Raw genomic sequence first — 144,179 nt, 5'->3', positions numbered from 1 at the left:
ATTACATTGGGATTCCCACTTCAACAATATCCCCATCACCAGGTCATAAAAGGTAATGCATGGCAACAAGGATTAACAGGTGAACTATCTTTAATGAGATTATAAATTGCTGAACTTCAGTCAGGGCACAAAACACTGATATATACATGGCAGGATAGCACTTGTGTATAAACACAAACTTGGTGAACTCGAAAAGCATGGCATGATAGCACTTGTGTATAAACACGAACCTGGTGAACTCGAAAAGCATACACTTGATGATCTGTGGCAACAAACTCTGCAATCTCAATGGTATTTACTGTTTGCACATAGCACAGCTGAAAATACACATTGAGACTGGAGCGTAAGCTGTCTCTCCAAGCAAGTCTTCAACCACCACAATCTTGACAGGTTCAGTCGTCGCAGGAGGCATCTTTCCAGTCAACCTGAATGGCATTTACTGTTGTATGAGGCACACAGTGAAAATGCACATTCAGATTGGCAGGCAAGTGCCACAATTCTCTTGTAATTCTTCACACCAGGCCAAAAGCACATAAACAAATTCATTTACAGAATACAGTTAACAGAATTAATACATGCACACACACACACACACACACGTAACAAGATATAAGGTATCCGAGAATCATCACATTGTGACCAACAAAGTTGATGCAACAAATATATAATGAAAACCACACAGTATCTGAGAATCTTACAGGAGATGACATTGTGACCAACGCTCTAATCTCAGTGGCATTTACTGTCCATCAAATGTAGACAGATGAAAATGCACACTGAGACTGGATCGGCAATCACAAAACCTACAGATTTCTCAACACTGTTAACCATCTTTAGAGAGGTAGACAAGGGGGAAAAACTCTGCAATCTGAATGGTATTTACTGTATGGATTGGAAACCAACAGATGAAAATACCAATCAGACTGGAGGGTCAATCCCCTTTCAGTGCATCTTTGATGTTTCGAAGACTTTTCACAAGAACATACACAGAAGACACTTTATTGCACATTAAGTGAACAGAGCTGAAGACATTACAATACACACATCTGTAAATGACAAATCTTTTCCTCTGAAGTTAAGAGGAATGGGAAGCCCAAAAATAAAATTGCACTGGTAAGAGTATACTAGTTATGCAGTCTGATTATCACCAACTAAGTACAGCAACAAGTTTCATTCAAACAATCCAGTTTTCTGCAACATTCATTAAATGTTTTGAATATCCTTCTTTGCATACTCAGGCAAATTTTGAATTTAGATCTTCTAAATTGATAACCTCCCCCTGTCCAACATCACGATTCATGTTGATGAAGTCATCAAGGTTCATTTTGGAAGCTACAACAGACAGAATTACAGAATATTAGTACTATGTAGGTCTTTATCAAAGGACACATTTAATATAAGAACATGCAAGTTTGGGCAAGTGATTCTCACCTTCAGTTTCAATACATGGGTATGTTGGAGGTGGAGACTGCCACTCACCATCCTTCTTCATATGAGACCGATCAGATGCAAACGTCTCAATGAAAACTTTTGCTGGTATGACCCGAAACATTCTGTACAATATATGAATGGGAAAAATTCATTTCATCAGATTGGTGCCAGAATCTTTTATCTGTTCAATATCTCAAAAAACTTCAGTTTCATTTATATTATCCCCTAAATTCTCTTAACACTCACCTGTGATACTGTGGTAAAAGCATCTCATCTGACCTGAATGTTGCAAGGGAGTAGTCTGAAAACTGGCAGGGAAAAGATAGCAAGGTATCCAAATCAAACACTTGCCCTTCCTGGCCCTGTTCTTTGAGCACCAAAATTACATGATAATCCTGAAAGAAAGGTGTAAAATAATTAGTTAAGTGTCTGGACATGGAACAAAGGTTGTGTGGCCTATTTGTTAGTACAATAGTTGCTTACAAAATGGACTTCATTATTTCCTCTTGGCAGGGGACAAGTTAATGCATGCATTTTCATGAATACATCTGTATTGAACAAGATTGGGTAAAGATAATTATCGTGTAAGTGTACAACTAGTTTCATATGTTTTCCCTCCCTTTCATTGAATGCAAATAAACCATGCCTACTTGTGAAGGGTAGGCAATATATCAAAAGTTAATCATTCACTCAACATATTATTTGAATTTCCTGATTCAAAAATTTGAAATACTCACCCAAATTACTGGTTCATCTGTTGATTGTGATGCTTTTTGCTTCCATAGAGGTATCTGAAAACAAAAAAAAAGATTACATTAACTTGCATGCTTTTCAAGTCTCTTTACAATGTCTCTATAATAAATGCCTTAGTTTTTGGAAGAATTTGCTCTGCCAAAAGTACCCACACAAAGTAACATCTCAAAATCCTATATTCTCGCAAGCAAAAATCGTCCATGTTTATACAAGACAACTGTATAATCACTTACTGCCCTCCTCTCATTTGATATGAAAACCACGAATAGTTTTTCTAAGTTTTCCACTTCACCCTTCCTGACAAAGTCGCACAATTTCCATACGTTTTCTTCACTGTCGTATGAAAAGAGAGAAAAATAAGACTCGTTTTGCGTACACAAAATATTACTATGGCAAAGTATGACTCAATCATAACAAGCGCCTTTCTTGGCAAAATGCCATGTTGTTTTCACGTCGCACATTCCATAGTAATTTTCCTGTGTTTTCCCGCCCATTGTTCGACTAAAAAATCCAAAACGTAAACTAAAAACTTTACTAATTCACGATACAATAGTTTCCGATATCTTTGCATGCAGTTCAAACAAGCACAAGACACGAGTGTTTGATTTTCCCTCCGTTTTTTCAAAGTTCACTTCAACGATATTGGCGCGAAATGCTTACGACGCGAAATAGGTCAGCTTGCTAATTGGCAAGAAAAATGCTACTTTTTATCCGAGTTCTGCGAAAAGGTCACGCCAGCCAATAACCAAATGTGTCCATTGTTATCTTTCAAACTTAAATCTTTCTTTTTTGAAAAAATTACTACAATTTTTTGAACTCAACTGTACATACCCTTCATGAATGAACATGCAGACTAACAAATACCCTCACATAATTGTATGCATGCAAATTACATGGGGCCATAGTAAACACTTCGTAGTAGAAAATGGACGACACACATGTTGGACCAAAGAACAAAAAGCCAATTTTTCTTTCGTGGATAAAAAGAATTTTGCGGCCCAAAAATGGTAAATAATCGATAAGGATTGTTCAGGGAAGTGTGAAAGCAATTTGTTAATAATTTGTAGTGACCACTGATGGCTTTTGCCCCAGTAGAACCAACTTTCTAACAGCGACTGTTTCAAATTTACGAGCATTTTTCAAATTGAGTGTGAACAAAAACTCGTCAACACGTGAGTTTGAAACGGCGCCAAAAACGTCCACAAAATATAAACACCAAAATGAAATAAACTTAAAATATTTGAGAAAACTTCAGGGTGTACCTTTTTAGTGATAATTTTTCAAAATATGTATTTTTCTGGTGTTCCCGCGTCGTAAACCACGAGGCCCCAAAGCCCACGCGACGCTTCACTATGACCCTTGGCCTCATGCTAACGATTCTCTAGGCGGGAGTCTCAAAAATCGTTTCCACCAGTTGACATTTTCCCGTAAAACCAAAAAATACCGCACTGTGACATTCCACAAATAATTACTAATATGTTGCATCGTCTTTTTAGCGCAAAACTTACCAATAGCAGGATGTATAAATACATTCATCACGAGGCGGGAACAGAGACACACACGCTACTGCCATTTTTTGTATGCTGTGCGTAGTCCAAGATGCATTGCGAAACCACGTGTCACTCGTTCCAGGAGAGGTAATACAACGACTCTCCTCGTACGATATTTTTCTTGTGTCCAAATTTTCTAATTTTGTTATATTTAATAAAACGTGTACATATTGATTGATATTAATCAATAGATAAAGTTATAAATTATTTTTGTGAAAAATTGAAAAATATTCACTACTGATATACCAATGATATTAACATCTGTCGAAAGAGGATGCATATCCAAAAATGGCAACATCATGGCGGGTAATGAGAAGATAGTGTTTGTCACCGTTGGAACTCTAAGTTTCGATGCATTAATTGAAACTGTGTCAGGAAAAGCAGTACTTAAAGTGAGTCATAACGTATTGTTCATCATGTAAAATGATTCACAGCCACTATTTCTCGTTATTATGGTGACAAAAGACAAAATAAAACGAAGGGAATCGGTAATGGCAGCGCAAGATCTTGGAGTCTGCGCAGTGGAACAAGTAAACCGCAGGAGATAAATTACGTAATGTTGTTGTTGTTTCGGCACAGATCTTGAGTGAACTCCCATTCATTCGAGGTGTTCTGTGTTATTTCACGTCAGTCGTACCGGTAAACAATAGTCGGTGATTTAGTGCCCATAGCAACCAATTACTCGAACTATCTTAGCTTTTTTTTAAAGGCTACAATGTATTTGAATAACATTTACTCGGCAAATCAAGCTGAACTTGGACGCAGTTTGTCACATCAATATTATTATAATATTACACACTAAATATTATATGAAATAACTTGTCATTATTTGTATTTTTTCGTTTTTCGATATATACATTTTTTTGTAAATTGTTGTGGGCAATCGAAATAAGTAATACTTATATAGTCATTATCAAGTTCATACCTACCCATATCACCCAAGATCCCAAGTCAAGAAGTGTGATAGTACCAGCACCATACCCACCTGAAAGCTGCCCAAGGTACAATTTAATAAAACTTGTCCCACCTATACCTCAAATACTGCAATGATTAATTTTTTTTGGTTCCCTTCTAATTACTTCCATTCCTGATGACTCGCACTTTCCCCGATTCTGGTAAAAATACTGACTCATCAGTGAATCATTTTTTGTTGGTAGGTCGTAAAGTAAAGTGAATCAGTCAGATGTCCTTCAAATCAACATTATTAACAATTATAAAAACTGATGAGCCGTTAACAGTAATTAGATCGTTATAACATAATAGGTTCACATCAATTGTATTCATAAAAAGTGGAAGACTTGAAGATTAAAACATGTGAATAAATTATGATAGGTGTTAGTTTTCTCTCAAATTCACTAATTATGGTTTTATTGTCAGTGTCATGGCAATGAACTAGATAAATAATTTCTTACCTGAGTGACACTGATGTTTACTTTAAAAATGTAGGTAATTCAAATCTATTCATCGACATAGTTTAAGATGTAGTTGCGAATATTTAACCAAGATATCATGTAATATTATAAAATCTCACATTTTAGAACAAAAAGTAGGTCTAGAGTTATGTAGTCTTGGTGTAACCTGGTGTGATAATGTATTGTATAACAATATAATAATGTAATGTGATGTGATGTAATCCAGTGTTGGACATAGTTTGAAGTGATGTAGGACAGATAAGATGTGATAACAATGTTTTTACTAAGGTCTGGGAACCCCGGTAACAGGGGTACAAAGCTGGTACAATTTGCAAAGCTAATACACATCATGTATCATAATTTGGGTGGGCATTGCAGTGCTAGAAAAATTCCAGGGGAGGAACTCGGGTAGATTTTACCTGCTTACCGAACATTCAATGAAATTTACTAGTAATGTGGTCATAGAGTGTAGGGTCTATGATGTGATGTCATTCATGGGGAACTGATTTATGTTGTGATGTGACTCAGGGATGATAGAAAGTCAACATACCAGAGACATTAGGGGAAACCTTTATTGTATAAATAATACTGAATAAATTATGCTGGAGTAACATGGAAGGAAATTTAAATTATGACCAAAACTTGAAGCAGTAATTATCATAATTTTAGAATGATATTCAAAACAAAAATCAAGAAAGGGAAAGTGGGTCATTAGGGTATTTATATCACAATTTTATGGCAAGTAAATTTACTTTAAGCTATCAATGTCAATAAACATGACACACTACTGAGTCATCACACTGTCAGTTACGTATAAGATTCCTATAGCAACAATCCACCTGTTAGAGTCTTTGTGACAGCAACACAGTACAATCATTTCTGTCATGCTGCAGACATCCTATACTAATCATTACCTGTTAGAGTCTTTGTGACAGAAACACAGTACAATCATTGCTGTCATGCTGCAGGCATCCTATACTAATTATTACCTGTTAGAGTCTTTGTGACAGCAACACAGTACAATCATTTCTGTCATGCTGCAGACATCCTATATTAATTATTACCTGTTAGAGTCTTTGTGACAGCAACACAGTACAATCATTTCTGTCATGCTGCAGACATCCTATACTAATTATTACCTGTTAGAGTCTTTGTGACAGCAACACAGTACAATCATTTCTGTCATGCTGCAGACAGCCTATACTAATCATTACCTGTTAGAGTCTTTGTGACAGCAACACAGTACAATCATTTCTGTCATGCTGCAGACATCCTATACTAATTATTACCTGTTAGAGTCTTTGTGACAGCAACACAGTACAATCATTTCTGTCATGCTGCAGGCATCCTATATTAATTATTACCTGTTAGAGTCTTTGTGACAGCAACACAGTACAATCATTTCTGTCATGCTGCAGGCATCCTATACTAATTATTACCTGTTAGAGTCTTTGTGACAACAACACAGTACAATCATTTCTGTCATGCTGCAGGCAGGCTATACTAATTATTACCTGTTAGAGTCTTTGTGACAACAACACAGTACAATCATTTCTGTCATGCTGCAGGCATCCTATACTAATTATTACCTGTTAGAGTCTTTGTGACAGCAACACAGTACAATCATTTCTGTCATGCTGCAGGCAGGCTATACTAATTATTACCTGTTAGAGTCTTTGTGACAGCAACTCAGTACAATCATTGCTGTCATGCTGCAGGCAGGCTATACTAATTATTACCTGTTACAGTCTTTGTGACAGCAACACAGTACAATCATTTCTGTCATGCTGCAGACATCCTATATTAATTATTACCTGTTAGAGTCTTTGTGACAGCAACACAGTACAATCATTGCTGTCATGCTTCAGGCATCCTATACTAATTATTACCTGTTAGAGTCTTTGTGACAGCAACACAGTACAATCATTTCTGTCATGCTGCAGACATCCTATATTAATTATTACCTGTTAGAGTCTTTGTGACAGCAACACAGTACAATCATTTCTGTCATGCTGCAGACATCCTATACTAATTATTACCTGTTAGAGTCTGTGTGACAGCAACACAGTACAATCATTTCTGTCATGCTGCAGGCATCCTATACTAATTATTACCTGTTAGAGTCTTTGTGACAGCAACACAGTACAATCGTTTCTGTAGTGCTGCAGACATTCTATACTAATTATCACCTGATAGAATCTTTGTGACAGCAACACACAACACCAACTTATTTCTAACATGTTGTAGACTTTCTTATGTATTTTTTGTTAAGGCATGTCTAAGCCAGCTTGCTTATTCTATGTTATAGACTTCAGATACCAGTAGTCACCTGATATACAGACCAGTGTGCCCTAATGATTGCAAATAAATATGAATAAAAAAATTGTCATTGTGCAGAGGTTCAAATGCAAAGGATTGACTGCCAGGGAACATTTGTACTAGCAATGATACATAATCTGGGGTGAACAGAAGGAGAACCCTCCCACAAAGGTCTTGGTGACCAAGTGACAGATTGCTTACAATTACCATGACAACAGGAATTCATAGTTTATCATTGGAATGCACCATTTAAGATGGTGTGTGTGTAAGTGGGGCAGTGTGTTCAAGATGGTCTTTGTGTACTGTAAGTGGGAAGTGTGTTTATGACAGTGTGTGTAAGTGGGATAGTGTGACCGGTATATATGAATCATTTCAGTAATAGAGAAACTCACGAGGGACAGCTATAAAAATAAAAATAGTTACAAATGATTATTTTCTTCCAACAACTTGGGAAATAATAATAATAAAAAAAGGGGAAAGTTGACCTAATTATTCACATCTTACACCCAGATAGTGTAATAAATTATCTTTATCCCAGCTATTTCCAGTGTAGTTTCAAAATAGTTCACCTTAGCTTTGAGTAGCAGTGCCACAATCACTATAGTCTGCTGTAAGTGGCAGTGTAACTGACACCATTGTATTTAAACTCAATGCTCTTTAACAAGAGTAAATTGTTCTCAGGAGTAAAAAGTTTTCATGTGTAAGAAACATGGTTTTGTCAAGTTTTTAGTGCTGTTTGGTAGTCTGAGAGATAGCACTGAGCAGGAAAGTTTAGCTGAAAGACACAATAGTTGAAGTCTTTGTACCAACATGTAGAACATATGCTAATACCCAAAGTCAGAGTGTATAATTGTTTCATTTTTAATGTAATCTGTGAGTGGATGGCTCATGTAATATCACTGATAACAGAGAGGTACAGAGGTGCAAAGGCCATGACCTCAGCAGATGCATGTCAAATAAAGTATTGAGAAGTATGGCTGGGTCAAGGTCGTTGGTCAGTTTGTCTGTGATCTAAATATAGACCAGCTGAATGTGTCAGGTCATGTCATTGGTTCTCATAAACTACCCAATTCCTTCATGTGTCAGTGCACTTCATTGGTTATCATTTATATGCCAATTATTCTTTCAATGTGTTTTGACTTGCCATCCACTGGTTATAGTAAATCCTTGGATGTGTCAGCAGAGGTAATTGGTTTTCATTGACAAGCCACTTCATTAATGTGTCAGGACACTTGATTGGTTGTCATGAGAGAGTTGTGTGGTTGGTCTCCAATAGTAGTGGAATCTTTCATATTGACTTTAGGAGATTATGAAAAAGCCAGTGGCATTGGTCAGTGTATGAAAAGGATACAATTTGAAATCAAGCAGTGATCAGTTGAGGGCTTCAATATACCAAAAATATGGCACTCATTGTAAGTGGTACAGTTGGGGACATATTATATGTATATATATATGTGTGTGTGTGTGTGGTACAGTTAAGAGTATTTCCAACTTTTTAAAATAATGTACACTCTAGAGAACAATAAAGGCTCATAATATGTTTGTTATTGACAAGTTCTAACATTTGACTTAAAGTTTATGTCAGTGTGCTCTTGAAATAACAAGCTCACAGTCATGGTCATGGTGGTGGCAGGGTTGTTTGCATTGTGCAAGTGATATAATATATGTTGGCATACTGATTTGATGGTGGTATATAATTTGAACTTATGTAATATTTAATCAATGATTTCAGTTGTCTAGTTCCTATTATATAGTACAGTATCATTACCATTTACACCGCCACTCACAGTACGTGTTTTAGTTAGATTAGAAACCATGTTGGCATCCTGACTATGAATTCAGTGCAGTTTTCATGCAAAAAAAAGTCTAAAATATTCTATAATAAAGGATATGGTTTTAAAGTTTTCTGACTATGTACTCTGGGTCATCATGTGTGATTTGAAATTGACAGTTTTCCGTTACATGCACACATGTAACCATAATTCATGTGTGGTCCTGTCGACCTTATCTGACCTACTTTACCCAGCCACCTACTTGACCCCTTAACTCTTTGTAGATTGATTGTAAAAACTTAATACTTGAAATGAAACATGGCGATGACAAATTTTACAAAAAATAGGATGAAATATTTACAATGCATGTAATAAGAAAAAAGTATGGTTTTTGCTGATTTTTGGCAAATGAAATGTAAGTTGTCAGTAGATTGCTGCATGAAAAATGAACAATTTGATTACAGGAAATAAACATTATTTATGGTATTCTATTCAAGTACTGATGTCAAATTGATATATATCAGCTTATTTTTATCTAACAGTTATTTCTAATTGTATATTTACAAAATAAACTCTGTATTTATAGTCAGATTATAAAAAATCTCAATTTTTAGTGGACTAATTCTGTTGAACAAAGTAAAATATATCAAATGATACATTGTATCCATATTGATATAATATTTACTACATTGTCTGTATTTGCAACATTTTATGACAAAACAGGAAACTCAACAAAAAATTGTTACAATGTATAAAGATTGTAACTATGAATAATGAAATCCTACAAGTAATTATCATATTGAATGAGAAAATGTTACATATTATCACAATGTAATACAATACAAAGTGGGGGGTTATGGTTTTATTCATGTAGACTAGACCATACCCAAACTCATTCAACACCACTCATTATCTGAGCACTGCCCTCTGTGTTGTAGTTTCCTTGTAAGTATTCTTCATGACCACTAATTTCAAACTAACCATAAGATTATCCTTTGAAATATAACAAAAACCTTACCACTTAACATCAACTCAATAGCTCTCATAAAGGGCTAACAAGTAGTGAAGGACCACAATTGCATGAATTCATGTTCTAAGTAAAGCCTCATCATCAGACAGTGCTATAGAAACTCTAGATCTAGGAAAGCAAACAATAACCTCTTTGTGTTTGGGGTGAGGGGAGAGAAGAGGGTACTCACATAGAAAATACATACTAGTATACAGGGTTATTATGCCCACCCAAATGGGTAATTTTTTCAAACGTATGTTGACATTCCCTAAATACGGCAAATGTCTTCATGCTTTAGAAATAACTTAGAATAAAGGAAAACTGCCCAGATGATTTCCCCCAAAGTTTCTAATAATGGGTGTGCTTTTCAACAATTCAAAAACTTAAGTCAAAAGTCTATATTTCAGTTAGAAACTAGGGCTGAAAAGTCTTGTAAAAAAATTTGAATATTGGCTATTTGTAAACTTTGAAAATTTGAAAATCAGGAAGTTGAAAAATATATTGTCCAGAATATGGGGTCCAAAGTCATACATGTATTCATAGAGGAGTCAAACCTCTACATAACAGTTTTAACAGTCAGTCTCCCAGAGTCAAAATAAAAAAAATACTACAACACTCTTCATTCTAAAAATGAAACGTTTGAGATTTTTTTTAAATCTGACTATAATTGAGGGTTTATTTTGTAAATATACAATTAGAAATACCTGTTACAATAATATATATATACATGTATATAAATATATATATGTATGTATGTATGTATACACCCTTATTATGTAAACAACCCCCACCCCCACCCCCTGTGTACTTCCAGTTGCTGACATTGACTTATTTGTTCAATTTATTTACAGCAACTGGAGAAATCAGGGTTCACCAGATTGGTATTACAAATTGGACGTGGAGGCTATGAACCAGAACCAGTTGTTACACCGTCATTTCGCATGGATGTATTTAGATTTAAAGACTCAATAGCTGAAGACATACAAAGTGCTTCATTAGTTATCAGTCATGCAGGTGTGTGTAAGCTTGGTTTTTGATGATTACACTTCATTATACCATGCATGAGCCAGGTTCAACAAAAAATATGGAATATATACTCTGATCATTCTACGTCATGGCAATGTGCGTCTATGTCACAACAATGCCTGTCTACATGTCCTTAGTTCTGCTGTGTTCGAAATATGAGTCAAAATGCTCAAAATTGCCATTACTTTCCCCAATTTTTTTTTTTACGTTACTGGTGATGGTATAATTATATTATTCCCCAATATTTCTCTTCATTCAGCCAGAAAATACTTGTGACCTAAGGGTAGTCACTACTCGTCTAGCGACTTGTATTTAGGTCACTCGTATTTTCATTGGCTGAATGAAGAAAAATATTGAGGAATAATATATAAATTTATCTCTTTCAAGTTGACATGTGTATATGATAACAACAGTACAGCACATGGTGCACCAGGCAATGTATGTTTTGTCTGAAAACACTTTATAGAAATGTGATTGTGTGTACGTGAACTATACCATTATTTTCATAATCTTACTATTGCAAGAATGACCAAATTATTAGCTTGGTCACATGTGACCACTGTTAACGTTAGATTTCTTAATCCTATTAGTGTCATCATCTATGTATGAAAAGAAGAATCTTCCAATTATATGTACAATGTATTTGACCATATTAAACACGTAGCCACTGTTTCATAGTGCCTAAGTCCGCCAACTGTTCCCACAGTACAAGTCAATACATGTCCTCATATGACCTTATTTTTGGCACATTTGAGAACATAAAGTAGGGTAATGTCTTTGACCTTTGACCTGACTGCAACTGTCATTGTATTCATATCTTGCTTCCTGGAATTTCTAATCAGCAAGACAAGTTGGGTCAGAGGTCAATCAAACACAAACTACATGTGTAAGTCAATCTTTCCAAATACTACAACTCTCTTCATATAGCTATATTCAATATCAATGTTAGGTACTCTAAGGTTTGGAAATATTCCAGTAACAATGAGGGGAAGTCTCATAAAACTTAGCATAGATTTCCATGTGATTTACTTCGTAACATACTTTAGGTGGAGAATCCAAGTAAAGTATACAACTTGTGTAGTTTCTTTGCTACAGAACTGATGACATAGACACTAGTTGTGTAGTTTCAGTGCTACAGAACTGATGACATAGACATTAGTTGTATAGTTTCTTTGCTACAGAATAATGACATAGACACTGGTTGCGTAGTTTCTTTACTGCAGAACTGATGACATAGACATTAGTTGTGTAGTTTCAGTGCTACAGAACTGATGACATAGACATTAGTTGTGTAGTTTCTTTGCTACAGAATAATGACATAGACACTGGTTGCGTAGTTTCTTTACTGCAGAACTGATGACATAGACATTAGTTGTGTAGTTTCAGTGCTACAGAACTGATGACATAGACATTAGTTGTGTAGTTTCTTTGCTACAGAACTGATGACATAGACATTAGTTGTGTAGTTTCAGTGCTACAGAACTGATGACATAGACACTGGTTGTGTAATTCCTTTGCTACAGAATGATGACATAGACACTGGTTGCATAGTTTCTTTGCTACAGAACTGATGACATAGACACTGGTTGTGTAGTTTCAGTGCTACAGAACTGATGACATAGACACTGGTTGTGTAGTTTCTTTGCTACAGAACTGATGACATAGACACTGGTTGTGTAGTTTCTTTACTGCAGAACTGATGACATAGACATTAGTTGTGTAGTTTCAGTGCTACAGAACTGATGACATAGACATTAGTTGTGTAGTTTCTTTGCTACAGAACTGATGACATAGACATTAGTTGTGTAGTTTCAGTGCTACAGAACTGATGACATAGACACTGGTTGTGTAATTTCTTTGCTACAGAATGATGACCTAGACACTGGTTGCATAGTTTCTTTGCTACAGAACTGATGACATAGACACTAGTTGTGTAGTTTCTTTGCTACAGAACTGATGACATAGACACTGGTTGTGTAGTGTCAGTTCTACAGAACTGATGACATAGACGCTGCTTGTGTAGTTTTAATGCTACAGAACTGATGACATAAACACTGGTTGTGTAGTTTTAATACTACAGAACTGATGACATAGACACTGGTTGTGTAGTTTTAGTGCTACAGGACTGATGAATTGAGAGTAAATTTGACCATCATGTCTGACCATACTTGTTATTCACAGGTGCTGGTAGTGTACTAGAAAGTCTTGGTGCCAATAAACCATTACTAGTGGTGATCAATGAGCACCTGATGGGAAACCACCAAGTGGAACTAGCTTATAAACTACAGAACTGATGACATAGACATTAGTTGTGTAGTTTCTTTGCTACAGAATAATGACATAGACACTGGTTGCGTAGTTTCTTTACTGCAGAACTGATGACATAGACATTAGTTGTGTAGTTTCAGTGCTACAGAACTGATGACATAGACATTAGTTGTGTAGTTTCTTTGCTACAGAACTGATGACATAGACATTAGTTGTGTAGTTTCAGTGCTACAGAACTGATGACATAGACACTGGTTGTGTAATTCCTTTGCTACAGAATGATGACATAGACACTGGTTGCATAGTTTCTTTGCTACAGAACTGATGACATAGACACTGGTTGTGTAGTTTCAGTGCTACAGAACTGATGACATAGACACTGGTTGTGTAGTTTCTTTGCTACAGAACTGATGACATAGACACTGGTTGTGTAGTTTCTTTACTGCAGAACTGATGACATAGACATTAGTTGTGTAGTTTCAGTGCTACAGAACTGATGACATAGACATTAGTTGTGTAGTTTCTTTGCTACAGAACTGATGACATAGACATTAGTTGTGTAGTTTCAGTGCTACAGAACTGATGACATAGACACTGGTTGTGTAATTTCTTTGCTACAGAATGATGACCTAGACACTGGTTGCATAGTTTCTTTGCTACAGAACTGATGACATAGACACTAGTTGTGTAGTTTCTTTGCTACAGAACTGATGACATAGACACTGGTTGTGTAGTGTCAGTTCTACAGAACTGATGACATAGACGCTGCTTGTGTAGTTTTAATGCTACAGAACTGATGACATAAACACTGGTTGTGTAGTTTTAATACTACAGAACTGATGACATAGACACTGGTTGTGTAGTTTTAGTGCTACAGGACTGATGAATTGAGAGTAAATTTGACCATCATGTCTGACCATACTTGTTATTCACAGGTGCTGGTAGTGTACTAGAAAGTCTTGGTGCCAATAAACCATTACTAGTGGTGATCAATGAGCACCTGATGGGAAACCACCAAGTGGAACTAGCTTATAAACTTTATAAAGACGGCCATCTCTTTTATTGTGTTCCAAGGTCAGTTACGAGAACTGTTGTTAGTCAGTTCATCTATTAAAATGCTTACACATAGCAAATGTTGTATCTATAAGTGGTGTGATGGAAGGAGACTGATAATGAGGTCTTCAATATTTTAGATTGGTGATTGTGGTGGAGATGTGAATGAACATAAACCCTGGGGAAACTAACATTTAAATTTGACAAAGATGGCCATCTTTTAATACTGTACTCCAAGGTCAGTATAGTAACCAAGTTAATAGCAAGACTATTGTCAGTGAACACATTTATTGGAATGTTTATCAAACACATTGACCATGTGTGGTCTGATTTAAATGGTAATCTTCATGTGGGGGGGGGGGATTAGCTTTGAATTGAGGGTTGGGAAATGGATGTGAATAAGCATACCACATTACCAGTAGATCCACTTAATGATGAACTTACATAAGTTACAAAGGGTATCTCTATCCCAAGGTCAGTATGACCATCTCCCACTGACCAGTTGATTTTGTGAAATCTTTGTATTGGAATGGGATGGGATGTGAGGTGAAGATATGGGTTATAGTTTCAAATTAGGAGTTTTGATGAGATAGAAATTGACAGAGACACAGGTTGCACTATCGGTAGTATATCAACTTTATAAAATGTGGGTATCTTGTTCACCATACTACACCCAAGTCAGAGCAGTATGGTTACTTAATATCTTCATGTTGAGATGGGGTGAGGTGGTGATTGGGGTAACCCTGTTTCAGCTTGCAATTTGGCTTTCGGATTTGATGGAAATGGGCAGAGACACAGATTAAACTAGCTTTCAAATTTTACAAAGGGTGTCATATCTTTTACTTTACACTAAGGTTAGTTTGTAAGACCATTGTGGCCATTAAGTACATGATATCTTCAAGTTGAGATTTGGTAGGATTGGATGGGGTGGGGTGGGGTAGGGTGGAGATGGATGGGATGGGGTGGGGGTGAGTATGGGTCCTTTAGCTAAATTTTGATAGGATGTGAATGGAAAGAGACCCAGATGGAATTTAGCTTTATATAAAAAGCACAAGGTTGGTCAAGTCTTTTGTTCTACACCAAGGACATCAGTTTGTAAGACCATTGTCAATTATTATGTAATGTCTTCAAGTTGAGAATATGTGATAGTGTGTGGGGGTAAAGATGGTGGTCTTATAGCTTGAAGAGCTTAGGGATTTGATGGTATTGGATGGACATGCAAATGACATTAGCTAATAATATATGTTGCAAAGATGGCTATTTCTTATCCTCTGTCTCAGTTCATTTGACCACATCTATTAATGTTGACTTACAGCTCATGAATATCTTCAAATGGGGGTTGAGGATTGGGTTGGTTGATGACTTCTTTACCTTAAAATAAGACTGAGATGAAACTACAGTAACTTATAAATTTGTCAAAGATAATGGAGAACATATTGTTCGTGGTTCCAAGAATAGGACAGTACAATGTTGTTACTTTGGAACGGTAATTTGGAAACGAGTGCGACATCAAAGATAATCATCTCTTGTACAACATACAATGTATACTCTTGTGAAAACATTACCAGGAATACTGTACTATGTATAGTAGTTCAAAGTACGACCACAATATCATCACTGACTCATAACATTTTACATTTTATCTTTGACCTTGCAGTGAACTCCTGAAGACCTTACAAGATATGAATATTTCTAAGTTGAAAATCTTTCCACCAGGACAACCTGAGAAATTTGGCACTGAACTGGACAAGTTCTTTGGATTTTCATGATATCAACAGCACACTGTAGACACAAAGTGATTTATTCCACAGACTTTGATACTATCAGTTCAATTAAAATGTGCAATGATACCACTATGAGAAAAAATACAAGGAAATTTTGCCAAGATATTGCACACTTTAGCATTTTACATTATTTGGTCACCTGAGGGCGCCTTTCAGTGGGATTGAAACAAAGACAGAGGCTTATCCATCACATGTGGTATGTTAAATATTAGTTGACATAGAAATACATTGTGCATTTAAATTTCTTGTAAAAGTTTATCAGGACTCCCCTTCCTTCATTAAATGCTTTACTTTTACTTTTGATTAAATCTTTATAAACATGTTTATATATATGTCAATTTGTTCTCAATTGAACCCAATCAGGGGTACCTGGCCTGACAATAGGACTAATCCCTGTATGGTCAGACTACAGGGGGCGCCATAACTTACACTGGTTAGTTGCAAGAATAATGTAAATGCTTTTATTTCATCACTTTATAAATAACGCCTACAATCAGAAAGTTCAGCAAAGTCAGAACTGTATACACATACATTGCCCTGATTCAATCTTTGCTAGTCTTACCAGACAGCTTACAACTAGTGCAATAGTAGCCATGGTGACCAATTCAAATCAATTTTCTGTACTGTAAGAAAATATTTTAAGAAACTGACGATGAGTTTTATATTGAAATAAAGTTTATAATATATCAATTTTAGAATCACATTGTTACATTTTTCACCTGTACAATACAAAAGTGTCAAACTTTTATTACTAAGCAATCATTTCTTCTTTCACTTTCTCAACTTCTTATCTTCTTTCTCACATCAATTTCAGACGTGATGTTTTTATTTTGATACATTTTGTCAGATATTATCCCTGGAAAATTATTACAATGTATTAAGAAAATTGTTTTTAAAAGCTCAGTTTGATAATTGTAGGTACACTAGCTGAGATTTATCATGTTTTTGTTGTTGTTCTTGTTGGGTTTTGTTTGTTTGTTGTTTTTGTTCTTGTTTTTTTTTTTTTTTTTTTTTTTAGGAGGGGGTTAATTTTTGCTTCTCTTATTGACAGGTACCTATAGTGACCAGTGTTCTATTCACTTGAGTGTACACAGCCATTACTTGCTATTCACAGAAGTCAAACCTGCCATTCAGGCTTTATACTAGTCTATCAGCTAGCCCTCGGATGTTCTTCCGATAAAATACGACACACAGCCGAACAACGCTATCGAGGATGGAACATCCGAGGTCTAGCGAATGTCACCAGGATATAAATAACTGCCAATCAGAGAACCGTATTAGCGACAAGCACAAACAGAGGACAATAGCTAAATTTTCATGCATATTCATCTTAAGGAGGGGCTTGTATAAATAACCACCAATGCGTTAACTGAAATGTGTGAATGACAACGTCTACACACTCATCAAACTCACAATTACCATAAACCGATAAGCCATAGTAATGACGTAAATGTGTTTGTCAACACTTGCATGCAGAGATTCCCTGAGGTCATAGGTTATTGAATATATTAAAGTATATATATGCATAGATGGCCCAACCCACCGCTCAATGTAATCTCAATGGAATGTCCGGTCTGAAAATGACATTCGCTAGACTGTTCGGGCAGGCCCTCACATGCGAACTTCGTTCGCTTATAGTTATAGTATCGAAAGAAAGCCCGAACGTCTAGCAGCAAGACTAGCTTTATACATAACCACATAATGTATATATATGTCTTCCACATTTACAATACGATCAAGTAAACTAATGAAAATGGCTTTACATTATACAAGTCAGAATAGGTTAATCAAGGTTTCATGTTAACATTTTGACCCAAGTTATTTTTATTTAAAAAAAAACATCTTTTAAACTCGGCTAGTGCTATTGCAATGTGATTAAAATCTACAGTACGAATATGGCCTTTTCCATCCTACATTGTCGTTTGTTTTGGATTGTTTTGTTCTGGGAGTGAGCAACTTATTCTGATGCACTCCTTGCACACAAAAACTGGAAAGCAAATGAAGACAGTGTGGATATATAAAGATATCAAGCCCCATCCTACGTCAAATTGTAATCAGATTTGTGCCAATTTTAAGTGATTAGAGTCACAGTTGTATTTCATTTATATGTGGTCTCTATATGACTTTCTCTTTTCCTACAATGAACTCAAGGTCATACTGAGTGACGCCGACGACAGAGTCTGAAAGGCAAAGCACCAGTGCAACCTATTCAGTTGATAGGATTCCATCTTTTTAAATGCAGTTAGAAAACATTGCATTTACCATGTTCCAGGTATTCTGTCAACAGATCTTGTCCCAATCAACATTGAGTTAACACTTTCTACTCCAAATATCTTCAAGCCATGGTTTCACAAACTTCATTCTGACCTCCGGGTCTGACTGACTAGAAAACGTAATGATAGCATGGTATATCTAATTTTGTAACATATAGAACATTATCGCTAAGGCTGTCGTCAGACAGTTTAACAAAACAGCAACAATCAGATTGTAAACTAGTACTTGCCCATTGAAAACACGTGTGTTGAGAATTGAATGTGTCCTCTACTGACTGGGAATGGTATTGAGAACGAGTTTTAGCGATCCACTAACATTTCAAATGCCATAATCGTCTCAACATCAAATTTACCAATATTGAAGTTTGATATCAACAAAAATGAGCCCAGAGTGTGAGGGAAAACAGAGTCTCTAATTCCCCTTGGCAGTACTCGCAAATTACGCCTTGATGTCCGTGTGTAAACAGTCGTAACAGATTACGGACCATTTAGTTTGTCAACAGATTGTAACTTTTGTTGGATGTTATTGCTACCTTGTCGATCCACACAAACTTCAGAGCGTACAATATTGGAGCCGAAAATGTGGGCAAAATCTTGAAAAAATGGCTTGGTTTCACCTCAGACCACAAAAGGTATTGCTATGGCAATATATGGTTGCCTAAGACGGTCCTTGGGAAATCTGGTTTCATTGTCATAAAAATCGCATCGATAATTTAAAATAATTGTAACAGTCATGAAAATAATGCCTGAACTTTTCAATTGATCAACGAAATCTGTGGTCGCACTATTCATCGAATATACGAACGCCATGTGTTCGAATATAAAATCACGTACCCGAACTTGCGATATTCTGCGAGACTTTGAGAAGTTCGAACATCGTTACCATGCACTACGAAAGTTGTCAATGTAAATAGAACGTGGAAATGCTGACTGTTTATGCAGTGATAGCAAACTTATATGTCGTACTTATCCACTAATATTACCCATGAAAATGATTTTCTCAAGACGAGCATCTATGTCAATGTTAACAACATGTACTCAAGGTAAGATAGAAAACTCTTTTCTTGTCAAATAAGAGATTCAAAGCTATATTTTTTTCAATACTATATTCACTCATTTTGTTCTCTAAAGTAGAGATGCGTTCCCTGTGATATAGTTGAATAGATCATTAAAAACAACAGTTTATCTGTTTTAGATTCATATCGGTATAAAAGAGAAATTGACGAAATATTCGTGAACTTGACACACACATGTCAAAAGCTAAATATAAAAGTTTGACGTTTTCGTCATATTTTTTTCAATGGCATTACACAGCATCTCTCTCTCTCTCTCTCTCTCTCTCTCTCTCTCTCTCTCTCTCTCTCTCTCTCTCTCTCTCTCTCTCTCTCTCTCTCTCTCTCTCTCTCTCTCTCTCTCTCTCTCTCAGCGAGTTACAGTAATAGACAACGGTTACTGCTACCGACGATATTGTTCGATCGTGTAACAGTACAGTATGGTAACTGGTGTGTTGACGTTATGCCACATCCTGGCGTATTTGCCCACATCATAGAAATAGGACTGCCTCAAGTAGCAATCAAAGTAATAGGTGAGCCATTTGAAAAGACTTGGTTCTTACTGAGAGAAGTCGCAAAAACATTGCAATTAAAGGCAAATTAAAATTGACATCACGCCATATTTGAACGACAACCAGGTATCCTTTCCTTCAACATGTGCTAACTCTGCTATCATTGTTAAATAATAAAATCATGTATTTTCTCAAAACTTAGTTATTCAAATAAACGCGAGTTCACACAACACACTGGATAGCTATCCGCCTTCACCTAAAGTAATGTATTGGTCCAAAGACAACTCGTCATCCATGTATGGTTCATTCTTATTATTTCAACAGAGAATCGTGAAAAAGATATTGCTCTAAAGAATGACGAATTGAACAAATGGAAAACAGAACTTGAACAGAAACAGAGAGAAGTTTCTGCTAAACAAGACGAAGTAGAGGAGAAACGCAAAGATCTTGAGAACAGACAACAAATGATTGACGACACCCAACAACAGCTAGAAACAACCAAAAGTGAACTTCGTACAGAGAAGGAGGTGTTAAATAAGAGAAATAATAATCTCCGAGAAAAAGAACAACAACTAGAAAATAGAGAAGGGCGTCTCGAAGACGAATTGAGAAATGTAACGATCAGGGACACTCAACTTAATGGCAGACAACGACAAATTGAAAGGAGAGAGGGTCAGATAGAAGAAGCGATGACAACCGTCGCTAGAAGACAAGCTGCAGTAAACAAACAACAGAGTCATTTAGATGACAGAGAGCAGATACTGTATGCAAGGAAAGATAGACTTGACGGAAAGGTGGCTGAGATGGCTCTGAAAGAGGACACCCTCAACGAGCAAAGTATTAGACTACAGTCAAAAGTCAGAGAACTTGAACAGAAGGAGGAGGAGGTAAAGCATACTGAGATAAAAGTTACTTCCATGGAAGTAGAACTGAACAACAGACAAGTTTGTTTGAACCAGAGGGAGATTGTGATGGATCAAACGAAGATTTTGGTCGACCAGAGGTTGGCAGAAATCGATGAGAAAGAAAGGAAACTGGAGGAAAAAGGGTCCATGATAGTGAGCAGAGAGGGAAAGGTTGAACAACTGATAAAACGTATTGCTGCCAAAGAAGAGGCATTGAATGACAAACAATCTCAGTTGGATGAGAGGGAGCAGACAGTAGATGCAAAAGAAGGAGCAATTGAAATGAAAATGATGGATATGGTTATGATGGAAGACGTTATTGAGGAGCAGAAAGCAATGAGATTAAGAGAGGAGTATCGAAAACTGGCATCTGCTCAAGACAAAATACGAAAGGAAGAAAATGAACTCCTTCAACGCATGGATCTGATGGAGAAAAGAGAGGCAGAACAAACAAAGGAGGAAATGACTGAATTTGAGGAAAGATTAAACATTCTAGACAATAAAAGTCAAGAATTGACGGCGAAGGAAAATGAGCTTAGAGAAAGAGAAATCAAAGTTGCACAGATAACACAGGAAAACGATGAGATGAATAAGAAGTTGGTCGAAAGGAATGAAAAACTGGCCACTAACACCAAGTCAACACAAATGAAAGAGGAAGACGTAATGAAGTTGACGGAGGAACTAAAGAATGTACAAGAAGAATTGTCGTCCAAGGAATCGTTTCTCAAGATGATAATAGCTGATATGATGGAAAAAGAAAACATCATCGAACTAACACAAAAGTGTCTGAGAGAAAAAGAACTGAGCGTAGCAGCATCAAAGGGGCGTATAAAAGAACGTGCTGAAAAATTGGACAAAGAACAGAAAATGTTAATGAAGAGATCAGAAGAATTGGAAAATCGTGAAGAAAAGATAGATTTAAGGAAGCTTCTGCTAGATGCAAAAGAACAAAATTTGTCACAGAAAGAGAATGCGTTAGAGACACGAGATAGTGAATTTGAAAAGAAACAGAGGGATGTCAACGAAAAATCAAACAGGTTTCACGAATGGTTTGAAAAGTTACGTAAGCAGGAAAAAACCCAAGAGATACGTGGAAATGAGCTGGAAAAGATGAGAAAGGAAGTAGAAGTTCGACTTGATGATATAAAGAGAACAGAAGTCCGACTTAGAGATATTGAACAAGCTCACGAAACAACAGGAGAAGAACTCCACTTGAACAGAATATCTTTGGACAAAGAAACAAGAAAAATAAGTAAAAAGATGATAGAAGCTGTGAACTTGAAAGAAAAACTAGAAGACGAAAGAAAAACAATCATTTTGAGACAGAAGACCGCCGAAGAAAAGTTAAGAGAGATATCACAGCAAGAACAGATCATGTTGGAAAAACAGAAAAGACTAATGACAACAGAGGAATATGTAAAAGTCAAAGTGGAGAAGATAATGGTGATTGGAGAGAGATTACAAAACATCAGGACTATAATCAGAAAACAAGATTCCAATGCAAAGATCTGTAAGTATCTATACTCCATTCCGTTACATATGTGATATTGATAAGCATGCAAGTGATCGATTACTGACAATCGTGATATTAATAGCCGCTGGTATGTTATTTCTACTGGTTTTATGAATAATAAAGTGAACAATTAGTCAATTAATCATTTTACACTCGTTTTCAAATCCCAACTATTACTAATGATGGAGCTTAAAAAAATTATACATTATATTGTAGTAGTCAATTGTTTTGAAATCATCGTGTTACTTGTTTTTCCTGTAGGGTCTATGGTTTAATAAGTAGAAGTATTCATAAAGCAATGTCATGTTGTTCAAGATAGAGGGAGATATTTCAGTGTATTTGTTCTAAACAACTAACCTGTCTTTTCCTACAATCTTCAGGTTCAAGAGAACGACGTTGTGGTGATGGCGCTGAAATAATGACTGAAAATGTTATGGAGAAAAAAATGGGAGAACAGAAAAATTGATTCTCTGTAGATTGCAAAAAAAGGTGATACAGGTGAGTGATTCTATGTAACTATTATGTTTAGAAACGATTACACAATCTATGAACGAACACCATTATTAATTTTGATGCGTGACGTCGATGGCGTGTCATAAATTTGTTAATCATATCCAAATAATTAAACAAATTACGTCATTCCAAGGTTTATGTGTTATCACGTGTGAGTTCTGGCTAGTAAACATGCTGCAGTTAGAATACAACAATGTATCGTAGTCCACAGCAAACAAGTACGTCCATAAACTTTATCTTGTGTGAAGATAACCGTACCTTACTTGCTATTACCATAGACAGTAGCCTCTACTGTCTATGCTGTTACCGGTCCACGTACTTTTATCACAAGAAGATATTCTAATCAATTATTTATATCTTTTTGTTGGTTTCAGAACACAGAACTGGTCAGGTTTGGAGAAGTCGAATATCATGATGAACTATTTTACTTAACTGTGACTACAAGTCAGTCAAATGAAGACTAATGAAATACGCCTGAACTTTACAGACTTGTTACCATTCATTAAAAACCAGAGTCTACATATCGTCGATTTGACCAACACCTTGCAATTGGTATCACAGAGCAAGACTGTTGTTTTATTTCAAATGTAGCCTATTGATTTCTGATGCAAATAAATCGTTTTGTTATTAGTTACATTACCAAATGTGTGCTTGATATGTCGTAGTTTTAGAGAGAGAGAGAGAGAGAGAGAGAGAGAGAGAGAGAGAGAGAGAGAGAGAGAGAGAGAGAGAGAGAGAGAGAGAGAGAGAGAGAGAGGGGGGGGGGGGCGGAAGGAGGGAGAGAGAGAATGCTCTGTGTTGATTTGCGATACTTATATATGTATGGCTGTGTTCGCAATTTTTTTCAGACTTTATCTCGTTTATGAATATGGATGTCCTTTGAAGGAAAGCATATAAACAAACGAACAAACAAACAAACAAAAACCAGATAATTCTCCCCTAAGTTTGTTTTCGATAAGATGACTTTTTTGGTGTAAAATATGGTGTGCAAGGCTGTAACTGAGCACTGAGTAAGCTTATGTGATTTGTGTTCCACAGTAAAAAAAAAGTTATAAAGTTATAGTCAGACAAAATGTTATATTTATGTATCTAATAATAAAGGAGATTACAGTATTTATACATAACACAAAATTACTGACGTGGGTTTTGAGGCGTTTTATGACTGATACATGTGGGAATGAAATTTACGAATTAAATGAAAAATAAGAATTATTATCAAAAGAAGGTAAAACTTATAATGCTCTCCGGTGCCGGGTGGTACACTGTGTGTTCATTAGAAACGTACTGGCGTTTCTCCTTTTTTGACATCTCCAAAAATATGTCATAATGCGATGACATCAAGTTACATTTCCATGCGTGACGGGTACGTAGATGTATTACTAGTATCAGGGATATATGTCCATGATGTCAGAAAGTCTGAGTAACTCGTTCAAAGGTGTGGTGAAACAAAGTCGCTGTGATTCGTCTGAGGGCGTTATACAGATGACATCCGGGCGTCTTGTTTTCACAGGAAAGCGTGTCAACTGAAAATGGCAGAAACCACGAAAAAGAAACTGACGGAATTGCGTGTCGTAGACCTTAAAGCAGAACTTGAAAAGCGAGGACAAGATAAAAGTGGTGTCAAAGCAGTACTCATCGAAAGATTACAAAAGGTAAACCTTTTTAATTTTCATTATTTTCACCGAGGAAACTGTCGCCGCGTATTGAAGCGAAATGCTAATTATGCCAACATGGCGTACACACCACGATGGGAGATTCATTTTGTGACATTAAAATTGTATTTGTTTCATTATAATGCAGGTCAAATTTAACAAAATGGTGTTGTATTATTGTTGTATATCATAAATTAAGCAACGCAACGCTTCAGTTTTGTAATCAAAATGTTCAAAAGTCGTCCACAAACAGAAAATATATATGCCGCCAGTTGTGTCACGTGACAGGTTGGCTGCCTATTTTACTGGCTTGGCACGAGGGACTCCGACGTGATTATGGTTGTATTTCAGTAACACCAGATTATTGCAAAACGACAGCCCTTTCATCCCTTAATGTATATCAGTAATGAGAGTTTACAATGTCCATTTAATAAAGCTATTTGAATCACAGAAACGGGAAAATTCAGAAATAACAATCAGATATTTGTGGACTAGATGCATGTTGCTGCCTTTCCCGGGAGTTTCTCGAGGGGCTTAGTGACTCTTTGTGTCACTGACTTTGTCTGTGTTTGGACAAGACTTTATCCCGTGTGAACATCAGAAAGACTTCGTTTGTATCCTTTACCTAACTCTAACCCTTCGCAAGCTTTTTTACAAACATACTTTGTTTTCCTTGGTAGTACTTGTCGGTTGGGGTAGATAGGGTTGTGCTTTACAATGGTCTGAGGGTTGGGTAGTCCTGCTTGCAGACGATGCATGCGTTTTGCTCAAGGAAGGGAAGACTTGTACTCCATATGCAAGCAGGACTTGGGTTGGTATGGTGGTATGCCTCCCTGCCAAGTTCTTCAGACTTCCTCTTTCTTTTATAAACATTGTCATGTGATGTTTATGGATGTCTTTTACAATGGCATTTGATATTTACTAGTAAATCACATCAACCAATTTCATAGCTGAGTTACGGCTACCAAATATTACTTAAAAATTGTTGTCTTCTAAAAAGGAGCCATTTAGGATCAGTGATCAATGTCAGATGATGCAAAAGCTTATCAGTAGCATTGTTCTTAGTAGAACCAGCAGATATGAAGTACCTGCAGCTTTTGATATCGTAATTGTAGGTAATCCATCATCTGCTTATCAGATACTGTAATGTGTGTATTGTACAAATGTTGGTGTAACTATTTACTGAATTACTTACTGGTAGAGAGCTCATAACATAACAAGCCGACACTCTAGGCCATGTAGTCAGATGTCTTATTTACTGACTGTGGACATGTTTCTAATGTCCTGGTAACAGCCAATTTGACATGATCGCCAGTCCGTTGCCTTTTATGGTCAATTTTTAGGGCTATTAGTGGCTTTTAACAACAGCTGTGCATCATAATGACTGATAATATATTTGTTTACAGGCAATAGAAAGTGAAGGTGGTGACCCAGACACAATATTACTAGATATAGATGGAGCTGGTGATGGCAAGTCTAAAATGCAGGTGAAGAAGACCCCAACAAGTAAGTGGTATTAATATCAGTCTATCTGTCAAATGCTTGATGTACAGCAGACATACATAATTAAACTGTGTAAAAGTGTAAGTCATATATTTTAGGCATTGGAACACTCTAGTTTTACCATTTTGAAAGTAGTCTTCCCAGCATCAACGTATTTCTTATCACATCTTTAATCACGATGCATTTTGTTGCCAATTACATCTAAGCCATAGAAAGATTAGTTGCATTTCAAGCGGAAAAAAATGTTGTTTGAAATTTTGCTTTATGTTCTTGCGATGAATTTCTGATGACAGATTTTCACATTATGTGTTCAGTATGTCGCTCATTATTGTACTAATTTGTGACCTTACTCCAAACAACCAACATTTTGACATGTTACAAGGAGATATATCGTCGTTTCACCACTTTTTTTCAGAATCTTGTGTGAAACAATTCTTTGTGTCCTAATATTTTTAAAAAATGTTGTTTTCAGGAAAAACAAAGGAGAAGTCGAAAGAGGAGGTAGGTATTTTGTATAGTTTACATCGACTACAAACATTACATGGATAGGGTTATTGCTAATGTATATGCTAATGTATAGTGCAAATTCCATGGTCCAATGTTCAACTTTATCTCAGAACATTGTCAACGCTCTAATCTGAAATTATCATGTAGGATGTATACTTGCCACTGTGAAGGATGGCTGGAGAGATACAATGTATTTATATTCCTATGATTTGTTAGGTGTTCTTTGTATTCGATCTATGACAGCTTTGAAATGTAAATACATGATACCAGTATTGTATATATATTTTGCATATGAATAAGTGGTTAATATATCATTATTGTGAATACAATAGGATTCTCTGAATGTATTCAGAATGCTACTTAAGACAAAGGCAGTAGAAAGACAAAGAAAAAAGATGAACACTTTCCCTATGAAAAAGACAGACTGGCAGACAAGGAAGTGATGTGTGTGTGTGTGTTGAAGGGTGTTAGCTTAGTTTTACCAGCTGGTGGATTGGCAACTTGTTTATTTCCTGCCTTTATTTATATGTTAATTATTTCAGAAGGAAATTCTGGCTTGCTACAGTTGAATAAACTTTCTAAAAATATTTATTGTATACTTTGCAAGAAATATCTATTGTAGAACAATTATGCTGGTAGTCTTCATTATTCATGTAGATTGTCAATGTTTTGTGACCTGTTTTGTACTCTCTGCAAACACGATTTTCATGTAAGGAAAGTGAAGATTGCTACATACAACATTCACTGATGAATAAATGATATGCAAAAGTTCTAACACGAATTTTAGACTTTCCCCTTTGTTGATATGTACACCACAGAACTTGTAGTGTAAAATGTGATTTCATTTTGATTTAGGATGAAAACACAGAGTCAGAGGTGCATGAGGATGGTGATGAAACAATTGAACAAGATACAGAGGAACCAATGGACACAGAAGAAGGAGGGGAGGAAGTTGAAACAAATGAAGAAGCTGGTGATGAAGAGACAAAGGAAGATGTTGAATTAGAACAAGAAAATGGGACAGATGAGAAAAATGAGGTAGGTATCTATGTGAAGCTTATGAGTATTTCCTCTCAAGAGATTTATTTGTTCACAAGTTGTGCTATAGTGTCTGCAACTTTCGCACTAAATTTGTTTGGTTTGAATAAGTTGTCATGGTTGACATGAGATGTTAAACTTGAAACTTTTTTTTTATACTTTGTTAGAAACCAGACTCCAACATCAGTATTCTTTTGCCATCCAAATGCCTGTCTGGTCATTGAAATGTACCAACATCAGTTTTGTTCTCGGTCCCAACTCGACCTTCTCCATGCAAGATAGGATTATTGCAATCATATATATTCCCTGTATAACACATCTCCCCCAACTGCTGCTCAGTAATATTACCAAGAGGGAATACCATTGAAATTATGCCATGGATAACTTGTTTCAATGCTAAGAAAGCAAGAACAGCATGTAGTTTGTCATCTTGCACTGATAACAATTTTAATGGTAGTGTTGTTCAGAAAGTAATGTGTAGATTTACCATATATTATTTACAGGTTGAAGAGGAAGAAGAAATGAATGAAGGGGATGTTATTAATATCAATGCCGAAGATGATCAGCTCCTGATAGAAGATGTAAGTACCCACCAGGTCGTGATACTTTTTATGTATAACAGTTTCCAGATGTGTCAGAAATGGACATGTGTACATTACATAAGTCAAGTGTGTAACTACTCCATTTTTACAGTAGATTGATTTTGCCTCCTGACCACCTAAAACAAAAAATTGTGAGGCTTTCAGAATAAAGTGTGATGTTATTTAGAGATACTGTGATTGACTTGATTATCATAGTTATCCTAATTTGACTGGCTGTGTTGGAGAATAGATTCTATTCTGGACAATAGGATGTGATTTAAACTATTTTAACGCCTTTGCCCTACTACTGCCTGGTATTTTGTTAACGGTCTTTCACAAGTTTTGGTAAGGAAGTATGTGCAAATTCTTATTGTTTTTAAAAAAATTCCGGTGTGAGATGACGTCCATAGCATCACCACATGTTTAGAATAAACTTGCAGGATGGCTAGATTTCATCAGGGAGTATCGTACTGTACCAACTCAGTTGAACATTGCTGTGATAAATTATTATCAAATACAAGGTTTGATTACAAGACTGAGCAAAATGCTAGATAGGTAGGGGTTAAGTCAGAGCCAGAAATCCTTGCATGGCTGGACTCAAGACTACATATTGCACGTCCTAAGGTTGAATCTCAAGACCCTCCGACGTCTGTACTTGAAACAAATCAAACTGGAATGAGACAAGCAAAAACAAGGATAATTGATTTAATAAGAAGCTTTCATCACTGCAACTAGTGCTGAGAAATATTTGAACTTTTACAAAGTTCAATTTAGCCAAAGTTTTGAGAGTATGGTCACTGTCTTCTAAAAAATCACAGAAATCTTCACTTTGCACTACTTTGAAAAGTGAAATTCGGTGACAAAGAACATTACTGCCATGTATGTTGTATGTATTTTTTTGCACTGGAACAAAATTTTAAGTTTGCAGAGGGCATTTTATTACATAGTAGTGGTAACAGTAGCAAATGGACAAGTTTAAAAGCAGTAATAAAAAATAATTTGACATTCCTAATCCTAATGCCATATTCAAAATTAGACTTGACAGTCTCTTCATTGCTGGCATTTCTCAGAACAAGGTATTCCTTTGGCCGAGGCCAATACTCAGAGCCAAGAGTGCCATGGTTCTAGCTGCATGGGGGTTGGCCCTGGAAACTCATCTTATAGATTTCTTGCAACCATCTTGACTTTGGTATCAATATAGTGTCATATTATTAGTCTCTTGAACATCTGTAATAGGCATGTCAAAACAGTTCTTCTGACGTATTTTATTGCTAAGATTACAATCTCTCAGATTGGAATGAAGCAGCTCATCTTGTTTTGCAATAATGAAAACGTTGTTTCTTTTGTCACTCCAAGGCACTGGTGGTTTTAGCAAGTGTAAAGTTTTGGCTTTCACAGGTTTTCTACAAGGAGTTGTTTGTTTCACCAATTGGAATCCATCTGACACCTTGTTCCTATTCTTTCTTTGACAGGAGGTTGAAGGCAGTAGTGATGAAAAAGGTATAGTATATGACTACGAGAAGTTGCAAAAAACCCCACAATACTCCTTACTATATAGTCAGAGTATTGTTAGTATGTTTGGGGATGGTTTATGTAGATGGGGATAATGTTGCTCACAGGTTCTGAGGATGCAGCTCGTTATCTTGTTAAAAATGGCAACCCAACAAAAGTGAATTTTTAAAAAAGCAGTTAAGTCTGCTGTTCCATTTTGGACACATCTCAAAGCTGCCATTCTGAGAATCTCTGCAGGCATGTGGTACAAAGTGTAAATGAACAGCAGAAGAAAACGCTGGATCGCAGAAGCCCCCGTGTTTTTTTTGCTGCGTGAAACAAGTGCTTTGCCAGAAGATTACCAGTCATCGAAAATCTCCTGCAGAAGACATGAAACCACCTATTTTGTCATCATGTAAAAACAAACTAAATCATGACGTTCAAGAGTGCCCAAGTGAGAACAACATTATATAAATACAGCAATCACTGGAATGAGAAGGAGAACCTGTAGCTGTTCAAGAGTAAATTTTACAACTTGAAGAAATCTGGAGCATTGCAACAGTCGCTGAAGACCAGCAGTAAAGAAGAATAAGTTTCTTTTCAATCAACCAGAGTAAACTACTTTTAACAGAACATGGAACAACTCATGCATCGGACATACACACAATGATTTCAGGACAGAACAGCACTCTATCGTTTTCAGAACAGCACAATATCACCAACAACTCTCAACCTGCATGATGAAGTTAATATTGTCGACTCGTCCACCTCTTCAAAAATTCTCTCATAAACTTGCAGATGACAATAGTTTTAGGAAACAATGCGGTGAGAAGATAATTTTCATAAACCTTGTTTGGGAAGAGAATATAAAAAATCAGTCATGTTTTGGACCGGAAATAATTCATCAAAACTGATGCATCAGTACAGCTGTGATGATCTTGTATGTAATGCACCGTTACAGCCTGAAGCCCAATAAAGTTGATTCTAATTTTCATTGCCAAAGTACCAAAGACAAGAAGCCAGTGTCTTTATCACCCATCTCGATCTTCTTTTACTTGGAAGTGGTTTGAAGCATTCCATGGATGAAGACATCTACTTTACCATCAACTTACTGTGGGATCCTGAAACACTGTTCAATGCCTTAAAGCAGGGAATCTCTCCTCTGCCTGTGAGTAACATGCATCCCATAAATGTTTGGGTTGGTTTTTTGAGGGACGGGTTTAGTGTGAAAGGTCTTCAGATGTTGAAGCAGTGTTTAGTAAACAACAAAGCAAACAGCGTGCACACACCTCATGATAATGGTTGACCGAGTTACTGCTGCAGTTCACTGGAAGAAAGGTAAGTTTCGTACGTGTGCATGTGATAAAATAAACGGAGTCATGAAATAAGAAGACAACATGGACAAGCGGAAGGAACGTGTCTGTGATGGTGCAGTTGTGTATGGAGCTATGCTTCATTTTTCTAATTCAATTTCAGTTGAGAGTGCCACTTTGCTGACACCAGAGAAAGTAACAGAGGAGATTATATCAGCGCCACCAACACCAAGTTCTGTACCTGTGAAGGAACCACTTACCAAAGAAGACACTATTAAGATGGATACGTCAGCCACTACCAAAACTGAAGATAACATATCTTTAGTGGTACATGCTGATGACCTATCTATTATGGAACTGGATGCTGATCTACAGGAGGAGCAGAAAAAAGATGGTGATGAAAAGGTCGCTGACCAAACTAAGAAAGTTGATGATAGTGGTGCAACTGATGCAAAATCCAAGGAGCAGAGTGAAGAAGCTAGTAAAACTGAGGAAACAAAAGCTGACACCAAAGACGAGAAAAAAGATGATGCTAAGAAGAGTGAAGGTGGTGATAAAAAGAGTGAGGATGTATCAAAAACATCAAAAGATAGTACAGCTGGAAAGAAAAGTCCCTCGTCCGCTTCCTCTAGTACACGGACCAAGAGGTTTGTCTTTTCATCTCTAAAATAATTTTATAGTTTTAAGTTGCTAAAAATCAATGTGTATTTGCATAACGTTGGGCTGGTGGCAATGTAGATCAGTTATGTATAGAAATTTAGATAGTTCTTTATACAGAATACAGTTATGATATATGGAATGACAATCGCTAAAGAAGTGGCTATGGTCTTTGTAGATGACACCTGGAGATTGGAGAAACAAAGAAGGATGAAAAAAAAATGAAGCCGTGTTTTTGCTTGGCATGCTATGTTTACTCCTCATTTCTGGTGTATTTAAAAAAAAAATGATATCCTTCCAAATTCCTCAACACCCACGCACTTGTAAGTCTCAGTTTCACCAACAGCACTATCTTGTTGACTTCACATCTTGGAAAATCCAGATTCTGTGAACATAACCACCTCACTGGTGCATATTTTGGCTTTTTCTACCTAGCTGTGGACATCTCTCAAAAGGTTATGTATGGATAGACACATACTGAAGATATGTACCCGGAGTGATCTCACAAGGAAAAATATGTTAAATCCGTCTTCTCATCTAAAAGAGCCATAATTTTCATCATCTCTTGTCTCTGTCCTTTTTGCACAATATGATTTTTATGGATCAGTTTGAAAGTGACACGAACGCAGAGAAGATAGTGACATTTTTCTTCATCCTAGGCTGGCCGTAGACTGATTTCTGCCTCAGGAGCTCTGCTGTCTACAATAGCAGGATACTCCCACAGACAGAATGTACACCACCAGAATAATATCTATTGGAAGTGACCAAACTTTAGTCATGAGCCATAACGCCTTACTTTGTGTCTTGTGTTTGTTCATCTGTTATCATATCAAATTGAATGTTGTCTAATTGTTCTTCATGTTTTGCTTTGTGTTTTGCAGCACTGCATCGAAAGACACTGGTAAACCTGCTGCAAAAGATGACAAAGGTATTTTACAGTTCTTTTGTGGGGGTGTTCATAGTTTTGGAAAAAGTACTGAAATGTTATTGAGAACCTGTGTATTCCACAATCAAACAATCAGTCAATCAAAAGAATTTGTATAGTGCCAAAATTCAATACTAGGTAATGTTCTATGGCACTGAACAGGAACAATAGTAGATCATTGTAAAAAGTTAGGGAGCTCTTACAAACAGGTGTGTCTTGATATCCTTGAATTTATCGACAGCTCATGGAGAACTGTTCCTTATGACTGGCCACTGCTCACAATAACGCATGTTCACCGTAGGACTTTGTATTACAACAGAATACATGAAGTATTCATGAGGTATACTGTTCCTTTGGACTGCCACTGCTCCATTCATATTCGCTTCAAAACATTTTCTGTATGTCAGATTTACACCATTGTAAATATATATTTATACTGTTTTCAAACAGAACGACGTGGTTCCTCGTCACGGGCAAGTTCATCCAGCAGTGGTAAAAATCTGTGGGTTAGTAATTTATCCTCCAGCACTAAAGCTACAGACTTGAAGTCAGCCTTCAGTAAATATGGAAAGGTAGGTGAAGATTCCTTGTGACTTTTAATAGTGATTTTAATGCAGTGTAGGCCGTAAAAAAACGTGAAAAAAAATACCATTTTTTACAATGTTAATAGAGTATTTTCCGTCTCGCGGCAGATCTCGCGAGATATGCAAATAACCTAGCAACGGTTGCTACGGAGGTCAAGCTTTGCGGAGTGGCCATGTTGTTCATATGAAAGTCAATGCATTAGTCTGAAAAAAATACTACCGTTTGTGAACATCTACAATCCTAAGTCATCATGGAAGACATTGAAAAATTGAAAGTACACGAACTAAAGAGCATGTTGCGAAAATATAGCGTGTCAACATCAAGTTAAAAGAAAAATACGCCAGTGTCACACTGTCATTATATTTCCGAACTGACAGTCATTTCTGGGAATACGTTGTCAGTGCCAAACTTATGCAGCATACTAGATGGCTATAATATTTCAATCTTGAGAAATGGTAATTAATGACAAGCAAAATCGAGTAGTTTTGATTATTAGTACACATGTACATGGTGGAAACATTTCCCGTCACCAATATTCAATATAAGTATATTAGAATGCAATGCACATGAAGTGTGGCGTAGTACTACTACACATCCACCAGCCGTAAGCCCTTATGAACCGTTGACATTTACGCTGTTGACAAATACGGACGAAAGCTAAAAGTCTTACACATTTTTAGAGTGCCAATGTCCCGTTTCGGTCCTAGAGTTCAGAATTGAAAAGTTCTTAATTATCGTCACAGATCGGGAAATCATAGTCAGTTCCTGACAATCGTATTCCGATTTTACCACATGTTATCTTCATACAACAATATCTACCAGTCTAGTTCCCAATGACCGTATTCCAATTTTACCCTACCTTAATAACGTAGAGTAAAATCGGAATACGGTCGTCATGAACTAGACTAGTACTGTATGAAGATAACTTAGAGTAAAATCGGAATACAATCGTCAGGAACTAGAATTGGGAATCACCGGCGATGCGTGAAACACGTGTACGTGTCAGCCATGTTTATACTTGAGTTCGATGAACATGTTGTAGAACTCATAGTCCAAATTCGTAAAATAAAACGACATAGTATCTCTAAATTTTAATTTTAAATGCATATATATAGCTCATTTATAAATGTATATGATAAAATCAAAGACAGCGAAAAAAATTCTCAACCGATTTCAAAGTTTTTAGCGGACCCTGACGAATTTAGCTGACGAATTACGGACTAAGAATTACATCATTGCCAACTATTAACAGCACGTTATACAGTAAAGTGATCGCGTACACGTTGTTGTGTTGGTTTTTAGACGACGCTACGCGACGTATAAAAAGTCTATGGAAAATTTATGACATTGTATCAAATTTTAGACATTGTTTAAAAATAGGAATACAATATTCGCGACCTGACATGCAAGTTTTCAACCATAGGGCCTGCGATCCTCGAGTGGATCCAACTCTAGTAATATTTTCAAGTTCATGTTGAAACTGTCAATCTCAACCGCTCTTCATCTGCGCCCAGACGGCCAAAAATCACCGTCACGTCTGACGGCTAGTTATGAATTTCACATACGCACATCGTTTTTACAACCATACTTTAAAAGTTTGCTTCCCTTGATCTATCATACCATGGAAGTATACTTCCATGATCATACGTATTGCACTGTACGTGACGTCGAGAACAATGGTGTTGCTAAGCGGTTGACACTTCAGCTTGACCACCCGAATGTGGTTGCTATGCACTCAATGGCGTCTCCCGCGAGACGGGTAATTCAACTACAGTGATTTTTAGATATGGTGTCATTAATGATGCAAAGAATTGATTATATATATATAATGGAATGGGTATCTATGAAAGTACTAGATATGCTTGTGGAAAGGGCGGGGGTGGGGGTGTAATCAGTCATTGTCATAATTACCTTGTGTAGAAATAAACCTGTTTCTATATAAAGCACAAATTTATTGAACCAAAACTTCCTGGCTTAGCCAACCTACAGATGTTAAATGAGACATTGAAAACGTGTGTACTCTTATGACTACAAATGGAATGTACATAAATGCCTTTTCTGTCTATTTAGGTCATAGGTGTGATGATTATAACACTTTCGTCTCTTCTCAGGTTGTAGGTGCCAAGATTGTAACCAATGCTCACAGTCCTGGTGCTAGGTGTTACGGCTTTGTGACCATGTCTAGTCATGCTGAGGCTAACAAAGCATTCAATCATCTACACAGAACTGAACTTCATGGACGTATCATCTACGTAGAATGGGTAAGGCGTGCCATGGAATACACTAAAAATATGTTTAATAGCTACACTTTTATTATGCATGTTGAAACTGTAGTTATCAGAACTGCAATAGATATTTACCCGAAATATGATTTTGATGACGTGTTTGTGTAAAGTCCATGCAGAAATGTTTGTAGGCTGTGTCTGCATCGTTGTGTGTGTACATGTAAGTCTTGCTTCTCTATAAATAATACAAGTTGTCCTAAGCACTTGGATAATATGGAGGTGCAGTTGGATGGAATAATTGTGTTGAGTGATGGCAGCTACGTAATTACCTTGTAGTCCAAAAATATACTTCCCCTAACAGTGATTGCTAACTTCATTACAGGCTAAAACTGATCCAGCTGCCAGTGCTCGTAAACCAGCTGACAAGAAAGACGCAAAAGACACTGGTGCAAAATCAACAGATGTGAAGAAAGATACTAAAACCGAGTCCAAGGATGCTAAAACTACTGTAGCTGCAGACAAAGCTGGCACCGCAGCTAAAAAAGAGGCTGAGAAGCCTGCTGCTAAGACTACAGCAAAGCCTGCAGCTAGTACTACAGCTAAAAAAGAGGGTGATAAAACTCCAGCAACGGTTAAGAAAGATGACAAACCTGTAGCTGAGAAGAAACCAGAGCCTGCTAAAAAGGCAACACCAGAAAAGAAACCAACTGAGAAAAAGGATGATAAACAGCCACCTGCTAAAGGTTAGAGAATGATTAAAATGACTAATGATTAAGAGTAAATGAACCAATGATGTGAGGGAAGCTTTCATTGGTGAGCTTCCATCAGTGTACTTAGTTTTCCAATGTTAGTGTGGTTTTGTAATTCGGTAACAGTATTGTTACAAAGGTTGGGTAACCCCAGTAACAGAAGAAGGTAAAGGTGGCAGTCTTTCTCTCGGTTTCATAAATTGTTTGGGAACCATGGTAAAAAGACTTAGGAACCCATGTCGATTTCACCTACTTACCTGCACTTATCAAAAACATGGGGTAAAATCTACCAGTCTTCACAGTCATTTTACTGAGGTTCCCCACTAAAATTGTGGTGCAGTGTTTTGCGTTATTGCATAACAGTTGTACCTTATTACCACCTTTCTGTCACAGTTTTCAGATCTTGGCAGTAACACTACATGGTATTTGTTTTATCAAGAGCATCATAAAAAGTCGAGGTATTTCTCCATCTATAAAATGAATGCACAATACCGTAGGGAAGTAAAAACATTTGATATTGCATGGAAAATAAAATGTTACTGGCGTTTTTAGTGTGGGTTGAGTAGCTAGTGGTGACCCACACAAGTACTTATAATCTAATGTGTTTTATTTGAAAACTAATGTATTCATCTTTTCTTCACAATTTCAGGAAGGACAGTGGTAATGGACAAAAGTAAAGGTGAACCAGTGGTCAGTGTTAAAACAAAGAAGGATGAAAAGGGTCGTGACAGGAGTGGCTCGGCGTCGTCTACTCAAAAACCGGGCGAGAAGAAAGATATTTTGTCCTTTGATCAGATCAAGGAGAAACGTGAGAAGGAAAGACAACGTCAACGAGAGAGGGAATTAAGAGAAATGGAAAGGCGCAGGGAGAGAGAACGCCAAGAAAAAGTTCGTAGAGACAGGGAGATTATTCGCAGAAAACAGAGGGAAGAAGAAGAGCGAATCAGGCGTGAGCGGGAATTGGTAGCTGTTGAACGTGAAAGGCTTAATAAGGAGCGTATGGAGAGAGAGCGACTTGAACAAGAACGTATGAGATTACAACGTGAGCGGATAAGAGAGCAAGAAAGGCTTGAAAGAGAGCGAGAAGAGCAACGGCGCCTTGAGGTCCAACTGCGTTTAGAGCAGGAGCGTCGGGCAGGTTTGAAGCGTTCATATGAAAGCCGTAATTTAGCTGCATCAGATACATCATACTATGGTGATCAAAAGCGTATGGCAATGAATTTTGATTCGTCTGACATGTCTCATGGTGAGTCAAACAGATACAGTGATTATGACCTGCGTGACAGAGGAGGACAAATGGGTGACAGCCACAGCAGCCGTACTTCTGATCCCTTTGAGAGAAGAGTGGAGAGGTATGATCGCCGTGATGGACGTACTCTAGATTCAACTCAGAAGATGCACACTGATTCGTCTGGTGGATCCAGGTACACTGATAACCGTTTCTCAGACCATTCAGACATGCGACGACGAGATGATTCCTCTTACCGATCAGATACAATGAGACGAGATGACTCCGTACGACATGATAATCAAATGAGACGAGATACAACCACTGGCGTTAGGAGGGATGCTAGTCAGTCCCATCAGTCTCACCACCAGTCGCACAGAGTTGATTCACTGCCAAGAGCTGACCATAATAGAAGAGACACACAACTCAGAAGAGATGAACCAATTAGGAGGGATGATACATTACGCAGACGCTCTGATATTCAGACGCCGCAAGCCAGAAGGGATGAACCTGTACGCCGGGATACAATGAGGGATAGAGATCGTACAGACCGCAGGGTTGTGATGGCGCGTGGAACTGATCAGGGACGAGGCGGCAGAGTCCAAGACCATACACATAGGGTTGATAGTTTCACTAACAGGGAACCTGCGAGACAGATGGCAGACAGGGATCGTAACAGAGGAAGAGATATAATGCAGTCATTGACCAGTAGGACTAAAGATAAAGTTCAACCGATCAGAGACACAGCACGTCCAAGACCAGGTACCCAGACATCTAGAAGGATGGATTCTCCGACAAGGCGTGGTGGAGCAGGTAGCAGAAGTGATTGGAAAACTGATGATGATAGACGTGACATCAGAGGAAGTGATCGTCGTGATACTGGCCGACATGGTGTGGATACGTCCTACAGTCGCGACTCAAGACAACAAGATGGTCACTACTCGTCCATGAGGCAGACACAGGCATCAGATTCATGGCAAACAAGAGGAATACAAGATGATCGTAGTGTAGGCCGTGCTGACCCATCCAGAGGCCACAGTAGTCTTAACTTTGGTCCTGGCCTGCTTGGAGCAGCTCCATCTGTACAAGATGAACCACAGCAGTGGCCTCAGGGAGGTTTAGAGAATCCAACAGTCAACAGGCATGGTGAGCGATGGCCAGGTGCTCCGGGAACCAATCCACTAAGTGTACAGCAACGACCAACTGCAGTCCAAATAACCAGCCAAACTGCACCACTTCTTGGACAGCGGCCAACGGTTGGGTACCTTTCACAGGCTTCTCAGCCCACAGGAGCTGCGTTCATGACTCAAGTACAGGTAGGAGGACCTACAGGGGCAGCTACATATGGGGCTGATAGACATCGGCAACCGCAGCCAGATCCTTACAAAGATGTCACACAGCGGGGATTACGCAGATATTAGTAATTATATAAGGAACTTAATAAACATATAAAAGATAAAGAAAAGTAGATGTTGTCATGATTGCTGCAGCATGGCTGTGCTTTGCATTTATTTCTATCTTTAGGAGCCCCGGTCATCCAAGACTACATCCAAATGGGTAATCAATACCAGAGAGCGAATCCGAGGACTGAAGAGGGCAATGAGACGAGAGCAAACGAAAGATGGTCACTTGACGTCACATGGCAAGGAACAAATGGTTACACTGAAGCAACTCCAGAAACAGTTAGCGGCAACATCTGTAAGGGGACTCAGACCACAACCTTTATCTCCAGCAAGGACCAAACCATTCGCCTTCAGCAAGAATGTGCAACAACTTAGAAAGCCTTTTGGTTTTGCAAGCCATAGTAGTGCTACCATGAAAACGACAGTTGTGGGAAGGAGACCAGTTGCAGTGAGAGGCAAGGCTGTACCAAGGGGATTAGGAAGAGGACAATTCAACCCTATCAGACGGAACACTGGGAGAGAGGGCAGTCGATCTAGAAGCACCAGGTGAAGACAGGGACAAGACCTCGAGGGATAACTGTTTACAATAGCAATATTTGGTAACAGTAATCATTTACTGAATACGATGGTGCTACTATGAAAAAGTACATGTGAATCAAAAATTTACTGCCAATGAAGAATAGATCTCTGTACAGCTTGTTTATGGAGATTGTGTTACGTTATGGAGGGGTTGTGGATGGCTTTTATCAAAGCAAAGACATGTTCACATTTGTTTTGAACAATTCTTCGTATGTTATCACAGACAGTGCTGGTTTCCACTGATCTACTTGTTACATAAAATATTGTTTAGGACAAATCTGCCTCGATAGAAAGACAACCATTCCAATTGATACTTTTCTTTGATGTACATTTCAATCATACTTCAACAAACCTTGCATTTTTCTGATATTGCGAAGTCCTTGCCAACATATCGACCTGACAATGAATTAAATTAAGCTCTTGTTCTTCGTGTGTTGCCACATTTAAAAAAAGCCTAAGTAGTTTTTGGAATTTGACTTTTAAAATGCTACCTTTCATGTGGACCATGATTCCAGACTCTCGATTCAGCTCCAGTGTTACTTGGTTCATTGCAAATAGACAACGTCAAAGTATGCCATGATTTCAGTTAGTGACTATCTGGTACGTCTCAAGTTGAATATTGAATGTTTGGACACTAGTTCTACAATTTTGACTCACTAAAAGAGCAAAAGATGGAGATATTCCCACAGCGGAAACAAAGTGAATGAATTTTTTTAATTGAACATTACCTTCAGGCTCAATATTTTGAGCTGTTGGTGTTGATTTTATTTGTCATTCATGAAGAAATTGAGAAAAGGGAAGATGGGTTGAATTTTTGTCAGTGATTGTGTATTTTACGATGCAAATGAAAAAGGCCTTTGTGGTTTTGCTGTATATGACATACATAGACACTTTAAGAACTAAAGACAAGATGTTCCATTCATTCTGTGCAAATGAACAGGTTTTTTTAGTCTTTCTGGTGGTTTTTTAATACAACTTGTTAATTTGACGGTGATTAATTGAACTGAGCACAGACATGTTGAACTTTACGCAGAGTATTTTCTTACAGTACAGTGTTTAAATGTCTTCTGTTTTGTGGTATACATTAAAACAAAGTAGATCAAAAAGTATGCAAATGTGTTCACATGCTTTTTGTGTGTACATTGTGTGTGTGTGTGTGTGTGTGGAGGGGGCACTTATTATTTGTAGTGCTTTGATTGAAATCTTAATCCAAGGCAAGGCTTCGTTAGTTTTACTCAGTGTATTTCATATGTAGCAACACTGATATTTGCCTTCTTTTGTATATACATAGGGTATTCACCTTACTTGTATAGTAAACCTTACCAAACTTGTTAAAGTGGCCATATGGATGAGAATCGTGTATTTTGGATTTTTAATGCATAAACCAACATTAATATGGTTTTCTACATGAAAAACGATGTGAAATAAAATGTAAAAAGTCCTTGTTCGTAACTCAATAAAGGCTACAGAATATGATGGCCTTCGTTTCTGCTGGCAAACAGCACTCCTAGTGGCCAAACTAGATAATCTTCTGTCTTTCCGATATCCGTAATAGGCCATTCCATCAATTCACTGACCCGAATTTGCTGTATGAATGAAGTAATTCATGGACTTATAATTGTTCTGCTTTTCTTAGATTTTCACAGTTTTAAATCATTTATGATTTAGAGAATCTTCGGTAATTACATGGGGTGGGAAATCAAACCCGGTCTGTTGCAGAAAATGTGGCCGTCCCCGATTCCCGTTGTGGAATTCAAAAAAGTGCCCTTCCCTAAAAAATGACATCCCCCAGTCAATGATTTTAAACAGATATCGATGGGTAAAAAAGGTTGTCATACGTGAAAAGGAACACAAGTCTCAAAGTCATCGCTACCACCGTGACCGATCATTTTAAAGGCATTTGGGGTTTCCTACAAGAACCACCACAATGTCAATGACAGTGAATTGTGATGTGCGTTTAAGTTCTTTGTGCATTTGGCTTTCCACGCTACACGCTGAAGAAATAACCCAAACAATAATATGATGTACAAGAACTTCTCAAAACTTGTAGGAGTCACTGGAAATATGTTCCCCATTCGTTCTTTCGTAGATTACAAAAACGTTATTTATTGAATATATTGAAATCTTGTATAAAAGTAAACACTATAAGATATTATATATAATTTTAAGTGACAGCAACTAGGGCTTCATGAATTTGACTTATTTGTGGTCACCAAGGAAACACAAGAAAGTAAACATTGTCAAAATGCTTACCGTGTATCTGGATGAAAATAGAACGTTGTTCTCTTCGGTGACTCATATTTAACATTTCAATGTACAGTAGACAAAATGTTTTCATAGATAAACGTATAATTTCATCAATGAGACACTTTATGGAACTGTGTTGTCAGCCCACGTTCTTAGTAACGCCTCTGTGTTTACACGTATATTTTGTGTTGCCAGGAGGATGTTCTATCCTCACGGTGGACGCGACGGTCAGAAATCGGAGTCATCGTTGATTGGAGGAAAATTCCAATCGCTTGACAAAACCATTATATCTTCGCAGGAAGGGCAGGTTCTGTTCTTGAGGGACACTTGAATAGTCCACAGCGAAGTGAAGCTAACGATGAGTAGTTTCATTTCTATTAACATGGCATTGAGGTGAGGTGACGAAACGCTAAAAGTACAAGTACATAAGGAAAAGAAAACTACACATTATATATGAGTTTAAAATCATTTGGTGCTGACAAAACTATCCTTATCATGGTCGAGCTGTACCATATACGAAAAACAGAACTTAAATCACCACAATGTTAAAATTTGACAATTATGTGCAGTGACCCCCTGATTTATTTTTATCGATTTTAACTGAGAACATGCTGGGGTTTTCTGAATTGAACAAAGTAACAGCGAAAGTTTAGAGTTTATTTCCGAGGCATGAAAGCTTAAGATTACTCAAAAACATCATTTAAAAAAAATCGATTTCTTTGGTCCAAGGACTCTAATCTTACCAACTTCATATTAAGTCCTCGTAGTTTACAGATAGTATAGAAAGACTATAACTGAAGGACGACCAACCAACAACAGGCGCTCTTTGAAATCAAAAACGTGCACTCATGTCATATCATAGACAGCGCCCTCAATTGTTAGTGTAGCATTCTAATTCTCACGACGCAGAGAGTGATCTTGTTGTATATTGTTATGTGGCCGTATACATGGACGTAGAGAGGGAATGCCACTCTTTTCAAATAAAGAAAATAGCAGATTTTGATATTACTGAATAAAGTGAATCAGCACTTTGTAGTGTATACTCTTACAGCCATTTATGGTATAAGGTTTTAGAACTATAAAAGACATGTAAGGACTCATCAACAAGGGGCAACTTCAAAATCTAACCTCGTTCGCGGATTATCACTATGGTGGGAACAACATCTCCGTTATGAAGCCACCTACGTCTAAAAGCAAGATTCAAATTGAGAAATGTTCTGCCTCGTACTGAAACAAGACTTACGCGAGAATTGTAAAAAATGAGATTTTAAAGACAACCATTTTAAAGACAACCAGAAAATCTACTCCAAAAACGTACTTTCTTTGACAGTACAGATTTAGCACTCTACGACCCATTCAAGTTTGTCGTCCAGTCATGCTGAATGGTCATTTTAACACGACACGTTTGAGGCGAGGCACTGAATCGAGTGCACAAATACTTTGTAACGTTATTAGTGAACGACACACGAGTATCTGTTTATAGGTTGAGCAAAACAGTAACAGTACAGCGAGATATCACGGGCACAGTGCTGTATTCTGGTTCCGCTCTTTAATTCTCGTGGTTAAATTGAACATTTTAAATCACCACTTTATCGTCAGAAGCTAAGTAGGTTTACAACAAAAAGAGCGGCGTTAAATACGCCCTATTTGGCACCACAACAGTCAGTCGAGTACACCTGTCATGGTTCCATGATACATGACTTTACATTAAAGGTACTTGAGTAGTTGGCCGAAAGTTGACCCCTCTCCAAGTTGTCAGAGTGGAACGTATGCATGTTAGTGCCAAGGTTACCATACATTTGTCTCCCGTCTACACAAATATTTCTTTTTTTTATGGTTGTTGAATTCACATAAACGAACTCTTTTTATGAACAACATACAAACTGGAATGTCGTGCGTACAATATGACCTATCTGTCGAAGATTGTCTCGGCAACCTGTCGATTTTAACGTCAAATCGTTTTTGCAACTTTACACCCAGTCGTAAATAATATAGTCCTGAATTTATTCAACCGTGAACAAGTGCTTACTGGCCGACCTTGGGACAAAAGCGAATAGCGGCATAACTCTATCTAATCGAAGAAGCCGAAGACACTAATTTCAGAGCACTATCGTAAAACAGAATAACAACGAAACCATATCTGTCTTACTACAACTGTCTGGGCTTCAGTTTACTATTACTAGTTCGAGAACTAATTTTCATGGTCGTAAAACCACGTTCCACAGGTCTTTTTACGGCACTGCCCGAGACCCGATTCTCGTCACCGGTACAAGTTTGATATGGTTTACAAGAATAGTACTAATGTGGCCGTCATGACCGATTTCAAAATATTTCCCCTAATTCACAATTTTCCAGTAACTCACTGGACGTCAGCTCCTGGAATTTATTGAGTGAATTCAATGCATTACGACATCTTTCAATGAATTTAGTCATACAGTGCACTAGAGAGAAACTCTCCTCTGTCTTTGATTTAGTTTAAAACAAATTTCAATTGGCACACGTTCAAATAACTCTTTTCTTTGTGTGACAAAGGTCCCTAACTGATAATACACTTGATGGTAGATGTGAATGTTACATTGCAATTGGTATTGATTGTCTATTTTTAGAACGTTAAATGTCTAATTCAACGTTAAGTGTTGTACTTTCTACGTAGTCTTTTGAATGAGTTGGGCGACCTTACATAAATTGACCGCTTTACCGGAAGACGTTAATAAAGAATGCGGCATCGGAGACCTAGAATGAGCATCTGTGTGTGTGTGTGTTTGTTTGTGTGTGTGTGCGTGCGCGCGCATTCATGCATGCGCGCGCATGTATGTATGTATGTATGTATGTATGTATGTATGTGATGGTAGTGGTGGCGGTGGTGATGATGATGTGATGATAGTGAAGATGAACATGGTGGTGTAGTGGTAGTGGTGGTAGTTATGATGATGATGGTGGTGGTGGTGGTGGTGGTAATGATGACGACGATGATGATGACGATGATGATGATGATGTTGTTGTTGTTGATGATGTTAATGATGATAATGAGGATGATAATGATGATGATGATAATAATAATAATGATGATGATGATGATGATGATGATGATGATGATGATGATGACGATGAGGATGATGATGATGATGATGAGGATGATGAGGATGATGATAGGAGAATGATGAATTATAACTACTTCAAAGGTACTTAAATCCGAGAGTTTAATTTCTTTTTAGTTTTCATTTTCGACGGTAGTAACGATAGGATACAACGTAGTACAATACACTGGTTCATACGAATGCCAAAATGAGAGCACGATACCCACAAATATGCACATACATACATATATATACTCATACGGGTACACACAGACATACAAAGACACAAACACACGTACGAACACACAAGCACACACTTGTAACTTTTATCAAGTTCACAAAAGTCAAGAAAACGTCGACGTCCAGGTCTATTTTTAAAAATCCAACACATAGCCTGTAGAGAACTCAGAAGTTATTGTATGTAGCCCGCTATACCAGCCATGGGTTGACACGGTGGTCATGATCCTATACCAGCCATGGGTTGACACGGTGGTTGTGAGATCCATTTTGAGTACAAGAATGACAAATCGTACCGTCTCTAATCAATCAGCCATTCTATTGTACGGCATGTTGTCATAGAGCTAAGTTACTTGTACATTATGATATTAACAGCTGTACTATTGTGTGACATACGAGTGAACTAGTTGAAATTGTGCCAGCATATGCATTTCATACAATTTGTAGTAAAACGTGAGTCCAGAGTACCGTAAATCCGGACTGTGATCTCCGGGAGATGATTTTCTACGGAGCATAATTTTTACTGAACAATTTCAGAACAATGTCAACTTTGATTTAGTGAAATCCGAAGAACTGCATTCCAGTAAAATAATCTTCTGGGCGAGTAGTACAGTCTGTCTCGGAGTTGTTTCCATCCCAGTCAATCTCATCAACTTTTTCCCCTTTATTTGTAATTTGACTTCGTTGATTGCCTTCGAATTCATTCCCTATTACATCTTCCATCCTGTTATTTCCACCCTCCCCTCCTCACCCCCCTCTCCTTTCTGTCCTTCATCCGTACCCCCAACTATTTACGAGTAAACACCAACCACGATACCGCGGACAGGAAGTAGGTTTTAAGTGATTTGTTTACAGGCAGTATGACTTTTTTTATGTTTACAACAACAAAGTTTGTTATATAGCTTTCACAAACAAAATTGTTGTTGTGGGACACATAAAACACCCTGTTACCTAATTAATTATCTAAACTTACCTCGTTTCCGTAGTAACACCAAATAGTTGTTGTTGTTTTCTCTAACATTTCGATTGACAATTCGTAACACTACATGTAAACACTTTCTGCAAGTAGCAAGTATTCGTGGAACTTATAAATAGTATGAATAGTCGTAGTGACATTTTGGAATCAAGATTATGTAACTATTTCAATTACAGTAAATTATTGCGTTCAAAGGAGGAGTCATTAAACTACCAGTGGTCCCTGGTCGACATAATCAACTCGAACTGACATAAAAAATAACGACCTTGTAAAGCTTGTGGGGATCGTTAATTTCGAGTTGTTTATGTCAATTAAGTAGAGAGTTTAATAATTCTCAGTGGAACGCAATAAAATCTATTGAAATGGTTACGCAATTATCAAAAGAATTTATTATTGGTTCCACGAATATCTTGTACTTGGTGTTGTATTTAAACTTACATGTGTGCTATGAAATGTTGGTCGATATGATGTTGAAACTGGATTTAGAGAAAATTATTACGTGTTTGGTTTTGGTCGGTATTTAGACCTGTTAATCTTAATTCTTGTGTTCTCTTGGTAAGAACGAGTGAAAGCTTGCGTGAAAAATACACCACAAAAATACACAAAACATCTTCTAAAAGGTTTTATGAGGGCGCTCTCTTTTGTCAGGTTGATTCTTTTTAACAAAAAGTGGCCTTTGGTGACCCTTAAAAGTTCGTTTGCCAGTGAAATTGATTAGGCACGTGATTGGGAGAGTTTGGCTATGTGCCAGCAGCGCCATCTGAGTGAAACGCGTGAAGGGCGGCGGGAAAGGTAACTTTCTACTTTAACCTTGCACAAATCCGACGTCATTGTGTTCGCATACTATCGCAAACTGCAAATGGTTTGACCAACCTGGCCCAATTTGTCTGATTTATGAAGTGTCGTGTAAATACTTCAAATGTTTGCCCAGAGTGAGGTTTAACTTTTTGAAATGGCAATACATGCACTCTGAGACTGGACCCTGGCACGCTAGAAGGGGACGGGACAGCAGAGTGCGGTCTGTAATATTTGCCAGGTAAGCAGTTTTCACTTACGGAGGTATTTATTATCTGGAGAGCAGGCAAAGTTTGATTCTCGTAACATCAGTCGATATATTGTTGAGAAAGTATTTCTCGTGATACCATAGATTTTTTCAACGAAAGGGAGAACTGTATCAAGGCAGTGAAATCTGAGCGTTTAGCAATGGTACAGTCTCGCTGGTTCGTCAGTAATGCATACATAGAACCTTAGACCACCAAACAAGGGTTGAGACAGAACGAAGTTGAACATTCGCCACTCCACAGACACATCAACCCGATGCATTTAGTAAAACCCAAACTGAAGACTGTCTTCGTTCTTTGCGTCCTATTGAACTTTATATTATAAAATACAACAAAATATATCACATTGATTTAAAGGCGACCCTTTGTTATACCCATCTCGTAAAATTTCGACAGCTGTTGCTATGACAGCAAAGTTCTCAGATCGAAGGTCAGTGCATTTCATCGCTCTTAAAACAGTAATACGTTGCCTTTGCTAAAACCTTGGCAACACGAGTCTGTTTCATTGAGAGGAGTAACAAAAATAGGTTATGTGTAATTCACGTGGAAAGATGTACGATTTACATTTGTGCCCAGATGAGGTACAATGGAGTGTGTGGCCAGGGACGTTTTATTCGATATTCGGCTTCACCTTGTATCTGTCAATATTTGACACTCACCTCGTCAGCTTCACGGAAAACACTGACGTTCAAAAAGTACTGCACGAGTTTTGCTAATAATATTTAATCGTTGTAAATAGTTTCATATGGTCAATCGTTCAAGCTAAGTTAGCACAAAGTTAGTGCTTCGTGTTTGCCAAGCCGCACAGGCTATAAATATTATTTGTGTGTGAGCCCAAGAACACATACACCCTTACACCCACACGTACGTACACATACACACGTATACATACATACACACGTATACATACACACGTATACATACATACACACGTATACATACACACGTATGTATGTATGTATACATACATACATACATACATACATACATACATGTATACATACACACATACATACATACATACATACATACATACATACATGTATACACACACACAATATACTTAGCTTATGGTTAGGTTTCGTTGTCTGTATATGAGGACCACGACCCTTCTAACCAAAAGCCAAGTCAACAACTCGTCGCTAAGGGTAGAAATCATAGTAACAGTAATATTATAGATAGCTCTATACAGAGTGCAAACTAATGCCATGTGGATAATAGACTGTGTTTCAACTCTCCGACCTACTTTACAACACATAGTTCCAGTACTAGCCGTCGGATAAACTTACACAGTATGAAAGGAGTCATGTGTTTTTTTGACTTGTATGGTAGTTCGAAGAGCTAATCCTCCAGTCACCGTCCATGGTTATATTGAACCCATTGCTTCAACATTTTTCAAACTCGAACTCTTGTTTTAGAATATAAAAGATGTATGGAATATGCATTATAGTGTTATAATTACCAACTAGAGATGGCTGAAAACGGAATAGATGTTAATGTTGGGCCTTTAAATTCAAACATTTACTCTTCAAACTTGGTTTTGGGATTGCCTGGACTGAACAAACTGAGAGTATTTTCTTTTGATAAACCAAAATTGGCATACCAACATAGATTCTTCACCCAAACTAGATACGTACCGTCTTTACAAAACCAATCTATCTCTTGAGAAATACGTACCTTTCTGATATTAACACTTAATTTCGTAGGAAGACACTTTGCAAATATCGTATCTCTGACTACAATCTCTGTATTGAGAGTGGACGAAATTTCAAGTTACCAAGAAACGAACGTCTATGTCAACTTTGCGATCTTAATCTTGTTGGGGATGAATTTCATTTCTGTCTAAGTTGTTCTGTATTTAAAGATATTAGATGTAAATTTATTGCTTCATGTTATTCGTTATCCTTCGCCTCTATTTTTTGTTATTTTAATGCCATCTACTTCCAACATCTCAATCGAGAAACTGGTTACATGTTGTTGTATTTAGTTTTAAATTAAGCTAAGGGACGCATGATCATCAAAAACATTTATTTTTCACATTGTACAATGGGGGCTGGTGGCCTAAAGTACTTAATAAACTTAGAATGATAATATGCATTATTTGTGTACTGAATGTCAGAAACGATTTTAAGTGAATTTGTCAGCCTATGTACGATACTATTCGTGTGGGAAGTAACACAATCTGTAGACGTGACTCGTATTTCGTATGAATGGTTAAAGATAACAAGTGACTCTAAAAATAAACCATGGTGAAACTAAGATGTTTGTTGGGCTTGTTTGCTTTAAGTGTCAAGTAACTCGATAGGTTGATTTTCTCTCAACACACAACCTTTATCGAATCAAATATACGGTATCATATGACGTTGATGTAGAGGTCAGATGATACCGATCCTGTTATTTGCTCTTTCTGTCTTCAACACCGAAAATTTAGACGTTACTCACGGTTGTCTGAAGAAGGTATCAGAAGTCATTTGAATGGCAACTGAGTCAAAGTTATTGAATTTGAAAGCTGTATTCATAATGCTCTTTTTAGACCAGATATCGATATTCACACATCCGTAAAACCTAGAATTAGTCTACTAAGAACGTAAAGGAAAAGTTTAAATGAACTTCCTTCCAGTGTCCAGGTGTCGTGCAATCACGTGGTCTTTTTGCGAGAGTAGTACGCCCCCCCCCCGCCTGGGTCGCAAGAATGGTAACAACAATTTACTACTTTTTTCATTTTTTAAAATGTATTTATTTGTTTGTTAGTTCATTGCATGCATTTATCTTTAATCCTTTACCCACAGATACTTGCCAAGTGTTATGTCATTAGAATTGATGTGGTAGTTTTTGAGATATCATGTCCACAGACCGGCAGACAGATAAATAGATAGGCAGACGGACAGATATACACACAGACAACGCTATTGCATAACCTTTCCATACGGAAGGTAAAATAGTGGGCAAGAAAGAATGAATGTTGTGGTGATAATGTGGTTTTCGTAGTCATAGTGTCGGTGTCAGTGATACTTTTAATGCACAACGTATAATAATTGACTTTAAGTGTTTAAATATTTACTCTAAACAAAATATTACCAAATGACAAAATTAGGACCGTGATTCGAAAGCAGAACTATGGTGATCAAACCAAATCTATATCCAATTCAAAATAACCGATTGGTCTGGATATGAACAAACTGTGTATCCTGGCTAGGCTGCTAATAAATAGTCTAAGAAATTATAAATTAAAATTTTTAATGACAGTCCGAATTTTCGGAATTTTTAGATAATGAAGAGGAATAATGGCTATCCAATAAATAGTGACTACACAATGTATCAATCTTGCAAACCACGACGACGACGACGTCTAGAAAATCAACCCTGGACCGTTTAAACACATGTCAACTAACCCAAATTAATTATAAAAAACTTTATTTTTGGAATCTAACAGAAAAAAAATTGTTACAGTAGCGAAATAATCAATACTAATCAATTTTTGCATAGCAAATAACGACGTGAGAACCCTCGCTGTAAAGAATGGTACTGCCACGTGACACAGATCTACTACCCCCTGTACACGCTGTAGTAATCGGGGATTTTACTTGGCGCGCTGACAGTATCTGACATACCTTACACACAAGAATGTCTGGACTCTGTCCAAGATAACCGGTCTGGACCGAATATATACAAAGAATTGTCACGTCATGCTGTGTGAGTTCGAATAAAAACCAAAGAACTTTGACGAGGTGTAAATCAAATTAGTATGTTCTAATTATAGCTTTAGCGAGAGCAATACTTTAGATTTTATATTGCAACACCAGTATCGGGCTGCGCAGTATTGTTTTATTTTATCGTATTTTTGCTGTTGCAAACATGTGTAATGATATTGTGCGTCACTTTACTCTTCTATCACATGTCGCTTTCTACAGTTCCTTAGTCTCGGCTTCAAAAATCTTCTTTTATGATTCTAAATATTGATGAAGCCAATTCATTCAATATAATTCAAATCAAGATTTGACAGGTAGAGTGTTTTAATTCAATGTCTTCCTCCCAAAGATTCAAAATTTCTACTGAAACCAACCATTCAAAAGTTCACAGTTGTCAAACTTGACGCAGGTAATTAAAATAACCGAAAGTGTCTCTATTTTAGGTTCCTTATTCATCACATACCACCATCGCGGACATCCCCGTTTGCATCACGTGATGTAAACAAACATATCACATGACTCGATGTTCTTTGTTGCGTTACAATAAATGTATGGTGTATTTAATCTTAAGAATACAAAAGTTAACGAGACAGTTACTTGGCAAGAAACTATTGGTGATTCCCCTATTTCGAAATCTAATTTATCCAAAATCCGGGTTGATTTTTGCTGCGTTTCGAAACTTATCGAATGGGTATATATAATACACTTTCCATCCAGGCGGATTCTTTAGTTAGTATGTTTTACAGACCAACACACTTTCAATGTATGCTACAGTAACAACGTATTTCGATTGTCGAAGTTATACTAGAGGAGAGCAGTTATTGTGAGTATATTTTCTCAGATTGTTTACATGATCGAGAATATTCGTCTGTCTGTCTGTCTGTCTGTCTGTCTGTCTGTCTGTCTGTCTGTCTGTCTGTCTGTCTGTCTGCCTGCCTGTCTGTCTGTATGTATGTATGTATGTATGTGCACGCGCATGTTATTTGTCGCTTTGTTTGAAAGTACTAGAATCTAGATCGTCTTACAGGAAGGGGAGGGGGAAAGAGACATAGTCTTGGGTTTTGTAAACCAATGACGGAGAACCAATAAATACATGACCTTTGGAGACTGTTTTCATAGTAATCCCGTACTTTAAGTAACAAGTAAACACTACTGATCACTACTGTATTAAAGTGAATATAATCAATGACTGCATTCGACCTTGTCGGTATAATGAAAGCCTAGCCTTGAAAACAACACAGGTGAATTCTCTGTTCAAGGACACATATACTTGCGTTATATAAAGACTTACTTGTAATTGTCAATAGCTATTATTATTTTCACTGTGTTTTATTTTATGAGTTCGAACTCTTGCTCAATACACATGATACAAACTGATATGGAACAGCATAAAATACAGGCACCCGGCCCCCATATCAGATTCCTAATTACAACTGTATATTTTGCAAGCAAGATGTTCCATCACAGACAAGGAAAAACATTTTCTTGTCTGCAGTACCATACGTTCGTGATCGGAATCCAGATTGGGCTAATCGTGCGAGATTGTACAATATCAATATTTTACGAGAGAGAGAGAGAGAGAGAGAGAGAGAGAGAGAGAGAGAGAGAGAGAGAGAGAGAGAGAGAGAGAGAGAGAGAGAGAGAGAGAGAGAGAGAGAGAGAGAGAGAGAGAGAGAGAGAGAGAGAGAGAGAGAGAGAGAGAGAGAGAGAGAGAGAGAATGACGCTCAAATTACTGGAGTGCTGACAAATTTAACGGATTTGTCAGCACCAATCATTGGTATTTTTTGTCGAAATAGAAGTAAACTGTTTTATTTCTATGACATCATTTTGAATTAACCCTCATTATTCGAATAAAGCGCCACTAACGGCGTATCTTGGGTATGTGAATGGTGACTTACTGACTGGTCTATTTGTTTAGTATTAGTATTAATCCGCCTTGTTGCCCTTTTACAAAATTACGCCCTTCCTGAGCAATTATTTATGTCTCTTTGCCAAAATAAATATGCCAACGAAAACTTTCCTTGCGTATCTCAGTGGGTCAAGTTAATAAATTATTAACGCTCATAAACAGGATGACAATTTCGACCAAAAGCTAACGAACTCGTTGATTAACAAAATAAGATGTTTTGCATTTTTCAATGACGCCACATTTACCGGAATCTGTCAATATATCACATAATTTATCGGTATACGAGAGGTGCGCGGATTAGGCGCCATATAAATTGTGCGAACAACTTGACAGACGTACGTGCAGAAACCCGGGTTTTGGAGCTAAATTTGAGTAAACACTCCTAAATTCATCTGACGATACTAGAAGGGTAGAAGTTGTTCTGTATATCAAGTTGTGATTTACTTTTCAACGAAATGACCACAATTCATATAGGTCCTCATAATTCCAGAATGGGGATCTCGTCCGTTGTCTCGTTATATCCGAGATTCACAAACAAACTGAGATTTGGGCAAATGTATGCAATAGACTTGATGGACCAAACTTGGATTAATCAACACTAAATTAATTAATTTACGGACACGAATCCGAAAATTCCACCACGGAGAGTTTGTTTAATGTTTTCAGTTAAAGTCGTCAATTAAAGGTTCTCGCTTAAACAGAAAAGTGTCAGATTTGTGTCCAACTTCTCTTGTTATTCGAGTACGATCAGTAAACACTCATCATCTCAAGTTCCACGACGTTGATGAAAGAGAACACACCGTCAGAATTTATCACTACCCCAGCCCCGGCGGCCGTTGTCACTGTAACCATCACTTATCAACGGTATGCTCCGTAAACAAACGTAGAAATCGATCTCATTATCACAGTGACTGTAGCTACATTTACTGGCATTTTAGATCCGGATGACGACAACAGCTCAATAATCTGAGTTGGGGGGGGGGGGGGGTCAAAGGTCAACTCAGCTACCTGTTGAATATGGGGTTTTTCGGCTTTAGCTGAAATACAAACCAGAGACTTCAAACCAGCTTCTTTAAAAGCAATGTGACGTCACGAGGACAAGATTTAGTCCACTTTCTATGTGATTATTTTGTGATTACTTTCAAGGCCACTAATCCATCATAAAACAAATCAAAGTCAGTCGTGTTGTTTAATCAGCGTGTTGACATTGGTAAATATACCCCTTTCGTGACCGTAAAAGAAAAGTCACTAAGTTACCCATGGTTTAAACGCAGATCTTAAAAAATTTGCTGTAATTAAGTGCCAGAAATGGGGTCGGGTAACCTGGATAACACACATACTTTATTACTGCATTGTTATTTCATTACGCGGAAAACACTGACTCTCCGGTTCCTCCATTACGATTGGGTACATTTAGGTCATTAGCTAACTGCAGAGCTTCTGAAGATAGTTTATGTAACGAAGGCCTTCATACAGCAAAGCTGACATGTATCGTCTCATCTCATCTCATCTCATCACAGTCACTTGTAGGTCGTCTATTCTCATCTCATCACAGGCACTTGTAGGCTGTTTGTTACATTAAAGTTCAATAAGTTCAAAATAGATTATATAAATGCTATATTTTGTAACAAGACTTTTCAGTTGTGTAATCTCAACCCACAAGACATTCTAATCTACATGAATGCCCAAAAAAGTGCCCACCTTTCTAATTAATGCATTGCATGTGAAGCATTCGTGAATATTTACTATTTCGAGTCTCTACCAAAGTGATTGATTTTTGAAGCAATGAAATAAGTCGGATTGATGTTATCATCATTGGCTTCCTGTACAGATAGATGATTTAATTTGGTGGTGTACATGTTGTACAAGGAATGCAATAATTTAAAATCCAATACGCATCAGTAATGATACATGTATGAGGCCACGTGTTCCGTGGTAATAATACGCCGTATTATTTTCAATTAAATCGCTAACAAAGAGTGCAATTCATGCAGTCGGAACTTACAATCAATCAATCAATCAATCAATCAATCAATCAATCAATCAATCAATCAATCAATCAATCAATCAATCAATCAATCAATCAATCAATCAATCAATCAATCAATCAATCAATCAATCAATCAATCAATCAATCAATCAATCAATCAATCAATCAATTCTTGTTCCACATTTAACTTAGTAACGAAATACTCATGATAAAATACTTCATGGTTTTGCAACAAGTTTGGGGCGTTAACTGCCATGGATTGACTGTAGATACTTCAACTCATTACTTTTAAAATCGATATGGTTCAGTAGTCCAAGTCTTGTATGATTTATCACTTATACGGCCTATATGTGTCTGGTCCTGTAATAAATTGTAGGTGTATATACCTGGCCACTGTATTCACGATGAATGGACTTGATTTTGTCATTGTGGGAAAGGAGAGAGACAAGTGTACTTATTCAACAATATGACAGCCAAACCCTTCATTAGTCGTCGCACAGAAGGGAAAAAACTTGTATTCGCCCAAGGGCTGATCAAAACACTTTACTGGTACCAGGCGTTTAAAAAATGCGTTCATTCCAACAACCTTTAATGAACTCTATATATCGTCACACTTTTGAACAGTAACAATAGAACTACATTTTCAGACATCTTAAACAGTTTTATCAAATGCATGTACGTCAATTTGGGTAAATAGTAGTAACAACCAATTATACCTAGCACCCGTGTAGAACCAACCGCGTTGATAAACTGAAGATATTTATTGCCTGTTTTTGTCAACTTTACCATCAAGCAAACACGCTGTTGTCACGATGTACAATGACAGGGGTGGGTCTGAACTTTGATCTGCGGTCATACTGGAGGAGGGTGTGTTACGATTTTATTGTTTGGATTTGCCACAATCAGTATACAGAAAACATATATCATCTATTGATGTACAGAAACTTTTATTTGAATTTAGCTATCATTAGTATGGTTAATAGATGGTGTATTATATATAGCCTGTCAAGATCCCCCCCCCCGGGGGGGGGGGTACTCCACAAATTTTCAGACGCGTGATGTGCGGCTTAAATTCCAAACATCTACCATCATGTATAATCCAAGAACAGACCTAATTGTGAGGGATTTCTGGCCACAAAGAGACCCATATTCCGATGTCGTTAAGATATTTCTAAAGCATGAAGACGTTTCCTACGTTATATAAAATATATACACCGGGAATGTTTAGATGAAAAGTCGATATAATGTTTAGGGATTTTTTTCGGGCGGCACATTCCCTTTCTATAGCTGTACCCTGAGTATGAGGTACTGTCTTCCTTGCAAGTGTGCTGGACAAATGTAGACGTCACAATGGTGATCTCTGAAACAAAACCATTCGATTCAATTTAATTATTTCATAATTACGATTGTCAGCAAATATTAGTCATTATTGCCATGGCAACAGACATATAACAACATATCGTATAAATGCATAATTTTAAAGCTATTTTCGGTATCCCCACTTGTCCGTTTCCATAGAATCACAGTTTGAGTTCAGAGGCCTTGACCTACGGAAAATGAGATGGCCCTATGTATAGTTTTCGCACATGTAGTCATGTACTAGCTGATAGCTTAGATACTTTGCTGACATTTAAGTTTTTGAAAGCGCCATTTTCCTCTGACAGTGACAGACAAAGGGCACATGGCCTATGCCCTCGGAGGCCACCAAGTATACGTGCATGTTTTAACGTAGATTTCATATGCTTTCACTGAGAGAGTTACTATTGGCTTTCGTTTTGAAATTTCTATTCTTCGCGAAATATAGGCCAATCTGTCCTTTGGGGGAGTATTACTCTCATAATCGAATCAATTGAACGATACAACTAAATGTGTCACCTTCGCATACTTCAAATACACTACACTCAGATAATCATGAAAGGAGTGATATAATTTCAGTGCTAAAACGACAACAGAAAGAGTGATATTTATGGAAATAGCAATAACCTAGGGATACATGTGATTCTGACAATATTGTACCCGAAATATTGGGTCAGGTGATATACCAGATCAACAGGTAAACACACAATGTCAATGGTAAAATATGACTATGGGAACGCTGTTGTCGAAATCAATTGACCGTATCTGAGTTGTGGAACCGATTTAATAAGCATTCGAGGGCATATTGATTTTCTTGACAGTATGCATGCATGTGTAAGAAAGAGCTACGTGAAACTTCATATTGCTGCTATACGGTACAACACTAACTGTATCCATTCCATCACAACACTTATACTATAGCAACTTTGCTTTGAATGGGAGGGGAAGCATTCATATTCCCCTTTCCCCTCCCCCATAAAAAATTAAAGAGAACAACAGCACAAATATTATCATTATTGATACTGCAGTTTATACAAGTAAACGTGTCTGGTTTCGAAACCTTACTGTTGCCATTCGATGGAGTCTAAGTTACAGCCGGGGTCAATCAACACTGCCCCTTCTGACCTTTCACCCCTTGAACACATGCTTTTTTCATATATATCGAGGACATTGCCCCGAGTCAAGTCATGAGAGTATTTTGACTATAGTCTCCCCACATTTGTTTTATGTGGAGACGATATAAAATCCCTACACGACTGACTCTAGGCTAAGGAATATAACCACCACCACCACCACCACCACCACCACCACCACCACCACCACCACTACCGCTATTACTTTAAGGATAGCAATTTCTAGCAATAAAACCCCCAGATAAGTGCAAAAAACAAGCCTTTCGATTATACAAAATGTTAAGTTTGCAATGTTAAGATATCCTATTACCAAATATTAATAATTATGCATATAAATCATTAATATTATATGATGTTTACCCAAACCTGATCAGTTTTTGACATTATAAAAAGGAAGATGTGCATCGAATTGATCACTTAAATTTCGAGATTATCGTGTCCACAGACGAACACATGGACAGATCCAGACAGACAGACTGACTGACTGACTGACTGACTGACTGACAAACAGACAAAAGCATAACATAATCTCACTTATACGGAAGGTAAAAATCGACACATAAAAATTACCCTGTACACTTTCTCGTCATGCCCAGACTAGCTGTAAGCTATTTCCTGACTCCCCATTTACCCAATGTTATATTCATTTGGGGTAAATAAACGTTATAGTATGTCTCTTGTCTTCATAAATATTTAAAGTAAAGGCTTTATCGTCATGGTCATTACCAAGACGTCTTGATGACGTCAGAGCGACAGAAGAAACATTTTCACGTCCTTTCTCATAATTCCATACAATTGGTGTTTTACTTTTTTCTGTTGATATTCAACGAAATTATGACGTCACAATTCCATCGAAAACAAGTTGATGAAATACATAACGGTTTCGAACGAAAACACGTACGGGATATAACAATATGTTTTTCGCTGAACGAAGTTTGCAGAAACAGCAACATAACATGGTCTGTCGTCATGGCTCAGCATGTGGTTGCCTAGGTAATGTTTCAAGTGGCCAATTCGCATGACTCCGTTGCCTGAGACGAACTGGAAAACGTAAGAAGAGTGAGTGTTGTTCCTATCAATTATGTCAATTGGACCGTGTTAGGATTGTACGTAGTTACGTAGATTTGGTGTAAATAAGTTAATACGCATTACAAACACTACACGGTTACACGGGTTTGTCATTAATACTATTCTGTCATGTCGTTGCCCTTTTAGGACAGAGAGAAAAACAGGGTTTCTCGCCAACCAAGAATTGATATGTAGACGGTCTCCGTAACGATACTTCCATAAATATTTCCTAAATATATGAACCGAGAATTCGGCCGTGTGGAGTTTTGGGCTCTCTACCACCAGGGGAGAGGCTAGCCTGTAAGATACAGACATTCGTGCCAAGCGTGCTATCAGTCAGCAGGCTATCAGAAGCTTGGTAGGGCTGAATAACAGACTATAACAGTCTATGGAAAGGCGAGAGCCAGAATCCAAACAAGACAGAATTCTGGGCTAACAATAGACTTAGAAATTGATTATTTGCGTACCTAGCTTCCACGATTGAGATAAAACAAATCTAAAAGGCAATGGATTCACTGCCAGGTTCTCACATTAGTCTTAGCATACGTCACTAGAGCCATGCCGGTTCAATAGGGTCATTCTTTGTTATAGACCAAACTTTATAATTTTTTTATGTCACTCTGCCAGACAACTGAACTGGGCCTTTAAACACACAAGAAAACAAAACGAATATATGTGAGAACCTGAAGATCTTGAAGATCGACCGATTTTGGATACACTATATGAATGTGTGTATTTTGGCTCTAAAATGTTTGCGCTTAATAAATCGGCGTGAAAATGGAACTATTGCATACAAAAACCGACAAAAGAGATATGACTGAGAATACTTAAACTTAAAATAAATTGCCCGCCAAAATAAAGTAGAACCAAATCCTGAAAAATTGAATTCTTGGCAAAATGTTTGGGCGCCAACTTGAACACATTCACGATTGTTATCTGCAAATGCTTTGAAATCTATTGAGAGGACACATTTTGGGAACAAGGGGTTACGTGTTTCTGCAAAGTGAATGACCGGATTGTATAATTTTATTTTTTACTGTGTTTGTGGAAGTAATGCGATGCTTCCTTTGAGTCGGGTCAGTAACCCCTAACGGCTGCCCCGACTGTCCTTCATTCACTGTCGCAATATAAACCAACATTGTAAGTGTGCAATTACTATTATATAGAAGTGTGTGTTTGACGATTGAATTATTATATTTTTAGAATTTTATTAGAAGGGTAGATTCAATAACTGTAATTACACTCGTACTATTTGCTTACCAATCTGTCATTTACACTGAGCTCAGGAAGATTAGTTTTCCAGAAAATATCCCGGGTCGTACAAATACAATTATTTTTAGGAAGGAAGTAAAGGCTCAGCAGTTATTGTATATGTAGTTTTTATTTTTTATGTCAACGGAAAACATACTGTGATCAGAACGTACATTTTGTGACTAATGAGAAATCATTTCCATTTGCTCTGTCTGAATATCGATAATTGGATTTCATGACAAGGTCAAATCAAGTTTTGCGACATTGCGCCTTGATGACAACAGCGATTTCGGGAAAGACACTATAATCACTGATTTGTTCATAGAAGTCAACAATTGGTGTCATGATGATAATTCGTAGAGTGAAAACACACAGACCCAACTTCGTGTCGTTCTAAAATCAAAATCGAGAAATGAAAATCAGACTTACTGTTGACAGGCGTAATGAGAAATCCCTCAAGGTTTTTTTGATCATCGGCATTGCTATCAAGTTACTCGATCACGTTACTACTACGGAAAGCTAACTATAGCCTAGCTAGATACCATCTAAAACTATTGTTGTTGCATACCATTGATTACAAAAGTGGATGGCAGTGATGCCTTGATTATGTAGATATAATCACCATGTACTCTGTAGTGTAAACACTGAATGACGTTGAATGTGTGGCCACTATATTATGAATACTTGCTATCAGAGACACCACTCTACAATAAACACCAACATCCATTCATATCGACATATTGCAATAGCAGTTTTAGTTTGTGTATATCTTAGTTTGCCTATAACTTGATTTCCACAGTAGTAGCGTAGAATAGCAAAGAATATATGCCTGTTGGGTCAGAGAGTTTGACATTTGACCGAGTGTCCGGTTTCAATACATATTTGAAGTTACGTGTAAAGAGGATAGTGTTGCACCTTTATTTGTGACAAGGTTAATGCGGTGAAGTTGCGGATGAAAACAAGAGTAATAAAACGCATATACAAGATTCCGGTAGCTAACTGATGCTATTGTTATATAAAACCTCAGACCACTACATGAATTAGATCTGAGACCATTGTATTTCTATAGTAATCTGAGATAGATATTTTCGGTAGGCCTTAACTCTCTCCTTCACAGTCTTGTTCAACGTTCTGTTGAGTACATCACATTTCGTAAACGGTGTGTAGCCGGAGATACAAATATGTTTGATATAAAAACATAGTGTGCGTGTGACCACAATGGCGATTGGTTGGATAACCTTCGGAAAATAATTCGTTCCTCCGTTCCTTTTTTCCAGTCGTTTATCAAGGGCAAACATTTCAACTGCTTATAGAGAAAATTAAAAGTGTTGTATGATCGTCTCTTTTAGCTGTTCTCTAATTGAATTGACAAGGCTGTGATCACCTCCATTGACGTGGACACGTTCATGTTCTCACTTGACTTTTAGCACACTTTATTCTCACGGTGAAAATATACCTGTTCACTATTAAATTGTGTTCGTGTTCTTTCACAATCAGAGTTTTGAAATAAGCTGCGATTATCAAACTAAGCTGATAAACTGACCAAACACGGTATTGGACGTTATCTAAAATGAAGGTCTTCCGAGTATTAAGATAGAATAAGGGGCGTCAAAACACGATACGACGTCGACAGATAATATGTATTTAGTTTTGGGTTAACCTCGCTCCATTTTAGGCTTATTTCTACTCATCTTGGTGGTTGTGAGGGAACTTACAACCATTTTGTATTGTGATACGTGTGTAGTTTTACTTCTCATTTAGTCTAGCTCTACACTGGTACATTGTATTATGTATTAAAAACTTAATGGAAAAGTGTAATGAAGTTTTTAATACGTAATACACTGTACCAGTTTAGAGCTAGATTATTTCTTATTATGCCCGCCAACTCAATGAAGGTAGACGGAGATTGTTTGCATCTCCAGGGATGCAGCGACCGTTATACCTACGAGGGACCGGAGACCCATGAACCTGACCAATAAAACAATGTAATGGTTGGATCTTTAACAACAACATGCTAGCCGGCAAGACATTTCGGAGAAGCTGGTTGTTTTTGCCGGCTCTTATCTACATCCCTTATTTCTGGTTGTCTGTTAGCAGGATATTTAAATAGAATTAAGGATGGATTTAGATTACACTTTCTGTAAAGATTGTCTATGAGACAATGATTAGATTTTTGGTGGATATTCCATTCCTCGTCTGGATGCTAGCGAGAACTGCTCAAGGTTAGCAGAGGTTTGCTTCTGTGTGCCCTCTACTACGACACAGCGGTCATCAAATATAAATAAACCCGACGTGTTTGTGCAATACTTTAAATTATCTCTGCTTGAATAAATATATATTCAAATAGCACATACCGGTACATAACAGCAACCACCACTAAATCCTGTTTCAGGGTAATTGTTTTCGAATTCGTCCAATCCACGATAACAATAAGTCGACCCGTCTATGCATGTTACGTCAGTTTTGCTTACTACCAATCACCAGATTGTTTTTCTCTCTCTCTCTCTTGAAATCCAGGCTAAATGACTGTGTAGAATATAGAAGTAAAACCATTTCATTTGAAACAGTCATTTGGTTTGACAAAATCTAAAAATTCAGTTTATCTAGTCAATACTGACATACGAACGTGTAGTGCCACGCCTGTCAGCCAGCACCCAAACGTAAAGAATAAAGACAAGATTAGAGCTGAACAACACGACGTACTCTTACAGCCAACATTTTATGATATAGCTCTGAAAAAAAACCCCGTGCAATCATAATAATTTGCAAGATTTCATCTTATTGCTTGATATGAAAATCCTCTTCACTACATTTTGGATTTTGATAGGTGTGAAATATAAGTTAGAAGTTCATGGCTAAATCGTTTACGATTTAACAGCCTAGTAACTTTCATCTGCAACAAAACAAAACACAAGACAAAACAAAATAAAAGAAAGCACAAAAGCCAACATGTGGCAAAGTTAGCTTCATTTTTATCGAGCCAAGCGACGCTGCGTTTCAGGTGACTTGGTTTTCATTGTAAATGAAGTTTGACACATTATCACGTGTGCGCAACGTATCGATTTTTAGTCAGTAACAATAAAGCTATTTCCCCGCCATTGTTTTGAGAGTAACCAGATCAGTCTCTTTGTTGTTGTTGTTGTTGTTGTTGTTGTTGTTGTTGTTGTTGTTGTTGTTGTTGTTGTTTCAGCTGATTCAAAGTTGAATGAATACATACTTTGGGAATTCTGGCATATACTTTTTTTAAAATTTAAATACTTTGAATTTCGAGGAAAGTGATCAAAGACAGAGCCTGTGAACGATCGCAATGATGAAACACTCGATCGGATGTGAACAGAATCGATCGGAATGATGACCGTGACATCAACGAGACAATAGCCCCCAGGCAATAACTCTCACATGTTACATCATGGGCGGTCACGAGTTTATATTTTGTAATGTCATGAGCGTCATACATAACACAGATACGTAACTTGAACTTGTAAGGCGGTTTGTGGCAGTTTCGTTTATTTATAAGTCTTCGCTCTCAGCCATAGTTTCATTATGACAAACTGCGTACGTCCAACAACACATACTTTCTAACATACAACGGCGAGAACTATTGTCGAGCGCACATCCTGAAAGAGGAAAAGTTGAAGGTACAGTAGATTGCTATATATAGTAATTTCTTTGTGGGGTTTACACTGAAGGTAGAATGAAAATACACTGAAAACATCTAATAAGAAAACTATTATTGCTGGGGGCTTTGACAATTTGTGTATTGTACGCCCGATTGTACGTCATAACAACACACCAACATTGAGTCACCGAAGTTTGATAGGGTGACCGGGTTATAAATAGTACCGCTTCTCGCGTGTCACCGACAGTTACACATACACACGACGTGAGAAACATATGCAGCGTAGTATACATACAGTTGTGAGTCAAGAAGTTCATTCGTGAATCGGAAAACTTACAATTTTGATATCTGGTAAGTACAGACCTATGGATGTCAACACCTTAAGACAATTAATTATACAATATTGTAGCAAATTGTTTGAGAAACGGCCACGTAACGTGTTTGTTGTGATCGTGTCGAGTGTTTGTGTAGAAGGCCCACTATTGCATTGTTCGGTTCATCACCGTGACATTGTTCTCCGAATGAATACTTGTGAGAAGTTCACGGTTCCAGGCCACCCGATTAGCCTTGGCATTCTCACATTCCGCTGTGAACAAATAGCACATTTATATCAAATTATTTTCTATAGATTGTGAATTTTACGCAACGTTAATTTTTATTTTGAGGTGTAGTACTACAGTCCCGAAAGTAATACAAACGAGGGATTAATTGCCATGAAAATAGTTACGCACTTATCTTTTCCCTAACAGAATTTGAGAATGTACAGGATGTGTGAAGTTTATTGCTTTTGATATACTTGTTCGACCTTTCAGTTCAAACTGCGTCAACACATACATGACATCGCAGACGAACAAAAACGAATGTGTTTATTGTTATTTATACAAGGTGCAACACAATAACGCTGAGGTTTAAGACGAGTACAAAACGAAGCAGTCTTACAAAATACGTAAACACGAATCAGGGCACATCTCATTGCACTGCCATATCAATAACCTCATATTGTGTGATTTCACGCGTTTAATTTGTAAAACAAGTACCAGTACTTGGAGAGTTGGGGTGGGGGTGGGGTTATTTTCCACTACTATCAAGTGGGTCTGCGCACAGTCTATTATGTCCATGGATGTATAAATATCTCCCCTAATCACAGTCACTTGTCTGTGCCCTAAGACTATCTATGTCCATGGATGTATTATTAACTCCCCTAATCACAATCATTTGTCTCAGTGCCTTAATACATCCATGGTCCGCCCAAGGCTTAATGAATGACATCATGAGATCAACGTTCACCACACCTGCTGAGCACAAGAATGACGTTCAAGTTCTTGAGGTAAATTCCGGACATACCGTAAGACATTCACGTAATTTCAACGATTGTGATGTAAGGTGGGATTTGTAAGGAGTCCATGTGTAAGATATCCGTTGGTTGACATCATCACCGACTCCACCCTACTACTACACATACCTGGTGTTATTCACTCCATTATTGTACCATTCCGTGCTCTCACCAATTTTAACAATAACAAACCAATCAGTCTAAAATGTATCATTGATCTTGAGTGAGGCGATCGATATATGTTCCGCAGTTTGAATAACAAACTCTCCCCAGTCGCGCACACACACACACACACACACACACACACACACAAATACATGCACCCATCCATACACACACATGCATACATACACATACATACACATACATACATACATACATACATACATACATACATACATATATACATACATACATACATACATACATACATACATACATACATACATACACAGTAACGCACATATAGTGTGCAAATATAATCCATATATATATATATATATATATATATATATATATATATATATATATATATATATATATATATATATATAATATTCATTTTGAATAGCATTTCTTCGCATCCATGCAAAGATCACATGACCCCTCTATCGTGGCCACACGCACGGTGCCTGCAGTTTCATTTGTCGTTAAAAAGAGAAAGTCCTGGTATAGAAGAGAAATATTGTGTGTGAATCGGCACCAAAAAGTAACAATATCGACATCCTGTTGCAAACCCCAAACAAAATGTCAAAATAATATTGTTTGTTGGCGGAAATGAATTTTATTGTAAATAAGAAGAATAGAAGACAAAGGAAAGACTTCCTATCCTGGGGAATAAGACACAAGACAATTGTTATTGTGTGTGTATAACCGGCCACAATAGAGTCTAACTGTGTTCAGTTATTGAAAAAAATGTCTAAGAAACCGGAAAAGTCTCCGACATTACAGAGATAGGTTCTGTACAGCACATGTCCACCACCTTTTGTTATTGGTGACGTCATCAGGGCGCCCCTTATCGATTCTCTATATGGACATATCGATTTGTACCAGCAGTATGTAAAAAAACATGTTGAAACTTCGTTGAAACATTAGGTTAAATGACAGGTTACCATATAGGGTGTTCTACAACTTCGTGGAAAATGACTAAAACTGGTCGTTAGAAAACGAGAGCAAGGCATACCCGGTTGACAAGTTTTATCGGGCGCCGAGTTAAGTATTGTCCTTATTTCAGAGCATGTGAAAGGTCATGGCACGTAAACAAACACGGCCTAGATCAATACCCATATTTCCTGCTTGAAAGAGTGCCAAAGTTCAAGTTTGGTAAATACTATAGTGAAACCTAATTAGCAATCAATTATAGTTCATTAGTGATAGTATTCTTAATTTCTCGGTGGAGTACTTATCTCCCGATGTCATGTTCCCATAGAGAATTAGGACACTTAATGCATGACTCGATCGGACGTGCCTAGAGAATACACCGTTACACGCAGCTTTTGGTATTCGGAAGTCTGTGAGTCAGCAGGTGTGATACCTTTAATTAAACTGAGCAGATATGCCGGATGAAAACAGGTCGGGTTAACGAAGGTAGGTTGGTTGTACGTCGTGTACATAGTGTAGGAGGTTTAAAACACCCGTCATATCCCAGTCCGAGTTTAATCGACTTCCCGTCGGACTCCGAATCGGATGTACAATGACGCTGACGAGGTCATCGTGCGCTGTGTGTGTGTGTGTGTGTGTGTGTGTGTGTGTGTGTGTGTGTCTGTGTGTAAGTTTGTGTCTGTGTGTGCGTGTCAGAAGAGAGGAATAACCCAGGGGAATAACCTAGGGTGACTTTTCGATACACCGTTAGAGTCGGCGTAAGATTTAGTAATACGTGTAAAATGTTTTAATCTGTCATACTGATCAACGAAACTTTCATTTACCAGGGCTTGGGCACTATCGCTATGATAATTTCAAAAAGTATGTCTGACATGTGACAATATATTTTTTTCTCGGACACAAGTTTACAGCACTTTGACACGTTGATGCGACACTCGCACACTTCAAAATAAAAGACTCATACTATTCCGAATAATAAACGGAAATACCAAATGTCATAACAACACAAAGACCGAGGAAAACAGAGATCGTAATAGAAAGAAAACTATTTATCAAGGGGTGTTGTGGTAAATATTGTCCACTAGTATGACGTGACCCGACGCCGACGGGGGTAAACACACTTCCACTATAAGTTATTGAAAACCCAAAGAGCAAACATTCTTGTACCAAAGAGAGTGTATCCCAGGTGCGACCGACGTGCGGCAGCAAGCAATGTGCAATACACCTCAGTCACTGTGTTATGGAAGTTGTCAGGGGGCCCTGGGTGTTGGTCAACGTTTGTGCTAGTGACGTCGTGATTGGAATTTTGGAAAGTCACCTAGACACCATTGAAATTTTCTCATTTTTTTTCAAATATATCTATAAAATAGCCAATGACAATTTCCTTGCCTTTGCTGTAAACGATGACGAACCGCAATGTTCAACCATAGACCCTACTCTATGGTTCAACCAAAAATGTTCGCCACATCTAACGGGGAATAGACTGGTTTGATAAACTTTAAGACAGATTGTCGCTGATTTACACGGTGCTCACTGCCAATAACGTTATTAGCCATGCGCGCATTGGTGGACTAGGGAGGGGAGTGACGAGTTGACAAGTTATCGCGCCTTGACGTCATCAGTTTGTTAGTTCGGGTGATCTATTAGGTAGAAGTCAATATAACAATAGTACAACTTACGTTACAACGGACAGTAAGAACAAACAATGCTAGTAAACAATTAACTCGGCTCTTCTCAGTGAGTGAGACGTAACAGTGAACAGTTTACCAGCTTATTTACAAAGGAGTCGTCGTCGTGTTAGTATTTAAGCGTGCGTTGTTGCTGTGAACCACAGAAGAGCGTTCGCTGTGTAGACAGAACCACTCATCGTTCAAACGATATACGCTCATATATTGTGCGCATACAAATCATGCGCTCTGCTGTCGTCTGCAGTTATCCAATTCATGCAATAATTTGATCGTCAAACAGGTAGGGTAGCTGTTTTTGTCAGTCCTTACACTTATTTTTTACCTGGCAGATTTTCAATCTGTGTACTGAAGTGTTTTTCTTTCTGCGGGCGGGGCGTTCAGCCGATGATAAGTGTCGCGATCGTGCAAAGTCCTATCAGGGTACCACGCACCAACTGATCGTTGGTTGTGACATTCGACCTCCGACTCAGACAGAATTTAAATTCCTCTTTCGACCTCACGATATCAGAGATACGACTAAACTGTGGACATTGTATAAAATTAAAATGATAAGAATCTAATGATCTGCAAATTTCAAAGCTCGTACGTGTCGCTGTAGTATATATACAAGGAGTTTAAGTCCAGCGACTTATCGTGGCCATTAGGCGATCGATAGACTTGTCTCACTAAATATTGTTAGCCCAGAGGCTAGCATTTCCACGAAAAACTAAAGCTTGAGATTTTGATGACGGCAATTATCTGGGGCTAGCTGGGAGTAACTGTGAGAAATTCTCGCTGATACTGGTCAGTCCCCTTGAACAGGCTTTGTCGATTGTCTACGTGACAAACCTGTTCTATGTCATGGGTATCCTTAGAATCGACGCCATATACTTGAATATTAATCAATGTTGAAGTTTGGGGTCTTGGGGTAGTATTCAACATTTTTGAAATCATATTGTGGACAGCGGGACCCCTGGAATTCTAACTAGTTCAAACGCCTTTGTAAAATCGACGCGACGCGTACCTATATAATCAAATATTTCTACAACGTACACAAACATTATTCTTTTGCCGCAGTAGTACACGGCCTCAGTGATGGTGACGAGGAGGGAAGAGAAGTTACAGTGGGTCGGGTTTACACTCACAAATTTACTTAAGCACTTTATACATCTAGTAGTATATATCATATACAAGAGCGGTCGATGTTTATGGCTATATCATCGGACCTGAGTATCAACTCTAATCTCAAGGCCATTTATGGCTACTTTATACAATTCTGTACTAATCGGCCTCAGGATTGTTTTGACCCAATGCTATTTCGGTCCTATTACAAACGTGACTTCGAACACAAACATGCTCATTTGTAAATAAAGTAACAATTTGTCTCCTTTTTGTACAAAAGGAGATATTATATATTGAAGTTTTGACCCGAGGAAATGTTTTGGCGCCAAGTCAGTGAAGCAGACGACACTTTATCGATTATTCGATTTTGAGTTGGGGGTAAACAGTTCAGTGTGAAAACAACACATCACACAATAAACATGTGACTACAATTGGCAAATAGCCAGCAGGCCACGTAATACTAATAACAAACCTTAAATATTATTTCTGGCTAAGATTACAGTTTATGTAGTTTGTATGTTTATAAACGCAGCGTCCTAAAAGTCAAAAAATCATACGAACTAGGTCGGGTAAATCCCAAATAGCTGTGATGCCAGGTTTTAATGAAATTTCTATATTTAATGCCAATTTATTAAACCAAACTCTTAGCTAGCTTAGTATTTAATAATTTTTAACATGTATACATGACAAAATCAATGTGCCATGGATCCAGTCATCGGGCGTACTTCGTATAAAAGGACATCAACATTACATTTTACTGTATATAAAACAAACAGGCTCCGGGCGTTATCACGTGTAAGGGCACACTGAAGTCAAGGTTCACTTTTTTTTTATCAAAATAACCAATCTTGGTGTCCAAGTACAAAGTAAAACGTTATCTTTAAAATTAACTTGAATGCGACACAAAATAGGAATGTTGGATTAAGATAATACCTGAACAGTCGGCTGTATCTCATAAACTGACAAGTTGCTATAGCTACAAAGCAAAACAGTGCCATGGAACCTGCATTATTGGATGATTGATAACATCTGGTAGAAATGTGGTGAAAAACAAGTTCCCTACAGTACAGTACTTGAAGTATTCCATCATATATAACCATGCTAATACGTCACATTCACCAGTAATGAAAACAATACAGCATGAGCTGGAGCAGTTTCAAAGGGACTGCATGGGAAAGAAAACAACATGTTTTCCTCGAAGTTACTTCACTTTAATGTGTTCATAAAACAGTATTCCCGATGGATCAGATTTCTTTTGAAAATTCAGTCTTCGAATTTTCTTATTCTTGGGTGGGGATGGGGGCGGGGTGGTGATGGGGTGGGGTGGGTGGTGACAAGAGAACATATAGACCGAACATACATGTTCTGCGCTTAATTAATTTATTTTTGTTTGTTTCGAGACGAATTTTCTCGCATTGGTGTTGGTTGGCCCAGAAAGAATAGATGATGAAACATTGTCTCATCAGATATAGGCTAGGGTTCGCCTTTATTAGGAGGCGATTTAGTCTCTTTTCCGGAGGCACCTAACCTTGTTCATCTCGTCTCAATTAATCTTTTTCACCCCACCTTATCATCAGCGGGACTGTCAGATGTGTCGTCTGCCTACCCACCTCACTGATTTTCTTTGATCAAAGTTATATACTGTGACGAAATAAACCAGTTCGTCAAAGATAGACTAAGACCAACAGCTGATACAGTAAAAAAAATCCAAATGATTTCCAGATCGTAAAATGAAATCAGCAAGATAACAACATTAAAGTATTGTTTTCGATTCACCATCATTATTTACCCTTTTGGGTTACACGGGAATGACGCTGAATACATTCCTCAAATACACAACTGGTGTTAGGAGTAAACATTTTTATAACAGTGCCTGGGCGACAAAGTTTAGCAAATACTTGTAACAACGAATGTTGACAGGTAGCACTCCACCCAGGGTTGTTCCACTCCTGTCTGTCTATCCCCTTAACATTCTCTGATAGCAAATAATATGTACTTCACACCGTGTTGATCCTTTGACTGAAGTTTTGGTAAAAGTATAATATTACCAACTGATAACTACTTAGGTAGTCAAATAGTGATCTAAACAGCGCCCAACAAAAAGCTTCGACCAGAAAACTATCCCAGGCCTATTTGGATGAAATGGAAATTGGCCCAAGTTTTCAATTGATGAATAAATATGATTGGGGATGAAATAGAACTTAGAACAGAAAACTTAAAGTTAGTCAATAAGATCTGAGTATGCTAAGTTGTCTAATTCTACTTTCCATATTAAGTTGAGTTTTCAGTAACATGGCGTAAGCCAATCACATCTCACTTTATGCAAGTCTGTTTCAATCGAGAAAAGGTTTGATTTTCTGGTCATGGCATTGTTTTTTATGAATGACAATCTATCGTTATTGTTGCTGCATGTTCACATGTACACTCGAAGGTGGAAGAATTGTCTCTGATCAAAATACATAGCCGTAAGATGCAATTAGCTAATGGAATCGGATAACGCATCGGCTGTTTTTTACAATCACATTGACAGACAGGACATGTCGAACTCTGCTATGTAAGTGTAATTGAAATGTGAAAATGAATGCCGGCACTCATGGCGATGTTTTCGAACATTTTCAATTTAGAAAACGAAAGTACACCTTTCCCATTAAGTAAGTGAGACTGGATTTGTGTAGTCAATTCAAAGGTTTCTGATCAATACATGGCAAGACATTTCAAGAGATGAGAACTTCCGTATTCCGTACTTAGACCATGGAGTCGGAGTACTGCCACTCACTTTACTAACTAGTTCTAGGAACATTGGCACCCTGATGAAATTAAAATGAAGTGAAATTGAACTACTGTTCATGAATTATGATTTCCTTGTAAATTGATGACTATGCCACCGACTTGTCGTCCACCCTTATGTTTTCTCTCGATGTATTTGTCATTATAACGGCATGCTTGAGACCCAGATGTGGAGATCTCGTACGTGTAGTGTACTTTGGAATCTCAGTCTGCATGGTCTGTAGTGTGTGGTGACACGGGAGTACGTGTATATACATGTATACCGTGTGCTCACGGGTAAAATGGTGCATGATCACACATGTCTACAGTGTCCCATCAAATTACGATGTGGACTCTGACACCGTGATGTCCATGATAGGATGAACGTACATAGGATAATTTTCGATATTACTAAACACTTTTGTAAACAATCTACAGTTTCCATTGTAATTGCGCCATGTATGATGAGATTAATACACATGTAGTAATGAGTAGATAAAGTGAACTGATTGGTCATGGTAGTGAGAGTTTCTTTTAACTCTGACAGGAACATGACAGCAAATATCAATGTCTGGAGTGAATACAGACAAGATTGGATGTGTCAATGACGGTATTTCATAGACCATAAAATACTGCATTGGACGGAAACAGACTGAGGGGAGTGAATAAACCGACAAACTAGGTCGTGTCAGTGAGGATTTCTGAACTCTGGCGGGACTGCTCAGGTTTACTGCTGGCTATTGTATACTGCCTGCCCGACAAACGGCGACACTCGTCTCGGAACCATGTCACCACCTCAGACCGCCATAAAGGTTTACCCATTTGAACCATACACAGTAAATTACATGATTGTACAAAGACTTCGGGAGTTTTAAGTACGGTACAATAGGTGTACAAAGTATGCAAGAAGGGGAATTACTGAGACTCAGATGTGAAATAACTCAATACAGGAATCTATTTTTAGACCAAAAGTATAGTAACTATATATGTATATAATATAGAATTATGACTGAGAAAGTGTGGCTGAAGCTTGAGGAGTAATTTCATTTCCTATTTCAGTATAATCGTGCTTTCCGCAACTATATTTTACAATTATAACGATAAGAAGCTTGATTGCAGTAATTTGTGTTTCACTTGATGCCAAAAACTATTAGAACATCCCTGAAAAGTGGCAATATGTGCTCTGGGAGCTCGTGCCTCAACAGTACTGTACCTAGGACATTTTTTTGTATTCTGTACACGTTTGAAGTTACAGTTTGCAGTCCACTCCCACAAGTCAGATAGTTGGAGTAAATGGTGGTATACAATACTATATCTACAGACGCTTTGTATACAGTAAATACTGTATCATCACGCTAATGTGTGTCCTCAGGGCATCTGAACAAACTGACGTCACGACATGTGGAAGAATGGACTGGTGACGTCACAGTTTGAATGCTACTCAGAGATAAAGAGGATCACCCGACATTTAGCATAGACTAGGGAGAAGATAACGTACAATCGAAACAATTATATCTGTCGTTAGTACTAGAATAACGATTTAAATCAATTGTGCTCAAATCCGAGTGAATTCTACTGATTCTGACGTGTGCAATTCAGATTTCTTGAAAACACCTCTCTTTTTTTTCTTGTAGGTAAATAAGAAGATTTAAGAAGATAAGAAAATCTGCCTAATTTGTGTACTCAATGTGAAGAAGGCTAATTCATTGAACCAACACAATCCTTTCGCTATTTTGCCAAGGAACTCAGTCGTAAAATCGAAAATCACCAGTGACGTTACTGATACAACTTTGACCTCTGACCTTTTATTTATAAGTGAAGATATACGTTTTCTTGTCCAAATGGTTCGAGCAGAAAATCTCGAAAAAATGCAAAAGGACAAGACCAAGGACGCAAACTATCATTTGGTAGAGGCGTTCAAGAGTAACAGTTTCACGCAGATGCGAACGGCGTTGAAGTTAACACACGTCGATGTGAACTATGAGGACCCCAAAGATGAAAATATGTCTCCGATGATGAAGTTGTGTTTTACAGAACTTACGCCGAAAAATAGGCGGGAACTCGCTAGACAGATGATTGGGAACCCTCACCTCGATATCAATAGTCAAGACGACAATGGGAAAACTGCACTTCATCATGCATGCTACATGGAACACGAAGACTTAGTTCGTGTGTTTTCGGAGGATATCGATATTGATCCGAACATTGCCGATGATGACGGTAATACACCGTTGATGGTAGCTGCACGGACTGGAAACACATCAGTTGTTATTGCTCTTATCAATTGCTTCAAGAAGTTTGGATTGAGAGTTGACGAACCAAATAATCTTGGTAAGTTGATACTACTTAAGTCAAGCATATTTATCAATAGAAATTAATTTGTATGTACTTATTTATTTCCATGGAAACTGAATGCTTGTCTAGCGTGATTTCTGCAACATCGTACTGACTATAATAACTAAGTTTTAAAATTATCTTTTCACAACAGGTTTAACACCACTATTAGAAGCCACAAAACTTGGATATACAGACATGTCTAGAATTTTGGTTACCATGGGAAAAGCGGATTTGACTGTTCGCGACAAGGTAGATTATGGAACGGCGGAGGAATATGCCATGGAAAGTGGGAGATGCGGTACCCCGGACATCCTCATACTTTCACCGATAGCCCAAAAGAAAACAGAATTACGGCGAGCACGACAAGCCAGGGGTAGAAAACTGCTGTCTGACTACATGAGTGTAACGAAATGTGCCCCTGTATCCAAATCAACACCTATATCCGACCCAAGGAAAGATTACGGTGTCTTTTTCGTCAGCCGTAACGGACTGAATCAGGAGCAAATGCAATGTAGAAATCGGATGACATTCCAAATGGGTAGACACATCATGCATAGACTGACAGAACAGCCTGCAGCTGAAGAAGCCGAACAAGACGAGATGCAAAAATACTTTGAACAATTAAGGCGGCATTCCAATTCACTTCCGAACCTTGCCGAACTTTCAACTTACGAGAACGACCACAGACATGATTATGTGGACCCCGTGCTCAGCAAATCGTTACCAAGCAGTGAATGCAGAGAACGCGCCTGGACAACAGGAAATGTGAAGCTACCACCAGTCAGACAGTCAACTTGTTCTCCCAAGCTATCAAACTCAACAAGACTATCAACATCGTCACCTTCTTCCCTGACTGCTGAAACAGAATCATCGCGTCAACGGCGTGTCGGGGTTGTGTCCCGCCACTCTTCACCTCCATCTCCAAGCACGCCTCCAAAGAACCCTCCTAAAAATCCACGACAGCTAAGCCCAACAGTACCGAGAAGGAAAATAAGTCTGCCATCGCGATTGCCAAGTATGCCACACACAACTCCTCAAAAAAGTCCACCTGGCAGCCCAAGACAGAGGAAAGTCAGCGCGCCCTCTATGGTGCATAGACCACAAAAGGGTCTCCGAGAAATACGATCGACACATGCGAAACATCCGCCGAATGCTATTCCGTCCCACGTCTATTCAGAGTGGTGAGGTCGAGAACCCGAGAACTTTTTTTAACTCCGGTGTTTTCTCAGGACTTCATATATCGGGGATTTTTTCCAGATTGAACGTCTGGATTTTAATCATCAACTTTGACGAAGTCATACTATTTATTTGCATGGAATTCATTAAACTATGTTACAGTATTTGAGTAAAAATTCGTAGTATGTTATTTTGCAATTCACGCTATTTATGGCGACAACGTAAAATTTGTAAATCAGTACACTTCTTAATGTTGCAAGTTGCAGGTTGTTGCATTCAATGTATTTCTTCACTTATATATACTTCGAGACGGACGAGGGACACGCCTTGTGGCTCTATAGAAGTAAACTATTCCCTAGTCAACTTAAACGTTTACAACTCGAAGACGTCATCAATGGTGGCTAAGAAAGTTGAATATAGTTTAATTTACAGATGTATATCAGTTTATTCAAGTGTAGTACATAATTGTCGTTTATGTGAGTTATGTATTGTTTCATGGGTCATTATGCATAACGAGGCCATACCATAATCGAAATTTAGGTTTCGAGAACTTTATTTGATAATGGTCTGAATGTCAACGTGGTATCGAATCATCTCCGATGAAGGATAGTACTAGTCTGATTTGATAGGGAATTATAACTTTTAATAATTTCTATATTTAGGCCGAAATATCATCATAACAGTTCATGCATACATTCCCAACGTTTTACACTATTTCCAGTGAACAGAAGTGATTGGTGTTCGTTATAATGTAAATTGTATAAACTAGCTTTATGATACAACTTTAGACCTCGACTTAAGTCTTAGTTCCCATCGTCACCGCTGGTGGCTCACTTCATGCTGGGGGCGGAGAGTCTGGCTAGCCCAGACTATCTGACTTTTAGTTCCCAGCGTCACCGCTGATGGCTCACTTCATGCTGGGGGCGGAGAGTCTAGCTAGCCGAGACTATCTTTTGATTTAACTTTAATAGTGCATATCTTTTCTTTCAAGTGATTTACACATTCTTCTTTTGTAAACAGACATATTCATAAATCCACCGATAACCTTCAAATACGATTATAAATTTGCATAGCTATATTTAGTAATGACGAAATTTTTATTTATAATTATATTTAAATTACATTCAAGTACAGTCGCATGTTAACCAATGGGTCGTGTTGCTTGTATTTGTAATTGCATGTATGTTCTGTTATGTAGCCTTTTGCAGGTATTTTTTTAAATACAACTGAAACGTCATATATATAGTACAAGTTTTAATTACATTTATATTTCAAAGGGAAAGCTTGTGTGTTGATGTATTTCTTACTGAAATGTCTAAGTGTCAATCTCAAGATTAAACATTTGAATGCGTCTTGCATCATGATAAGAACTCGCTTTGACGGTTTTACCTTCATATCACTAGTATTTGTCACTGTTTAACACTCGAACGAATGTCAAAAGTATCGTTGGTGGCGCACTTACTTAAAAAATCTCAACAATGTTCGACCCAATGGCTATATTAAAACGTGTTTTACTTTCACTAGCTTTCAATCTCCATGTTTTCAATCCGTGACTGTTTCTAGATAGACGAAAGTGTCCAAACAATCCTCACTGTATGTTTACAGTTGCCTTTTCATACCATTTATATCATTGCCTTTTGTTATCACCGCATGCGCACATTTACATATATTTACCAAAGAATACGCAGATCCAGTTATTTTCCAAATATAACATCATCAGATTCAGAATAATTTACTTTTACATTTGTTTTCCAGGAATCACAAAGAGCAATTCTAATCATTGAGAAACTAGGTGTTCCTTAAAGACCCCCTAGTATATTCAACAAATTGAAAAGCTACCATGGTTTTTTCAAAGCTGTTATGTATATGGTGTTACGAAATGCAATCTTTTTTGTTTTATTATGATATTGATTGTGATTCTTAGATATTGAAAATGTCATAGAGTTGATCTAATGTCTTAATATGTATGTAAACGTAGAGAAGTAAAATGGCCATTGATAATAGGAGATATCAATACCCAGATAAAGATGGGTATCTACGGCAGTTGTAAAGATGATGTCAGATAGTAGTCTGTCTATCGGCATTGGCTAGGATTTCGAATTTCCTTCTCTACTGGGAGCATCTCAAATCTTGGCCAATGCCTGCACATAGGCTTACCAGCTTTTGATAAAAAACATTTCCCGTGGTCAGTTCTGCGATGTATATAAATCATGAGTCTGAAAAGTATCATTCAAACTTTGTGCCATGGATTGTGCCATTCAAACTGTGTTGTACGGGTTTAGACTTTCAAATGTAGTGCTTGGCCATCATCGGCTTACTGTTAGAATAGCATGATTTGTGCAGCTGTATTGATCTGTATGGTTATTTGTTGTGTCAATATGAGAATGTCATGCTTTAAACCAGTTTAATTCTGTGCATGTCTCTTCTCATACTTGCAAAATCAGTATTATTGTTACACTTTCTTGATCATTTACAAGTGAATTCCAAGTTGTGTTGTTTTGTGTTATTTCATGTCATGTGCTTTTCAGAAAGTGCAGGCTAGATGCATTGTAAACACTCATGTACACTATGTGTGACGACAATCATCCACGGCCACGACGTTATTGTACAGGTATTGTCCTGAGTGAAATAAAGATACGTGTTGTGAACTTGAAAATAAGTGTTTTCGTTATTGTATGTGCTGCATGTAAGGTAGTCTAGAGGCCACCCGTTGGGTTTTAATCTGAAGATCTCTATACCCCACGTCTAGCGTAATGAGCAATCATGAACCAAAAGCTGTTCATGCAAATTGAGTAAACCCCCAACTGCTAGAATAGCATAAATAGTGTATTACCAACGGCCTGATATGAAAGGTGTACCATATTTGGACATTATATAACTCCCCAATAAACACTAACTTATAGTATTGGGTAGAATTCTGTGATTAACAAAAACAACATGTTAATGACGACTTTATGGGTGGCTTCATTTGAATTTGAATCAGTTTCTCATTGAGCTAGACGCTGAGTAAAGAGATCTTCAGGTTCAAACCCAATGGATAGCCCCCTCTAGAGTCGACTTCATGGAAAGAGTTCATTTTATGTAAGAGATCGAGAAGCAAATCAGATGCAGATACAATGTGTGACGATTTCTCATTTTTTGAATATTTGAAATATCTCCTGTACAACCAACTTGTTTTTACTTACTCCTTGAATCATATCTTTGTAGTAGTTCTGAATTCCGAGCATAAATAATTTACTTAGTATATTTCAGAAATGACAAGTTGTGATCGATTAAAACAGTTAAACAGTTACATGAGATTTGACAGTTATGCAAAATTTCAGTCTTTTTATTGAAAACCAATACATTACGAATAACTAAATAATTCAATAAATGAAAACCATGACTTTATTATAAAAGTCTACTATATAATCTACAACATAACAAGATAAGCCTTAACTTTCACATAATTGGTTACACTCATAATTGAATACATTGCACCTTAAGTTTAAACATATTTGCATAATTAATGATTTCCGACAATTGGGCAATATCTAACAACCATAACATAGTCACCAAGTGCACACAATCACTTTAGGTTTCTGTAGATATTTAATAACAAGAAGTCACATACATACTCAATGTTGTGTATGTCAATTTGAATTTCCTGCATTTGCATAGATTATCCACACCTCCCTTTATATACCCCTTGTGTGTTTATGAATGTGAGCTTCAAATTTCATATAAATTAAAGTATTGATGTAGGTCTTTATTTTTTTGGGGGTAATTAGGCAATATCTGAAGACTGCAAGGTTTTTACTGCAACCTTCAAATTCCATATCACTTACCATATACTTTGATGACAAAATGTAAATGTCCTATAAATATGCCTTAATGCTTATTGATGTAGGTTTGATTTTAATGAATCATTTGCATAATTGATAATTGTTGTAATAACGAATTTTTTTGAAGATGCATGCTTCAAATTTCATATAATTATTCGCTACCTATTATAAGTTTCATATTGTCCTCTATGCATACTTTGGTCACTGCTAGGGGTCACTTGGCTACTTTAGCAAACCCATTTCCACATCTTTTATACATAAAAATTGTCTTTCCTTTCAATGTATCCTTATGTTTTTTTTTTCAGAGTAGCATAAACATTAAACTAAGATACGTCATGACGTTTCGCCCTCACCGGCCTCCTCTAGGGGTTGGCCAGACTAAGTTTGGCAGATGTGTGAGGGCGCCCTGTCACAGCGTACCTTACAGACCAAGTTTGGCAGATGTGTGAGGGAACACTTTCATGGCGTACCTTACAGACTACATAAACATTAAACCCTTTGCCACTGTATTTACATACAATGCCTTTCATCTGTGTGTACTGTTATGCCTTTTCAGTGAATCCCTTTGATTGAACCCTTTACCACACACTTTACATACAAATGGTCTTTCATTTGTGTGTGTCCTCATGTGCCTTTTCAGAGCACAATTTGTGTGGAACCTTTTATGGTTACCACACTCTTTACACACAAATGGTCTTTCATTTGTGTGTATCTCCATATGTCTTGTCAGACGATATTTTTTCTTAAATCTTTTACCACATTCTTTACATACAAATGGTCTTTCATTTGTGTGTATCTCCAGGTGTCTTTTCAGACGATAATTTTTCTTGAATCCTTTACCACATTCTTTACATACAAATGGTCGTACATTTGTGTGTATTTCCATGTGTTCATTTAGATGACCACTCTGATCAAACCCTTTCCCACATACTTCACATTCAAATAGTCGTACATTTGTGTGAACCATCATGTGCACATTCAGGCTGTCACTTTGATTAAATCCTTTACCACACTCTTCACATACATATGCTCTTTCATTTGAGTGTATTCTTTTGTGCCTTTTAACATCATAGTTTCTTTTGAACCCTTTACCACACTCTTCACATTCAAATGGTCTTTCACTTGTGTGTATCTTTATGTGTACCTTCAGACTACTACGTCGATAAAACTCTTTACCACACTCTTTACATACAAATAATCTTTCATTCGTGTGTATCCTCAAGTGTCTAATTAGATGGCCACTGCATTTAAACCCTTTACCACATTCCTTACATACAAATGGTCTTTCATGTGAGTGTATCAATGCGTGTGTTTTCAGATTACCATTATTCTGGAATCCTTTACCACACTCTTTACATTCAAATGGTCTAGAAATCTTCTCTTTTCTTGTTTCTGTATTTCCACAGTTGTAGTTCCCGGCATCATACTCATTCTCACCTGTTGGCTTCACAGCAGATGGAAAAAGCACTTGCTGTATTCCTATAGGAAAGGGGTCTACATGATCATCAGTAATATATCCAGGAACTTCTGTAGTCATGCTGCAGTTTGTATACTCTGTGTCTTCCACTGTGGTTTGCTCTTTAGTAGTCTTGTTATAGTCTGGGTCTTCTACTGGGGTTTGTTGTTTAGTTACCCTGTTATAGTCTGGGTCTTCTACTGGGGTTTGTTGTTTAGTTACGCTGTTATAGTCTGGGTCTTCTACTGGTGTTTGTTGTTTAGTTACCCTGTTATAGTCTGGGTCTTCTACTGGGGTTTGTTGTTTAGTTACCCTGTTATAGTCTGGGTCTTCTACTGTGGTTAGGTTTTTAGTTGCATTGTTATAGCTCAGGTCTTCCATCGTGGTTAGTTCTTTAGTTTCAGTAGTAGACATGTAGTCTGGGTCTTCCACTGTGATTACCTTTTTCGTTTCCTTGCTATTCACACTTGGGACAAGATAATGATGTCCATCGCTTTGATACGCTTCACTTTCTACTTTCCAATAATTTTGTGCAGTGTCATGGTCATCTGGCATCACAGCATTTTCTATCTTTATTTGTGTTCGATCCTTCACTACGTTTTTGATATTTTCTGCAATAATATTGGGTTTGGTTTCAAGCTCGTGTTGAAAAGGTTTGTCAGAATGGTGAAATACATCTGTTGCATCATGATTGATGTTTATACTTAGTGTGTCCTCATCACAATAATCAGCCTGGTTGTACTTAAAGTCTTCCTGCTTAACCATCACCTCTGCCCTGTCTTGCCCTTGTTCTTCATCTTTCACCAAAATTTGTTCATTAGAGTGGTAAAGTGATTCTGCTACATTACAGATATTAACATTTTCCCGATGACTGCACATCAGATTGTCATTCTTCGAATCTTCTTGCTTGATTCTAAACTTCTCCATCTCTAGTGGACACCTATATCATCTCAAAATCAGGTATCTGTTTGTTAACAAAAAATATAACTATTAGTAGGAAGTCCGTTTTGCCAGAGTCAAGACATCATTCCTTTTTCTATAGTTAGCATAAGTGTACCTACACATATACATTATTCCCCTATGTGCCGAAAGACTGCTCCAAAGTCTTTGTTATTGTGGTTAGTTTGGCAACTACCGATAAATAAGAAATTTGGGGAGAGGTACCTCCTGAATTTGTTAAGCTTAATTAAAATTTGGATGGTAAATGTGATAACATGCATATCAATTTACTAGTAATGTATGTCAGTATGTCAGTATGTCAGTATGTCAGTATGTCAGTATGTCAGTATGTCAGTATGTATGTATGTATGTATGTATGTATGTATGTATGTATGTATGTGTGTGTGTATGTATGTATGTATGTCAGTATGTATGTATGTATGTATGTATGTATGTATGTGTGTATGTATGTATGTATGTATGTATGTATGTCAGTATGTATGTATGTCAGTATGTATGTCAGTATGTATGTCAGTATGTATGTCAGTATGTATGTATGCATGTCAGTATGTATGTCAGTATGTATGTCAGTATGTCAGTATGTATGTCAGTATGTATGTATGTATGTATGTATGTATGTATGTATGTATGTATGTATGTATGTATGTATGTATGTATGTATGTATGTATGTAGATAGATACAATACATAGATAAGTAGGTGTGTGCATGTAGGTTAATATGTGCATGTGACAAGCATAGTTCCTAAAATTCAGTTATTACAGGACATGTTTATGAGATTGACTATATGATGTGTGGAGGGCCATCCAACAGATAGAAATTTTCTTGTGTTATCTCATAGCGTACACAACACATAGGTGGCTATATGCACAGAGTTCATCATGCATCACAGTTTAATGTGTGGAAATAAGAGTTTCCCCTGACCACAATCTAGGTTGTGATACTAAAAGAAGTCGAATTGTGTCCAAACGTTAACAGAGCCTTGGACTCAGTGCAATGTCTAGTAGAAGGATCAGAGTATGTATGAACATGGATGTATTAGTGAGATTCTCACTAATACATCCATGGTATGAATGAATGGTACAATGCTGTCGACAACAATTGGGGTTGTGTATGTGCCTGATAATATGACAACTACACGTTGATTGACACTTTAGAACTTGGGGGTGTTGTGTTTTAGTGAACCACAGACAAGTGACACGTGTTACTCGTCTGTGAGTGAGCGATGGAGCCTAGGAGGGGCCCAGGGCAAGGCATTACACCGTCACGATGTATTTTTTAGTTTTGAACTTAAAATATTTTAACTAAAATCAGTAACGTAACTTAATTCTTACGTGTTCACGTTAAACGTGCACGATACATGCTCCGCTATGGAGTCTTGATATTTCCTTCTCTCTCGCGTAGTAATACAAGTCCATGATGATAGTGTCGCCGAAGAAATGTAAGCTTCATAAAAATGAAAGGTCATCTGCAAAGCACCAACACTGGCGGCGACCCGTATAGTATGCGTTCTTTATCAACTAGGTCGACAGCACAGTCACTTGTGAACTAATATTCCATTCCAAGGTATTCTAGTCTAGGATGATCATAATCTGACTTCGCTGCCCAACTATCAAATAGGTTAAAATGGAAGGATAATTCACACTTACCGCTTTCAGCAGCTGCCATCTTTCTTCGTATCGTATATACTGGCACGCGTGGCATGTTTACATCCGCATCCGAAAACTAACGAATCTAAAATTACACATGTAAAAACAAAGGGCGGAACTTCTGCCGACAAGTTCCGAAGGTTGGCGTTGGCCCTACGCTCATGAATATTCACAGGACATTCACAGTATGGTCGAGCTAGACTCTCTCACAGTAATCGGAGCTTCGCTTTACTAAAATTGACGCTAAATGAATTATTTTGTATGCACCGATACCATGATAACGTACTACATGACCGTACTCGAATAACCTTGTACTGTGCGCCCTCATCGACCACATAGAGATAACTATTCGTTGACGTGTGACTGCGATGCTCCGTGCGTGTTTTCGCGAAAACACGGTCGGAGCGTCGCAGGTCAACGAATGGTTATCTCTATCATGGTCGATGAGGGCGCACAGTACAAGGTTATTCGAGTACAGTTATATAGCTGGTATCGGTACACAAAATAATTCGTTTAGCTTTAATTTTAGTAAAGACAAGCTCCCAGGGCTGTGAGAGAGTCTTTGGTCGAGCGTGTAACACGGTGTCTTTCCCATTGATGTCACTAACTGATAATACAATGCGATGATGTTAGGACTAAAAGAATGCTTTCTGGTGCTACATGTATTTTAACTTGTCAAGGTAGTAATAATACTACACAAGCGACCTATCGGTCAGAATAGCTCCGCTGTTTTTTTTTTAATTTAATTTTTTATTTTGGTGACATGTAGAAGTGGTTCAGGTCTTCAGCTCTTCGAGTCACTATGCAGTTTTGTTTTAGCGATGCAATAAAGTGGTTAGTGGTTTCATATGATGTCTCACTATAAAACACATTTTACACAGAAGTTGGTAATGTATTGTACTTTTATACCATAGTCACCATTTTATAACAAAAATCTACTGTTAGGAAAAATTGCACAAAATCTCAGAAAAAAATGACTGGGAAATGCACACAAGAAAAAGAAAAAAAGAGGATTTTGAGGTTGGCTATAAGTAATTCCAGTGTCTTACAGCTGTAACCCTGGAAAATTTTAATGAAGAATGAAATAAACTAGGGATCTAAAATAATTTTGAGGCAATTTCAATTTCAATTTTCTAACAAATTTACAAAGTCAACAACATTCAACTTGTTCTAGTTGTGGTAGATATATATAGGGAAGAAATGTATTAATCGCCATCTTAGTTTCCGTACGGCGACAATATCAAGTACCCGGAAGAGAGTCATTCTCAGCCATACGTTACAGTGGTAACACTCGTTCATGTTCGGTTACCTTTCACAAAGAAAACACAACGAAATGGTTGAAATGATCTTTTTTTAATTTCTTTTCATCACAACAACAAAATCTGCGTGATCAAAAGTGTTGTAAACTAAACCAGAAAGAATTATCGGACTGGCTAAACTTCCCGATGAACTGGAAGGTCCTACTACTTCCAAGTAAGCCTCGATAGTACTATAGTACGTGAGAAAATCGTCTCAAACTAGCGATACAACTTTCAAAATATAACTTGACATGTCTTCATTTGTTAGAGTTATACAATTCAAGACGGGTTTTCACTCGAAAACAACAATTCTGTGAATAATGACAGTGACACTCTGAACGCAGCGATTTCTCGGACGATGTTACCACTGTAACGTATGGCTGACAACGACTTGCTTCCGGGTTAGTCCCTCGTGCATACGGGTGGATTGTCGGCGATTAATACATACATGTACATCGTCTGATATTTTAATTCACAGTGTTTTTTGTGACCGGCGCCTGTCAGCAGACTCTGCCATTTTTTTCATCATTCCATTGTATTTAAACCTTGTACTTGGCATTTCGCAATATTTATAATTCTCAACAAATACCTCAACATGCCTCACTTCGCTCGTACTCAAAGCAGCCCCGCACGTAGTCCTGCTTGCATACGGAGGAATTCGGGACTCGATTCTGACAATTGTCCCTCCCCCTCCGGTGTTTAGAGTCAAGTCAGTAATACAGACTCGTGCACCCGAGGACTACCCCGCGCGGTATGATCACTGACACTGATGACATGATGAGAGCATGGATGTATTAGTGAGGACACTAATACATCCATGATGAGAGAGAACCTTTTCGGATTTACATGTAAAACGGGGAAAGATACGCAAAACATAATGCAAAGTCTGAAGCCAAATTAAAGTTGTAATTATTTTAATTATTTTTACTTGCCAAATATTTGCATTTTGGAAAGGCAAGACACGTTCATGTCGTTTAACTTTACATGTGAACTGTCGGCCATATTTAAACTTCAACCGCATGCCTGGCATGCCCTTCCTTACGCAAGTTGTCTGAATTCTGGTTCACTGTCATTCCAAATTGCACGACAATATAGAATTAACCACAAGTTACATGTTATCTGAAAACATCACACTTTTATAGTGGGTCTGAAGTGTGATTTTAGTGAGTACTAAGAACGTCCTGTGTTGATACTCAAGATACTTGCTGTGGAAAATCGCTCGGTCGAATGAGGTCACCTTCAGCTTCTGGTCGAATCAGGATAGAGTATGCAAATGAGGATGTTGCGGATTGGCTGATAATGTAGAAGGGTGCAGAATTGGATTTGAAGTTTACAACCCTGTTTCGAACAAACGCTTGTCATTTGGGCGCCCAATGCGTAGAATCATGACTATAGCACATATTACATTGCTTGTTTGACGTCAATAGTGTCTTTTGAAAAGTGGCAGTTTACTTAAAGTCTCGTCGACTGATTTCCAATATGGCGTCGGTCATTATGCTCATTAACATATTCATTTTTTTTTCAAATTACAAAAAAAAAATCATAAAAAATAAAAATGAGGATGTGCTGACTTGAAATTAACAAATCTGAGTAAGCTACCCCCTGCGCATCAACACGCCAGATATCAAAGCAATCTAATAAGAGGTTTTCAAGGAGTTGATGAAAATGACATTTTATGAAAAAAAATCATAAAAAATTGAAAATGGCACAGATCAACTTGGCATGAACAAATCTGAATAGCCTCCCCCCAGGGAACATGCACACCAAATATCGAAGAATTCCGACTGTCACTTATGGAGTAGATAGTAAAAATATAAAAGTTTGACGGACACCTATGATTCACTCTACTCTCTATACCTCAATACCCACCTATACCTAAAGCTACGCTTTCAGCTTTCGCTGACAGCGGAGCTAATAAAATGTGAGTAGCCTCACTTTCGCTCCCCAGTTTTTGAGTGACCCCATGGCCCCATCCCTCTATTCCTCCGACCCTCAGGTCATAAATGATGGTTCCCTAAATCGGTGATTGTAGCTTGGCTACACATTTTAGCCAACTAGGGGGTCTTCCAAGGGGTTAGTCTAGTTCCTGACAGGGACCTAGACAAGGGGTAAAGGGCTATGGGAATCAACTCAAGTCTGTGCACAGGGCACTCAGGCTCAGATAATTCTGTTTACAGAAAAAACCCAAACAAACATGGAATTGTGACTATTTTACATCTAGGAAAACATACACTCACTAATTCTTGATACTGCAAAATATTCATTATTTTTTATACTGATTTGTGATTACTCTATTGTTGATTTTTGACAGTATTTAATTCGTTTATGTGCTTGTTTGTTTTCTTAATATGGTAATGAACTAACAACATCAGCATGTACACACACACACACACACACACCTTTTCATTTTTAACCAAACCATGTCTTAATAGTGATGGTAGAGATAGATGTCTGGACAGACGGATGTCATCATAATAACAATGGCCACAATCACTACTCAGCAAATACAAGGTACAGAAAGATTCCAACCTATTGTAAATCAAAACAAGTTATCATTAAACTTTATGAAATAGTTTCTTTATTTATTACTGAGCAAGATATTGACTGTAATTTACAATTCGTGATTCATCAGTTTTATCATAGAAAGACCCATTTCAAAACTCGTGAAAGAAGTAAGTACACATATTTCATTTACATCATGTGGCATGTGCACAGTGTGTAAATGTATGATTCTTGGTGTTACTACCAAACAAGAAAGACTATAGAGTTTCAATTATGCGAGTGTTTTATACACCTCACACCTTTTTTTTTTGTTTGAATCACACACACAAAAAAAACAAGCACTGGTAGTGCACATGCATATGAAATGTTACATTTTATCTCACTGTGAATACATTGAACAATTTGTATTTAAATCTTCCCTGTTGCATTCGACATTGATGTTGGTTTGTGTTCACAGTAAGATGAAATGTATCATTTTATATGCTGTGTGCAATCAGTGTGTGTTTTGTTTATGTAATTTGTAGCAAAAAACATGACTGGTATTAGTCAAAAACACTGTCCTGACCTAATTGAAACTCTATAGTCACTCTGGTTTCGAAGTAACTTTTGTTTCATTATGAAATACCCTTAGCCTTAGCCGCTGTTGGTTTATACTCTGTCACCTTTATTACACTGTAAAATTTAGTGTGTATATATATAATCGTACACTGACCAGCTGAAAATGCAGCATTTGTTAAGTTTGCAGTATTGACTGTGGTATCTTTTAGTTTTTGGCAATGATATTTATAATGCAAAGAATGCATAACTTGCAATAAAGTGTACTTGGAATAGAAGCCTTTGGTTGTTGGAGACTATGTCTTCCTTTATCCTATAAATGTGGAAGTAAACTCTTCAAAAGAAACAATGTAACAAACTGTTGACAAACAAAGTACCAATTATTTCCTGGTGTGGTGTGGTATGGTATGGTATGGTATGGTATATTATAGAACTGATAGCCATCATATGAGGAGCAGTTGTCTTGAACATTTTGCTCTGCCGACTAGTATAACTGATACAAATTCTGCTCTGCTATATATGTTCAAAAAGAAATTTGTGCAATTTTTATTTGAGACATTCTGAACAGTGACAAGGGAAATGCAAAAAATGTCTCAAATATGAATGCACAAATTGAGACATTCTGAACAGTGACAAAGGAAATTTAAAAAATGTCTCAAATATGAATGCACAAATTGAGACATTTTGAACAGTGACGAGGGAAATTTAAAAAATGTCTCAAATATGAATGCACAAATTGAGACATTCTGAACAGTGACGAGGGAAATTTAAAAAATGTCTCAAATATGAATGCACAAATTGAGACATTTTGAACAGTGATGAGGGAAATTTAAAAATGTCTCAAATATGAATGCACAAATTGAGACATTTTGAACAGTGACAAGGGAAATTCAAAAAATGTCTCAAATATGAATGCACAAATTGAGACATTCTGAACAGTGACGAGGGAAATTCAAAAAATGTCTTAAATATGAATGCACAAATTGAGACATTCTGAACAGTGACGAGGGAAATTAAAAAAATGTCTCAAATATGAATGCACAAATTGAGACATTCTGAACAGTGACAAAGGAAATTAAAAAAATGTCTCAAATATGAATGCACAAATTGAGACATTCTGAACAGTGACAAGGGAAATTAAAAAAATGTCTCAAATATGAATGCACAAATTGAGACATTCTGAACAGTGACGAGGGAAATTCAAAAAATGTCTCAAATATGAATGCACAAATTGAGACATTCTGAACAGTGACAAAGGAAATTAAAAAAATCCAATAAAAAGATAAAAAGGTCTCTTTATGTTTACAATCATAATACTGTAAACTTAGTTATTTTCACCACTAGAAAATGTTGAGTTTTTGCAGTCTTCAGCTACTTCTAAAAGACAATTTTTTTACTAATTACCAGACTGGTACATTGTGTTCATGTACAAGAACACATTTTAGTCACTACTTATTTTAGCGTGGAGGAAATCATTTTCCATCTTGGAATGCTGGAACCCCATAGAATTAATAGATTATTTACATCATTCCCTAATAATATCCAACTACGGTTATTCTATCTTTCAGGCATGTCCTATAGGGTTGTTTTTGGTGCGTGTAACTTTTAGATCTTTCTTCATGTATTTTACCGTTAATTAACAGCTAAAAATACATCTTTTCACAGAGTAATGTTTTGTTGTTGTTGTTTTTTTTTTAACTTGCCAAACATTCCTTTGTACTTAGACTTATCCGCATTTTCCAATTAGCCCTCTAGTCACTTTGTATTCATTTTCACATTTCTTGTAAATAGTAGTTTTTAGTAGTTACATTGTATTTCACTATTTCTCATATCAAGTATTATAATTTAAGTAGTAGGTTGGATCATGGACACGACTAGGTATGCTTACCTATTTCCATATCATGGTCCCCACCAGAGTTCATATATTTTATTAGCATTTTTTTTGTATTCACACTTTTGTCTTTTCTTTCGTTATTGTTTAACTTTGGTGAAATAAAGATTCATTCAATTAGAACTTGCAGTTACATCGTTCTATTCTATAACATTTAGATATGCAGTCAGGTGATGACCTATACTGTATATCTTGCCTTGCTATCCTATGAGAATGAATATTGATTTGAAATGTCACGATTGAATCTATTTATCAGGACTGTTCTACTCATTACTTTTGCACATCCCTACATACAACTATGTACAATCACTATGTGTGTACATGCACATATATCCATACACAGTTACAAACACACATATTACTGATAATACTGTCTGATAATACAACTTTGGTAATCAAGGCTTCCATTTACTAAGATAGACACAAACTAAAAGTATTGTTGTTTGACGTGATCGATTACACACAAGTGGATGATAGTGGTTCCTCTGTTTTGCAAATCTTATCACACTGTGATCAAGATAGTGTCAACATTTGAAGTCCCTAAAATGTACACAAGTTTATGGAACTAGCTTTCAGAAAGTCACCCTACTGAGACTGTAATTAAACCAATATCCATTCAATATCAATGTTGTATCAACATGTTGTGACAATATTTTTAGTTTGTGTTAATAAACAAAAGCTGTGATTACCAGAGTAATAAATTGATGCCATGTTACATATCTTCTTTCAAATAGTACTTCATGATGGTGTCAGATACATGTAAATAACATTACAGTATTAATATCATATTCCTGGTTAAACATACATGTACATCTAGTCAATTTTCTCATACACCTCATACTTGAACTGGATACCCTTCTCTTCTTGGATTTCACTTGGAATGCTGGGATCACTGAAATGGATAGAGAACAAGGTAATTTTAATAGCCAATCAAAGTACACAAACTGTAATACATAAAGACAACAGCATATTGAGAATCAAACCACTGACACTTTACCAGGCCTTAATACTGGTAGTAGAGTGTATCTTGAGAATCAAGCCACTGACACTGTACTAGGCCATAAGACTGGCATTTTTAAGATATGGCCTAATTACTGAAAATTATTAATTATGCAAATGACTTTTAAAACTAAAAGCTACATCACAAAACTTTTTAGAAGCTGTGCACTTTGTTATGGTTGATGTATTTAGTAAATCATATTGAATGTGAAACGTGATTCTTAAGATTTAGCCTAAATTACTGAGTCATTAATTATGCAAATGAGTCATTAAAACTAATGACACAGACAGACTTTTCATCTCTAAATTATAACCTTCCTTACGGACTGAGGGTACAAATGGACTACTTGTGTCTAGTTAACTTAAAAACATACATCGTCTGTGTACTGGTTGCATGACTCTGGAGACATTAAACATTTGACAGATCACTTACCTGACAAGTTTGAATGCACTTGTGTCAAAGTCAGGGAAGAATGTATCACAGTCAAAGTCAGCCATTATTCTGGTCAGATAAACACGGTGACATTGTGGTGACAGTAGGGATTCCTGGAGATGAAATAATACAGCTTAGAATGAGTAATAGTAATAATCCACTTTAGAAATAAAATTTGAAACCTTTCCCTTTACATGTACTTTAATTAACTTAATCCTCTATACTCTTTCTATCGGATGGGGGGGGGGGGGGGCGGAGGGGAGGGGTGTATTTGTTTATACACAAAAAACCTACAAGTTGGGAAATACAGAATTACTTAACACCAATCCATCTTCAGTTCAAAATGTGAACAAAGTGAATGAAATAATGTAAATCCCAATTGTAAAAATAAATAAATATTTCTGACCATATAAATTGTCACTTGACATATGAAAATTTTCAAATTCCAATAAATGTCTCTGGACCTTTGGATCAGGATTTTGTCCACTCTCCTCATATCAGGTCAGTTACCTTCAATCCTCAACGTCATGTACAAACAGGCATATCAGGGCTGTATATATCACTATGTACCAGTGATTATTTGCACTGCAGTTCAAAACCCCCAAAACTTATTACATACCTGCATGCACACAAGGATGTAATCGCTCCTTGCACACAAAATAGTGTGATCACACAGTATGATTGTTACGAAAATTTTCCATTTCGGATAAACAAATGTATTATTGACAGAATTCCATGTAACTTGAGTGCCAGTGTGGATACTCAGGGGTATGCTCGTGAAAGTACAACCACAGAGGACACTGCAAGTGCTTGTGCAAATACCCCATGTACATGTACGTCACACTTGCACTCAAGTGTCACAGTGTTCTGTTATAATGCTGTGATCATAGGTCTGTATCAGTGCATGTATGTCACACTTGGCACTTAAGTGTCACAGTGTTCTGTTATAATGCTGTGATCATAGGTCTGTATAGGGCTAATAAATGTACAGCAGCAGGGTACATCATAGTAAAGCATTACATATGCATCATGCATTTCTTCAACTCCAGTACTTATATTGGTGCTTACCTTATAGACTCCAGTGCCACCAAGAATAAATACTTGATCTATTTTATCTTGTAATGGTGACTCTGATAACTGTTTCAATGCTTCATCTAGTGTAGGCATTAGTAAATGAGCACCTGGTGGACATTCACTGAAAAAGATAGAGTATAGAGTCATCACTTTTAACCATTGATTATCATACAATGTGATAGTACAATAGATAATGATAACGATAGCTAAACACTCAATCAGGTAACCAGAACCAAACAATTTTTTAGGCCTAAAAGTAATTTGAATCAACAATCCATTGATAATTCAAGATGATAATAATAAGGAATAATAATAATGTTGGTTTTTATACAGCATTTTCCCACTTAATGTTCAAAGCGCTTTACAATTATTACTCTGGCATGGATCTATAGTGGCACAACAGCCCTTTACTTCCTGAACTCCCTAGGGAGCATACAATTCATTCCAGCCTCTACAGGTGCATGGGATTAAAGCATTCACATTGCAACCTCTATCCTACCAGGTCCCCAATTATACAACTGGGTTGACTGAGGCACAATCGTAATTCGAATCTTAACCAAGGACTCCTAGCCATTCAGAAAGAAGTGGCAGCGATGGGGCTAGAACCTGTAACCTGCAGATTCCAAGCCAGCCATGCTAACCATTCGCCCATCATGACTTCCACAAGAGGATGTGAGTGGAGACTAGCCTGTTTACTGCACTATTTTGTTACACTATAGCTGGCATATGTCCTAGTCCTCGATTCCAGCTAACGATTTAACACAGTGGTGCAGTAAAACACACTAAACTGAGATTAACACTTACTTTAAAGTTTGACTGAGTACAACATTAAATCTGTCAGACAATGGTCTATACTTGTCAGGTATTGAAAACCATGATTTTCTACCCATGATAACAGCATTCTGTTTGCCTTCTTCTTGTGTTTCTGATGTCAACGTGGTAAAGTACTTCATTTCTTTTCTGAAATAAACAGCGAATATTTGTTATTACTTATATTCATTCATCCAATTAGTGCTTTGTGACAGTGTAGGGTTGTCGGTGACTGAGTAGTTAAACCACTTGCCTCTTACCACTGCGGCCAGGGTTTGAACCCTTTCAGGTTTTGATCAAAATTTACCGTGCTGTAAGTAAGAAGAGTGTCGTTCAGTGTGACTCTACCTAACAACGCAGGTTTTCCCCAGGTACTCTGGTTTCCTTCTGCATTAACACTGGACCCAGGAGGGATGGCCCTCACTGGACTTCTTGGGAGATAAGTCTTTATCTATCCAGTTTAAATAAAGATTATTCATTGATTTATTATTAATCATTTATAATCACAAATAATTAAACTGAGAGAGTCTTGTACATTCTAGGTTATATGGCTAATACTACTTTTCATTCGTCAGAATTTTTTCATCATGCAATTATGTAATGCCTAAGCCCACCTAAGAAGTGCAAGGTCTCTCGTTTTGATCTATGGGGCTGACTATTGAACTAATTTACCCCATACCCATACAACAACCCACATGATGTTGTATGTACAATTATGGTTTGTTTGTTTTCAAATCAACCCTCTTTGTCTTAGTCTGTTTTTTCATTGTTTGCTTGTAAGGTATGTATGTATGTATGTATGTATGTATGTATGTATGTATGTATGTATGTATGTATGTATGTATGTATGTATGTATGTATGTATGTATGTATGTATGTATGTATGTATGTATGTATGTATGTATGTACGTACGTACGTACGTACGTATGTATACATGTGTGTGTGTGTATGTATACATGTGTGTGTGTGTGTGTATGTATGTGTGTGTGTACTGTGTGTATGTATGTATACATGTGTGTGTGTGTATGTATGTATACATGTGTGTGTGTGTGTGTGTGTGTGTGTGGATGGATGCATGCATGTATGTATGAAAGGATGGTGGCCAAATTACTGAATAAATCCATCATACAACACATTTTATTGGGGTCAAAGTTCTTCAGTCTCATCTGTATTTTTTACAAAAACATCAATACAGTGTATATGCCTATAACGGTCAACTAAGAATAACATTTTAAAACAATCCCACTGACAAGTACCTGTGAGTGTAGTAATGAGATTATTCAATCTCGGATACAACTTAAAAGCTTGGCCTGTTTGATTTTGACTGTGAAGATGTCCTCTGACCATGGAAGTACGTTGTATAACCATGGAGGTATAAGGGGAGATACCTACATGTATGGTATAACACATACTTCCATGCTCTGACATAATCAAGATTAACCCAGCCAAGGTTCAAAGGTAACTGGCTTTAGAAGTCAGTATGTCTATGTACATGTAGTGTGTTTGTAAATTGTGACCTTTGTGCTTGTGATCTGTCAAGGACTGTCGATAATGTAATACTAGTAAATTATTGAACTATATGAGTACCTTTGCTTTACTTTATCTCTGAACTCTTCTCAAAAACATGTCTGGTTGCCTTGGTTACTACACATATAAATATATTCAAGATGAAGTTTGATATGGTTAGGTTATGGTCTACTATAACCATAGACGATACTATTGTCTATGCTATAACTAAGTGTTTAGATCCTTCATAGTATACATGTGTCTTCATTATGCACTCAGAATCAAGTACAGACTCTTCCCAGTATTCGGTCACTAGCAGTTTGACAGACACCTTGGTAAAAAACTTGTAGATCTCAAATAACATAAAACAGAACATTTTTTCAGGTGTTCAGCAAACTGATTGATTGGTGCAGAGGAAGGGAATGGTCACGTGTCTAGTTCGCCAACATGACATTGCATTAATTTGCAATCTAGTCCTGCTGCTGGGAGAAGGAATACGGGACTCGATTCTGATATTCCTAAAACAGTAAACAATTTTTTAACAAACATTTCTTGCAAGCCCAGGTTACATCTCCTCGCAGGACGGAGAAGGGAAGGGGGGTTGTCGGGACTCGATTCTGGTCTACAAGCAGGACTAGACGACAACGGACACAATTCTTAATGACATCTCAGTGCAGTGCAGAGCTACAGTGTGTATAGTGTAGCTAGAGCTCAGTACACGTACGTGCAGTGTAGCTCGAGCTGGCCGGGCGTTCTTTCTAACTTCCGGGGCGGGGAGAGCATGAATTTTACCCGGGATTTTTACCTACCTTAGCCTCCAAGGTAGATCACCATTCTTTCCGATACCCATGTTATTACAGGCGGCAGCTACTAGGCTTATTTTCTTTAGTGGCATATTGTAAGTGTGGTAACGTCTGAGGAAAGGAGAAACGTAAAATTGAATATGGCGGCAAAGTTTCCTGCGCATGACTAAATACTAGTGACCTGTGTGTGACCTTTGATGACGACAGCAATCCAATCACATGAACTTGAATCATAGTACGACGAACCGGTGAAAGTGTGCATTAAATATATTAATATATACTATAACACAGACACAGCGTACTTCTTACTTCGTATTCCATTTCAAGACAATTATCCAATAATTTATTGAGAATAATTTCTGACGTACCATTCTCTCGGAAAAATAACAGTTTATTCGGTGTGTCGAGTCACCACCGAGAAAGGTTGAAGTTCTCGCTTGGAACAGATGATGGTAGCAAACCTGCAAAACTTGAATCACTGGGAATCACGCAGCCTGACTATGTCAGATTATAAACATCTCCTAGATCGATAATCCAATAATTGTAATTTGATCATTTGCCAGATTTGGAAAAAAATAATCGAACATTAATGCGAAGTTATTTCGATGCTTTATGGTGATGATGGATAAGCCGTTGCGAGGATAGTTCATCAAGTTGAAGCTCAGACGTGGTTTGAGATTGAATGGATTTTTGAAATTTGAAAATTTGGTTTACGCTTTCATTGGTCAACAACCCCTTTCAATTGGTTGATATCACTGTATGCTAGGGGCATTTAATGTCTATGTATTAAAGAGAAGGTAGACAGCGGACTCTCATAAATTTTGAGCTATTGCCATGTACCATATTGCCAGCATCTTTTTAAAGGACTGACAAGCTCTTCCCCATACTCCGTATAAAAAAACCTATATCAAGTTTTATATTGAGTCCATAGAGATGAAATGAACAAGATCATGCACAACCCAAGTTCAAGGGAAAAAATGTGAAATTTATACGTATACCCTGGTCGTTCTACGTCTTGACAACGTGCATCTATGCGCCACGCGCCAACGCGTGTCTACGTCATGTCAAAACCTTCAAAACCTTCAAAATTGCCATTACTTTGTCCGATTTTTCTTTGATATTACTGGTGCTGGAATGATTATGATATTCTTTAATACTGTTCTTCATTCAGTCAGAAAAATACTTGTGACCTAAGAATACACTATCTGTTCACGACTATGCTAATAGTGATTGTCAATTTAAAGTTCTGAATTAAAAAAAAATGTCAAACGAAAAAATAAACAAAATGCTACCCCGACCGGCATGCACCACCAGCCTCAACACTTTCGTCGAGTACCTTTCTGAGTTTTAGAGCCAGCGGAAATATATGCTCTGGTTAGCAAGCATGCAAAATGTCTGTATTCTATGAATCTCTTTCAACTTGTGACATAACGGAAATTGGGAAAGTTTTGGACGCCGAGTGCCGAGTGATGAGCACGGGTAGATACTTCACAATTGTAACGAATCTGCATGGGTACTGATTAATTGTGAATATCTGGAGAATACATCGTTTGTGTTTAGATTTTTGTCCTAAAATAAGCGACCTTCGTCCATTGATTCATTTCTTCTCTACTGGACAGATCGATATCGTAGATTGGTGGATGTTGCCCACGAAAAACACTTGTACGTCACTCCACCACGTGACCATTGCGTGCAAGTAGTAGGATACTGGTGCTCGCGACAATAATATCCTGTTATTTTGCCAATAAAAAGTTATTCCCAGTGATGTCTAATAGATGAGCTAATGCAAGAGCTATGATTATCATAAGTTAGACCAAACCACAAAACGAGATATGATCACTCTGAGTTTATGTTTCCGCATTTATTAAAGCTCGAAGTCTTTGAAAGTTTTCGGTGGATCATTTAAAGTTCAAAGTTGGTACTATTAGAATGTTTTATATTTTTATACCTGGATTCAGTTTCACACTGTTTGATTTTATGGTCTGAGGCCAACCGCTTGTTACATTTATACCCAATTCATCACCTGACTTGAAAAGTTTGGCACGTTGACAAATTTACAGTTTACGATATCACACCCGTATTAATTTCTGGTATATTAATAAACGTGCATTTATATTACACACAGTGAGTTCCGACAACTCGGTAGTTTCATCGCGTGGCCCAGTAATCGTGACTGGACCTCCGTTCGGCGTGTTTCGGGAACGGCGTACTTAGTACTACTTCCGAAATAGGATACTAAAATAAAGGCTTACTAACACCGCAATGATTTCTCGTGTGCAGGATGTCAACTTGAAATTATGCTTCATCATTCTTCCGGCCAAACTATTAACTTTTGTTTTCAATAAAGTAGCTCATCAACACTGTTGACAGCTTGGCAGCAGAAGCAAATTTTGCTGACGGACGCCTTTCGAAACATATTTATATACTCGATAAAGATTTCTATGTTATTAGAGTCTAACCGTCGTCCGTTTTTGGCAAGATAGGAAATTGGAACAATATGTCGGAACTATAAAAACTGTTGTTTTTTAAACAGATTTTCAAATAACTTTCCCCGTGTGTTTGATGAAACAAAACACGCAGAAAGTCGACGAACAATATGTTCTATTGTGGATGTTATTTCAAGTATGTCGATGTGGTGTACTGTTTTCCGGATAAATAGATCACACTTGTGGTACCGTGAAATATACTTGTCTTTTTTTTATCCGGCGACATTCTTTGAAGAACGGTGCACACGTAAACACACACTTTATCTGAGCAAAATAGATACGAATTCCTGGTGCAAGGTATACACAGAGACCCTAGCAAGGAGGAAAGCGGTATCAAATAAAACAACAACAACAACAACAACAACAACAACAACAACAACAACAACAACAACATCAAACAGTAGCATTACTGTAACTTAAGTTTCTCGCTGTCTGACAAAATAAAAATAAAAATGAAAATGGCACTATCCCTTCGTCAGAATTACATACATGTATAAGTTCGTTTACAAACTATCATAGTAATGTCGACGTCGAGCAAACAACGATGAATCCGCCAGTCGACGTCTCCCAAAGTTTTTCCTTGACGAATTAACGAACGTTAGGTTGTCGATGCCTTACTCCTTCGTATACGTACTAACAAAGAAGCACAGTAAGGGTATATTCAGTACTTCAAGTCATGTACAAGAGACGGGGTTTTAACTTTTAAGATTTTCTGTTCAATAAGTAATAAAATCGTTCTATTCTTCTTACTGCAACGATTGAACATTGATAAAAGTGTTCGGATAGTATCTATATAGCACTCACCAATAGTTATTCCTAAATTTTCATTTCCCGATGGTTTTGAATTTTTCTTGAACCGATTCTACACGATCAGTGGTCTAACTATAGTAAAATCATCGTAACGATCACGGGAACGCATTCTTTACGCTGAAATATAAATTATAACTTCTCATGTCCTTCACATTGTTAATTATGGGTCTGTAGTGTGTATGTTTACCGTAGTCATGGGTCCTTTTTTTGCGAAAAAAGAGGGTAGATGCAGCGAACCTTATTTTTAAATTAACAGATCACTTGAAAGAAATGCCAGGGTGATATTTTCTGTCTGTCTGTCTGTCTGTCTGTCTGTCTGTCTGTCTGTCTGTCTGCCTGCCTGCCTGCCTGCCTGCCTGCGTGCGTGCGTGCGTGCGTGCGTGCGTGCGTGGATTCTACTTACTGAATGTATGTATGTATGTATGTATGTATGTATGTATGTATGTATGTATGTATGTATGTATGTATGTATGTATGTATGTATGTATGTATGTCTCTAAGAGGTAGTTATGGTAGTCGAAAGTCGACATATATTGCGTACGATAGTGAATCACGACCTGCTTGATATATATTGCAGTCACACAGAGAAACAAAAACATTATTATCTTTGTATTTACTCTTTGCTGACTTGTCAACGTGACCACTGAACCACTACATTTCACTGAACTACGGGAGGTCCTTCATGTTCCTGTACGGAAATATGCACGGCGTCCTGACGTGACCCAGGGACAGTGAAGGACATCACTAACTAGCACAATGACGTCACATCGATGAAACACCAACATGACTAGACAGGTGAGTATCGTCAAAGTTCCGAGAAACTGATCTCTCCACCGTCACGCTTCAGAAGTACAGTAATTGGGAAAGTTTACTCTCATTCACACACTTTGTCAACTTCCAACTAAAAACAAAGTACAGCTTACTTTGACTGTTTTTAAAAAAACAACACTTTTAATAACACAAAAATGGCTTGTATTCAAGTTTAGGTCGATGCCCCAAATATAATATTCATATTAAGTTTATTGCGTTATTAGAGATCGGGTGTCGTTTCACGACATCCTTGTAGGCTTGTTGTTTGGCGGGAGTAGCGGCGGAGGATACTGAGCGGGAAACATTGAATTTCCATAACAAATAAAATCATATCGACAAACCATTAACGAGCATCGAGCCAATAAGGGATTCTTCGAAGTTTTTTTCTGGTATTTACCTGCTTGACTGTATATGGGTTTAAACAGAACATTAGGGCGGGGTAAACTATTTCTGGGTACTTTCAGCTAATTTCGTCATCGAATAATCATTTATTCCGGAAATACAATTTCTATATATATATGGCAAGTATGACTTGTTTTGATCAAAGCTGACGATTTAAACTTGACTTGACATATCAGCAGAGAAGGAATCGGAGTTAAAAAATGTAAGTATATCAGAATATATCATTCGAGCATTTCACCATGAAAACAAATAGGCTAATCTCTAAGACTAATTATTTTTTTGTGTGTTGTCAACGCCGCAGTAGCCTTAACTGGTACTTTTTTCTCTTTTCTTTTTATTCTTATTTTCAATTTACAATTGAAATCAATTGAGTTTAAACAAAAACATCGCCTGGCTCAACAAAATCTCACTATTTTGCTGGGGGCGGCTTCTTGTTGTTTGACGCTATCAAATCTGGCTTCTTTATATCGTCAGACATGACAAAATCTTACTTTTCTACAATTCCTGCAGTTTCTTCACGTGAGCTATCGTTATCTTTGTATGTTGTTGCAAAATCATATACAATGTAACAATATATAGTTTATCAGGGATGCCAATAGCTTACACTGTAACAAACATACTTCAATTTTTAATGTGGCAGACGATAAGATGTAGAGATGCAAATTAGATTTTTGTCGACACAGACGATAAGATTTAGCAACTTGAATGTTAGTTAGACATTTGTTAAGCCAGGCAGTAAAATGTAGCGTTTTTCTTTAATTTTGTCGACACAGACGATCGACGTTTTTTTCTATTCAACTGGTTTCAATTGTACCTACGTTGTAGTACATTTGTACTTGTATATGTGTAATTGTGTCAGATACCCGATATCCCATAATGTAAATTTTGTTGATGAATGGTCATGTGAATCTCAGTAACAACTGTTTACACATGGACATCAATCCAGTGTACACAATACAATCAGCAATGAGGTATTTAATGAAGTTATTCAGAATGGTTGAATAATTTCACGTAAAGGCTTGGTCTATATTTTAATAGACAAAAATTAATTAAAGCTATCGAAAAGTTGCAACTACTTGACTAATTTGTTTTGAAGAATGTTTGTTGCTTTGTTTACTTACATTGTAGTATCAACGGAACATGACTACGTCTTTCCGAGTACTTTTTCAAATGACAACTCACGTTGATTCGAGGCTAAAGTACGGTTGCTTTTGAACTTGCAATAAACCAGGATACATTTGTACACCCCATCCAGAGAAAGTTCGTAAATAAAACGTCAGTGCGGTTTTTGAATTTCATCACGTACTTCCGCCACACTTCTTTCTTCAAAAATAGTCGATAAACTATGGGGTCTAGAAGTAAACTTACCCAGAATACATTTCGAACAAGTGTAACTCACCCCATAAAAATATTTCGTATCGAAGTGGTCGCCTAGAATAAAACTTAGTAGTAAAGAAACACCAATACCAACCAAACTTGAAGTCTTGAAAAAGACAACTCAGTGAATTAATCTTCTTGAATAGCCCACTGATATATGAGACTAGTGAAAGATTCAAGCCGTTTTTATACTCCTTTACGGCAGAATATACATATACTTTACAGTGTAAAGCATTCTCTCAAGCCAGAGCACACATTTCTGGTGAAGCAACGAAATATGGACTCTGGCACGTTTTGGACGGTGCCGTAAAAGAGGCCTGTAATTTCCTATAGTTTACGACCTTGAATGTGAAGTCGATTCTAGAGATCCATTTGTGTATACTAGTATATATCAATGACGTCATTATTGCGAAAATGTGAATAATATGTAAACATTTCATACTGATCTGATAGTAACATGAAACTAACAAAAGTTAATATATATCTACATACAAGCACTCATACTTACACTCACTCCCCACACACTACATACACAGAGACATGTATATTCATATATACATGGTACTATTAGTCGAACCAAGGGAGATCACGGTATGTCAATATGACGAGTCTGTTTTTATCTCGAACTGTATATTTCGTCGTCAAGATTTTAGAATAATTCCTTATATAGATTCATTTTACTTTGCATTAGATGAGCAAATACATGAACGGTAACAGTGCAGGTGCAGTCGAGTCAACGAAGTTTTTCTTGCAAAAAAACTGTTCTTACGCAATTTTTCTGTGGGCGGGCATTTTTTTCGATCAGCAGTTGGGGGGGGGGGGATTGCGATGGGGAACTTCAGTCCTGATGTTGATACAGTGAGAGGGGAAAACATGGAAATGTGGGGGAGGGGGGGGGAGTGGCGGAGAGTGTCACTGGTGTCTGTAAGGTAACGCACACTGTGTACGTCAAAATGAATTGTTGTTATAGTGGAAAGTACAAACCGCTTTCCTCATGGGGAGTGCGTGAATCTTTCACAATATTGAGTGGGAAGTGGGCTGGCGGACAAGTTGAAACCAAGTGGGAGTGAGGGAGGGGGGGGGGCAGTGGAAGGGCACACGAGAACAGCTAAACACCCTCCCACAATTTTTTTTGGGAGGCGATTCTATTAAAAACATCATTTCTTGTCTGTAACAACATACAATTAATGAAAACCACAAATCTGTCCTCTAGCTGCACCTGACAGTGGCCTGGGGAAGGTCATTTCGTAAGGAATGTTAATCTGCTATAAGTGGATAATGGAGTTTAGAAAACATAGTGACTAATGATTGGTACAATACAAATACAGTCTGTCAATATCAAACTATCGGAATGAAATTGTCGTCTGCCACAATTAACATCGACTTGTGACCAACCTCTCCCGTAAAGTACCATAGAAAGTCTAGTGTTTTGTAAACGGATGTGGTTCGGGCTAAACTTCGTATAGTCATACGCGGGTACGGATTGTGGTGTGTAAACAGTTCATGTTCAAAACAACGAACTACGTTGTGTGAGCGAGATAAGTTGTACTTGACGTAAAAGGGTAGGCGAGTAACGTAAAACAAATGACGTATTCTAAACGACAGGATAATCCCAGTAATTCAATTTAATCCCACGGATTAAGGTTCTCCTTGAACTGGTTTGATAGTCTTCATTTTCTGTCACGTTTCCTCACAACCAGTTTTATGACAGCGCATTACAGATTACTGTTCACTGGTTCAGTCTGTTTGATACAACCACACAGAAAACCAACAAGAAACTGTACATGCTACACTTTGAGATAGCAAGATTGATTGAATAAAGTTTTTTGCTACTTTTTGTCTAAATGAAATGAACTAACGTACCACCGTGCAGACATCAAATGCTAATATCCCAACACTTGTGTAGCAAACAGCCAGAGAACATTAACCTGCAATGCGCTGTATTTAGGACGAAATATTGACAGCGTTACAAGTCTTATCTATGTACAACGAAATATTGATAGAGTTCAACTAGCTTAGAACTCTTCGCTGTTGTCGGATGCTTAGAACTCTTCGCTGTTGTCGCATGTTTTGACAACGGAAGGGTGTAGCGACAATAACAACACCAGCAAAGCTAAGATTGTTTGAAAATGTCCTCTATAACATTACCCATTATATTTGGTTGGTAATGTTCATTCGACACTAGCATAATTTTCGATGAGAGAAATCGCGAATTCTTTGAATGACAAGTCCATCGTGGTTGATACTTGCACCCCAATCACGGTCACAATCACAGTTGTAGTTACTGTGATGTTTCCTAAAAACGATTCTAATCTCTACAAGGGCTTAGTCACGGCCACGATCACGGTCACGGTGAAACCCGGCAGATCACATCGATTGCCACGACACGTGTGGACCCCGCAGCGAGGTCTGTGTATACCTTGATGTAAAAAAGAAAACATTTTTATTGCCACCCCTCTGAACTTGAACAAAGCCTAAATGACGAATATGGTAGAGAATTTCAAGGTGACATATGGGTTGGGTGTTTGTGACCAGCATTTTTTAGCTCAAAAGGAAGAATATTTTAAAAGCCTAAATTCCTCGCCTGAAATATAACGACATACAATTAAATAAACACTACAAAAAATTCCTTCCGATTTTCATTTATAAAAGTGTTCAACTTGGCGATTTTAGTATTGCATAAATGGAACATTCTCCGTTTATTTTATTTTGATTTAGCTCAGAGACAAAGATAATATTGTTCAAGTTTCCAGGCTTTTTAAAATATATTTTTGAATAACATTTAAACCCCCCCAAAAACTACACAAGTGTGTTTGTGTGTGTGTGTGAAATAATGACCTGTGATTGTGAAACAGTTTGATGAATGCGAGACAACTAGTAACTCGGAAAAAAAAGTTGAACACATTTTCGTTCAATGAATAACAAACTCAAAACATTTGAGACTTAAAAATTCTCCCAAGGGACTAATGCCAACCGAAGAAAGAAAGACAAAAATGGAGACTGAGGTAAACTCTTTTATCATGATCACGTTGTACTACCGGTGTTCAAATAGTATAGTCTGCTGTGTATTTGCTAGACATGAGGTCAGCATTTTCTGAGAAAATCTATTTTGTATTTCGTCGCATGATCGTTCGACATCGGAAAATAATTACGGCTTAGCTTGTCTGCTGACCACATGTCTAGCAAATGCACAACAGATTATGGTATTTGAACACCGGTAGTTCAACGTGCTTTAGATAAAAGAGTTAAACACGCTTTCACAATTACTATGTAATCGCTCTCCATTTTTTTCGAAAATCGGAGCTGAAAATGACGTACATACAAATTATCTGCATAACTGGGTGAGTTCGTTAACTTTCGAATGCGCTCATTGACAGTAAACAACTTTGACGAGGAGCAAATGATACAGGAAGGAAATTTAAAAATTGATATTCATTTTCGATTGGTTTACAACCCCAGACGCGTATCACGGGATGATATACGTTGCAATTAACAAAAACTATAATTTTTGGTGTATTCGTAACTACGATTGATATAATATGGCAAATCAGAAGAAATTTTGGAGAGAGAAAAAATATGCAAACTTGCGCACCATTCAAATGACGTCATAGTCACTATAGATACCATGACCATATTTGGAAAGCAGCTATCTAAATTATCAATTGTGTACCAGACTCAAAATATTTTCCGGTGTGTGAACCACAAAACTTTTCACCTCGATAAGAACTGGGTTGGTATGTGGCATTGATGCAACATTCCAGGCAACTACATTTTGTCACGTGACTACTCGAGCTCTTGTATATAAAAAGCAAGCGATGCTAGTTTTAAAGTGAAATTCGCTTATCCTAACTACTTCTTATCAAAGATATTTGCTTTGAGCGGCAAACAAGTTATCCTTGGTTTTCTAGGACGGGGCGTACTAATCACTTTGGTAACATATGTGCACAGCCTTACTGAAAGATACAGCAATAGTGGATTTTGAATTAGCGTATACACATTTTGTCATTGCTAATTTGAAAAAAAACTTCATCTCGTTCTCAGCTTACAACACCAACCGTGTTTACAAATATCGCTATGGATAACTGGACCCGGATTTGTATTTTAATTGGACTTGTTTTTTCAACTTTGACGTATATCGAAGGGAAGGCGATTAAAAGTTTTGATGACGAGGTAAGTGAGAACAAAATAAGCATATCCAGTCTATTTTTTGAACATTGAAGTTGTAATTAAAAGGACGATGCCTTCAAGTTTAATTACGCCGGTGTCTGTCTGATCACTTTACAAGTTTTAACACAGCTCTCGTTGCATAACTTGTCGGGTAATCGTCGATTAGAGTAACTGCGATGTAATTTGTTGCCATTGCTTAAATGGTTGAAATATTATCCCCTCAAAACAACACTTTTGTCTCAAGTTAACAGGAAGTAAGTTTATATAAAACTTTTTTAATTTGGCACCACCAGCGGTCTTATTCGTAAAATCAACGTTGCGGTTAAGTTTCTGTCTGCATCCACCTCACCCAACACTTGCTGCAGTGATATCAAAGACTCAGAAAAATAGTTGTGGTCGTATCAAGAGCTGGCGACGAAGAGGAACGTGTCACTTAATTGTATTTGTACGAGATATTAAAGGGAAAGTTTGGCTGCACCCTTTCCGCAGAGAGTCAAACAAATTATTGAGGAATGTTTCTTTTTCTATAGAATTATCTTGGACACTTTGACGATGCGTTAGATGGCGGTCAAGGTACAGAAGAATCATTTGAGAATACGCCGGCTCATCCGTCGAGCTACCACTTGTCTTCAAAGTTGTTCGGTCGTCACCGTGGAATACAGGCAACGTTAGGCAGAGGTAAACAGCATAAATTGGATAGAGACGTCCTCAGATGTGGAGTAGCAGATGAAATTGAACCAGCATCAAATCACGGAACAAACTCGAGGGTTGCAAGATTTCTTGCATCAGGTACGTGAGATTATACGACTGAGTAAACACAAAAGACTAAAGAGATTGACCCTGAGGGTGTCATAGTGGCGCTGATTGACTATCAGTGTACTACTAGTATTTGATAACTCGTGTTGCCTTGGACGTCATTGCTATTGACCGCAAGTCTGCTTAAGTACGATTATGCGGCTTCAATAGATTTGACCTTAATTACAATAGATTGGAATGTATGTAATTTTAGAATTATGGACGGTTCAAGTTTATGTCAAGAGTCATCCATCGTCGTAAACCTCGGGCGTAAACCGCAGCCTCTTTTACGGCACCGTCCAAGAAACTTGTGCTCTGGATTGAGGATTTTCGAAAACAAATTTGCCGCCTGCCAAAAGTAGGAAACAAATATTCTGACAAACTCAAGACAGAAAGAAAAAACTGTTTCCAGGGTATGAGCTAAACAAAATTTTGTTGGTACAAGTATTTATGTGTCTGTTTCATCTAAACTTTTAAAGTTTCTTGTCAAAGGTTTATACTAACTGTTGGCAAAAGCTGAAACAAACCAAAGACGCTAACATCAAATCAAATTACTAAGAATACTGACTTGACTTAGTTCATTGAATGAATCCGGTAATTTTTCATAATGATATGTATTTTTAAAAAATGGTATGGCGTGCAACAATATATTTTGAGGAAATTTGCTAATGTTAGTTTTCGGAATTCAAATTTCAATTGTGATCAGGTAAGGGCATTGTTATCACCTTGTTATCACTCTTTTAGTCTCAAATTTTTCATCACCAGGGCCGTAACCACCCTCACACTGCTCTCTTATATTTTGATTCAAAGTTTAATCACACTGCTTCCTTTAATTTTGATTCATATTTTACCTACCTACCTACCTACTTACTTTATTATTACTACCTTGACCTGTTAAAATAGCACCACAAAGCATTCTTTTAGTCCTTGAATTTCAAATTCTCTAGGGCGGCAGGGGGAAAATTCACCCTCCCGTACCCTCCCCCACTTGGCTCCCTCAAACTTCTATTCAACTTTTACTGCCCACTTTCCAATTTTACTCACAAATAACTACTTCCCAATTAATTCCCAAACACTAGATGGGCACACTCCTGATATTATTGGGACCGAGGTCAACATCTCCACAATATTATCCCTAATATCTTACTCAACTGTTCCCGTTTTACTCCAGTGAGACTCCCTTAAATCAAAAAAAGTTGTACTATATATCGACAGACGAAACCACTATAACATAAAATCTATTCAATTTCATCTTCAGGTAAAAAGTGGAAGAAAGACGAAGTTACATTTCGATTCGTTAATTATTCACCGGATGTCAGTGTGGAGGACCAAAGAAAGGCTATCCACAAAGCATTCCAACGTTGGAGTGACGTCATACCATTGACCTTTGTTGAGGTCACAGAAGGTGGTGAAATATTACTGTCTTTCGTGACTGGTGACCATGGCGATATCGCTGATTTTGACGGAAAAGGTAACATATTACATTGCCTCAAAATAAAACCCGTTTTTAACGCCCCTCTTTCCTTGTGTATTTTATCCGTTTAACCATAGACAGTGGAGAAGAAACTCTACTGTCTATGGTTTAACCCTCTATTCACTAATGATGTTGGTTATATCATCTTCTCCACTGTCTATGGTCGTATACTATGAATGTAGGACGGACCTCCATGATTCTATTATGCCTTCGTTTACATTTGTGAATGCCATATATCTAATAGTGTTCTACAGCTTTTGCTCGCTGATTCATATAGCAAAAGACCCTCCTTCCAAAGACACACCATGACGTTTCTATCATGATTCCGTTTCGCAAGTGTTGACGCCCTCATGCGTCGTTACAACCAAATTAAAGATTGAAAAACGTTAACGAGTCTTCAGAAAATTCAGGGAAATTGCCGCACCAAGGGACATTTAACAAAAATGCCTTAATGGGCCTGGTGTTGTTAATCAAATATGATAATCACATGCTTTTTGTTATTGCAAATGATTATAATTTATATATTCTTAATTAAAATTTATCGAATAAGAGCAAGGAACGCACATCTAACACCTGTGTTTACATTTCTCGTAGGTGGTACATTTGCACATGCGTACAAGCCTAAAAACGGTGACATACACTTCGATGATGACGAAAAGTTCACAGTTGGTTCGTATTATGGAGTAGGTCTTGATTTTGTCGCCACTCATGAAATTGGACACAGCATTGGTTTGAAACACTCTAAAGAAAAAACAGCCATCATGCAAGCTGTATACAACAAATATGACCCCAAGATGACCCTGACAGAAGACGACATTCTTGGTGCCCAAGTCATGTATGGTAAGTATGTCATTTCTTTCATATTCGCTTTAGAACTCTCGATGATTCATTGGTATTAACTTTTGGATAGCATCGTCGTGAAACGTTACATGTCCTCTTTACGGTAATGTTACTGTAATAACTGACATACACGCTTCTTCTTTCGTTGAGTCAGCGGAAAAAATATGCTCTTGCTTACAAGAATGTCTAGAAGTAGTTTCCCGACGATCAGTCTTGTCTTCTTTGAGTAATAATATTTGTAAAAACTAGAAATAAAAAGTTGTGCATTTTGATATGTTGTATACATGTTTGAAATTGCAATGTTTTGGCCTAAGTTATTTTATTGGTGACTGCACAATTGTTGTCCATCTTTCAACATGTTCAAAGAGACAACATTCCGCGCTAACACCACTCACTTCGCTTCTCACAAAAGAAAAAAAAGACTAGAAAAAGAGAGCAATTAATCTATTTTATTCAAAGTAAACCAGAGAAATTATCAACTTCATTCACAATAGACTGGTAGTCATGGTAATGCAGGGTAGCTAAAACATATATATGTCAACAAAAGTATGTTTAACATCATTTTCAACTATATCATTTTGCAGGAAAACCAGAAGAAGGTCCAGACGCATGCTCAGTAACATTCGACGCAATATTTGCAGGTAAGGTATTTCGCTTATATATGGTTACCATAGATTTCATGGAATATCTTTTATAGAGGGCGTTCTATCACATATAGCTGTAGCTCTACTTCAGACCACTGTACTCAAACTGTAGTAATCTGAGGTTCTGACCACCAGTATGACAGCCTATCTTATTTTTATTACAATGTATATTTTTGATGTTCATTCTTTAGAGATTTATTTCTTTTTGGAGGACACTTTGAATCAATGGTTTTGTAACAACATATCAATGAGTAGGTCCTCAGGAACATTCATGCTAAATTTGGTGCTTTTATCCAGCGTGTAACAATAAACTGCAAAACTGGTGTTAAGCAACCTGCCTAATAGCATTACCCATGTGTAGTATAAGTATTTTACAACAAACCATTCACATCCTTCCTGGCATCCTTACAACACGTAAAAAACCTAGCCACATAAACGACTTACTTGTCCTAACTCAATCACGTTTCAATGATAATAACGATAAACAATCACCTCTTATCAAGCTTGTTTCTTCTTATCTGTAGATGCCGACGCAAATGTCTTTTTAGTTCAAGGCAGTCACATATGGGGTCTTGGCAAGTACGGTGGTATAGCTAAGGATTATCCAAAGAAATTGTCCTCGGTGTATTTCGGAATGCCAAATGACATTACCGCAGCTTTCACATCAGCTATGACACAGAAAACATACTTTTTTAAAGGTAAGTTACTGTAGTTTCTCTTTTCAAACCATATAAAGTATAATGTAGAGAAATAAGAGCAAACTTTATTGTAGTTTCATTTAAAAGGGGGACTATTTATAGAGTTCAGTGATTACGCATGCGCATTTACATATTTTATTTCAACAAGAATTTGGCGTAAAAGTCCATTTCCTGTTAAAAATAACGAAATATACATTTATTTCTCATTTCAGGGGATCACATATGGCGGTTCTCAGGTACGGAGCTTGACGTCGGCTATCCAAAGAAAACTGATGAAATGGGACTTCCCCATAGTCCAGATGCGGCATTCTATTGGCGTGATAACGAGGAAGAAATCTACATCCTGAAAGGAAACAAATATTACATGTGGAACGAAGCGGAAGAAAAAGTTCTCCCTGGATCAAGAGGTTACATACGTGCCATGTTTGAGGGCGCCCCATTACATGTGGATGACGTTACAACATTTGGGAAGTTCACATACTTTTTCAAAGATGGTGAATATTGGAGGTTTAGCAATAACAAAGTTGTGGATCAAGGATTTCCAAAGTCATTTTCACGGTCATGGCTATGGTGTTTACCACAGTGATAACAAATCAAACACCAGTGACGTCACTTTAAAATTATCTTTTTATGCATCTAATTTATGCGATTTATTTATTTGAGCATTAATTTATTTTCACACAATTCCTGACCTTCAACTCTGAAATAATAGTCTGTTTAAAAAGATATCGTCATCTATCTAAAGTTCTACCTCAAACATTGGATGACTTTCATCGTGTAAAAACTGACAAAATGTTGATGAAATTTTAACAAATTATTTTACTTCTGTTTTTAATTTGATATGATTTATTTATTTCATTCCATTGTATGATTAAAGTCTGAAATTAGATTCAATCAAAATATAGGACAAACTGTAAAAAGAATCAAGTAATCATGATTTTAAACTTGAAATAACTTTTTGAAACCGTCTGAATCCATCCAGATATTTCCGTTTGCTAAGCAAACATCGATCACGCTTTGATTTAATCTCAGACCACTATATAGAGGTCTGAAAAAAAATATAAAGACTCAATTATGCGATCAAAATATCTGTTCATATTTTGAATTTATTCTTTACTTTCTTTCTATTCACAAAAAGACTAAATAACGCTATAAGGAAATATGATATATGGTGATCGTGTACAAATTAAAAGAAATTAAAGTATTCAAGTATTTCTTTCATTCTTTCAATTATTCACTGAATTGTAAATTTATGTTCAAGTGTCATATAAGATATTTAAGTTAAAATAACGATATTGTTTTTTTGATGATGACATTTGGGAGACTTTTGAAGTCATTAGTTTGTTTGTCCATTCGTTAATCAGGTGTATTTAAATTTGATATTCCGCCAATAGGCTAACATTTGTCACTGTCTGAATCTAGGTATTGGAATAACCAGCACACAAAGGCAAAGATAAAGTTTTCATAAAACAAATTAGATATTTTCTTGAAAAAACTTATTTTTGATGTGTAGAATTGTGACATTAATATCATTAACCATCGATAAGATATTTGCATACGAATAAGTTAATTTTTCGTTGAGGGCGCTGATCAGCGATAATTCTGTGGACCTAGATTTCACGTCTACTTGAGAATGTACATTCCTGTGATTTGTTTTTAACAAAATTAAGTCTTGCAGATAATCTAAATGTTATCCACTTTGCATCTTCTTATTTTGTGTGGAAGGATATCTTGAAAAATCAAGGGAATCCGACCACACTATCTTTTGTTGTCTCATCCTTAGAACTCTACTCTCAAGGTTGTATATGTTAATAGTACGCCCCCAACGGTTAACCCGATTTGGCCGTCATCGACATATCAATGTCTTGTTAGTACAGTGATTACTAGTATACCCACCCTGGATTCCGTGACTTTAAGACTAGAGATATCTTTTTCTGAGCTCCTTGATTTATTCGAGATGGTGAAGTGGCCACTTTTAGTCTTTTCCAAGCAAAATGTAAATTTTACCCACAGTTATAAATTATAAGATTATCCGATACTAAGATACATAACTATGTGTCAATAATTTATATCTAATATTTATTTCACTGCTTAGTATGGTCAAGTATTTCTGAAATTTATCAATGAACATCATGTAAAATAGAAAGTTTTCAAATTTAAATTTAAGAAAATGCAAATAATGTAAACATTCCAACCATAGCGTGACCTATTAATTTTTAAAGTTATCTTTTTCTTCAAGGAAATAGACATACATATTTAAAATGTTCGGCGATAAATTATTTTATTTATAAAAAATCCGTTGAGTTGTTTTTGAGTAACATATTTATATCTTTATTTATGTATGAACATTCTATTTATCTTAAAAAAACAGAGAAGAACAGTTTCTTGTCACTGTAATGTTTTCAATACACGAGTTTCTTTTTTAAATAAAATACCTTCTTAAATAATATCTTGTACCTGCTTAATTCAATGTACTTAGTACTATACTAAACTCTGTGTCATTCAGAGATGTATGACAACTTACAATGGTCTTTTTTGTAGTATTTCGAATATTGACTTTAACTTATCTCTGAGAAATTTTAAAAAGGAAATTTTGCAAGATTATCATCTCAGGTTCACCTAGCAAGATTGATTTTGGTGTTTGCCTTGTTACGTGTTTTCGTGTGTAGCTATTGGTCGTTAGTTTTGTTTGTTTGTCTGCCTGCTTGCCAGTGTGTATGTATGTATGTATGTATGTATGTATGTATGTATGTATGTATGTATGTATGTATGTGTGTGTGTGTGTGTGTGTGCGTGTGTTTGTGTGTGTGTGTGTGTGTGTGTGTGTATGTATGTATGTATGTATGTATGTATGTATGTATTTATGTATGTATGTATGTATGTATGTATGTATGTATGTATGTATGTGTGTGTGTGTGTGTGTGTGTGTGTGTGTGTGTGCGCGCGCTTTGTAGACTTGTCTTGTTCTTGAGTTGTTCAGTTTTTTCCCGTTGGCCTTCCATTAATTAAAAACATAAATAAATAAAACAAAAATAAAATACTATGTTAACATTTATTGACAATATATAGTACACGTACGCTTTCCTGTCAGTAATATATGTACATTTCAGGTTGACATTACTTTGCATAATTAATTAATTATGCAAAGTCAGGTTGACATAACTTTGCACTGCCCAATTGCCGAAAATAATTAATTATGAACATGACTGATTGAAGTTAAAAACTACATTAAAAACCTATATTGCACACGTGCTTTGTAATCATTCATGAAAATCTCTAATTACATGAAATTATTACAAGCTTGTATTCTTATGATATTGTGAAATAATTACTTAACATATTTATGTGAATGACAGGATAATAGAATAAATAATGACAGTCACAAAAAACATACATTCACTGAAACAGAAAATTGCACATTTAACACTAAGCCACTGCAGTTTTAGTAAAAGGTTTCAACATTTTTCTTTCAAATTTCAAAGCCCTCCTTGAAGATACTTCACACCTACAAGTATAATTTTGAAAAGAGATGAATTTCTTCACCGTTCTTTTGCTGTTACGCCTCTTTAAAAAATCCAAACATTATTCTTTAAATTGTGCCTTGTTTTGCATATGACTTCAGGAAGCAGGGAAAAGTCGCGCAACTTCGCAATCCTTCCAACCACGTCTTAGTTTCTCTTTTTAACCTCGTCAATAACATGACTTATTGGGCAATGGCTTCTTCTTATGACATTAAATCATTTAGTGAACCAGACACGCGACAAGGACTCGCCATCTACATGTAACATCGGACGCATTATTGTAGTATTCACACAGACATGACACCCTTAAGCTCATAAGTTGGTGCCGAGAAAGGTGAAATACTTCGCACCACGTTTTCTTTTCAGCCTTGATTGATTTAAATAATGAAACACGCCATGATAGGAGTACGTGCAAACAACGACTCCCCTAACTCGTAAAACTAGATCATTTAGATACAAATAAAAACATCATGAGAAATTAAGAGATAACAATACAAAGAAATAAAAAAATGAAGAAAGAGTAAATAATTATATTAAAATGCAAATTTGTTTACCAAGTTTAAGTACAAGTCCCTTCCTGTAAGTACAAAGGGGATAATTCTACTCATGTTATATTATAGTTTTTTGCAATTTCAAGTCACAAACAGGGACTTGGTATATATTGTATTGATGGCCACTAATTAATTCGCACAAAATCGATATGTAATTAGCATTCGTGTATTATCAGTAATTCCTTACTACATTATCAGTTAGAAGATTTTACTACGTTATCAGTTAATTAATATACATTATCGATTGTTTTGATACTTTATCTGCAAATATTTACTATATTATCAGGTTAATACGTATTCGTGCAAGAACACCTACGTCATAAATTCTGTCCATTTTCTGTGTAGTCAAGATCCGAGGTCTTCGACGGAAATATCCTCAACAATAGACGGATACGTACGAAAGCCTATTAGGATTTCACACTTCCCACTTCCCACTTCACACTTCCCACTTCATACTTCCCACTTCCCACTTCACACTTCATAGTTCACACTTCACACTTCATAGTTCACACTTCACACTTCCCACTTACCACTTCCCACTTCACAGTTCACACTTCCCACTTCCCACTTCATACTTCCCACTTCCCACTTCCCACTTCATAGTTCACACTTCCCACTTCATACTTCCCACTTCACACTTCACACTTCACATTAGCATTTAAAGGCAACGATGACCTGATTACATGTTTACATTTACATTTATAAACATTTATCTGACTGCTATTCTTTGTATGTGTTGTAGATTCGATTTTTCTAACAATTTAGTTTCCAATACCGTCCTTGTCATTGTTTGAGCCTGGGCCCTATCAACTGACTTATATCCCATAAACAGACTGGGCCTTTGCCTGAGCACCCGTTGTGACTTCAGAACCGTTGGAATCGTTCAGTGGACCATTCCATACGGCTTTAGGGGGGGCACTGAGTTTGTGCCTAATAAATTCTATTAATATCACCCTCTTCAAACAAAAGGGTGGGCCCTTAGCTGAGCATGGGCTCTAACGCACACAAGTATGGTATGTACGATATTTACTAAATTGTACCAACCATTTTTATAATGATTTCTTTCTCAATAATCATTGATGATGGAACTTGTACAAAAATATGTATTTAGTGACTAAATAAGAGAGTTGGAATAAAAATTAAACCAAGTGACTAAGATATATTTCATTATTTGTGTAATGAAGGATCCGAAAATTGAATTCTTGAATGACAAACAAACTAACATCCAAGTTGGGAAGTTGTCAATGGCAATGCACATATACCACATGTTCATCACATACTAAGAAATAGCACACAGTCTTTGAATTTCAAAAGTTTATTTAAAAACTAAAAAATTGCAGTGTATTTCACAATACAGTGTAAAAATTAGCTTTTTGAATGACAATACAACAGAGTCTGAAAATTGATAAACAAGCTGGCCCTTCGCTATAACAGTGTGTGTGCATGAATGCATGTGTGTGTGTGTGTGTGTGTGTGTGTGTGTGTGTGTGTGTGTGTGTGTGTGTGTGTGTGTGTGTGTGTGTGTGTGTGTGTATGTGTGTGTGTTTTGGGCATGTATTTCATCATATTTTTGCTCCTTGAGGATTTGGGTACAGTCAAGATATTGAAGTGGCTGTCACGTTTATCTTGTATACATCAATGCTAAAATATCTACGATAAAACCTGTCATTACAAGTGTCAGCTTCTATCAAAATGCATTCTCTTGTTGATATACTAAGTATATAACAGTAAATGTTTACTACATTGACGAACTTTCATGGATACAATCTGCACATTATGACTTTACACTATGGTTTGGTCAAAGATTGGCTGACTACCTTCGCATCTTGTCATTTGAACAGCCCTCTCTCAATATGGTTACAAATTCCTTCCACCTAGAATTCATGATCTCAATGCCTTCATAATGCTTTTAAACTAACAATTACTGATTAAGTAAAATGCATCACTCTAAGATAACTCAAAGATATATCTATGCAGGCATAACATTATTAACTTACTTCTGGTTCAGCATGACAAGTTTTTGACAACTGTCCATATTCTTTATTCTGTTACACACTACATGCATCAGTTATCATGTATGTGCCTTCAAGGATTGTAGGTTTTCGGTAATTTGGAACAAATTACAATTATTCAAACTATTCAAATATAATTATTCAACATACAAAATATAATGAATATCAATGGGTTGGATCTCATTATCTGTAATTTACCAGGTACCGGTTAACAACCTTTCAAAACTTATTCATGATTATGACAGCTAGAGCCAGCACTTCAAAACTATTGGTTCCTTGTACAAATTGCTTCCCATTGCACTGATTACAGCAAATATCAAAAATAAATAAAAAAGTGTTTTAATACCTATCAAGAAGTTACACTGAAAGTTGGAGAGTGGAACTTGATATAACACAAGGTTTATGAACAAAGACTAAATTAAACATTTTTAACTCTGTCTGCATGATTCAAGACTTCTGAGTTCTGTTAACTGTCAGTCTGAGTGTTACTAGGCTCTGGTGATTTTTTTGTCATGGCTACCACTGCCAAATGGTTGACTCTCACCATGTGTTGCCATTTCACTATCAATCACTTCACTAACATTCACTGAATGGTTACTATTGTCATCCTTTGGTGCCATTTCACTATCCATCACTTCACTAACTTTCACTGAATGGTTACTATTGTCATCCTTTGGAGCAGTTTCATCCATTTCATCCTCATTTTCCTGATAACTGGTCATTAGGTATAGTTTACACTTACTCGGAAACAAACCGTGACATCTTAAATACTCTTGATAATCACATGCTTCACCTTTTAAGTTTGTAAACTGTTCTATTACTTCTCTTGCAAAGTTGCGAATTTGCATTTTCATTTCTTCTATTTTCCCATACTTCTCAATCCCTCTACAAAATAGTTCCAGTGACTCTGCTTTAATTTGTTCCACGGTTATAGACTCCATTGGATTTAACTGAATACATTTCGTGCCACCTCCATCTTTCATGCGCACTTGTTTATATCCTTGGCCACTTTCAGCATGCAACCATCCTTCTTGGATTTTGGTACATGGAACTTTCTTTCGTGCACCAGTTGATTGAGTCAAGGACTGTTGAATAAGCACACCAACAAAAAACAGATGAGAATTCAATATGCATAATTCTCGTGGTATTATTTATAGTATGAAGATGACTAAGGTTGAACTGAGTTTGACTACAAGTGTGAACAGGAGAATTAAATTGCATAAATCTATTGAGTAAAACAGGCAATAAATAGGGGACAAGTTAGTATATCTGAACATGTGATGGATACAACCTATGTGAAGTCTGAAGTGGGAAGTGTGAAGTATGAAGTGGGAAGTGTGAAGTATGAAGTGGGAAGTGGGAAGTATGAAGTGGGAAGTGTGAAGTGTGAAGTGGGAAGTGGGAAGTGGGAAGTATGAAGTGGGAAGTGGGAAGTGGGAAGTGGGAAGTATGAAGTGGGAAGTGGGAAGTATGAAGAATGAACTGTGAATTGTAAAGTTCAAATTTTGAAGTATCAGGTGTAAATCCATCCTGATTTAATGCAAACTTTTCAAAACTACTCTGTTATCATTACATAGCATACATTAGATAGTATATATCCTAAGCAGAGTCAAACTATCTCACACATCATAATTACCAAACAAACTGTGCCGTTCCCGAGTCAAACATTAAATACTCTGCTTTGACGAGTGGCAAAATATTGTGATACACAAATCACATCACCAGCAATACTATAAAAAGGTGTTATATCGCGTAAATGTGACGCAACGAATGCTACAACTCATGTACGTCATACGTCAAGGCAGACACAAGATGAGATAATCAATGGTCTTAAAATCTGTACATCCTCCATTTCAAGATGATAATGTTTTCTCTTTGCAAAATGATATCAAAGTAGGACAACCACGAAGTAGAATACTGTTCAAAGTTCAGCACAGAACAGTACAGTACACCTAGTATTACTCTGATAACTATCAAATCACTTCCGTTCGTCTGACTCTCGATCACTGGTCACACCAAAAATGTCCGCGTGGTGTGGAACTATGATTAAAGTTACTCGATTTCTCATCTGGGGACATGCAAACAGCTAGACACGCTATTCTGGTTTAAGTATCTGTAAATCGTTTACATATTACGATAACATGGTTTTCTAATGAAGTAAGAACTGAACTTACCTGTTGAAGCTCGAGCTCTGGCTCTGTGGCCATGGATGATGACGCCATTTTGACACTAATGCAATGCCCATGATGCATTGCGTGCAAATAAAGTTAGAAGTAAGAAGTGTGAAGTGTGAAGTGTGAAGTGCGAAGTGCGAAGTACGAAGTGTGAAGTGTGAAGTTCTAATAGGCTTTCGTAGATACGCGATTGATGTTGAGGTTATTTTTTGAAGTCTTTATGGTTGATATTGATAGCGAGGTACATACAGTTTCCAATACATATGTAAATTAGCACTTCAAAGCAACGAACCAAATCTCCACGCCCGGAGTGGTAATACTATGACGTATACAAAACTACCGGTGGTCGACATCATGTCATTTGTGAATAGGTACGTGGGCTAGTAAACATCAGGAGATTGGATAATGTGTACAATAAATATAGGTAATCACACGTGTAAAGGTATTAAGATATGACAAAGATGTTTTTTTTTTAATTAATACAATAACAGCAAGAAGCACCGTGGAAATATCAATTCCACGCTATTTAACATCCACCGTATTGATCATAAAGTGTGATAAGCGTCAAATAACACACACTAACAAAAACACACACGCCCTCTATCTGTCTGTCTGTCTGTCTGTCTGTCTGTCTGTCTGTCTGTCTGTCTGTCTGTCTGTATGTCTGTCTGTCAATTTCACTCGCATGCACACGCGCACTCACCTACACACGCGCACACAAATAAACACATATGTGTTGTAGGTAGAACTGTTAGAACTTCTCTCTATAGTTTTAAAATTTCCTCTGGAGCAGTCAAGCCTAATCTATTAGGTATTCTAACATCTCCATATCATTCTCATTATCCTTAGGGTATCGATCTCGCTTATAACCTTTGTGTATCCACAAAATAAAACTATTTCCAACGAAATTACCCCAGGTTTACTATTTCAGCGTTTGTAATCAATTTTTCATGGATTTACCTATAGTTCTATATTCGATCTATACTATTTTTGTACACTGTAAATTTATCATAATAGCTTTGTATTGCTACAGTTTGAGAGAGAGAGAGAGAGAGAGAGAGAGAGAGAGAGAGAGAGAGAGAGAGAGAGAGAGAGAGAGAGAGAGAGAGAGAGAGAGAGAGAGAGAGAGAGAGAGAGAGAGAGAGAGAGAGAGAGAGAGAAAATGTAATCTAGACACGAAGAGTAAATATTCACTAAGCCGTCGTCATAAAGTATTCAAATACAGTATAACAAAGGATTGGCTGAATTCATTCTGTACAAAAAATCACCCCCCCCCCAAAAAAAAAAAAAAAAAAATGTGTACACGCGGGTCATGAACCAATCTGATTATAATCTGATGTGGTGAAAGCTGCTAGATGTCTTTATTTACCTCTAATTCATCCTTGTTGCTGTGACATTTGTTTTGTTCCGAATGATGGCGGCGATCGAACGATGGAAATAGATGTAAATAAAGACATCCAGCCGCTTTCACAACATCACATTTTTATCAGATTGATCATGAACGTACACTCAAAGTTCCATGAACCTGCCTTAGATCCTATATGGTCATTCACCTTAGTTGCTGCATCTCGTTGGAATCGACTACCAGTAACCATTGGAACCTCTAAGAAAAGGCTTTAGACAGAGGTCGACACATTGAGAGAGTTTATTTACAACCATGTTACCTGTCCAGCGTTGGTAAGCATTATCAATGGATATTACAGGCGATGTAATTTTTTTTGATCCAAGCTGACACAAATTAATGACTGCAATATCCGAACTCGGGACCTCCTAAGCATGGCAATAACTATAAACCATTACGTTGAGACGATACCAAATTGATACAAATCTTTGTAAAATTTCCCTGGAGGCGAATTCTTAGAGTGATATTTTATGAAAAATGAGTTCTGTGTTGCAAGGAATTGGAACCCAACAGCGTATTCAACAAAGCATTAGATATTGAAAACATGCATCTAAGTGGTGAAATTTTGTAAAAAAAAATATGAAATATAAAATATGAACTATATGTAATAGTCATGCAAATCTTTCACTTTTATCTTAGGGATGTCTTTTTAAAAAAAATAGGAATCGAAGTTTATTTAATCTATATTATCTATATTTTCCTTTTCTGAGTTGTTTAATTTATCTATCTACGAAATTAATTTTTATATCTCGGGGACCATTTTTCATTTTCTGAGTGCAAATTATGATTCGTGTAATGTAGTTATGTTATTAATATCTTTGTTGATTCAGATGACGCTCTCTTTCAAGTGAAATCGTTTCAAATACAAACTGGTTTACTGGGTATCTTTAATATGTTTTCAATTCCTTATATAGTGTTCATACATGTACGGTACATAGCCACGTATTTGCAATTGGATATGAAAACAAACAGAATCAAAATCTCGACTCTGTTTACATTAAACTGTAATCCCAAACACTGGTTAGCAACCCCTATTAGCCTCCGAAACTGAAGTGACTGTCGAAGGAACACCTACGATTTTCAGCAATCGTTTTTAAATCGATCTACAAGGAAAGAATTAAACCTTGACTGATATTTCAAAGCTAGTGTCAGATTCTAGTTAGCTAGACTTGATGTCAATTGCAAGTAGAAGACAAATGACTTATTTCAATTACGAATACAGACACAGTCATGAATTACAATTACTTCTATATTAGTTGCATATAAAGTTTTGATTATCCAATTTGTCAGCGTGGAAAGAGAAAGTAAGACGTCCATGTTAGTCTTTCCGCCACTGACCTCTGTCACCCAAACTATGATTGTGATCGTTTTATTTTTCGTCGTTAATATCGTATGTATAGTGCACCAGTCAGTGCTGATAGCCCTCGCGATTATTGCGTAGAGAAGGTATTCTTGCAAACTGAAGACAAACCTGCTTTAGTGGGATATAGTTTTAGATTTACGTTGCTACATATTTTATCTCTCTCTCTCTCTGTCTCTGTCTCTCTGTCTCTGTCTCTGTCTCTCTGTCTCTCTCTTACACACACACACACACACACACACACACACACACACACACACGCACGCACGCACGCACGCACACATACATACACACACACACACACACACACACACACACATACACACATACACACAGTCTTGACGTGACAATGATCAGCGCCATCACAAGGCCTCAGTGTTGACCTCTGGATTGTTGAACTTTTAATCCCCGCAAAGGCAACATTTGAAGCACAAGGCGTTTCAAACTACGCATGTACCATAACTTACGTTAGCTGAATTTAAGTAATCGGTCGCCCAAGTCCCCTTGTAAATGAGTGAAAGCAATGTCATTTTAACACTGAAATCCAATAACCCCATGGGGATATAACCAAAAGTCTATTTTACAAAAGTTGAACTAGATTAGGACAGCCTGCCATCGATAGTAGTTGTAACACTGAGTTTTATCAAAGTATTATGCAGACATATATTGAGGATATTCCTGATACTGGCAATAGTGTAGGGGGGGGAGGGAGGGAGGGAGAAGGAGGGAGAGAGAGGGAGAGAGAGGGAGAGAGAGAAAGAGAGAGATACATACTAGCAGGCATTGGAAGGCAGATAGACAGACAGGCAGACAGACAGACAGACAGACAGGCAGTTGAATTGGCTAATGGGTTCAGCTTTACCTTATAGAAAACTAGAAATATGAATTTTAGTCTCCTTGAAGATTATTTGGATAAAAATTTCATTCTGAAGATTACATAGCATATTTGTTAACGATGGCAGACCTCTACAGGCTCCTGTAACTCACTAGTACGGCTTCGTTAATCACGATTTTTCCGTTATTTAACCTTAAGGCTACATTTATAATATATTTTGCAGTATTTGTATTTCACATGGCAAATTTCTTAATTGTACAATCGTATGATTGAGCTGTGTATTCAGCAGCTGAAATTACGTTACTTTAATATATAAACGTCAAAATGAGGATTTGTAAATAATTAATATTGACAGTGTATAGTACAGTGTTCAATGTTCACTATCACCGGTTCTTATCCGCGATGAGAAGACACATGTGAAAACAATCTGAAGTAAATAGACACAGACACAGACACAGACACAGACACAGACACAGACACACAGACACATACAAACACAAACAAACACAGACACATATACATTAAAAACAGCAATTAGAACTCGTCATTCGCCCCGATCCTCACACGTACAATTGTGCCTACGGCACGTCCTGGCACAAATAGGCACGATCAGCTGTGGACAGTCGATGAATGCGAAATGAGAGTTATCACGAACATTTGCAGATACTTTTTGTCATTCTCAGGTAAGCGCATCGATTTATTGAAAATATAATGCCTCATGCTGTCTGTGAAGCCCTGTTTCCATTGAACCAATGATATCTCCTACTCGTAAATTAAATATATACTATGCAATCTGATATCCAAGTTGGTAGAGAGAGGCAAAGACATACTTTTCATATGATTAACAAAATCCATCGATGGCTTAATGTCAATATTTCAACATGTGTTTGTCAAAGGGTTTGTTAAGCTTGCTCAACCCAGTGTTGCCACTGTTGTCAGCGGAAAGTAACAGCAAATAACAATTAAAAAAAATGTTTAATCGGTATCATGTAGAGTGTCAACAAAACCTTTCCAACCTAAATAGAATTAATACACCGGGTACCATTTACTTTGACAAAACAAGAATTTAACCAGCTTATGATTAACAGTTCATAGTATTCCCAGTGACTTACACACTTTGAACACAACTGTTAAATAACAAACACATCTTGTCTCACTGGTTGCTTTTAAATCATGACACAACACAAAAACAACTAGAATAGAATAACTTCTCAACAAACATGAAGAATTTGAGTTGAAACCAACCGTCCAGATTGGAACCTCAGGATGCAAATAAAAACAGTAAGGCCTAAAAAAGGTTCTGATTACACTCAATTTTAGATTAAGTTTGGTAGGTAGATTGTTTTCCATATGGTCTCTGTTTGTTTCTTCTCATCACATGTACAGCAATTACGGATTGGAAGTTTTATGTTGTCTTTTGAAGTTGACGTCAGCTTCCGCATCCAATATTTCTCGCGAGACTTTTTCGCAAATTCATTATTTTTTGGCGAATACATAAACAAAAATTAGGGTCGGGTAACCGGAAGCAAACAATTGTTTAAGGTCTAATGAACAGTTTAAGTTTGATTGTAAGGATTCCAACGGTTTTGAATTTTCTAGACGCAGCCATCTTGAAAATTACCCAGCATGCAGTAGTCAGTAATGTTGGTGAGAAGTTTAAAGTCTCACCAGGGGGATTTACTTTGAGTTTCACCTGTGGAACCCGTCATGTCTTAGCGAGCTGTACACTTTATTGTGGTGGTCTCAAGCTCGATTGATCTGTTAACATTGGATTTTGGACGATTTAGATTATTATTCTGTAGTTAGGGATACCTGTCTAACAGAAAGCATGTTTAACTCAGCCATTGTTCTGTCCATTGCATCAAATAAACGTGTCTTATTTGTTCACAAGTCAGCCTTGATTCCCCATGTAAATACACATGGTTAAGACTACCTAATCGATTCAACGGACAAGCATCAGCCCATGGAAGAGGCTTGCTCTATTCAACAACACAAAGGTGAGAGAATGTTTTATGTATGACAATCTTGGCTATCGTTTTTTCCCTTTGTCGTCTATCTTATGCGTCTATATTAATGTGTCTTGGTTATGAAGTGCGGACGTGCGAAATGTATTATTAACATAAAGCACAAATACCCCCCATTGAAAAGACTTACAGATACACAGTTTTACCTCAAAGAAATGCAGAAGGATGTTGCAATAATCCAGAGGGTTCCACATTTGAAAACATGGCTTGGCATACAAGGTGGTCGCCATTCTAATTGCTTTGGTCATGGAAGTATAAATTTATATCAACTTGTTGTACACTCACTGTCACATCGCCATAAAACCTAAATGTTCCACTAAATAGCCCTGAAGACAGACACTATAAAGAAAACCAATAGCCCGATGTTTGCTGTCCTTGTGTAGCTCCTGTAGGACTGCTCATATTTTGGCCCAGTCTGTCTGTCTGTCTGTCTGTCTGTCTGTCTGTCTGTCTGCCTGCCTGCCTGCCTGCCTGCCTGCCTGCCTGCCTGCCTGCCTGCCTGTCTGTCTGTCTGTCTGTCTGTCTGTCTGTCTGTCTGTCTGTCTGTCTGTCTGTCTCATTGTATGTATGTATGTATGTATGTATGTATGTATGTATGTATGTATGTATGTATGTATGTATGTATGTATGTATGTATGTATGTATGTATGTATGTATGCATGCATGCATGCATGTATGTATGTATGTATGTATGCATGCATGCATGTATGTATGTATGTATGTATGTATGTATGTATGTATGTATGTATGTATGTATGTATGTATGTATGTATGTATGGGAGGTATGTATGTATGTATGTATGTATGTGTGTATGTATGTATGTATGTATGTATGTATGTGTGTATGTATGTATGTATGTATGTATGTATGTATGTATGTATGTATGTATGTATGTATGTATGTATGTATGTATGTATGTATGTGTGTATGTATGTATGTATGTATGTATGTGTGTATGTATGTATGTATGTATGTATGTATGTATGTATGTATGTATGTATGTATGCATGTATGTATGTATGTATGTATGTATGTATGTATGTATGTATGTATGTATGTGAGGTATGTATGTATGTATGTATGTATGTATGTATGTATGTATGTATGTATGTATGTATGTATGTATGTATGTGTAGTATGTATGTATGTATGTATGTATGTATGTATGTATGTATGTATGTATGTACGTACGTACGTACGTACGTACGTACGTACGTACGTACGTGTGTGTGTGTGTGTGTATGTATGTATGTATGTATGTATGTATGTATGTATGTATGTATGCATGTATGTATGTATGTATGTATGTATGTATGTATGTATGTATGTATGTGTAGTATGTATGTATGTATGTATGTATGTATGTATGTATGTATGTATGTATGTATGTATGTATGTATGCATGCATGCATGCATGTATGTATGTATGTATGTATGTATGTATGTATGTATGTATGTATGTATGTATGTATGTATGTATGTATGTGTAGTATGCATATTCTTTGTGATTATGTCTAAAGGGAAGAGAAAGATATTGCGTATCAATTAGCACATTTGTATAAATATATATATATATAGGGTTAATGCACGGTGACTGTCACCTTATAACCTACAAAGTCATCTGTATGTTGATAAAGTGTCAGGGACTGTGTACTGAAGTGAGTACATTATTGCCCTGATTTATTCTGACAATACATATTATATCAGCTGTATGTAGTACATAAAAAGTCATCAGTTGGTAGTTTTTTCAATACTTTTGTCATAATGTTATAATCCGAATCTAACGAAGTTATAATATGAATGTAACGAGAGATAAAGAATACATACATACATACATCCATCCAGCCAGCCATCCATCCATCCATCCATCCATCCATCCATCCATCCATCCATCCATACATACATACATACATACATACATACATACATACCCATATATGCCTGATCCATGTTTCCGATATTATAAGTACAGAATATGTTAGATTGCGTATCATATGAGCTCTAGTGAAAATCTAAGAAGTTATTAACTTCCATAGCAACTATTACATCATCTCTTGTCTTCCTCATCTGCTATTATGTTTAGAGATTGTCTTAAGGCTTCACCTGTTTACATTCGGTTAATTGTATATTGAGTGCTGGAGTATTCTAACAAGACTGACTGGTACTCAGTGTTGATAAAGGGAGTGCTGTGATGTTTACCCAAGATTCGTCATCACCTTCTCAACTGTACATAAACTATCACCACAGTGAAGTGAAGTGAAGTGTAAACGGAATCATCGAAGTGACTGAATTATAGGTAGGAAAAAGAAGTTCTAAATTGGCTTGTTCAATTCATTAGGGTGGACCATTAAACTATAAAGTCGGCAGTTTCCTGACAAAGTGTGATGTAGTAATGAATTATCAATGTCTTGAGCTGTTATTTCCCACAACATTTTTTTTTAGAAAAGAGAGTTGCTATTGTTGATTTATATAGCTGGGATTACTGGTGCATGAAGTATGTCTATTAAGATTGTAGTTCAACCAGGGAAGTGTTCCTACAGGGATAATATCGGTCTCTTAAAAGCTTCGTGGGTAAAATATCTTCTAAAAGGTCCTGTCAAAAACGTCTGTTGTATATGTCACTTGATCAGACTCACACTGAAATCCGTTTTACTATCTTTGTGTATGTCACGGAATGTCAGACTAAATGTCAGGGAAGTATACGACTGGAAGTAGTACTCGAAAGTACTTCAAAGAAATAAACTTCACTAATAAGCATAAAGAAATTCCCAACCCACCACACCATGTTGCAGTTCGATTGTGCACAAGTCGTAAATTTATATATATATATGATATTTAATATCTATATTCCTTGTTGATGTAATGTTTTTATGAAAATAATAAGATGTTATTCTGAATCGATTATTTAGTCAATTATTATTTAATAAATAAATAAATAAATAAATAAATAAATAAATAAATAAATAAATAAATAAATAAATAAATAAATAAATAAATAAATACATGTATCAATCCATCCACCCATCCATCCATCTGTCCTTAATTCAGTTCCTTTCAGTACTAGACCTGTCCATCACAATTTTATTACTTTACAATACTACACCCATTCTTGGATTCAATTTGAAATAATATATTGCGTGTACATATAACAGCCAAAATTTATAAGTAATGAGAAAGAACTTTTCTTTTAAATATATTCCCAAACGTCACATTTAGCCTAATAGTTCGTAGATTTCACGGATAAGAAGGCAGAAAAGAGCGTCTGCAAAAACTTAAAAAAAAGATATCAAACTAATTGCATGAAAAGGGAAAATGGAATGATAGGGACATATTTGACGTCACATCAGCAATATACAATGATGGTAAAGAAATGCTACATCAGCGACAGGAAGACGTGATCATGCAAAGTAACTAGTGGATGGACGATAACATTTTGATCCATACAAAGGAATTGCAATCTCACGTGTAAAATTTCAACCGTTCATAATGCACTCTTTTACTATGTATACCTTCATAAATGTCCTTATAACGAGTTTCTATGTGTAGATAAGCAATTATCGCACCATGCAAGGACATCCTAATGATCAATGGTAATGGTTTCCGCTCTGTTAAGTATACGTCACTGACGACCTAATACAAATTGGTCAGAATTTTGCTGAGAAAGACATTAAGTGTGGGATTGCTTAACAAAGGGAAACAGATAACAAGCTACATTGAAGGCTGAGGTTGCCTTGAAACGACTCAATTGTGCTCACAAGGAAAGCTGTACACGATTTTCTTACTGTGTTTAGTTTTTCGGAACGATTAAGGATTTATTGAACGATGATACATTGATAGATATTACAAAGTTGACTTCATCTCTCGAATAGAACACTTGGTTTGAAAGATGTATGTTTTTTAAAGAGTGAAAATCAAATAATATTAATATAAGTGGAATTATTATGCAAAATTACTATTAACGATAATGAAATAATGAAATGCGTGTACTGTGTTTGTTAATAGTTTTACCAAAAGGTACTATTTTCACATAATCGGTACAATGTGAAAAGTCAAAATAAATTTATTATGTTAGATCATTAAACCAAATGTCCACTGATCAGTAGTTGCAACTTTCACTAACCGTGAGAATTTTTCACACGACAGTAACAATTTGATAAACGTTGATAGTTAACTGTGTTGAATATGAAACATTCGTTTCAAATTTAACCTTTTAACCAGACCCGTCTATTATTACCTTTGCGTTTTACTAACAATATACATTGGTGCCAGCATATAAGATAAAATACATGGTTTTACGATATGAAAGTGAAATGCTGTGACACAGTTTAGAAAATTGATATGCTTGATATGACACAACGGGGGACTGAACGTTTTACAACCTTATAAAAAGGGATGGAAATATGTAGGAATATTGCGGTAAAGAAAATGAGGTGAACAACTATGAGGAACTGTGCATTCTCATTTCATAAGTATTAATAGTGGACAGTGTGTGAATTTAATGTACTTAAATTCACTGAAATTACTGCAATATACTTAGGAAATACAGATGCTAGCATTGAAGGGAAAATTCAATTGATAGCACACTAAGAACATCACTTTTGCAAGTTTAGAAATTTACGATTCAATTTGTGCTACAAGGTTTACCTGTGGGATTTGTATTGTATATTGAAGCTAGACAGTAATTCACCTTTGGACGTTTGACAGACCTATGTATAGTGAATTGAAATTCACTCCAGTATTCCACGAGACCAAACTCCTGATAAAACATTCTCCCACTGTGTGTCTCTCAACGTTAATTGGACCATTGTATACGTGGTATATGATTATTTTTGTGTATCAATACGTTACTTTTTAGAGTAAATGGGTTGAATATACTCTTCACTTTTAGCATTCATAGTTAAACATAAAGGAAGATGTGGCACGACCATTGGGTAGTCTGCTGTGACGCCATTTCTTCTTCCAAATCCGACCATAGAGCGCGTATTTTTTTCGTCAGTTTTCAGTCTGGTAATTAGAAACAGTAAGAATATTCACTCTAATCTAGTATTAGGCCTAATAAAAAAAATTGTGTGGTTCCGATTACGCCCAATTTTAGAATAGGTAGATTATTTTTTTCTGTGTGAGCGTCTAGTTCAGCTTTTCCATTGTTTTCAAAATGGTCTCTGTGTTGTTTATTTCTTCCTATCAGATGTACAGCCATTGCAGATTGAAAGAACAGTTTTAAATTGTCTTTTTGAGTTGATGCCAGTTTCCACATCCACCATTTCTCGCGAGACTTCACAATTTTTGCGATTATATTATTTTCTCGAATACGTAAAAAAAGTTAAGGATTGGCAGTGAAAAGCCAGGTGGGGTCGAGTGCCAGAACCAAACAATTATTTGTTTTGCCTTATATTATTTACAATATTTATCGGCACTGCTATCGAGCTTGTCTGGTAACCTAAGTTACATGACACATTCCCAAGAGATAAATGTCGGAACGATACAAATACACCCGTTAAAGACACCATTCTCAAATGTTATAATTTCAAACGAATATTTTGGCCTTAATTTTTATTAAAATCATCTTCTGTAAAATAGAGTTGACATTTTGCCGACAAGTTACCGAGAAACAAAAAATATGTTTATTTTGGCGGGAAATTACCAAGATAGATTTATGATTTGATCTAAGAAATACGAGGGAAATCCTCTTGGAACATTGACTTAATATATTGAGGTAGAGTGATAAACGGCATTGGTGCCACAGGGTCAACAATCTATCAATTGGAAAGCCCTCTTGTGTTGGTATTGATTAATTTAGGTGTATATTACTTAATCAACATTACTATTTCAATCTAGTCGGATTACCATGTAATTAGAGAAAAAAAGTAATCTGGTGAATCAAGTCCAAAAGTAAATTATTTAACCCAAAGCAAGGATTAAGGCTCTATAATACAGAAACCGTGCAATTGTGTATGCTCATGGAGTTATTGATTTATTATCCACACATGCATATCCCCAATATTTGGAAACGATGCCAATGAGAGATTGAACTTATAAACATAGGTTGTATCCTTTGAGATAGTGATCTGTAGCCCATCTCGTTAGTGTTTTGTTTTCAACATACTAGAGCATAATTACATGATAGCAATCAAGTGTTAAAAGAGACTTGCGGCGATGTACGCATGACTTTACTGTAAAACAACCATTACCACAGAGGCGGATGTTAGTTATAGCTATGTTGTAGTGCTTGTAAACTATAGCTGGAAGCGAACACGACTGATCAGGCAGTTTGGAATGTAGACACGAATGGGGTAAGAGTATAGGAAATAGAACGCAAGACGCGGTAAGACCATTAACGTATGTAATTGACATTTACTGGACTTTCCAGAGAACACTTACAGAAATCTATCTTAGGGAATGACTTGAACATATCTCCTCGTCACGTCTGTGCTAAATTGGCACAAGTAGCAGGTGATGTAGCACGGTAATTAAATTAATGGTTGCAGAATTGTTTTCCAATCCCCCCAGAAATATAGCGAAAAGATTTATAATCCAGCGAGCGATGCAAGGTACGAATCTGACACGGAATATATACAAGAACATTATATTGTGAGTGAAGGAAAATAGACGGTAACAAAATGAGATGATATTCCCTTTAACGAATTCATGCAATGCCTGTCACAGCTTGCTTCACGTTGCAATTGATTCGAAGTGATGGGTGTTCGTAGCCGGAAAATGTACGTCGAAGTGTTGTTTTTGCCTTCCATAATCACACGGGAAATAGATGAGACTGTGTATTTGAGAAGCCTGCTTGCCAAAGACTGTTCTTCATTGTATTCTGCCAATTTCACGTCAGGTTTGATGGTAGACTCCGTCACACAGTGTTTATACGCAGTAGTCGTTTAGTAAATATTCATTGCTGGCTCCCATTATTCTATTATTGAAAGGGATGACTTAAACTACAGATAACATATATTTTGATGATCAAATTACTGAAGATAATGTACAAATTGTACCTCATTGTTACACAAAACAAGACGCGCCCATAAAGCGACGATTTTTTAGATATATACTACACACACTATATGTGGCTTCTTCATATATTTATATACTTAAGGTATACATGGGTTTTCATTTTGTCGATTTAAGGAGTAGTGTAAAATAAATATCTTTATTCATCTATTTTATCTTTTTTTTGCTTTTGTTTTGGTTATTTATTATAAATATTATTATTTTTTAAAATGTCATTTGTATATATAACTGTATTTGTTTTTCTTCGGTCGCAAACCCGACTAGTTTGAACAAACTATTTTTGTGGTCCAGCCAGAAGTTTAAAGTTATCACATATATATATATATATATATATATATATATATATATATATATATATATATATATATATATATATATATATATATATATATATATATATATATATATATATATATATATATATATATATATATATATATATATATATATATATATATATAACTCGGTGAGTATCAATCTGCTATAAGACAGTGCTCTATACCGCAGTGGCAGAGCGTAATACTATATATATATATATATATATATATATATATATATATATATATATATATATATATATATATATATATATATATATATATATATAGTTTTTTCTCATTGCCGATGCGTTTACTTGATTATTTCATTTTCCTCACTTGATATGTAAATTTGGTTTTCTTTTTAACCTCTGGCAAATAAATAATTAATGTGCTAATCCTTTGTTATCATGTATCATTATGAATATGTAGGACACGTGCATATGTCATCGTCAATATAGACACCATGTCATATGAAATTTGAAGCATGTTTTAAGATATTGCCCATTTTCTTAAAATCATTAATTATGCAAATGATTGATTAAAATCAAAAGCCACATCGACAAGTCATGTCATTGTTAATGTCTGTATGAAATCTGAAGCATTCATTCTTCTTTACCAAAAATCACTAATCAAAATATCATAAAATCAAAAGGTACATCAACACGCTTTATGAAACACATGCTGTTTGTCATCTTGAATTTAGATATAGCTTAAATATCGGAAAAATCATTAATTATCAAAATGATTTATTAATAATAAAAGCTAAATCAACATGCTTTATAGGATACGTGCGCCTTGTTACAGTCATGCTCATTAATATTCATTGAATGTTTACCAAAACCTTCTTAGTTCTTGCCATTAGGCATTACCACAAAAGGTGAGTAACAAGATTCATTACAATCGTGCCCACAGCCGGACGTCCCCCACCCAACACGCACATAGACATAAGCGTAATACCACCCTTTCTTATGGTAGGTTAAAACTGCAACGAAAAAGCGCCACCACATTCAAGGTTGTAGAAATGATGTGGACTTAATGATTTTGTGAATATTCGAATATTTGATTTCTAGACCGATAACTACGATAACATACAATCACAATCTTAAGCAGAAAAACGTTCCCTAAATTTGTTACAATGACAGTCAACAATGGTGTTTCTGTTCTGTTTACAATTTAAAGCCATCAATGCTGCGGAGAGCAAACACGGCTGTCACTGCCGTCTGAGGTTTGCAGTCATCGGTAATGTGCACCAATGGCATTGTCACCATCACCACGAGCACCACTATTTTTGATTTCGGAAAACGTTTTCAACACAAGTATATTATAATGTGATTTATGATTTATTGTTTTATAAAAGATATGTGAAGAAAATGATATAACGAGTTGCTCACCCTAATTAGAATTGATATAGAGGATTCCGCTGAAAAGAAACTTGCATTATGAACTGAAATTATTCCCTCAAGCAAGCGGTAGTTACATGTAAAACATTATCCTATATTTTGTCTTCATTTGCTTCTAATTTAAAGGTTCGTGTAGAGGTGGATTTGTATCATCACGATTTCCTTCCATATATTGTTAACTGTATCTTATTCAATCATGCAAGTGCCCCTCCTGTGACCCTAAGGTCACGTAATCACCGTGGCTACAGTCGATCTGAATGTACTTAATACGGAAAGAGAAGAGGCGAAGGTTTGCATAGTCTTACATGAGTGTGTAGACAGAAAATTGATCGTTACCGGAGAGACTTTACAGTTAGTAACGAAGGTATACACAAAGGAATCCCTTTTGTGTAACATCTACCGCCTTTTTGTTGAACAAGGTCGATGCCATGTGCAGGGAAATGTAGTGCATATATATTTAAAACTAATGATAAACTGGGGATTAATATTCTCTAGCTTCTTTCGAAGTCAATTGACTTAGAATAGAGGCAATAAATCATGCCATGTACACATTATCAGGTGAGTTGGCAGATAATAAAAAGGTCTACGGAAATAACACATTAGAAAAAGCAACACAGGCCTACAGGTTAATTCAAGAACGTGGCAGTTCTCTCGTGTACGTACTCTCATGTCATACTATACACAATGTCAGTCCCAGTTTCTCTAGTCACATGCTATAAAATTAATGACAGTTGTTATCGCAATATTTTATTAAGTTAATAACGGTGTAGGCCCACATATGGTTAAAGTAGTCAAAGTTTATTAACCAGTGCAATATATATTTACTTAATCAAAACACAATTTTTAGAATATAGATAAATGCAATGAATAAATTAAGATATGAATAAATCGATGAATAACTAGATAAATAAATAAATAAATAAATATATATATATATATATATATATATATATATATATATATATATATATATATATATAAATAAATAGATGAATAACTAGATAAATAAATAAATAAATAAATATATAAATAAATAAATAGATGAATAAATCGCACATGAATAAATGAACAGATAGCTAAATGAATACATAAGTATATAAATAAACAAATAATTAAATAAATAAATCAAGAAGATAGTTTGATCACAGTTATAATACAGAGTTAACGATAACGAATAAGGCCATTGAATTTTTTTCATTTGCGAATTGTAGTTGCTGGTCCATATTTACGATGCGATTAGTTGGGCAAGTACAACGCTATGCTTGCAATGGGGTAACAAGACAACGTTGTGAGAGCAAACAATACATTTGCATCTAAGAGAAAGACATAATATTAACAGCTATATCATATCAGATCAGATCAGAGCTGCTCAAAACCAGCTATGATCAGATGATATCAGATCAAGCCAATCAAATCAAATCAAACGAATCATAATAGAATAACGTAATGTCATTCAAATCACAAATCAAATCATGTAATTAAAACTGAATCAAATCAAATCCATACAATTCAATGAAATGAATCTAAATCAATTCTACAAATGTAACAAAAATTTATAATAAAATCAAATCGGATCTTTTTAACTCTAACAAACATATTCTATATCTAGCAGTCTGTTTATTGTAACGCTAGTTGTCTATTCCGCTCAGGTGTTTCATAATTGTGGTCAGATAGTTCAAATCACACGATATGTAATCCAATCATTCTAAAAGCGTGTTTTGAGATTTCTGTCTCTCTATCCTTTATCTTGTTGGTCTTAAGAGCTTTAATAGCAAGGACGACATTTGATCCACCTGTCGTTCGTTACAGTGATAAAACGGAAAGAAAAAGCCACGTGATGCTAATGACATTAAGTTGACTCGTACATCGGCGACATAAACGGATAGACCAGTTAGGAACAACGTGACTGCGATTATAAATATAGAATGTTTTGGAGTTAGAAGCAGTGCCAGCATGGGATTGAGTATATAAACAGCTACGCGATGAAGTCATTCAGATAGGTTCAATGCACAGTCACGTTGACCTCTTGCCCACACATCTATCTATACTAATGCCACTTTCAGGTGTTGCATTCGAAATTGCAGACAACCTTTGCAGCCGTCTTTAATTATTCGTGGGCAATATTTCAAGTATCTACATGCACCTCTCACCAATAGCTCAGAGATTTATAGTGTATCAACCATCACACACTGTCGGTATATTCGAACGAACAGCACAGAACGTGAAGGGGACTATCTGACCACAGGGAGCAGCGAGCATATGATCTAGAGCTAACTGATTTCCCTTTCATTTATTTCTCTCCCTGTTTGTAAATAAAGAATAATGTTTAGTCTTACTTTTCTTTTCGAGCTAAATATTTAATTATTTACTTTATTGAAACATCTTCTTCCACTATTACTAAATCTACAACATCTAAATTAAACAACCCTGATCTCAGAATTATCATACTGGACAAAAATCAATGGTGTATTAATTTAATGGAATCTTCTATCAAGACTGAAAACTAGCAAAGAGTTCAGTTGGCAGTAGTTAAATTAATGAATTAATATGTTAATATACAGATGTAAACATTTGACTTAGAGGTATACAAGTTGACCGATGTGCGCAGGACATGTGCGCAATAGTATATCGTTGTCTCTTCTTATTCAATAGCAGTTTTACAATAATATAAACCAAACATGAAATACAGCCAGCAGTTTACCTATACTACATTCATTCCTTGCCTCAAAGTGTATTCCATATTGAAATAATAGAAACAGTAATTGAAAGTATCCAATTCATGTATCACACGGTTGTGTATAGATAACTAAGTTAAGGTGATAAAGGACATTTGATTTGATTATTGATCACTTGATTATTGATTAGACTCAAAATTTGTATTATATGTGTCTGTTGTCGTCGTCGTCATCATCATCATCATCATCATCATCATCATCATCATCATCATCATCATCATCATCATCATCATCATCATCATCATCATCATCATCATCATCGCTTGCTATTCTATCACCATACTTAGTATGCTTACGATATTTGAGCTGGTTACAGTTCTCAAAACATATTTGTGTAAACTGTTCACATAATGTATAATAAGTCCAAATTAATAGATTTTTTGGGTTCGTGTCCAAAAACATCAGCGAAGCAATGTAATCACAATTTCAACCTGTTACTGTTTTAAAATACTACTTGTTGATAATAATGACCCCTAATCAACATTTGCAACGTCTATTTATTGATATTTCATCAATTTCCAATATTGTTGGTTGTCTGATCGCTAAAATAATACTCCCGTTAAAGCTAGTGCATCGTTAATGCTAGTTCATGACATATATACATTTTTAAAAATCAATCACAGAAGATGATAAAACGCTAAAATAATAATCCCTAGGCTGAAAGGAAGTAATATTTAGCCTCGCCGCTCTTCTCTGTTAAGTAGTTATTTTTGAAAAATGGCCAACTTTTCCGACTTTTCTAAATTACTAACAAAACACTAAGTTGTCATTAGCAAATGAATGATTAAATCAGGAGGTAAGATACATAGCAGATGATTTAATTTATGTAATTTTCATTGTTTTGAAACTAATAAATCGATTCTTCAGCTGATGAAGATCAAGCATGATTTAGAAAACAGGTTAATATAAGAAGCCCATAGTCATAATTAAAGTTAATAGAGATGAAAAGAGATTACGAAACTATCAAGCAAGCGAACAAGCAAAAACAAACACGACTCAAGTTAAACAGACACAAGTTCAGTACATTTGAAATACTCTATATGCAACTACATATATTAATGTATTTTATCAACCGAATCCATTTTCTGCATTTCCAAACAGGGATTAGAACTGCAGCTATAATAGTACAGAATCAATTACCCGATTGAAGACAAAACCGTGAATATAATCTGATATCCATCAATATATTAATATACATGGTAAAACATTGATCTGAGTTTGGAGGGTTATAAAAATGTATCTTTCTATCTATCTATCTATCTATCTATCTATCTATCTATCTATCTATCTATCTATCTATCTATCTATCTATCTATCTATCTATCTATCTATCTGTCTGTCTGTCTGTCTGTCTGTCTGTCTGTCTGTCTGTCTGTCTGTCTGTCTGTCTGTCTGTCTGTCTGTCTGTCTGTCTGCCTGCCTGCCTGCCTGCCTGCCTGCCTGCCTGCCTGCCTGCCTGCCTGTCTGTCTGTCTGTGTCCGTCCGTCCGTCCGTCCGTCCGTCCGTCCGTCCGTCCGTCTGTCTGTCTGTCTGTCTGTCTGTATATATGTATGTATGTATGTATGTATGTAAGTGTGTGTGTATGTATGTATGTATGTATGTGTGTGTGTGTGTGTGTGTGTCTGTCTGTCTGTGTGTCTGTCTGTCTGTCTGTCTGTCTGTCTGTCTGTCTGTCTGTCTGTCTGTCTGTCTGTCTGTCTGTCTGTCTGTCTGTCTGTCCGTCCGTCCGTCCGTCCGTCCGTCCGTCCGTCCGTCCGTCCGTCCGTCCGTCCGTCCGTCCGTCCGTCCGCCCGCCCGCACGCACGCACGCACGCACGTACGTATGTATGTATTAGGTATGTAGGTATGTAGGGAGCTAGGGAGGTAGGTAGGTAGGGAGGGAGGGAGGGAGGAAGGGAAGTAAACAGATCAAGTTGGTAGGTTGATAGATAAAGCTGATATGTGTGTAGGTCGGTTGGCACACAGTGAAGTGAGCATTCATGCGTGCATTTGTGCACAGTCGCATGCATACCTTACTTGTTTTAGTTGAAGACGTTATGACTTTCGAAATATACTTGGCTACCTTCAACATCATTATCTTGCTTGTGTAATAGCTTTGGGCTTTCATTAAACCTTGAGGCATTCATAACATAAGTGCACTTAGATGTCAACATATCCTACAGGAACGTAGGGTGTCCTTTGTGGCGTCTGACCTTCAATACTGAGAGGTTTTTGAACTCAAAGCCATTGCGACAGAAACTAAATAAGATCTGACATATTCTGAAAACGTCCAGATTACATGTGTAAATCATTTATTGATGAGAATGCACTACGTATTGTAAAATATTTAATTGTAGAATAATGACTCTTCACTTAAAATGCAAAACTTCGTAGAATTGCAAACGTACAAACAGTATGTATGTATGTATGTATGTATGTATGTATGTATGTATGTATGTATGTATGTATGTATGTATGTATGTATGTATGTGTATGTGTGTGTATGTATGCATGTATGTATGTATGTATGTATGTATGTATGTATGTATGTATGTATGTATGTATGTACGGCTTTATTGTATGATATGAAAATAAATACACAGAACACAATAGGAAGAAAGCGTTATAAACAAAATAAACATCACAGAAGCTGGACTAAATATTTCAGAAGAATATAAGCATAATAAACATCACCGAAGCTGAATTATATATTTCTAATGTTTCCCTTAAAGCTATATGCAACGAATTTGCCTAGATTCTGGATCGTGTTGTCAGAAGTACATGGCATTAAAATTGAAAAGGTCAATGTCAAGGTGCCCTACTACTTTCCCCACTGGAAATAACTTGAAATTAAACATGACTCCTTTGAGGTAACCGAAAATACAAACAACAGACAAAATGTCATAGAGTCGTAAATTTCACCATTAAAGTAAACCTACTCAGTAATCCACATTTATATGATTGAAATGGAAACACATGTTTCATATATAGGATATTAGAAAATATCACTTTGTCGAGTTTGATGTAATACTATTATAGTCAGAATTCTGAATTCAAAATTGAGTTTGGTTTATAATGTTAGCATCTGAATTAGTGCAGAGTGCTGTATTCTGTTTGGTCTAATACTAGCATCAGAACTCAGAATTCGATATTCAATTTGGCAAGTAATGCCGTCATCAGAATGAGAATGAGAATGAGAATTCAGAATTCGATATTCAGTTTGCATGCAATACAGGAATTTGAATCAGAATTCTCTAAAAGATATTAAAGGGAAAATTGGGCAAATTTGTACTACATAAAATTAAACTACTAAAATCTTGAATACAATGTTTCAGTTTATTAATTATGTGCGTGAGGTTTTACTATTAATCTTCAAATGGCATTTTGAAGAGAGATACTAACCGCGCCCACATCCAGCCTGAAGTTATGATTTTTTAATAACTAGCTTGGTCCTTGCTAATATTCTCGGAGACATTTGTACTTTTATACACGTATATATTTCACTAGTTCTTAGTTCTTTGCCTGTACTGACGTATATGTAATTAATCATTCATATTATTCTGGTAAATCGCATGAAATCGTCTTAAGACGGTAAGTAATAATTTAGTAATCAATCCAGTCTAGATAATATCACGATAAACACCTTTTATTGCAGCTGCTTAGAATTACAGAATTACAAAAAGAAAATTAGGAAGTGTCAATTTATAATTTCCGGGGGGGGGGGAGTGGGGGTATTCTGATGACCTTCTGCAAAGAAATGAATACCAGATGTAAACTAAATGTCTTCAATAAGGAACAGAGAACATTTAACCGGATGTCAACTGAATGCCTTCAATAAGGGACAGAAAGCATTTAACCGGATGTCAACTGAATGCCTTCGATAAGGGACAGAAAGCATTTAACCGGATATCAACCGAATGCCTTCAATAAGGGACAGAACGCATTTAACCGGATGTCAACTGAATGCCTTCAATAAGGGACAGAGAACATTTAACCGGATGTCAACTGAATGCCTTCAATAAGGGACATAGAACATTTAACCGGATGTCAATTGAATGCCTACCGTAAGGTCAAAAACGCTTATTATGCTTCTTATACATCCGGTAAGAATATTAGTGAAAGCTTCTAAAATGTCACAGAAAGAAATACATGCAACGCCATCACAAATAATATAGAACCAATAAAAACAGCGGATAATAACCTTGCAAATAACAAGAATGCGTCTCAATTTTGATTGAAATTGAAGTAGTGAAAAGATCGTATACATTTATGTGGTCGAAGAATACGAAAGTGTTAACAATAACTCGAGATCAATATGTAATATGTGAATATTGCCTGGAGTATGGCTCGTCTGCTGATTTGAGATTTAATTCTCTATAAATGACTTCTACTGTTCATGCTGCGGATAATTCTAACAGTTTAGTATCACAAGAATTGTATGCAGGTGTGCAACACTGCTCTACGATTGGCAGCAGAAGAGTTATAATATATAATATGATTGTTCTTAATATGAGAAACGAGAACTAGATATGTGACCGTAGGTTACAGTTATAGAAAGTACGGTAATTGACTGTTTACTTTTACCAACTGTTCTTAAAATAACTACCAACGGAAATGACTATGTTACTTTGTTCTGAAGTGATTATTTCTAACAAAGTTGATACACTATTTGCATGTCTACGATAGTGATTTGAGGTGTATATAAGCAATCCAGTTTTATTTATCTTGACAGTTTAATTCTTACTCCTAGATAATAAGCTCAATAATATTACAGAATGATAACTAGATATTCAACTATAGACCTCTGTAATATAACTGTTATGGTTATTCCTAGTTAGCGAAACTTTATTTAGTGTCAAAAGTCTCGCATCTTTACTTGCCACCTGGACGACATTCATAAGCCGAGCTAGCAAATAATAATGACTAAAAATTGTTATAAAAGCATTTGGTTTGCAGTAATGCTTTTAGTACTTTCAATTTAGAACTATTCCTGCTGTTCAGTATCCAAAGCAGGCATGAAACACTGCTCTGCGATTGGCAGCGTAAATGCTATGATAGACAATAATAGATAAATGTTATGACAGATAATCTGAATAACGAAACGAGAAGTATATACACGATTGTAGGGTTACACTTATAGGAGATACTAAATGAATCAGGTTAATGTATCAGATATTCTTAAAATAACTACAAACGGAAATCATTATCTTACTCCTTTTCGGAACTGATTATTTTTAACAACTTGAACTTTGCTGTTCCATTAGCGTGTCTGTGGTAGTGATTTAAAGTGTTCATTAAGGAACCTGATTTCTTTACCTTGTTATATTCATTTTAGCCTAAGAGCAAATGAAATGTGGATTGATCCGCCTAGATATTGTGCTAAATTACAGAATAACAACTAGATGGTTCAACTATAGAATTCTACAGAAAGATTTAAAATGTAAATACGAGATCAGACAGCATTACAGGAATAAACGGCCCGCGGCTACCAAGCTACTATTGTGCTGACAGGAATTACATGCAAGGAGGATGCGTATGTCTTGCTTGTTTTGATGTTTACCATCTTATGAATCAAACGTACGACCTGTAATTAGATATTTCTAGCTCCCAAACATACACATAATGATTGTCACTTAACATAGAGTTAAGTGGACAATTTAGCAACCCTTTGTCTGTTTTCAACTGAGTGTCGAGTGGATTGTCATATTAATCTCTCACAAAAAGAAACTCAGTGTAAAGTTGAACCGAATTACTATATGATAATGTAACCATTATATAGAACACATACCTAGATATTGAGAAGAAGAATTTTTCAAATGAACCACTTTCATTTAAACGAAACAGTTATAGTCGTGTTTATAGAGCGTGAATATAGCGACAGGAGGGAGTTTCTCATGACATTTCCTCTAATTACAAGTATGCATGCACAATAGGAAAATACTGATATAATCTATTGCCCCACAAGGATACCCTGTCCTCTTTCAAAAACGTTCATTCTTCTCACAGATATTTATGAAAGGAAAGCTAATTATGATGTACTTGAAGTCAGGTATCACGTACGTGTGACGTCAAGATTATTTGATTATCTGTTTTTGATGTTGTTATCAGAATACCCTAAGTGGTATGGAGAGAGAGTCCCACCTTTACATCTGATGCCAATAGTATTTTTTTAAAATTTACTTATTGCTGAATCGTTGTTGTGTTAAATCTCAGTTGCGATATTTAGAAAAACTCTTTTGGTTCTGATGGGGCTAAGTGTATATTAAGGTGAGTCTTTCCGATAACACGGCCTCAGAAAATAGGTCGGGAATTTATTTTATTTTATGTTATCTTTTTAATTGTGTGTGTGTGTGTGTGTGTGTGTGTGTGTGTGTGTGTGTGTGTGTGTGTGTGTGTGTGTGTGTGTGTGTGTAATATTGCTTCGACACAAAAACAAAGCAAAACGTCGGTCAGAATACCCCCTCCTGTGATAGTTTAATGAAATATGTACATCTATCGCTGGGGAAAGAAAACAGACCTGTCTGTAGGTCAAGAAGACAAAGAACTTCTTATCTTTTTTTGTTTTAAATGTTTAAAAAATGTTTAGGGTCGGAGGCTTAAACTAGGGTGGGTCGACGACGTCCTCTTTCTTCGCAGATTATTCGACAATGCTGTGAGCGGACATCTAGTGAAGTGTATACAGGAACTTCAATGTAAACGTCATTATAGCTACAATTAATTCTCAGTCGAGTTACTTTCTGTCTTTCCTGATGTCCTCAATAAGAATAATTCAGAGCGTTTGTGTTCTTTTTTGGCCAATACACGATGCAATGCAACAAACATAATTATTTATTGTACATATTCAGTCAATGTATGTCAGTCTTGCTCTTTTCTCCTTATAATATATTCACATTAGTTTTGTTAATAGGGCATTTTCTTCACATCTCACTCCAATCTTGCCTACTCTCTATTCTCTTTTTTCATACTGCGTGAGTGCGTGTGTGTGTCTTTCTGTCTGTCTATCTGCCTGCCTGCCTGCCTGCTTGCCTGCCTGTCTATCTGCCTGCCTGCCTGCCTGCCTGCCTGCCTGCCTGCCTGTCTGTCTGTCTGTCTGTCTGTCTGTCTGTCTGTCTGTCTGTCTGTCTTAATTGTCAGCTTTAAAGACGGTCATGTACACATCACCATCACATATCCCCACTGTAAGAATGTAATTACAATCTTACAGTGGTCACTGATGATCTGTATACGACCACCTTACAATCTTACAGTGGTGATCTGTATGCGACCATCTCACGTGGTGATCACGGTAAGGTGGTCGTATATACATCTCCACTGTTCAATCACTTCAACCAAATGTTTATTTATTTCAAGTTGTCAATCTTCTATTCAGCGATCCGATAACTAGTGTTTTTTTTCAAAACTATTACCACAAAGAAGGAGCGTTTATTTGTCGTGTAATTTTACACCTGAATTCAACTTTGTTATAGGTGACGGCATAATCGTGATTTATAAAATTCGTCAATCGTTTTGCTTGGAGAGTTGGATATAATGAGCCGGAGTCCTCAAAAGTTCCCGAACAAGCACTAAACGACTCCAAGCCGAATCTTACCTCCCGGCAATGTACCTTAATGAAAGCCAGTATTCTCGAGTCATGAAAACTATAGGTTATCCCTTCTTATTATGGTACCTAAATACTTGTTCAGGTATTGCTGGTATCACTGTAGTCCACGCTGCATTAAACACACTGTGGCCGTTTGTAATGTGACTCAAATGCCGAGCCAATTTGTGTCAGAGATACGTATAGAATTGTTGAGACATTGCTTGTTGATCTTCTCTTGTTAATAAACGAACGGCGCCAAGAGATCAGATTTTAATTCCGAAATATGTCAAAACAACCTTTTCGGAAGGGTTTACTCTTTTTATATACGCCTTCAAGAAGCACTTTTGTTTGCTGCAATAAGTTGATAAAGATGAGAGGGAGAGGTTTCTTCACACCAGCTAACAGGATCTTGACTTTTGAGTAGGTTATTTGCATATTTGCATAAATTATACTAGGGGTGTCCTTAGCTGAGACTTTTCCGTTACACCATCTCCAGAAAAAAGTGAGTAATAGAACCCAAAATACGATACACAAAATGTATGCTTCAATGGTATGGATCGAGCATAAAATTTAAAAAGCTTGAATCTGCGCTAGCTAATGGTATGATTTTCTTTAGTACTTCAGTGGTTTAGAAGAAATACTTACAGGATCATATTAATGTTAAAGCGTCCTTTTTGTGATAACATCGTCTGCTTGTGTAGTTTGAACATGTGATTCCATGGTAATGGTTTCCTTGATATGTTAGTTTACAAAATTATAGTAGATCATGCCATCGAACCTATTATAAGATTATATATGCATGAATGCAGGTTTGAGTGCTACCAAGAGGAAATGGTGGTATTTGGTATATTCATCCAGTAAATTAACTACTACGGGTGTGACGTAAGAACCAGTGAAAATGAATAGACTAAGCTTGTATCCCTTTGAGGATATAAGTAAACTGTTAGTATTTTTTTGTATTTAAGAATCTTTTTCTTTATTTCCATTTTGATCTGGGTCCCACAGAGCAGTACATTACTAAAAAAAACAAAAACAAAAAGGCATGTTACAAGGTCTTGAATAGATCGCACAAACCAGACCACTTTTTCAAATGTGTGGTTAATTTCTTTTTTTTGTACAGCTATCCAATACTCACAATGGTATATACTCTTCAAATACGGAAGAAAACTTTCGAAACGTGGTATTTTTTCCAGGAATTTACAATAGTAAATATGTCTTCTAACAATGAGACATATAAAATTCACTATAATAGATTCTTCTGGATCTGATAATATTTTACACAGTTTACTTGGATCGTGCTGTAATTTCAGTGGTTTTTTCAAAAAAACTAAGGCATCATTCCAGAGGGCTTCTGAGTAACTACACTGGAAAAAGAGATGTTCATGAGTTTCTATAGCAGTTTTACAAAAAGTACACAAAGGGGATGGATATTTTTCTGGATTAAACTTATGAAGTTGACCATTTGTATACAAGATGTTATGCAACAGCTTAAACTGAAATTCCCTACTTTTACACTCTATTGTCATACTTGTAATCAAACCATAGAGTCTGTCCCAAGGAAGATTTCCAATACCAAGTTGAGTTTCCAATTTCATCTGGCTACTAGGAGGTATAAATTTCCTTCGTAGGAGCTCAAATTTAATTTTCTCCTTGGATACATTGTCCAGAGTCTGAAGTGAGTCTTCAATGGTGAGGTATACATTGTCTAAGTGTCTAGTTTTACTTTCTTTTAGAAATGCTGGGATAGATGAAATGATACCAAACCATCTGAGCTTTTGTATCAGTGATAACCTATCATTAGAAACTCTCTCCCATGGAATTGGTTTATCATCCAAAAACAAATCAGATACACTGTTTATACCAATTTTACTAAAATCCTCATAATAAAATGAATGTCCTCCAATCAGAATATGCTTATTATTCCAAATTAACTGATCTCTACTGTCTTGCTGCTCTTTCGTAAATTTACTCCATGTATCAAAGCAATCTGTCATGAAGTCAGTAAATTTAACAGGTAAATATTTTGTATCAAAATTACATCTAAACACTATGTTACCACCTATTTTTTTGTAGCTTACTATCAACAAAATATTTCCAAAGTCTTTGGGCTGTAGGGTCCAATAATTTTTTCACTATAAAAACCCTATTTACATCCTTCATAATTGATAAGTCTGGCATTTTTAGCCCTCCTTGGCCCACGTCTCCTATCATAGTTCTTCTTGCCACTTTGTCTCTACCCTTCCACAGAAAACTGTAGATAATTCGGTGAATCTCCTGGATGATATCTTTAGAAATTTCAATGGACTGTATAAG

The 144,179-nt window shown here is 36.7% G+C and overlaps 6 protein-coding genes across 12 annotated transcripts; 4 read left to right on the top strand and 2 right to left on the bottom strand.

Moving 5' to 3' along the window:
* Positions 1-1,000: 1,000 nt before the first annotated feature.
* On the bottom strand, positions 1,001-4,738 carry LOC144447317 (protein N-terminal glutamine amidohydrolase-like). Of its 2 annotated transcripts, XM_078137276.1 has the most exons (7): positions 4,664-4,738; positions 3,693-3,870; positions 2,418-2,517; positions 2,169-2,222; positions 1,678-1,826; positions 1,432-1,553; positions 1,001-1,332 (listed from the first exon to the last, which is right to left on the bottom strand). In XM_078137276.1, exons 1-7 carry the CDS (start codon positions 4,665-4,667, stop codon positions 1,235-1,237), a joined length of 705 nt encoding a protein of 234 aa, XP_077993402.1. In that variant the 5' UTR covers positions 4,668-4,738; the 3' UTR covers positions 1,001-1,234. The 2 variants fall into 2 exon arrangements, with proteins under 2 accessions (XP_077993402.1, XP_077993403.1); XM_078137277.1 differs by lacking the exons at positions 3,693-3,870; positions 4,664-4,738 and adding an exon at positions 3,447-3,637.
* Positions 4,032-17,027, top strand: LOC144447318 (UDP-N-acetylglucosamine transferase subunit ALG13-like). The gene is made up of 4 exons (XM_078137278.1): positions 4,032-4,126; positions 11,098-11,260; positions 14,476-14,614; positions 16,251-17,027. Exons 1-4 carry the CDS (start codon positions 4,034-4,036, stop codon positions 16,360-16,362), a joined length of 507 nt encoding a protein of 168 aa, XP_077993404.1. The 5' UTR covers positions 4,032-4,033; the 3' UTR covers positions 16,363-17,027.
* A 7,614-nt stretch (positions 17,028-24,641) lies between these two features.
* Positions 24,642-40,670, top strand: LOC144447873 (uncharacterized). Its single transcript, XM_078137995.1, has 13 exons — positions 24,642-24,797; positions 26,204-26,303; positions 26,773-26,801; positions 27,663-27,845; positions 28,349-28,426; positions 29,899-29,926; positions 31,394-31,877; positions 32,769-32,815; positions 33,263-33,384; positions 35,509-35,658; positions 36,005-36,365; positions 37,021-38,915; positions 39,124-40,670. The coding sequence occupies exons 1-13, from the start codon at positions 24,675-24,677 to the stop codon at positions 39,550-39,552; spliced, it is 4,029 nt and encodes a 1,342-aa protein (XP_077994121.1). The 5' UTR covers positions 24,642-24,674; the 3' UTR covers positions 39,553-40,670.
* A 6,244-nt stretch (positions 40,671-46,914) lies between these two features.
* On the top strand, positions 46,915-77,340 carry LOC144447429 (uncharacterized). 4 transcript variants are annotated; one of them, XM_078137452.1, is made up of 3 exons: positions 46,915-47,154; positions 72,819-73,515; positions 73,673-77,340. In XM_078137452.1, exons 2-3 carry the CDS (start codon positions 73,026-73,028, stop codon positions 74,704-74,706), a joined length of 1,524 nt encoding a protein of 507 aa, XP_077993578.1. In that variant the 5' UTR covers positions 46,915-47,154; positions 72,819-73,025; the 3' UTR covers positions 74,707-77,340. The 4 variants fall into 4 exon arrangements, with proteins under 4 accessions (XP_077993578.1, XP_077993579.1, XP_077993577.1 ...); XM_078137453.1 differs by lacking the exon at positions 46,915-47,154 and adding an exon at positions 51,603-51,691; XM_078137451.1 differs by lacking the exon at positions 46,915-47,154 and adding an exon at positions 63,448-63,546.
* Positions 77,341-86,480: 9,140 nt separating this feature from the next.
* On the bottom strand, positions 86,481-100,103 carry LOC144447830 (dihydrofolate reductase-like). Of its 3 annotated transcripts, none has more exons than XM_078137938.1 (6): positions 100,086-100,103; positions 94,463-94,567; positions 92,141-92,296; positions 91,331-91,457; positions 90,263-90,375; positions 86,481-89,722 (listed from the first exon to the last, which is right to left on the bottom strand). In XM_078137938.1, exons 2-6 carry the CDS (start codon positions 94,546-94,548, stop codon positions 89,644-89,646), a joined length of 561 nt encoding a protein of 186 aa, XP_077994064.1. In that variant the 5' UTR covers positions 94,549-94,567; positions 100,086-100,103; the 3' UTR covers positions 86,481-89,643. The 3 variants fall into 3 exon arrangements, with proteins under 3 accessions (XP_077994064.1, XP_077994063.1, XP_077994062.1); XM_078137937.1 differs by lacking the exon at positions 100,086-100,103 and adding an exon at positions 97,747-98,039; XM_078137936.1 differs by lacking the exon at positions 100,086-100,103 and having other exon boundaries at positions 94,463-94,859.
* On the top strand, positions 99,001-109,769 carry LOC144447829 (stromelysin-1-like). Its single transcript, XM_078137934.1, has 8 exons — positions 99,001-99,166; positions 104,383-104,511; positions 105,039-105,297; positions 106,562-106,774; positions 107,372-107,617; positions 108,202-108,258; positions 108,786-108,959; positions 109,172-109,769. The coding sequence occupies exons 2-8, from the start codon at positions 104,416-104,418 to the stop codon at positions 109,543-109,545; spliced, it is 1,419 nt and encodes a 472-aa protein (XP_077994060.1). The 5' UTR covers positions 99,001-99,166; positions 104,383-104,415; the 3' UTR covers positions 109,546-109,769.
* The last annotated feature ends 34,410 nt before the right edge of the window (positions 109,770-144,179 follow it).

Source organism: Glandiceps talaboti, chromosome 16 (assembly GCF_964340395.1).
Source record: "Glandiceps talaboti chromosome 16, keGlaTala1.1, whole genome shotgun sequence".
NCBI classification, from domain to species: Eukaryota; Metazoa; Hemichordata; class Enteropneusta; family Spengelidae; genus Glandiceps; species Glandiceps talaboti.
This window is presented reverse-complemented; position numbering and strand designations above follow the sequence as displayed.

Coding starts and splice junctions, on each gene's coding strand:
- LOC144447829 (XM_078137934.1), top strand. CDS start 104,416: ATGGATAACTGGACCCGGATTTGTATTTTAATTGGACTTGTTTTTTCA. Junction 108,259..108,785: donor ATTCGACGCAATATTTGCAG/GTAAGGTATTTC, acceptor TCTTATCTGTAG/ATGCCGACGCAAATGTCTTT. Junction 108,960..109,171: donor GAAAACATACTTTTTTAAAG/GTAAGTTACTGT, acceptor TTCTCATTTCAG/GGGATCACATATGGCGGTTC.
- LOC144447317 (XM_078137276.1), bottom strand. Junction 2,518..3,692: donor ATTTATACATCCTGCTATTG/GTAAGTTTTGCG, acceptor TTCATACGACAG/TGAAGAAAACGTATGGAAAT. Junction 2,223..2,417: donor TATCAAATGAGAGGAGGGCA/GTAAGTGATTAT, acceptor TTTTGTTTTCAG/ATACCTCTATGGAAGCAAAA.
- LOC144447429 (XM_078137452.1), top strand. CDS start 73,026: ATGGTTCGAGCAGAAAATCTCGAAAAAATGCAAAAGGACAAGACCAAG. Junction 73,516..73,672: donor TGACGAACCAAATAATCTTG/GTAAGTTGATAC, acceptor TTTTCACAACAG/GTTTAACACCACTATTAGAA.
- LOC144447830 (XM_078137936.1), bottom strand. CDS start 94,620: ATGCGCAGGAAACTTTGCCGCCATATTCAATTTTACGTTTCTCCTTTC. Junction 92,297..94,462: donor GATCTACCTTGGAGGCTAAG/GTAGGTAAAAAT, acceptor TGTTTATTTCAG/AAAAGAAATGAAGTACTTTA. Junction 91,458..92,140: donor GTACTCAGTCAAACTTTAAA/GTAAGTGTTAAT, acceptor TATCTTTTTCAG/TGAATGTCCACCAGGTGCTC.
- LOC144447873 (XM_078137995.1), top strand. CDS start 24,675: ATGGCAGAAACCACGAAAAAGAAACTGACGGAATTGCGTGTCGTAGAC. Junction 27,846..28,348: donor GGACAGATGAGAAAAATGAG/GTAGGTATCTAT, acceptor TATTATTTACAG/GTTGAAGAGGAAGAAGAAAT. Junction 31,878..32,768: donor TCTAGTACACGGACCAAGAG/GTTTGTCTTTTC, acceptor TGTGTTTTGCAG/CACTGCATCGAAAGACACTG.
- LOC144447318 (XM_078137278.1), top strand. CDS start 4,034: ATGGCGGGTAATGAGAAGATAGTGTTTGTCACCGTTGGAACTCTAAGT. Junction 11,261..14,475: donor ATTAGTTATCAGTCATGCAG/GTGTGTGTAAGC, acceptor TGTTATTCACAG/GTGCTGGTAGTGTACTAGAA. Junction 14,615..16,250: donor CTCTTTTATTGTGTTCCAAG/GTCAGTTACGAG, acceptor TTGACCTTGCAG/TGAACTCCTGAAGACCTTAC.